The sequence below is a fragment of the Trachypithecus francoisi genome, unplaced genomic scaffold (genome assembly GCF_009764315.1).
Source record: "Trachypithecus francoisi isolate TF-2019V2 unplaced genomic scaffold, Tfra_2.0 Lachesis_group15, whole genome shotgun sequence".
In the NCBI taxonomy this organism is placed as follows: Eukaryota; Metazoa; Chordata; class Mammalia; order Primates; family Cercopithecidae; genus Trachypithecus; species Trachypithecus francoisi.
Window position 1 is genome coordinate 25,650,849 of NW_022681460.1, and position 144,179 is coordinate 25,795,027.

General features: G+C 38.5%; 2 protein-coding genes across 4 annotated transcripts; both read left to right on the forward strand.

The window, feature by feature from the left end:
* The first annotated feature begins 204 nt into the window (after positions 1–204).
* HINT3 (histidine triad nucleotide binding protein 3) lies at positions 205–24,212 on the forward strand. 2 transcript variants are annotated; one of them, XM_033234478.1, is made up of 5 exons: positions 205–666; positions 11,383–11,500; positions 17,706–17,775; positions 20,275–20,401; positions 22,116–22,708. In XM_033234478.1, exons 1-5 carry the CDS (start codon positions 466–468, stop codon positions 22,149–22,151), a joined length of 552 nt encoding a protein of 183 aa, XP_033090369.1. In that variant the 5' UTR covers positions 205–465; the 3' UTR covers positions 22,152–22,708. The 2 variants fall into 2 exon arrangements, with proteins under 2 accessions (XP_033090369.1, XP_033090370.1); XM_033234479.1 differs by lacking the exon at positions 22,116–22,708 and adding an exon at positions 23,114–24,212 and having other exon boundaries at positions 206–666.
* Positions 24,213–32,073: 7,861 nt separating this feature from the next.
* On the forward strand, positions 32,074–88,083 carry TRMT11 (tRNA methyltransferase 11 homolog). Of its 2 annotated transcripts, XM_033234480.1 has the most exons (13): positions 32,074–32,275; positions 40,754–40,819; positions 42,983–43,056; positions 45,258–45,339; positions 45,428–45,520; positions 45,753–45,887; positions 46,665–46,821; positions 55,954–56,034; positions 59,112–59,276; positions 60,612–60,684; positions 60,802–60,933; positions 69,731–69,851; positions 87,512–88,083. In XM_033234480.1, exons 1-13 carry the CDS (start codon positions 32,204–32,206, stop codon positions 87,641–87,643), a joined length of 1,383 nt encoding a protein of 460 aa, XP_033090371.1. In that variant the 5' UTR covers positions 32,074–32,203; the 3' UTR covers positions 87,644–88,083. The 2 variants fall into 2 exon arrangements, with proteins under 2 accessions (XP_033090371.1, XP_033090372.1); XM_033234481.1 differs by lacking the exons at positions 32,074–32,275; positions 45,258–45,339 and having other exon boundaries at positions 40,755–40,819.
* The last annotated feature ends 56,096 nt before the right edge of the window (positions 88,084–144,179 follow it).

Genomic DNA, 144,179 nt, shown 5'->3' on the forward strand with positions numbered 1-144,179 from the left:
AAATTTTAAAAACCAAACTTTAAAAAACTTTTTTTTTTTGAAAAACGGCAGCGTAATACAATATTTGGACACGCTATACTATGGGCTTTGAAGAAAGCCTGTCCAGAATACCCAACATGCTCCCTAATGACAGACGCTCCCGCGCCTCGGTGATGTCACCACGACCCGCGGCGCGCTCTGCGCCTTGGCAGACGTCGTGCGTCATTACCAACGAGGCGCAGGGGTCAGGACGACTCTCGGCAGCGCCATCGCTCGCCCTCTAGTGGCAGCTGGTTTTGAAGTTGGCCTCAGGCTTTGAAGTTCCCCACCGCTTCTCTTTCCCCCTCCCCTCAGCCTGGAACACCGCCCCGCGTCAGGCGAAGGGGGACGCCTCGAGGTAAAACGGAGTAGGTGCGGAACGCGGAGCCTGCGCGGGCCCGGTAGCCCTGGAGAGGCCGAGACTCTAGGCCGCGAGGGGCGGGTGCGATGGCGGAGGAACAGGTGAACCGCAGCGCCGGCCTGGCCCCTGACTCTAAGGCCTCGGCGACTGCAGAATCTATGGTTTCCTCAGTGGAGACCCATGAAGCCGCTGCCAAGTCACCGGAGCCCAAGGATTACGACAGCACCTGCGTGTTCTGCCGGATCGCGGGGCAGCAGGACCCGGGCACTGAACTCCTGTACTGCGAGGTGGGCGGCGACGCGCGGCCGGGGGTGGGTGAGGACCTCGCCGCCCCTTGGAGCTCCGGCAGAGAGGCCTAGCCGGTGTGGACCGGGTGCAGAGGATCCCGATCGCTGCTCAGCTCGCCGAGGCATGGCTGCTCTGTGTGGATGGAGCTCGGGGAAGCTGGGGATACGCCCACTACGGGCCTTTCTGCGGGGTCCGGGTGCTGATGACAGACGCACTCCTAGGAGACGGACAGGCAGTGGCTCCAGCGGTATCTTTGCTGTTCCGAGGGGCAAAGAGTGAATGACAGGGCCGAATGCTTTGGCCTGTGTTTACAGGTACCCAGGTACTTGGTACAAATAACATTTTGTGGCCTCTGCTTTTATTACAAGGATTCTCCCCCACCTTCAAGATACTGATTTTAGATCCTGCACACTCTAATACCGATACTCATGAGAAAACTAGTAGAAAATAGGTAATGATAATTGTGAAAAGCTGTTTGTTAGATTGGCAGAAAATAGGCTGGAGGGAGTGGGTCTTAGGTCAAACTATTACTGAATTGCCTCTGAATTCCACTTTGTCAGTTGGGATGCGTGGACATTTTCAGAGCATGAAGACTTTGCCCAGATATTTTTAAATGGATAATCTGGTACACACTTCATTCTGTTGGTTTTACTTGTCCATATAGAAACAACTTTTTGAGAGAATTAACTCCAAAGATTGTGTCTTTTGTAGTCAACATTCCTTTATTTTTAAAAAATAAATAGAATTCCTTTTAAGCACCTTGTTTTGGAGGTTGTTGAGCAACATAAGGGACAGTCTGTGTCCAGATTTTACAGTCTAAAGGGCGGAGTGTATACAGAGGAGGTAGCCAATTACGATGCCTCGTGCTGTGGTCAGATGATTTTACAGTATTTTGTAAGCTTATGGGAGGAGCATCTAACCAGGTCTGAAGAATTAGGGAAGGCTTTCCAGAGGAAATAAGACTTGAAGAAATAAGTAGGAGTTGATCACATGAGGAAATGGAGAGAATAATGTCCCAGGTAGAGAGACCCCCCGAGAAGTTCAGTTTGTGTGATAGAAAAACAAACAGAAATTGTCTAGTGCATAGAGTTTGAGAGGATGAAACACAAGGCTGGAGAGGTAAACAAGGGGCCAGATTATTAAGTGTGTTGGAATTCATGCGAAGGAATTTTGTCTTTAGAGCAAAGTAAAGCTTCACAATGTTTAATGGTGGACTGGGAGGAAGATGTTGCGGAGTTACAGGAAGGAGTTTGATCTTTGAAAGGTCATTCTGGGATCATTGTGGAGAATGATTTGGAGGAGACCAGCCCGAAGGTATGGAGACCTGTTAGAAGGCTATTAGAGTAACCTACCCTGATGATGGCCTGAAATGAGAATGTGGTAGAGGAGATTATGAAAAGTATATCAATTTAAGAGATACAGTATTCAGGAGGTAAAACAGGCAGGACTTGATGGATACAGGTCAGTGATTCTCAACTGGGAGCAATTTTGCCCTCCCAGGGGACGTTTTGCAATATCTTGAGATACTTTTGATTGTAACAACTTCTGGCACTTCTGGGGGTTGCGTCTGGGACCTAAATAATGGGTAAAAGCCAGGGTTGCTATTAACATGGTACAGTGCACAGGACAGCACAGCCACCCCCCCCATCCGCCGCCATCAACACACACGCACATAAAACAGACTTATCCAGTCCTCAAAATGTCAGAAGTGCCAAGGTTTAGAAACCTTGATTTAGATATAAGAGAATAAGGAAAAGAAAGAGGGGAAGTAAAAGGTGATTTCTGGGTTTCTGGCTAGGGTAAACTGGTAGTGGTACTACCATTTCATTAAGATCAGGAACAAAGGAGGAGAAAAGATAATCGGGGGAGTGGTGGGGAGTAGCAAAACAATGAGTTCAGCTATGGAGTCATGGAGTTTCAGGTGAGTTTGAGCCATCTAACTAGAGATGTCTTTTAAATGGTTGGATAGTCTAGCACTCTGTAGAGGGATCTGTATCTCTAAACCAGATTACAGGAACTGTCAGTTTATAGATGGAAACTGAAAAAGAAGGGAAGTGATGAGGTCACCCAGGAGGTTAAAAAGTGAAGGGGAGGCCTACACAGAACTCTGAAGAACACTAACATCATAAGGGACAGGCAGAGGAAGAGGACCTGAAAAGGGAAGAGAGAAGGAACAGAGAAATAGAAGGAACGCTGGGAAGGCCAAGAGAAGGGAGTATATCAAAAAGAAAGGAATTGTCAGCAATATCAGCAGCCATATCAGCCTGCCTTCATCCTCAAATCTGGGTTAGGTGACCCTTGTATGTCCTTGCAAAGAGGCCAAGTCAGATCAGGACTGGTTGTGTCCCCAAAGTGATGTTCGTTGACCTTGAGGAGAGCAATTTTATGAAGTGGTGAAGCAAAAGGCAGATAGCAGTTGATTGAGAAGAACTTGGGAAAGGAAGGAGTGAAGACAGCAAATACAGACAACTCTCGCAGGAATTTGGCAATCCAGGGGAGGAGAGAAAGGTAGTGGTAGCTACAGGAGAAGTTGGGGATTAAGAGAAAGCTTTTAAAACAGTGAAGATGTTTGTGTGTTCAAATCTCATGGGAAGATGCTTATAGAGAGAGGTTTAAAATGGTCCAGGGGGTAGAATGTTGCCCCTGGGAAAGAGGAAACTCATTCCTCACTGTGTGCCAGGCAGTGTTGGAGGCATGGGGATACAGCCATAAACAAAACATGCAAAACTCCTTGCCCTTATGGCACTTACATCGTAGTTGCAGAAAAGGATAATACTCAAAATAGTAAGTACAATTTATAGCTTATTAGGTGGCAGAAAATAAAGAGGAACGGGATGCAGTTTAAAAATTTCAGTCTGGAAAATCTGCACTAAGTAGGTGACATTTGGGTTAAGCCTTGAAAAAGGAGAAGGAGCAATTATATGGTTATTTACAAGTAAAAGCTTTGAAGTAGCTCCTCTGAAGGCTGGGAGAGAGAATTAGGGAAATAAGGATTGTTGTACAGCGGGTCACGTGAGGTTGAGGACATTCAATTTCAGGTCATGTAAGGTTGAGGACATTCAATTTCAGGTCATACCAGTCTGCTCAGTTGTGTGATTCTCTATCCACTTGCCAGCAGCAGCCTAAGGCTGGGATTACACAAAGTAGGCAGTTGTATTGACTTAGGGTTGGGGTTTTGCCATGTAGGTGGTATAGAAGTGTAGTGAGACACAGTTAAGAAGTTACGGAGCCGGGCACAGTGGCTCATGCCTGTAATCCCAGCACTTTGGGAGGCCGAGGCAGGCAGATCATGAGGTCAGGAGTTTGAGATCAGTCTGGCCAACATGGTAAAACCCCATCTCTACTAAAGTTACAAAAATTAGCTGGGTGTGGTGGCAGGCACCTGTAATCACAGCTACTTGGGAGGCAGAGAGAGGAGAACTGCTTGAATCCGGGAGGTGGAGGTTGCAGTGAGTCGAGGTGGTGCCACTGCACTCCAGCCTGGGTGACAGAGCAAGACTCTGTCTGGAAAAAAAAAAAAAAAAAAAAGAAGTTATGGCAAGCAAGTGGCTGAAGTGGTAGACCATGGAATATATGCTGAATAGGAGAAGGAAGTAAAGATAGCACCTGACAAGGAGAAAGAATACGCACACCAGTTGTCTGTTTGCAGACCTCTGTTGGACTGAACCATAGAGTCAGGAGGGACCTAGTTCTGCCTCTTCAATCTCCCTTTATTTTACTAAATATAAAAGTAGGCTAAAGAGAGGTAAAGTGCATTTTCAAACTCAGAGTTCAATATTTAGTAGATCCTTAGAAAGTGCTTTTAAATTTTGTATTCTGCAATTCCAATAATGAAACTCAAGGAAAATAGATGCTAGTAGCTCTAGAAAGCTTTGTCTAAAAATAGTCATCAAAAGGGGTGGGATCCAGACTTCTATCACATCCAAGGTGAGAATTTTTCTTGGTTAGAAACAAAGTAAACAATATGAAGAGCCTGGGGATATTTTCATGGTTGAAATAAGACATAATCAGTACTTTGGACTAATTTACGCCCTAAATTAGGGAAATAGGGTAAATATATACAATAGCCCATTGTCAGTGGAAAAACACAAACTGCTTTTTTTGTTTTCCCATTCAACAGCAATCAACACAGAACACTTCTGTGACCAAATGTATGGAGGTGTTCCCACAAGCAAACAATCAGTTTTGCAGCAGACACCAGCTCGGTGTCCTCCATTGCAATTCTTATACTAACTACCTGGTGATAGCATCAGATCCCACAGGTTAAAGACTCAGTCAAAAAACTAGCCGGGTGATGTGGCGGGCGCCTGTAGTCCCAGCTACGTGGGAGGCTGAGGCAGGAGAATGGCGTGAACCCAGGAGGCGGAGCTTGCAGTGAGCTGAGATCCGGCCACTGCACTCCAGCCTGGGCGACAGAGCGAGACTCCGTCTCAAAAAAAAAAAAAAAAAAAGACTCAGTCCCCAAGACTGGCCTGCCCTTCCCACCAGTTGCAATTCCAGGCCTCTGGAACTTCTGACCGACCAGCTTGAAGTTGGGGATCCCACGACCTTCTCTTTGGGTTCTAAAACTTGCTAGAGTGGCTTACAGAACACAGGGAAACACTTAGGTTTCCTGGTTTATTATAGAGGATATTCTGAAGGATACTGATGAAGAGATGAATAGCCCTAAGTATGGGGAAAAGGGGGCAGAGCTTCCATGTCCTCCTCAGGCGTGTCCTCTCCCAGGAGCCTCCATGAGTTCAGCTATCCAAAAGCTCTTTAAATTCTGTTCTCTTGGGCCTTTTATGGAGTCTTCATTGGATAGGCCTGACTGACAATTCTGTATTAATGTGACTGGACAAAAAGGGTATGATCTAATACTGGTAGACGGAGTGGAGAAACCCAGCAAGGCCTGTCCAGATTCTTCTTGGCCTCTGTGTGCAGCTTTCCTTCCTCTGGGGTAGGAGGCAGAATCCTTTCAGAAATGAGAGTCTCATGATCCACAATCAGAAAGGTCAGGGAAGATTATAGTCCTGACTTGGGCAGGTAAAGGGAGGACAAGAGAAGGTCAGAGAGATTGAGAGATTCTTTTTCTGAGGCCTGTCTCTGAGGCCTAAAGTGCCTCAACATGATTAAAAAAAAAGACTGTAACAAGGGCATTGGGAGTTATGAGCTAGGAATCATGGCTGGAAACCTATGATTTGCCTATCCATCCCTAATGACATCCACTAAAAGAACATTTTTATTCCTGCACTGAATTTGGATCATAGGAAAGCTCCTCAAGTGTGGGGCATGCCATATTCATCTTTGAACTACCGACACCAAGCTGGTGTCTGCTGCAAAACTGATTGTTTGCTTGTGGGAACACCTCCATACATTTGGTCACAGAAGTGTTCTGTGTTGATTGCTGTTGAATAGGAAAACAAAAAAAAAAAAAAAAAAAAAAATAGTGCTCCCAAAAGTTGTCTATCTTTTTCAGATTGAATTTAGCATGACTTTATGTACAAGAGCTCACTCATTGAAGATTAAGATTAATCATTTTAAAAAGAATTATATAACATAATTCGATGGTTTTTATCATACATTCCTATATTCATTAAAATATATTCGTTGTAAACATTTAGAAACTGTTGGGTTTATATAAAGTGTAATTCAAATATGAAAGAGAAAAATTTCCATTTGGAAAAATTGGAGTTACCAGCATCATGAGGGGTTAGTCTGGCAAACCTTTCCAGCAAAAGCTGTAGAAGATTCTTCACTCCATAAACCTCCATATGGTGTTGTCTAATTGTACACTGCAGATTTAAAACTAAGCAAAGGCTCAACTATACATTCTCAATGGGGCAAATGACACTCCCAAAGGGGTGAAAATTGGTTTTTGGTGGTGATGGGACAATATCTTACTTTTTCATGTATGAGGCACAGATATACATAGAATAAACAGAGAGTAAAGCTGTGGTATTAAAATCTCATGGAGATGGGATTAGGGGAAAAAAGTCTTAAAAGGCTCATTAGATAAGCAATAATGAAAAAGTAATTGAGTAACACTGGACTAGAATTTACCTTGCTTGGAACTATACTGAGGAAGTAACTCAGTGTCAATTTAACTTGAACGTTGTCCCCATTCTTTAATCAAATTTTGCCTAGCACCTTAGATGACATGATACTGAAATTTTTTTCAAATGTTACTTTTAACATTTGCTTTAGATGTCAGTCAGGGTCCAGTTGCTGGAAAGAAAAAAAAAATTCTAGTTACTGAAAGCAGAAATTGATTTAATGTAGGGAATCATTTGCTTAAAAAACTCTTTAGAAGGGCTGGTGAAGCAGGTTCTAGAATGTCCTTCAGGAATGACACCCAGACCAGCACTGCAGAACTGTTTATTGGAGAGCTGCTTTCCCTGACACAGTGAGGAAGGCAGGAGTCACGTGGCTGCCATTAGAACTTTAACCTCAGAAAGATGCTTCTTTAGTTGTGATTCAGAGATAAAGAAGCAGTGTGACTGCTACTTGTAAGTGATGTTTCCAGTGGGAATGCTATTGGCGTTTTTTTTTTTTTTTTTTTTTTGAGGCGGAGTCTCGCTCTGTCGCCCGGACTGGAGTGCAGTGGCCAGATCGCAGCTCACTGCAAGCTCTGCCTCCCGGGTTTACGCCATTCTCCTGCCTCAGCCTCCCGAGTAGCTGGGACTACAGGCGTCGCCACCTCGCCCGGCTAGTTTTTGTATTTTTAGTAGAGACGGGGTTTCACCGTGTTAGCCAGGATGGTCTCGATCTCCTGACCTCATGATCCGCCCGTCTCGGCCTCCCAAAGTGCTGGGATTACAGGCTTGAGCCACCGCGCCCGGCCGCTATTGGCGTTTTGCGTACAACTCTACTTTGTTTTTTGGGACTATTTCTCCTGTTGCAGGATGGTTAGCATCCCTGATCTCTGTGCACCAAATTCTGGCAGTATCCATGATCAAAAGAGCCATCTATGTATTTCCATCTCTGGTTGAGAAACATGGCTTCAAAGACACACTCCATCTGCTGGGTCCATGCTGGCAGCTTTTTCCCAAGAAAAAAATAGATGTCTTGCCATTCTTGATATCTTTGAAGCTAGTGATAAGGTATTCAAAAGGGGGAGGGGGAGAAAGATAAACAAAAGAAAAGAAAAAAACCTGTCTTTGTAGTCTTAGAGCTGGCCAAGTTTGGAAGATGGATGATAACAGAAGCAGCAAAAACATGGCTTTTTGATTGGCATGATCTAAATTCCCTCTGGGATTTTTAGCTTTTTTAGTTCTGCATTACAGAAAACACAAATATTTAGAATGGAAGTTGAGTGCCAATTTGCCCTATTTGGGTTTTCAGATTTAAAGAAATCTGAAACAGTTATTTGTTGTGTTTAAATTGATGATTAGAGTCAGTGGTGATAATGAAGTCAGGATAGGCTAGCTCTTCCTCTCATCCATGTATTACCAAAAGTATAAAAGTTGGTTCTTCCCTGGGGCGGAGCAGAGGTGGCAGGGGAAAAACATTTTTTATTCTTTTTATATGTAAAGCATAGGTATACCATACAGAACATAAACATATATACAGTGTATCTGTGACATTAAAACATCATGGGAGGGGGCAATCAGAAAACGTCTATAAAGGCTTCTTAGGGAGGTGATAATGAGAAAAGGTTGAGACACACTGATCTAATTCAAAAATAGCCACAATTCCAATTTAAGAAGGGGTTTTGCAAAGAGAAACTGAAAGATCATAGAAAACCTATCTCTGTTCCTGGAAAACTACCTGAAAACCCAAATGACACACCATTTTTTAAGGGATAGAGGAGGGTGTATCAGTAACTTGATCTTCTATGAAGCATCTGTCATTTATTTATTCAGCAGTTTGACAGGTGTACTTTGTTATTCACTTGTAGTTCAAAGATGAATATGGCATGCCCCACACTTGAGGAGCTTTCCTATGATCCAAATTCAGTGCAGGCATAAAAATGTTCTTTTAGTGGATGTCATTAGGGATGGATAGGCAAAATACTGTATTTTAAAGTCACTTGATATCATTCTTTTCTTTGAATGGAATGATTATGCTACCAAAATGACATACAGTTAGGTTCATTTATTGTTGTTTGTCTTTTATTTTTAGGGATTTCTTTTTTTTCTTGTGAAGTGTGAAGTATACATGTTAAATATTTACATGTTTTCAGAGTCCAAATTGTAAAGCAAGGTACATTTGGAGAAATCTAGCATCCGTTCTCTTGCCCTCTCTGCCATGTTCTCTTTCTCCATAAGAAACTTTTAAAAACTTTTTTGTTTATCCTTCCATTGTGAGTAAATAGGTATTCACATGTCTGTATTTGTATTCGTCTTTCTTACACACAAAAGATAGCTTAACCACTCTTCTGCTCCTTGCTATTTTTAAGGAAAGCTTGAATATGTTCTAGAAATAATTTCATACATATATGAAAATCTTCCTCATTCGTTTTTAGAACCACACAATACTCCATTGTGTGGATGTGCCATAATTTATTAAACAAGTCTCCCAGATGCATTATGAACATTTGGTTTATTTTTCAGTCCTTGGTATCATGAATTATGCTGCAAAGAATAGTTTTTACATATATACACACACACACACACACATATCATTTCATATTTTTGCCAGTGTATCTGTGGAATAGGAGGATCATTTTTCTTAAGATGAACTATGTAAATGATGCCTGGATCAGCAGTAGGAATGGGACAAAGGGTGACATCAGAGCTAGTTTCAATATTTCAGAAAACTTCATGAAAATCTAATTTAGTCAGGGTGCAGGCTAACTAAAACATCAAGTTTCTTTATTTTTGAGAGGAATTTTATCTATTCCTGGTGATGACAGTCATGTTGATTGGTAGTTTTTATTAGGATTGGGATTGGGTAATTAATTAATTAAAATTGGGAAAATAAATTATTGATATATGAAAGTTGGTAACCAAAACCTTTCAATATAGGGGTTGGAAGACAAACTAAGCATTTTGGTTCATTCCTATGGCTAAGTTATGCAGTATGAGACAACAGGTTTTTAGGAACCTCTTTAGCTTTTCTCCTACTAGCCATTAGACTGGCACTTGCTAGTTCTATTAATCTAAAGAAGTGTTATTCCTGCTGTGAGGTAGAGTACAGCTACATCATCTCAAACTAATTCTAACCAGGTTGTATTCTGTACCAGAAAGAATTGCCTCTGGATTTTGAAAAATTAATGCCATAATTGAGGGGAAATAAAGATATGTAACATTGTTGTGTTATGAATCAATCTGGGAAGTACAATTGTGGCAATTTTCTTCTACTAGATTTAACCCTCAATTTTAATTGTTTCTGAGCTGGAAGTGTTAAAGAAATAATGGTAATCCCAGCACTTTGGGAGACTGAGGCAGGAGGATCACTTGAGTCCAGGAGTTTGAGACCTGCCTGGACAACATAGGGAGACTCCATCTCTAGAAATATATATATATATATATATATATATATAGCCTGGCATGGTGATGTGCATCTTTAGTCCCAGCTACTTGGGAAGCTGAGGTGGGAGGATCAACAGAGCTCAGGAGATCGAGGCTGCAGTGAGCCATGATTGTGCCACTGCATTCCAGCCTGGGCTACAGAGAGAGACCCTGTCTCAAAGGAAGGAAAAAAGGAAAATTTTAAACAATCAAAAACATTGTAGTCCTTGACCTTATCCTTTTCTAAAACATTCCATGGATATCAATTTTTAATTTTAATACTAGACAGAAAAACCATAATAAAAATGATAGAATTGGATTAAAATTGATATATAATTGTCATGTTTGTTATCTTAGGATAACCAGGATTACTGGAATGGATATGACGCACTTGTTTGAATCGAATTTTGGCTCTTGGAATGGAGAACTATTGAGCAGCGTTGCATTCATGGATTTTTTTAAAGGGAAACTCTGCTTATACTGATTTTACTATAAAGTACTCATAATTATAAATTAATTAAAATCAGTATAAGATACTTAATAAGATATTCACGATCAGATACTTAATGTGGTTATTTAGCGAATATAGATTTTCTCTTAGGAAAGTTTGACATTCAAATGTTAATGGGTTGAAACACACTCTTCTTCCTCTCCCGTTCTTTTTTCTGTAGATTACCGTGTGGAGGAATTTAACCAGAAGACTGATGCCGTACATGTATTGTAGTGGGCCCATAAATTAGTACAATATACTGGAATTTGTTTCAGCATTTCGGTCTTTTTATATAATTGCTTCAAAAAATGTTTAAAAAATGCAGTCCCTGGACATGTAAATGCTAGCTGATGTTCTTTTTATAGTTGAGGAAAATGCTACGTTGGGAAAAAAATTAAATGTAGAAAGGAATTTATCTGTCTTGCTGCGATTCTGTAGCCAAACCTTAAAAAATATGTATCAAGAGTGAAAAACTTTAGGGTAGGGATAGAGAAATGTGTAATGAAATAATAAACTCTGAGATTATTGGTAATGAAGTTTTAGTGAACTTTACTCGTAATTGTTTCTCCAAATTTGACGTTATGTGTCTTTTTTATTCTCTGGAATCAATGAGCATCTCATGAAGGAACTGTTATGAACTTAATGCATAATTATAAAATTGCCCAGTGGGGGTTAGGTGTGACGTATGTATCATTTCCCTGTCAGACTGAGATTAATGATGTGTAAGTCAAGCCAGAACAGCATTAAGAAATTCTTTTTAAAAATTTACTAGCAAATGTTTTTTCCTTTAGAATGAGGACCTAATTTGCTTCAAAGATATCAAACCAGCAGCAACTCATCATTATCTTGTGGTGCCAAAGAAGCATATTGGAAACTGCAGAACTCTAAGGAAAGATCAAGTAGAACTGGGTAAGATGATGACAGTATTCTTCATGTTTATATCATCTTCAGTTGGTATCAGTGATGGCACTGAAGATTAAAAAGAAAAGTACTGTGAAAAGGGAGCACTATGACTTTTTGAAATTTTCACTATAAAGAATTTTAAATTCATTAAAAAATAGTACAATACTCATGTATTCATTATGCAGCTTCCATATTTAGGAACTCATGGACGAGTTAAAAAAATATATTAACCTTTTCTCACAGTGATTTTTGAAGCATATACTAGACATCATACTATTTAACATTTAAACTGTCCAAAAGATACATTTTTATGTCTTTTTTTTTTTTTTTTTTTTGAGACAGAATCTTGTTCAGTCGCCTAGGCTGGAGTGCAGTGGTACGATCTCGGCTCACTGCAGCCTCCGCCTCCTAGGTTCAAGTAATTTTCCTGCCTCAGCTTTTCAAGTAGCTGGGATTACAGGCACGCGCCACAATGCCTGGCTAATTTTTGTATTTTTAGTAGAGACGGGGTTTCACCATGTTGGCCAGGCTGGTCTTGAACTCTTGACCTCAGGTGATCCACCCACCTAGGCCTCCCAAAGTGCTGGGATTACAGGTTTGAGCCACCGTGCCTGGCCTATGTTTATGACTTTTTAAATGATGGACTTTCTTGACTCTGAAATGAAAGGTGCTATGAAAAATTATTAACAAACAAGTTACGATATGACAAATGAGCTCATATTGCCTTATGGTGACATCATGTTGATACCTGCCTTATAGTCTCCTGTGAAGATAAATTAGCACCAAAATTTAATTATGAGTTTTTAGTGATGAACTTCTAGCTTCTGAAAAGGAGATTCTGAATCTTGTCTATTGAGGATGATTGCTCATTTTCCTACTCATGCCTTCTGTGACTTGTCACCTATCATTTTCTAAGACATTTCTAAGCTCACTTCAAATCTGCCTTTAAAAAAGATAATTTCAACTTTTATTTTAGATTTGGAGGCCGGGCGCGGTGGCTCAAGCCTGTAAATCCCAGCACTTTGGGAGGCCGAGGCGGGCGGATCACGAGGTCAGGAGATCGAGACCATCCTGGCTAATACGGTGAAACCCCGTCTCTACTAAAAAAATACAAAAAACTAGCCGGGTGAGGTGGCGGGCGCCTGTAGTCCCAGCTACTCCGGAGGCTGAGGCAGGAGAATGGCGTGAACCCGGGAGGTGGAGCTTGCAGTGAGCTGAGATCTGGCCACTGCACTCCAGCCTGGGCGGCAGAGCAAGACTCCATCTCAAAAAAAAAAAAAAAAAAAATTGGAGGTACATGAGCAGGTTTATTACATGGATATATTGTGTGGTGCTGAGGTTTGGGATACAAATGATCTGTCACCCAGGTAGTGAGCATAGGACCCAACAGTTAAGGTTTCACCTCTTGCCCCCATTTTTCTCTCCCATTTTTAGTAGTCCCCAGTGTCTATTGTTGCCATCTTTTTGTCCATGAGTACCCAGTGTTTAACCTCTCCTTATAAGTGGGAACACGGAGTGTTTGGTTTTCTGCTCCTGTGTAATTCACTTAGGATAATGGCCACCAGCTGCATCCATGCTGCTGCAAAGGAGATTACTTCATTCTTTTTTATAGCTGCATAGTATTACATGGTATATATGTACCACATTTTCTTTAGCCTACTGCTGATGGGCACCTAGGTTGATTCCATGCCTTTGCTATTGTGAATAGTGCTGTGACTCACATACAAGTGCATATGTCTTTTTGTAGAATAATTTGTTTTCTTTTGGATATATACCCAGTAATGGCATTGCTGGGTCGAATGGTAGTTCTATTTTAATTTTTTTGAGGAATCTCCAAACTGCTTTCCACAGTGGCTGAACGAATTTACATTCTCATCAGCAGTGTGTAAGTGTTATGTTTTCTCCTCCGCCTCACCAGCATCTGTTGTTTTTTTACTTTTTAAAAATAGCCATTCTGATTGGTGTTGAAATAGTATCTTATTGTGGGTTTGATTTGCATTTCCTGATGATTAGTGATGTGGAGCATTTTTTTCATATATTTGTTGTCCTCTTATATGTCTTCTTTTGAGAAGTGTCTGTTTATGTCTTTTGCCCATTATTTCATGGTGTTTTTTGGTTGTTTAATTGTTTAATAATTTATTTACAGATTCGGGATATTGCACCTTTGTCACATGCATAGTTTGCAAATACTTTTTCCCATTATGTAGGTTATCCATTTACTCTGTTGATAGTTTCTTTTGCTGTGCAGAAGCTCTTCAATTTGGTCCCACTTGTCAATTTGTGTTTTTATTGCAGTTGCTCTTGAGGACTTAGTCATAAATTATTTCCCAAGGCTGATGTCCAGAATGGTGTTTCCTAGGGTTTCTTCTAGGATTCTTATAGTTTGAGGTCCTAGATTTAAATCTTTAATCCATCTTGTGTTAATATTTGTATATGGTGAAAGGCAGGGGTCCAGTTTTATTCTTCTCTATATAGATAACCAGCTATCCCAACACCATTTAATTGAATATGGCGTATTTTCCCATTGCTTATTTTTGTGAACTTTGTTGAGATCAGATGGCTGTAGGTGTGTGGCTTTATTTCTGGGTTCTCTCTTATGTTCGGTTGGTCTATGTGTCTGTTTTTGTAACACTCTCATGCTGTTTTGGTTACATAGACTTATAGTATAGTTTGAAGTTGGGTAATGTGATGCCTCAAGCATTGTTCTTTTTGCGTAGGATTGTCTTGGCTACTTGGGTTTTTTAGTTCCATATAAATTGTAGAATAGTTTTCTCTAGTTGTGTGAAAAATGATGTTGGTCGTGTTGAATCCGTAGATTGCTTTGGGCAGTATGGCCTTTTTTAACAATATTGATTCTTGCAGTCCACGAGCATAGAATGTTTTTTCATTTGTTTGTATCATCTACGATTTCTTTCGGCAGCATTTTGTAGTTCTCCTTGTAGAGATCTTTCACCTCCTTGACTAGCTGTATTCCTAGGTATTTGTGTGTGTGTGTGTGGCTATTGTAAATGGGATTGTGTTCTTGATTTGAGACTCTCAGTTTGAATGTTATTTGTATTTGGAAATGCTACTGATTTTTGTACATTGAATTTGTATCCTGAAACTTTACTAAAGTCATTTATCAGTTCCAAGAGCCTATTGGTGGAGTCTTCAGGGTTTTCTAGGTATAGACTCAGATTGTTGATGAGGAGAGATAGTTTGACTCCTTTTCCTATTTGGATGCCTTTTATTTCTTTCTCTTGCCTGATTGCTCTGGCTAGGACTTCTGAAATCTGGAAAGGCTTTGTCATGAGGTTCTGGGATTAGTTTGATCAATATTTTAAGATAGCCTACATGATAGATCAGTTGGGCTAGATTTTTAAAAGGTAAGACACCACTTTGATGGAAAACCTTGATGTGTAGTTCATTAATATTTAGGCTAGTGAATTAACTAACAATTTTTAAACTGTTGATTCTGAATACAGCAAAGTTCCTTAGTCATTTGAAGTTCTATCAGTACATTTGAGAACATATATGATTTATAACTACAGGGCAGCATTTGAGCTTATAACAATTAGGTCCAATTTAGATTTACCTGATTGAAACATTTCATCTTTCTTATTAAAAGTTTTAATTTTCATTCTTGTAGTTATTTCTTAGATTTCACACTTTAGCTTTTTAGGAATTTTTCAATTTATATTCAGCAGAAGTGGAGAATAGAGGCTGTTATAACTAGTTTTTATAACTGTTACAAATCAAATGTTGCTAATTTTGAAGCAGCTGATAGGTATTTGGGATTCCATTACATTTTCCTCTTTGCTTTTGTGTTATATTTGAATATTTCCATACTAAAAGTTGTTGCAAATTAATAATTTTTATATAATTGATAAAGTTGAGGAAATAATAAGCATATGGAAGAGTTCAAGAACACTATCAAGGAATATGACTATAATTGACATTTATAGAACTCCACTTAAATATAGCATACATGTGTTTTTTTTTTTTTGAGACGGAGTCTCGCACTGTCACCCGGGCTGGAGTGCAGTGGCGGGATCTCAGCTCCCTGCAAGCTCCGTCTCCCGGGTTGACGCCATTCTCCTGCCTCAGCCTCCCGAGTAGCTGGGACTACAGGCACCCGCCACCTCGCCCGGCTAGTTTTTTGTATTTTTTAGTAGAGACGGAGTTTCACAGTGTTAGCCAAGATGGTCTTGATCTCCTGACCTCGTGATCCGCCCGTCTCGGCCTCCCAAAGTGCTGGGATTACGGGCTTGAGCCACCGTGCCCGGCTATACATGTTTTTTAAAAAGCATATGTTCACCAAAGTTGACCATATTCTGAGCAATAAAATACAGCTCAATACATATCAAATGACTGAAATCTTATAAATATGTACCATTACTGGGTATATACCCAAAGGATTATAAATCATGCTGCTATAAAGACACATGCACACGTGTTTAATCCAGCACTATTCACAATAGCAAAGACTTGGAACCAACCCAAATGTCCATCAATGACAGACTGGATCAAGAAAATGTGACACATATACACCATGGAATACTATGCAGCCATAAAAAAGGATGAATTCGTGTCCTTTGTAGGGACATGGATGCAGCAAAACCATCATTTTCAGCAAACTATCACAAGAACAGAAAACCAAACACTGCATGTTCTCACTCATAGGTGGGAACTGAACAATGAGAACACTTGGACACAGGAAGGGGAACATCACACACCAGGGCCTGTTGTGGGGTGGGGGGAGAGGGGAGGGATAGCATTAGGAGATATACCTAATGTAAATGATGAGTTAATGGGTGCAGCACACCAACATGGCACTTGTATACATATGTAACAAACCTGCACATTGTGCACATGTACCCTAGAACATAAAGTACAATTAAAAAAAATATGTTCTCCAAAGACAGACAGTAGAGTTAAATTAGAAAAAGAACAAATTCCAAAAAAAGATATACTCTGGCTTGAAGTAATTTGGAGCTTTTTTTGGACTCTATGGTACTAGTTGGCCTAGTCTTGGAAGACTGGCAGTCTCCCAGCTCACACCTGACTTAAAGAAGTAAAAACATTAACAATGATTTTGTAAGTCTCAATATATCAACTATCCTCTGTAGATGTTTTTACTTCTTCCTCTTTCAAGGATTACACCATTTAGAAACTATGGAGAACTAATATTTGGCATTGTGCTTTGAAGATCCCAGGTTACCAAAATTTTTCTGGTGGAGGGGTTTATTCCCACCTGAAGGCCATAAAACACCAAGACAAGAAAGATGATAAAGGAGATGGGATTTGGAAGCCAGAGTCGTTATACAAAGTTTTGGCTAGTCAAGGATAGGCTGACTGGAAGGGATACCATATCCTTAATTTGGGCTCAAAGACAAATTCAAAGTTTTCTTGTCTTATTGAATCAAACAATTTCTGTTTAATTACTTGGTCTTCCTGATGAGAATGAGTCCTCATATGATCAGATGTCCTAAATAGCCAGCTGTCCTAAAGTCTACCTATCTGTGAGATTTTGTGATAGTGATGTTGCACTGGGGCTCAATTTGAAACTTTATTTCAGTTGTTGATAAGCAAACTTCTCAGTGACTTAAAGCTACTGAATGTCTTTATTTTTTATTTTATTTATTTATTTTTGAGACAGGGTCTCACTCTGTTACTTAGACCTGAGTGCAGTGGTGCAATCATAGCTCACTGCAGCCTCGACCTCCTAGGCTCAAGAAATCCTTCTGCCTCCACCTGTTGAGTAGCTAGGACTATAGGTGTGCAGCATCATGCCTGGCTACCTTTTTTTTTTTTTTTTTTTTTGAGACAGAGTCTTGCTCTGTCTCCAGGCTGGAGTGCAGTGGCATGATCTTGGCTCACTGCAATCTCTGCCTCCCAGGTTCAAGTAATTCTCTTGCCTCAGCCTCCCAAGTAGCTTGGACTACAGGTGTGCACCACCATGCCTGGCTAATTTTTTGTATTTTAGTTGAGTCAAGGTTTCACCATGTTGGCCAGGATGGTCTCAATCTCCTGACCTCGTGATCCACCTGCCTTGGCCTCCCAAAGTGTTGGGATTACAGGGGTGAGCCACTGTGCCTGGCCTGAATGTGTCTTTAAATGTGGGTAAACATTTAAACATTTAAACATTTGATAGGACAAGAGTGAAGGTCAATGGCAATTTGTGAACTTAGTGTCTCCTCTAGTGTAATGTTGTGTCTTTTCTGTTTTACAGTTGAGAACATGGTAACTGTTGGAAAAACCATTCTTGAAAGAAATAATTTCACTGACTTCACGAATGTGAGGTGTGTATACTTCCAGATGGAAACCAATTATTATACATTGTTGACTTTTTTCAAAATGTTATTTCTCCATAGAAAATGGAAACAGAGGTGGCAGTTTGTGGTTTAAAAGTAGTTTTCCTGAAAGTGAGAATATAGTTCATTGGTAGTATAAATGTAATAAAACTTCCTTTTGTATCTCAGTATCTTCCAATAATTTCCACTTGTAGTTTTGACAGACAAGTCTATATGAGCAGTGGGTAGGTAAAATAGTTACTAGTCTACTTTTTAAAAAAATATTTTTGAGACAGGATCTCACTCTATTGCCCAGACTAGAGTGCAGTGGCATGAGCATGGCTCATTGCAGCTTCGACCTCCCAGACTACAGTATCCTTCTAGCTAAGTCTCCAGAGTAGCTGGTACCACAGGCGAGTACTACCACACCCGGCTACTTTAAAAATTTTTTATGTAGAGACAGGGTCTCCCTATGTTGCCCAGGCTTGTCTCAAACTCCTGGGCTCAAGTGATCCTCCTGCCTCAGCCTCACAAAGTTCTGGGGTTACAGGTGTGAGTCTCCACACCCAGCAAGTCTGCTTTTCTTTGTTCCATACGTGCATTCCTATAAAATTGTGTGCAAGTTGAATTTTCTTAGGAAAATTTTATATGATTTAAAAAGCACATGATTATAATTCTAATGTGAATTTAACTTGAATTTGTCTGCTGAACCCTGGCGTAAGCACATGATGTTCAATTTTTCAACTTTTTTTCTGAGACAGAGTCTTGCACTATCCCCCAGGCTGGAGTGCAGTGGTGCGATCTCAGCTCACTACAACCTCCGCATCTCGAGTTCAAGTGATTCTCTTGCCTCAGCCTTCCACGTAGCTGGGATTATAGGCGCATGCCACCACGCCTGGTTAATTTTTGTATTTTTTATAGTAGAGACAGAGTTTTGCTATGTTGGCCAGGCTGGTCTCGAACTCCTGACATCAAGTGATCCGCCCGCCTCAGCCTCTCAAAGTGCTGGGATTACAGGCATGAGCCACTGTGCCGGATCTTTTCAAATGTTTTAATTTATCTAAGTAATGTTTTTCTTTTTAAAAGATTTCCGATTTTGCTTCTGTGACCCAAGCAGGTATAATGGAGATTACTTCTAACACTTTTAACCTAGAATTCAGAATAGACTTGAATTCCAATGCCATCCATGCTACTTGTGGTGTATGCTACTTATAATTTCTGTGTTAGTTTAGACATGCCATTTAGCCTCTCCAAGATAATACCTGCTCTGCCTGCCGGTAGGTACAAATGAGATTCTCTGTGTGAAAAATCCTCCAAAAACTGTTAAACATTACAAAGTGTGATAATGATAAGGAACAGATGGTGTTTGAGACCCTTTGGCCAGAAGCCACACATTTCCTACACAGTCATAGGATGCTTATTAGAAGAATGAACACTGGACAAAGATTCGAGAGCCCTGAGTCTCAGCTCCAGCTCCACGACTAACTTTGTGACCTTGAGAATATTTTAAACTTTCTGGATCATGGCTTCGCCATCTTTAAGATGAAAAGATTGAGTGAACCTTTGAGTTGCTTCAAGCTTCTAGATTACTTGATTCTACATTATACGACTGTTTGGCAGAAGGAAAACCTAGTCTCCTCTTCTAGGTAGTGGTGGAAATTTCAAAGTATGTACTGCATGTCTGACTCCACATTGCTAGTCCCAAAGGATCACTGCTGCGGTATAGCACTTCTCCTCTGCCTCCTTTCCACACTTCCACTCACTGATACCTTGAACAGGCAAATATTTCTGGGCTTTGATTATTGTTACACGTGTGTCTTGCTCTGCTGAGCATAGGTGGACTTGCAAAACTTTTTGTAAGCTTATTTTTAAGAGTTTAAATCATATTTAAAAAACTTTGTAACCATTTAAAGGAATTCTCGTGTATCTTTTAGAAAGCACATAATTATCATTATCATCTAACTTATTTTAAGTATTAACCAAGAAACCTGGGTGATGATGAAAGTTTTTTATGATGACATAATTAATCTCACTACTGAAATACTGTTGGTTTGGTAGGAAATGTCTGAGTACTTTATTAAAGGAAAAAGTGTGCCATCTACTGGCTATGTATTGAATAAATGAACACAACTACTTGATTGTCTAGTGCTGTTTTAAAAAATTCATTGCAAGGGCGTATTTTAAGTGAATGAAAGCTTAAGATGATAAAGACTGAAGTGATATGACATTATGCCAACTCAGAATTCATAAAGATTATACTGAGGCATAATATGCTGTTAAGGCCTTCCTTGATGATGAGCTTATGTTACTATGAACTTCAACATGAAAAGAAGAGGAAGTGTGTGAATCCTCAGAAGTGCATAAAAAGAAACAATGAGATTTGTGACAGTCTATTTACCTTAGGAACTTGTTTTGGATCTTGTTAAAATTTATGTGTTTCCACCTGAAAAATGACTTTAAACTATTTTAGAACTGGTTTGTCAATCATCTCTTTTCTTCCTATTTTAGGATGGGTTTTCATATGCCACCATTCTGTTCCATTTCCCACTTGCACCTTCATGTTCTGGCACCAGTGGATCAGCTTGGCTTCTTATCCAAGTTGGTTTATAGAGTCAATTCCTATTGGTTTATCACAGTGAGTATTCTTGTTATGTCAGCAGCATACAAAAATACTTAAAATATCCTTTTTGTTGTAGTTTTTTCTTCTCAACAGTAGGTACTTACAGCTCTCATAGGCTTGATTACCTGTTTTAACATACTGCTTGCACATATCCAAAATAATATTTTTAATTTGGGGGATTTTCAAGATCATCAGTCTGTAGGAAGAGAAGCTATGGCTAAGTCTTCCCCATTGCAAGTAGCGGATACGATATACAAGAACCATGGTATTCAGGGTTCTGACTTTGGAGTCACATCTGGATTCAAATTCTGAGTGCAGTGCTTGCTTGAGGGTTCATGTAAAAGTTACTTACATTTTTTAAGGCTCAAGGTCTTTATCTGTTACCTGCATATAGGTAATAGTGCCTACACCTAGGGTTGATAAGAGAGTTGATAAGATAACTTATGTGTAAGGCACTTAAAACAGTACCTTGCAAATAGTAAGTAGTCAGGAAATGTTACCTGCTACCTCTATTGTATCATCAACATCATTGTAGAAATTTAGTTTTTGTGTTTTTTGATAGTTCAAACTTCTTAGAAAAGAGTTTTAGTAGTAGCATCACTTACTAGATCTTCGGCCGAAGGTGTTTTTTTTTTTTTTTTTTGAGACAGAGTCTCACTCTGTCAACAGGCTGGAGTGCAATCTTGGCTGGGTGCAATCTTGGCTCACTGCAACTTCCGCCTCCCGGGTTCAAGCGATTCTCTTGCCTCAGCCTCCCAAGTAGCTGGGACTACAGGCACGTGCCACCATGCCCAGCTAATTTTTGTATTTTTATTAGAGATGGGGTTTCACCATGTTGGCCAGGCTGGTCTCTATCTCCTGACCTTGTGATCCACCCGCCTCAGTGTCCCAAAGTGCTGGGATTACAGGTGTGAGCCACTGCGCCCAACCCAAAGTTTTGAGTCTAAAAAATTACAGCATTCTGCTTTGCCAAAGCAAAAGTGGAGTAGAATTCAGCTGTTTATACACCTGTGGTCTGTTTATATACCTTAGTTATTAAGTAGCTCTGGGGTCCCTCTAAGGCCAATTGACCACTAATTTACCAGGGTGTTATTTTATGTGTCCATGATGATAAAGTGATCTATAGTTGCCATATCTGAATAATCATCCAATAGTATTTATTTATCATTAGTTAATGAATGGTATTATTCTAGTCATAGTACAGAAAAATGTAAAAAGTGTCTGATTTCTAGAAACTTCATTTCAAACATATTATCCCTGTTTTCAACTTGTTGCCCAGATGATTTTATTTAAATAATATAAAAATACAAAAATTAGCTGGGTATGGTGGTGCATGCCTGTACCACCTACAGTCTCAGCTACTTGGGAGGCTAAGATAGGAGGATCACTTGGGCCCAGAATGTTGAGGCTATAGTGAGTGATCATGCCACTGCACTCCAGCCTGGGTGATGGAGTGAGACCTTGTCTCAAAAAATAAAAAAAAATTAAATAATATGTAAGACACATATATATGTGTGTATATGTGTGTATGTATTTGAAATTTTAAAAAGTGGAATATTCTGCTGGACAGCTGGGTTTTTTTTTTTTTTTTTTTAACAAAATTTGTGTAATAGGAAAGGTTTTTTTTTTTCCTTGTTTGTATTTCTAATTTTCTATAAGAGCTATACCTTTATAATAAAAGATGAATGAAAATACATTTTTGTAATGTTTTGACTGTATTTTCTTACAGGAAAGACTTTTTTACTTGGAAAACATCAGTGTATAAAAGTATAAGATATATTGTTGGTTCATCCTGAGAATCTGAACTCTTCTTAAATCTGACTTTGTTAGAATATCTTATGAGACTTTGAAAAAAATCAAGATAAAGATATTGAAGTTAATTTCAAAATCTTATATAATGATCCAGATTATATAGTGTGATTGAGAAAAACACTGAAATGATGTAACTGACAGACTTTAGTTACCTTTTTTAAAAAATAGACTTTATGTTTTAGAGCTGATTTAAGTTCACAGCAAAATTGAGTAGAAACTACAGAGAGTTCCCAAGTACCCACTACCCCTCCACATGTACAGTTTCCTCACTATCACATCCTACACCACAGTGGTAAATTTGTTACAATCGATGAACCCCATTGATAAATTGTTATCACCACAGTCCATAGTTTACTTTTGAGTTGACTCTTGGTTTTACATTCTGCGGGTTTTGATAAATGTATAAGGACATGTATCCACCATTATAGCATCATACCTAATAGTTTCACTGCTCTAAAAATCCTCTGTATGCTGCCTATTCATCCCTCCTTCCCCTTTAACTCCTGGCAACCACTGATCTTTTTATTGTCTCCATAGTTTTGCTTTTTCCAGAATGTCATATGGTTGGAATCCTACAGTATGTAGCCTTTTCAGGTTGGCTTCTTTCACTTAGTAATATGCATTTCAGGTCTTACTTTACTTTTTAAAACTTTAGTGTTATATTTATTTTGCTTTTCTTCTTGAAACTTATTAATGAATTTGTAATGTAGGCAACAATCTGCCTATTTATATACAATGTAGATTAATTATATATAGATATTATATTATACTGAGAGTTTTTTTGTAAGATATTTTTAGGAACAGAATATGTAGTACTCAACTCTTCTAATGTGGCTATTATAATAGGGATACCAGTAGAATTATTTGATAGAGACTATGATATCTAGAATTAAAAAGTATTTTTTTAAATTACAGGCTGATCACTTGATTGAAAAACTAAAAACATGAAAATGTCAAGAGTGGAAGATTTTTCTAATCTTGGTTTAGCACGAAGTGATGTTTAGGTCCCTTTTAAGTCTAATTGCAATTTTAAGATTTGTTGGGTTTTATGAGAGGCTGTTACTTTGTGACCTTAAATCTTTTCTGAATGTCTGTTTCCTGAGATCTTTGATACAGTTATATCAATATTTTGTTACTGACTTGTTTCAATGGTTACTTGTATAAGGATTTTATATATATGATATTATAGATAAAATCCTATTTAAGACAAATTCTGTTAATCAAGAAGGGCTCTGTATTTTTTTAAATTAAAATATTTTCACTTCTCAGTAAGTAGTCAATTACAGTAATGATTTGTTTATGAAGAATAAACTACTATCGAAAGTACTTTATTGGAACCTTTATTACTGTGAAGGAGAAAAAGAACTTAGCTATTTCTTGACAGTTCTATAGTTTTACACATAAATTTTCAAAATAAAAAATACCATACTACATAATGATCTCTGATCTTGCTGAGGGAAGGAATGATATATGTGCCACTTTTTCCTCAAATTTAAGATGCTAGTTTTCACTTCTTGAAGCCTTACATCTTTTTAATAAATCTATCCTGAAAGCTACATAATATATATAATTTCTCTCAGTGAATTTACAATAACTATCAAATTGGCTATTAGAATTCAGTGTAATGGAATTTTGCCTCTAATAACATAAAGGGGGAAGAAACATAAAGTGGTTCTCTTAATAAAACTAGCAGAAAATGTTGCTTTATGGCATGTTTTTGTATCAAAGAGAAATTAGAGGTTAAACTTTGCTTTTATAATGAAAAAGGCCTGATTTGAAAGTAGAGATAGGCTTAGATGAGAAAAATTGATAACACAATATTAATACTATTGATATATCATTTCATGAGGCATATTTTGTTAGAAATTTTTTTTTGGTGCTAACCTACAGGCACAGTAGTGAATATGAATGAAGAGTAGGTGCTGCATGTTAATCCTACATTGTGCCAATGTATAATAGTACCATGTATATGAATATGAATAAATGAACATGAGGATTAACGTATTGTTGAAAATAGACTGAGGTACTAGTTTTCTTTCTTTTTTAGAGGGGGCATGATATTAAACATAGTTTTAAGTAACAAATTACTTATTAAAAAGTTACAGGCCGGGCGCGGTGGCTCAAGGCCGGGCGCGGTGGCTCATGCCTGTAATCCCAGCACTTTGGGAGGCCGAGACGGGTGGATCACGAGGTCAGGAGATCGAGACCATCCTGGCTAACACGGCGAAACCCCGTCTCTACTAAAAAATACAAAAAACTAGCCGGGCGAGGTGGCGGGCGCCTGTAGTCCCAGCTACTCGGGAGGCTGAGGCAGGAGAATGGCGTAAACCCGGGAGGCAGAGCTTGCAGTGAGCTGAGATCCGGCCACTGCACTCCAGCCTGGGTGACAGAGCAAGACTCCGTCTCAAAAAAAAAAAAAAAAAAGTTACAACACGTGGAATCAATACTGTTTTATTTGTTGATTAATTTATTCATTCAGCAAACGTTTGTTGAACATTTAATGTGTACCCGATATTGCCAGGATCAGGAAATAAAGAAATAAAAACAGTCATTCAGCCTCCAATTGCTAGAAGAGGCCAGAAGAGGCTGTGAAGGGATAAACACTTCTGAGAGTGGGTGGTAGTAGAACTGAGTATTCAAGACTGAATGTTAGGCAGGTAGACAGTGACTGGTTAGGCTGAGAAACCCATAAGTACTTTCCTTGAGTTCTGCTTCCACTATTACTTACTTCACAATGGATGTTAATGTTCAGATTTCATCCTATTTACTAAAGGTGGAGAAAGGATGTGGAAGTAGGGGTTATGGGCTCTCAAAAGTAGATTTATAGATTTTTTTTTTATCACTGTTTTGTGATATAGTTCACTAACCACTTACATAGATTAACAGTTACAAGTTTTTTAAATCAGTTAGTCTATGACAAGCTTCAGGGAAAGAATTTTCAACAACTGCAATCTTTGATTGTTTACTATGGGAACTTGCAGGGATATAATTGACAATATTATAACAATAATAGGTAAAGTATTTAAGGAATTCTCAAATGCTTTATGGACCTCTTCAAAAATGTGGTTAGCCAATTGATTCAACTTTTATAGGTTTATATGCTCTCATATAAACCTATTTGTTAAAAATCCTTGGAAACACATTTTTTAGTAGAGGTTCTCATTTACTTATAAAGATTAATAATCCAATTACTACAATTAATATCCATTTAGCTTTTTCAGTAGTCTAAATATTTGGTAACTCCTTAGCCATCTATAACACTAGTTCAAAACAAGGCTAATTCATAACCTGTATTAAAAATGTTTGAAGTGGTATCAAGAGCATTGTTTATGCATGTTGTGATACTATTTGTGAAACTGTATAATGAGCTATTTCAAACTGCTAGAAGCAAATGAAATAAAAATGGGAAAATACCATCAAATTTTGCCTGTCTGGATTTTTAAAATAGTACTAAAAACAGAAATTCAAATGAAAGATGTTTTATAAATTGGCTGATCAGTGTATGAAAGGTATACTGTAGTGATGTAAACACACCTCTTTCATATAAAGAATCCAAGGTTAAGGACACAGCCTTTATTATTGTAACACTTATAACTTACATACGTCTAGATTTTGATATGAAAAAGTCATTTATAAAAGCTGGTGCCCACAACTTTCATTAATTTTTTAGTATGTACTAGGTACAAATACTCCAAGTCACTAAAATGAAACTAATACTTGTTGATTCATCTATTTATGAATCAGCTCTTATCCTTGCAATATAAATACAAACAACAGATCTGACTCAGCTGAAATCAACTTAATGAAAATAGCTAAGTCCACTTCTGATTGAGGAGAATGAGATCCTCATTACATGATTAGTTATTTAAAATCACAAAAGTAGAGATGGATTCACAATGAACAATCATGCATTAATTAAACCAATCCTTAAGCCAAATATCTTTTAAGTATAATATTTTCTATTCATATGAAATAGACATCTCATGCTTAAAATGTTCCTCCTTCCCAACCTGTTCCTTTTAGTTTTCCCCATCTTCATTAATGGCAACTCCAATCTTTCCATTGCTCAGGGCGAAAATCTTGGAGTCATGCTTGAGTCCTGTCTCTCACACTTCATATCTAACCTATTAACAAACCTTGTTGGCAGTACCTTCCAAATATATTCAGAATTTGACCACTTCTCATCACTGCTATCACCTTGGCCAAGTTATCATCATCTCTTATCTAGATTGCAGGAGTAGCTTCCTCACTATCTCCCTGCTTTTATCCTTTCCCACCCTATTGTCTCCTCTCAACCCATTTACACATTCAACAAACAGAACATGTATGCTTGAGTGTTCTGTCAGACCCACAGATCCTAAACACTGCCCTCAGATACACACAAAAAGTTTTGGCATGGGGTTCTCCCCTTGAAAGGCCCTGAAACAGAAACCAGTTTTCTTTTCAGTGCCTGGTGTCTCTGCCTTTGCTGATACTCATTTTCTCTTTCCTTGAATGTTGCTAGAAACTCTTGACTGGATTTCATGCCTCCAGATGCTCCCTTTCCAACACAGCCTCATCAGAGTTCTTCCTAAATTACTGACTAAATTACTAAATTGATCATGCAATTTTCTTACGAAAATCTCACCATTTACCCTGAATACAATTTATCAGCCTTTTCAGCTTTGTTTCCTACACTTATACCAAAGTGCTAGCCATTTTTACTACTACAACTAAACTGGGCACACCTTTGAAAATCTGTTCCCATTAAAGTCCAAGTTCAAATGTTTCCTAATCCATGAAGTCTTCACTGAAACTTCTCATCCCTAATCTCGGCAATACTGTTTCTTCAGCTTCATTTCATGGTATTTTGTTTATCTTCCTAGAATAGACGTTATGCAATCTAGCCAAGATGTAGTAAGATATTTCTTGCTACTGGATTTTGAGCTGTTTTGTGGCTGGGGGATTTATTTTTAAATTTGTCTTTGCATCCCCGTTGCCTTAGTCTCGTGACTGACTCATATTCCTGGTAAGTAAATCTGTTTAAATCTCTTGAGTTCCTTAAAATGTTTCCATAATAAACCAAAATCTGATTGAAGACCCTAATTTCAAGCAACTTTCAATCCAAAAATCAAGGGTATAACTTAGATGTTAGCTGGACCTTCCTGGCATTATGTCCTTCAGGTCAGTATCCATGATCAGTATATAACTCAGTTGTGAAATGTCTTGAGTTTCCAGAGAATTCACCCATACTAGGTAGTTCAATAATTTAATAGCCAAACTTTTACAGGGCTATATAGCTCCTGCCATCTTCCTTATTGTCTTCCTTCACTTCACTCCTTCCTTTTGGAACACATTTCTTTTTTTTTTTTTTTTGAGGCGGAGTCTCGCTCTGTCGCCCAGACTGGAGTGCAGTGGCCGGATCTCAGCTCACTGCAAGCTCCCGGGTTTACGCCATTCTCCTGCCTCAGCCTCCCGAGTAGCTGGGACTACAGGCGCCCGCCACCTCGCCCGGCTAGTTTTTGTATTTTTTTAGTAGAGACGGGGTTTCACCGTGTTACCCAGGATGGTCTCGATCTCCTGACCTCGTGATCCGCCCGTCTCGGCCTCCCAAAGTGCTGGGATTACAGGCTTGAGCCACCGCGCCCGGCCTTGGAACACATTTCTTTTACTTTCTCATTAGACATGTTTTAACTTTCTCTGAAGCCCTAGTTCTACCCAACATACCTAACCCATAGGAAATCACCTAACTTAAGTAGGATTATTCTAGATATTTTCTCAGCTAAAGAGATTCTCTCAAGATTAGTTATTGGCCGGGCATGGTGTGGTTCACGCCTGTAATCTCAGCACTTTGGGACGCTGAGGTAGGTGGATCATGAGGTCAAGAGATCAAAACCATCCTGGCCAATATGGTGAAACCCTGTCTCTACTAAAAATACAAAAAATTAGCCGGGCATGGTGGTGGCTACCTGTAGTCCCGGCTACTCAGGAGGCAGGAGAATCACTTGAGCCCAGGAGGCAGAGGTTGCAGCGAGCCGAGATTATGCCACTGCATTCTAGCCTGGCGATGGAGCGAGACTCCATCTCAAAAAAAAAAAAAAAAAAAAGAAAGAAAAAAATTAGTTATCAATCCAGCTAGTAAAAGAAGATTTTCTTCTTGTTACATCTTCCTCTGAGAAAAATATTTGAAACACTTTGCAACTTTATCATATAAATTTGCTCCTCAAAGGCAAGTTAGAAGACAATAAAACATGCTATTTACCTGTGGTACCTGAGCCTCCTGGGATTCATAGCCCGTCAATCCATCCTCTTTTTCCTCAGGCAGTTACTCTTAAACTTTCATGTGCTTCAGAACCATGTGCTGGGCTTCTTTATAACACACTCCTAGACCTACTCCCAGAATTTCTGATTCAGCAGGTTTGGGAGTAGGGGAGGATTCTGTATTTCTAAATGACTTCCAGATGATATTGATGCTGTCTGTCCTAGGACGACACTTTGACAACTCCTGCCATAAGTAGTGCTTAAATTTGGCTGCACATAAAATCAACAACTGGTGAGCCTTTAAAAATCTTTATGTCAAGGCCACACCCCAGCCAAATAAAATTTGAATCTGGGGGGATAGATTCCGGGCCTTGGTATTTTTTAAAAACTCCGCAGGTAATTACAATGTTCAGTCAAGTTTGAGAATCTGTGCCCTATAGGATTAAGCATAATTCCCCTTTGGGCCTTGTTATGGTAGACTCTCAAGAAAATCTCTTTTTTTGGGACCTGAGACTATCTATACTAAATACAATAATTTTCCTACTCATGAGAAGCAAATAGGATCAAGAGATAGGGGTTACTGGGAATTGTGCTTAAACAAGAATCTGTGTGATTTAACAAGCATGTAGAAGATGACAGGCATACCTACTTTAAATGACTTGCCAGAAGTCTTTCTTTGTTTAGAAATCATGATTGCTTCTGATTTAAAGGAGGAAGGGAGGATAAAAGACATGGTTCAAATGAGGTAAAAGTGCTGTAACCTTTGTTACCTCTGGTTCACACATTCTGCCAAGGGAAGTAATAAATGGCATCCCATTCAAATGGAATCTCCAGCCTGTTTCCCTTCACATTTTTTCTATGCATAGAACCTGCTTTCCAGGTAGCAAATTAGAGGGCATAGTTTGTAACTAGGGCTTCAAGTTTGTTTCGGGAGTCTTTAGAAAAGAGGATGGGATCTACATTTCTCTGCTTCTGGGGATCTTGTTGGAAATTTGACCTCAAGTAGCTGAGTCATACTTAAATCAACTCCAGCTACTTTAAGTCTGAATTGGTGCCTCAGAATTTCAACTCATACAGGCTTGTTTCCTTAGAGTAGGCAGTATTATTTGTCTCTTTTCCTAAATTATCTTCATTAAGATTGACAAGAGGGGAGACCCCTCTGGGACATCAAGAAATTCAAACCTCAGTAATGCTCCGCTACAGTAAAATTTGTGCAATTCTTATGTAACTTATTCCAATAAAATCTTATTCTCCAAACCATTCAGAAGCCTCTTTTTACTAATTGCAAAACTCATAGTCTTAATACATATGAAGATAACTTTTCTCCCTCTTACTGGTGTGCAAATCCCTATGGTTCTTTGTGATACCTAGACCCTTTTCAAGTGTTAGATGCAGCCTGAGATAGATGCACGGGCAGTTTTGATATTACATATGACCTCTGCTGCTGGGACCTGTTAACTTTCTATTCATTTCTCTGAGTGTGTCTACTAGCCTCAATGCTTAAGTGGCATATTAAAACCAAAACTCAAAATTCTCCTTTCCAATTTCTGATCCTTACTTCCAGGGAATGTCCTCTGATTTTTTTAGTGACAGGCAGCCTATACCATAGTCTTTAATGTTTGCACAATAGCTGTCTCACAGAAGGAGCCAGGTTCTAAGAGGTCTGCCCTAGAAGATGGAACATGATGGAACTTTGGGTCAGTTCCCAGAAGTCACACTATGAACCTCCTTGCTCCCTATAGTAAAAAAAAAAAAAAAAAAAAAAAAAAAAAAAAAATCCTTACTCTCCTGCTGCTTCTTGACCACTCTTGCAAGCTCAAAAACTTCGAACAGTTATGGCTCTGAGTTCCTCAAAGGCAGTTTAATTGATGTCACACTAACTCTAGTGGCCTGTGCAAGGTTAACCTCTACTTCTACAATCAGGTATCCAACAATTTAGATTCATGATGTAAATACTCTCCTGCTGATTTCTGAAGTGGAGATTTAGTATAGATTTAGTCCTGAACCGTAGCACAAAGGAGCTGGGTTAAAAATCAGTGACACTTAATTCCATTTGGGTTCTCCAGGCCTTGTAGTCTCATTTGTTGTCTCTATATAGCATTATATTAATCCAGGCATGAAAACCAGCAATTCTTTGATATTCTCTATAAAGTTACTCCATCAAAATTCCATATTAATTTTGCTGAGGATTTGACAAGTTCTGGGGATGGGGCATATCAAGCACTGCACATTATTCTCCCAACATCTCATTGGTTTTCTGTCCCAACCTTGGTCTCTCTTCTTAAATAGTAAATGACTTTTTTTTTCTTGTCTCAAAGTACTTTTATCTCCTTTTATGAAGTTTTGGGGTCAAGAGACATCTATGCTTCTGAGAGTCACTTAGCACAAGTGAACTTGAGACATATTTCTAACAAGAACATATCTCTTGCTAACAAAAATTCTCATGTGATTTTCTTAAGAAAAATGTCAAGTGCCACTTATTGACCCCATTCAATATACCAGATGTTATATTCAACACCTTATGAACATTATTTCACTTAATCCTTGTAACAATCCTTTGCAGGAGGCAGTGTGTTTTTCCATTTTTAAAAGAAAACTCAGACTCAGGGAGGTTAAGAGCACATTGATGGTAAATGGTGGAAGTGAGGTCTGAATCTAATATTGACACCACAGCCTATGTTCTTAATCACTACCACTACGCATCAACTACTTTTCTGGCACATGCTGCTGGGGATATGCCAGATACATACTCTTTTGTACGTTGTGCAATACCGCAGAGGAATGCAAAAGAAATAGCTCTCAATGGGGCAAAGGGCTCAGTACTCTCAAAAGCAGAAACAGCCCGGAGGTAAGTCTTGAGCCTGTAATTCTAGCACTTTGGTAGACTATGGTGGGAGTATCCCCTGAGCCCAGGAGTTCAAGGTTTAGTGAGCTATGCTTGCGCCACTGCACTCACCTGGGTGACAGAGCAAGGCTGTCTTAAAAAAAAGTCACATATATACATGGAATATGCAATTAAAATATATTTTATAAACTATCTGCTATGAAATCTGTGCCAGTGTGAACTTTCTCCAAATTTTAATTTATGGCTGGCTGTGGATTTAGTCCTGAGTCTAACAAATAACACAACCTAATAATTATTGCCTACTTTGAGGAAGATACTATTTTGGTTTTTATTAAGAATAGAGTGAACCATAAGAGATTATCTCAGATCTCAAGAGTGTATCCTAGTTGGGTTATAAGGCATGTGCTCTCGAAAAGTTGTTACATAAATACGAAAAGTATACTAAGTGTTAAATGACTGGTCCAGCTAAATCAGTTCCCGAGGACTGTGCTGGTTAGACAAGTCTACAAGGAAATGGTGAAATTTACAAGGAAATGGTGAAATTTACAAGGAAATGGTGAAATTTCAGTCCAGTTTTGAAGAACGGGTTTTGAAGGGCTGTAGAGAAAGCTGGAAGTACACTCCAAGTGGAAAAATCACTGGGAAATACACTGTCTTACTACCATACGCCGCTCCTGAAAACCACGCGGCCCCGCCCACCAGCTACTAGCGCTGGGAGACCCCCAACCACTAGGCACTCGCAGATGAGGAAGCCCCTCCCACAGCGGCCGGGGTTTCGGACTCCGAGCGCGAGAAACAACGGGATAGCGCCTGCCTCTCCGAGCTTCCGCTTCCGGCCCTTCAGGCTCTGTCTCCGTTTTGGGAGGGAGAAAGAGGTGGGACCTAGCGCGGGCCGCGCAGGCGCACGGTGGGCAGCTGCAATGGCGCCGTCGTGTACCCTTAACAGGTATCTGCTGCTCATGGCGCAGGAACACCTGGAGTTCCGCCTGCCGGTGAGTCCGTAGGACCCTCCGCAACTTCCGACGGAAGAGGACGCTGGAATGGAGTGGGTGTGTGGGTGGAGGTGATTTGCATAGCTCCAGGAGGCTGGGATTCGGGGGTCTGTGCTGGTCAGCGCGGGTCACGCGTCCCCAGTCCTCGGCGTCCCCAGTCCTCGGGCGGGGTGAGCTTGGCGGAGGGTGTCTGTGAGAGAAGTCTGAGACTAAACCCCTCGGCCTGCTTAAACGTTTTCATTCATTCGTTTTCCCGTGTACCAAGTACCGGAGTTAGGCAGGTGAATATGACCGGTCCTCTCACTACCGGAGCTGTTCGTCTAGGAGGATAGAGACATCTAGCAAATGCTCAGGCTAGTGTTTTAAGTATCGGAATCTGCGGATCAAGCTCAGTGGAGGGGATGGTGGTAGGGATTAGATGATGGAGCACTTGAGAAGAGTGTTTTATTCAAGAAACGTTTTCAGAATGCATGTAGTCGAAGATGCGTACACTGGGCATATAACGATGATGTAAACAACCTCTGCCCTCTAGGAGCTTACTGTTTAAAGGCTGAGCAGACACATAAGCCTTGAATGACAAAATAGTGTTGGTAAGTGCAGTGATAGATGCACATGGAAATATGAGAGCACGTGGAAGGGAAATCTAATCTACTTGAGGGATTGGGGATGTTGGCCTTTAAGAGGGATTCCAGAGGAGATGACACTTGAAATAAAGGATGAATAGGAGTTAGAGGACCAAGGGGAGAAATCAGTAAATTAGAATTACAAGCTGTTCATTATTACTGGATCACTAGTTATGTGGCCGAGAGTGGTAAGAAGAGGGCAGGGGAAGTAGAAAGGGGCAAGAAAATGAAAGCCTTGAAAACCCTGGAGCTTGGAAGGGGGATTTATTGAAGAGCCTTAAGTAACAAAGTGACCAAAAAATTAAATCAGTTTGACAACACTATGGAGGGTGGATTTGAAAAGAATAAGACTTGAGCCAGAGACTAGTTAGGAGTCTGTCGGAATAGTCTTGTTAATAGATTAAGAAGGTCTGACCTATGGCATGGGGTAAGAGGATGGGATAGACTGGAAAAATATTTTGGCCATACAGTAATTAGGGCTGGATTGATTGAATATGTGGGAAAGGGGCACCGATCAGGTATGACTTCTGGGGTGTATATAGGTAGGAGTGTCTCCATTTAATATAGAGAACATAGGCAGATGTAAGATTTAAATTTTGTTTACACTGAGTTTGATGTGCTCGTGTAACATCAACCTGAGATGACCAAGAGGCAGTGGATATATGAATATGCATAGAGTATGGCAGAGTGATCTGGACTAGTGATAAATATTTGGGAGTCTTCTTCATATGAAGACTAGGAAAGGGGATGAAATTACTCAAAGGGTAAGGTCAAAAGAATAGTGGGCCAAGTATAGATGCTTGGTGAAGGGGTGGCCTACCCCTCCACACCTGTGGGCATTTCTCATTAGGTGGAACGAGAGACTTGAGAAAAGAAATGAGACAAAGAGACAAAGTATAGAGAAAGAAGAAGTGGGCCCAGGGGACCGGCGCTCAGCATACAGAGGACCCGACCCACATCGGCACTGGTCTCTGAGTTCCCTTAGTATTTATTGATAATTATCTTTACCATATTAAAGAAAAGGAAGTGGCAGTATAATAGGATCATTATAGGGAGAAAGTCAGCAGTAAGACATATGAATAAGGTTGTCTGTGACATGAATACTTTTAAGGAAAAGTGCTGTGCCTTGATATGCATATGTAAATATCTCCATAAACCTTTTTAGTGCATAAAGAGCAGCATTGCCCTAGCAAGTCCTGCCTTTCGCCCTAAGGCGGTTTTGTCCTTTCTCAGTAAACAGAACATACAATCGGGTTTTATATGGAGATGTTCCATTGCCCAGGGACGGGCAGGAGACAGATGCTTTTCTCTATCTCAACTGCCAACAACCACCAAGAGACCTTCTTTCCTCTTGTACTGGTCCTCCTCAGCACAGACCCTTCACGGGTGTCAGGCTGGGGGACAATCAGGTCTTTCCCTTCCCATGAGGCCATATTTCAGACTATCACATGGGGAGAAACCTTGGACAATACCTAGCTTTCCTAGGCAGAGGTCCCTGCGACCTTTGGCAGTGTGCGTGTCCCTGGGTACTTGAGATTAAGAGAATGGTGATGACTTTTAACCAGCAAGCTGCCTTCAGGCACTTGTTTAACAAAGCACACCCTGCACAGCCCAAAATCCTTTAAACCTTGAGTCACCATAGCACATGTCTCTTGCAAGGACAAGGTTGGGGGCAGGGTCACAGATTAACAGCATCTCAAATACAGAACAAAATGAAGTCTCTTATGTCTTTTTCTTTCTATATAGACACAGTAACAGTCTGATCTTTCTTTCTTTTCCTCACACTTGGAAGCACTGATATTAAGGGAAAGTCGGAGGAGGCCATGAGGAAGATGGGCAAGTGCCAGAAGGTGTGAGACCGCAGAAATCAGAAGGGTAAAATTTTAGGAAGCAGGGACAAATGGATAATGTCAAATGCAGTTGTTTCTTACTGAGAAAGGAGTGAAAACGTGTTCATTCATAGTCCCAATTAGATGATAATTAATTGGTGAGTTTTCCTAAAGCTGATATGTGAGTTTTAGTAGGAGAAGCCAGGTGGCTTGGTTTAGTAGTAACTGGAAAGTGAGGAAGGGGAGGTAGGATAGACTGAGTGCCCTTAGCTAGAGCACAAGGGAAAGTAAGAAATTGGTTAACAGTTTGAGGAGGACCTAGGGTGAAAGGAGGATTCTCCCCATGGGGAGAATGAGATTGAGCTTGAGTGTATTTGTGGGCTGCTGGGAAGAGAAGGGTTAAAAGGACATGGTGGAACGGGTTCTCTTCTCAGTAGGAGGGGAGATTGGACAGGGAAAGTTAGATGCGTGTGGAGTAGTTGCCTGAGGGCCTGTTTTGTAGGTAATGAATGAGTGAAAGTTATTTCTTGAGAGATGATGGGCCAGTAGTTGAATGTGGAAATTGAGACAAATAGTAAAACTTGAAACAGTCATTGAGAGTAAAGGGGAGAGTTGACAAGGAAAAGTAAAACGATTGAGTGGAGAAGAGCATAGGTATTAGAGCAATGCTGAAAACCAGCTGAAGGTGAAAGTCGTATATCTGTAATCATGCTAAGATTCTGTGATTTTCTTCAGTTGTGTTTAACTCATTGGCCTTAGGAGTCACGAAGGAAGATTGTGGCATTGATTCAGTATTAATGTTTTGAGTTTCATGGAGGAAATAAATTTTTAATTAAGTCTTAATTGACAAAGGACATGTTCTGTCGGTGAACAGGATTGGAAAGTCCCCTTCTGTGAGAAATAGAAACAGGCTTAAAGGCACAGAGGTGTGATTGGTTACGATAATTTGGAAGACTTGGGGAGGGAGGTTGAAGTAGTGGGCATTGAGACCAGAGAGGTGGTAAGATCTAGATTTGCAAATGTTTTGACACCATTCTAAGGAGTTTGGAATTTTTTTTTTTTTTGACACGGAGTCTTGCTCTGTTGCCAGGCTGGAGTGCATTGGCGCGATCTCTGCTCACTGAAAGCTCCAACTCCCAATTCAAGTGATTCTCCTGCCTCAGCCTCCCAAGTAGCTGGGACTACTGGTGTGTGCCACCACGCCCAGCTAATTTTTGTATTTTTAGTAGAGACAGAGTTTCCCCATGTTGGCCAGGATAGTCTCGATCTCTTGACCTTGTGATCTGCCCGCCTCAGCCTCCAAAGTGCTGGGATTACAGGCATGAGCCACCGCGCCGAGCCAGGGGTTTGGATTTTTAGATTTAATGGGTAGCCACTGACCTTTTTTCATTTTAAGCCAGGAAGTGACAAGATCATTTGTGTTTTAGAAAGAATTCGGAAGTACCAGAGAAAAGATACCACTTAGAGAATACTGGACTAGAACTAGAGAGGCTCAAGAGTGTGTGTAAAGTAAGGCAATGCTGTGCCAATGGAGTGGTTAGACTGTGGTCTCCAACATAACAACCTTAGTACTTGGTGATTTTTACTTGTTCTTCCCATTGTAAATTCTTCTTAGTCTGTGTATTACCGTTGTGCCAGTTTATTCTTCCAAAAACTCTGTTCTGTTTTACACCTTCATTCTTCTTAAGATGAAAATCTTTAGTCAGGCATTCAAGGTCCACCACTGTGTGATTCTTTCCTTTGTGCTGTCACTTCCCACCTAGTCCTTAGTGCTGCCAAAACTGACTCATTATTCCCTAAATTCCTGCTTTCACCTTTGCTCTCCGTGCTTCCTTTAGTCTGGTTTGGGTCTTTCCCATTCTTTATTGATTTTTACATAGTATTCATCTAGAGTTATTCACATATTTATTTCTTTTAGCTTTATATGTTTTACGTGATTCTTTTTCAGATCCACAGTTTCCTTTTTGTAGTTTTTCCTCCTCTGCCAAAATTCTTATTTTTTTCTTCAATCCCCTTCAATATAGAAAGCATAGTTTTGTTAAAGTATATGATAAAAGGGATCCTGTGGGTCTGTTTCTATTGTTTCTTTTGGTTCTCTTTAATATAGTGTGCTGGGCTATTTTTTAAATATATGCCAGATGTTGTATTTGAAAATTTATTTGAAAACATAATTTGAGGGCTGGGATGATGTACATCCTCTTGAAGAAGATAGGAACACGTAGGAGCATGAGGAATCTAGGATGGGTTTAACTCATTTTCAAGCGTTAAGCCCTGTTCGCGTTCTGATTCCCATGTACTCACAGAGTGTAGCTTTTTGACATCCTAATGTAAATTAGGTGGTTCGTCAAGTATCCTTTTCTCCCCTGGATGGCCCTTTCTCTTTTTTTCCCTTTCTGTGGGGCACTCAGAAGGGCTGTTCATTCTTGCAGCTGTTTTTGGATTTGTAAATATCTCAGAGAAAAATTGGCTCCACCTTGGAATTTTTGTCCTCTCCTGGATGTTGGTTTGGTAATTTTTGTTATCTTTCTATGCCTTCAGTTAGATGGCCAACTTTTCTAGTTCTTTTCAGCGGGAGGCTTAATCTGAATTACCTCTTTTGCCATCCCTGGAAGTTGAATTCCTCTGTCATTGGGTTAGATTTTTTTTCAGGGATTAAGGCAGTTTCCATGAAATTTTCCTTCTCAAACTGAAGTAATCTTTTACTGTCTTGTACTCTAATGCTTTTTTGCTTTTACCTGTTTAAAGAACATGTACTGTTTTTGGCCGGGCGCGGTGGCTCAAGCCTGTAATCCCAGCACTTTGGGAGGCCGAGACGGGCGGATCACGAGGTCAGGAAATCGAGACCATCCTGGCTAAAATGGTGAAACCCCGTCTCTACTAAAAAAATATAAAAAAACTAGCCGGGCGAGGTGGCGGGCGCCTGTAGTCCCAGCTACTCCGGAGGCTGAGGCAGGAGAATGGCATAAACCCGGGAGGCGGAGCTTGCAGTGAGCTGAGATCCGGCCACTGCACTCCAGCCTGGGTGCAGAGCGAGACTCCGTCTCAAAAAAAAAAAAAAAAAAAGAACATGTACTGTTTTTTACACTTTACGTTTCAGTTGTGAGGTGGTTTTGTTAGTTCTACTAGACCTTAATTTTCCTAAGATAAATGTGTGTGTATTTTTACATAGCTCAGGGACTTGCACATATTAGTTGCTTAAAAAAGTTTTTTTGGGGGGGGGCAGGCACAGTGGCTCACACCTGTAATTCCAGCACTTTGGGAGCCTGAAGTAGGCAGATCACAAGGTCAGGAGTTCGAGACCAGTCTTGCCATCATAGTGAAACCTTATCTCTATTAAAAATACAAAAAAAGTGGGTGGGTGTGGTGGTGTGTGCCTGTAATCCCAGCAACTCGGGAGACTGAGGCAGGAGGATCGTGTGAACCTGGGAGGTGGAGGTTGCAGTAAGCCGAGATCACATCATTGCACTCCAGCCTGGGTGACAGTGCGAGACTCTGTCTCAAATAAAAAAAAAAAAAATTTTTTTTTTTGGAGACAGTTCTCTCTCTGTTGTCCAGGCTAGGGTGCAGTGGCATGACCATGGCTCACTGCAGCCTCAAAGACCCAAGTTCGAGCCATCCTCCCACCTTAGCTTCCTGAGTAGCTGGGACTACAGGTATACCACTATGCCCGGCTAATTTTTTTTATTTTTAATTTTGTAGAGACCGGGTGTTGATCAGAGGCTGAGGGTTGGTGCGAGGGGGCAGGCCGGGGTGGGGGTGGGGGAGTTCTTACTGTGTTGCCAGGGTTGGTCTCTGGACTCCTGGTCTCAAGTTATCTCTTTGCCTCAGCCTCCCAAAGTGCTGGGATTGCAGGTGGAGCCACCACACCTGGCTGCTTAAAATATTAAAATCAGTGATATAGAATCTCTTCTGGGAAAGGCAATCCAAAGGACAGTCTATACTTTTGGGCCCATCTACTGCATTAGAACTGATAAGCAAGGACGCTATAATTAAATGGCTGCCTTTATGAATTAAAATGAGAGATCAGATCCAGTTTTGCCTCTGATAGAATTAATCAGGGCCAATTATAGTTGGCAGCTACTTAATGTAGTACTTATTGTACTAAGTAATGTTTACTGAAGTTCAAACTCCTGCGCTTTATTGCTTGTCCTGAAGCAACCTTTTAAATGGATGAAAAAGCAAGTAGCTGAAATAACAGAAAAGCTCATGGAATTAATGCATCACACATGCCCCTGATCATGCTACATTTTTATATCCAATGTTCAATATAAATTCTTTTTTATTCCTAATGTAGAAAGAGTCTCAACTGGAAAGTTGAATTTGCCATAAGATTAATTAACATTTTGTGTTTTGCTTTTTCCAAGTAGGTTGATGAAGTAGTGTAAACATGTTTTGCTTTTCAATTTGAAACTTGGGTTATCATATTTATTCTCAGTTTTAGGTGGCTGCTTAAGTTTTGGGTAGTAGAGATAATGCTGTGCCATAAAGCTTTAGTCTCTCACTTTTTTTTCCCCACCTAACTCTTAGAATCTTTGTATTTTAGCCTGTTGCAGCTTTTTAACAGTGTATTCTGGGAGCAGCAAACTTTGCTGTTTTAACTTGGTTGTAGTTGGATGTTTTAAATGTAAAGCTGACTTTACAATATGCTTTAATACAGAACAAACAACAATCATGCAAGATCAAGTAACTTAATCTATAACTTTATTTTTTTCTTTTAAGTGCTATAACTCTATCAGTCTTGGTTGACTTCTTGAGCCACTGGACTTCTAGGACATTTGTCAGGGTCTTCATCATTTTGATTCCCTTAATAACCACCTATGTTCTGTGCTTCTCTCTTTGTGATTCACCTAACGTGATGAGGTAGCTATGATTCCTGTTTTACATATGAGTGAACTAAAAGTTGGAGGATTTAAGATTCTTGTATAAAGCCACATCGCTAGTATTTGGAAGAGCTGAAAATCAGATTATGGTCTATTTGACTTCTAAGTCTCATGATGTCTCCTATTCAGATTTGTGTTTTCCTTGTTGCAAAATAACCTTTGGGCTGCCTTCACTGATTTATCAGTAGTCTGTGATAGTTCTTGGTCGATCCATCTGATTGAACTGAATTCAGCCCCTCTAACACTGAATTAAAAACAATGATTTGTTGCATAGACAAAGAAAAAATAGAAATGGTGCTAGTAGCTTGAACTTCTCCTTCTTTTTGATCTTGGGCGGGGGGCCCTTCCTGGTCTGGGTATATTTTCCCTTTTGATGGCTGGTGGGCTTGGTGTTAAAGGCTCTTCCTTCTGGTTGGGAGGAAGGGGGATAGTAGGCAGCCAGCAGTGGGACACTTTCCTCTCATTAGGTTCCATCCTCCGTAAGACCTACAGAGGAGTGTGATTCTACCTCTTTTATGTGATTTAAGGAGATAACTTGTTAGTCATACAAATTATAAAATTTGTATAATTATTTGAGTTTATCAGTACAAAGTGATTGCTTCAAAGAATATAAGCACTATCTGGATGGATTTCAACTTTGCATGAATGATGCTTTTAAAGTATCTATTATATCAGTTCTCTTTCTAGTTCTGTAACTTTATGCAGAAAGAAGATGAGATTAACTTAGTTACTTGTGCTTAATGAATATGTAGTGGTATGCCCTGGCTGATTATTTTTTTCTTTTCCAAACATCTTCAAATCATCTGTCTGATTTTCATTTTGACTTTATTCACCAATTGTCAGTCTTACTAATCTGCACTTTGTGTAATCTGTTTTTTTCCTTTTCAAAGTCAGGGAATTTTCTGATCAAGTGTTTGGTAACTCTTCTGTTGTCTAAAATTTCTCAGAAATTACTTACCCATGGTTTTTACTATTAGATTTTTTCTGAACCCTAAATTGTGATTGTCTGATATTGAAGCTTAAATGCCTCAGTTAGATCATCAGCCTACTCTCTTTTATTTTTTAGTCATATAATACCTGTCTCCCTTAGTACAGTTTTAGTTCCTTTTGTTAAAATGTCTTTTCTCTATAATATTTTCAATACAGGAAATAAAGTCTTTGCTTTCGCTTTTTGGAGGTCAGTTCGCCAGCAGTCAAGAAACTTATGGAAAGGTAAGTTAAATTTTCATTAGACCATATGGAGTATACTTAGAAATAGAGCCTTGGGTTTGAAGAGAAGAAGTGCATATCTTAAATTTATATTTGTGTGGTTACTTGTATCTGTTTCGAGAGGCAGTGGAATAAAGAGGATATTTTGGGAAACACTGTGGTTTTGTTAAGTAATTTAGATTTATTTCTAGTATTTTATTTGTTTTAAATTTTTAGTCAACAGTTGTGTCATAATTTGTATCTGTCCTTTCACTTAAAAAAGGGCTGTGTCCCATTGGTGAATTGTGTTTAGAATTAGAATTTAGAATTTAGCAGAATATTGGGCTCATATTAAGAATCATTTTAAAATTTGAAATTGTGCATTGTATGAGATTGTGAATATATGAGCTTTGTATTTTGCATAATACTGTAGTTTATCAGTGTATGACAGAAGTTTGGAAAATAGAAAAAATAATTTGCAGTTCCTCCTTGACATGACTCATAATTTGGGGATACTGCCTTCCAGTCTTCTTTTGTTCGTGTACTTTTTTTTTACCCTATTGTAATTCTACTTCTGCAGCCTGTGTTTCTCACCTGATAATGTCAGTATAGGCATAAGTTGTTACTTGGCCTTTATCTCTAACATAGTTACATAATATTTTTCATTGACTAACTCTACCATAATTAATCTAACCATTTCATTTTATTCAGGTTGCTTTAAAAATTTTCTCAATAAAAGTAATACTAAGATGAACATTTTTTTCCTGTTTGGATTAGTTTGACTTTTTCTGTTGGGTGGGATAAATATTGGAAGAAAAAAGATGGGGTATATACCCAAAGTAATATAAGTCATTCTATTATAAAGATACATGCGTGTGTGTGTTCATTGTAGCACAATTCACAATAGCAAAGCATGGAGTCAACCTAAATGCCATCAGTGATAGACTGGATAATGAAAATGTACATATACACCATGGAAGCCATAGAAAGGAACGAGATCATGCATACTGTGCAGCCATAAAAAGGAACAAAATCATGTCATTTGCAGGGACATAGATGGAGTTGGAAGCCATTATCCTCAGCAAACTAATGCAGGAACAGAAAACCAAACACCAGGTGTTCTCACTTACAAGTGGGTGCTGAATGATAAGAACATATGGACATGTCCAGGGAAACAACACACACTGGAGCCTGTTGGGGGTGGTAGAGTCTGGGGAGGGAGAGCCTCAGGAAGAATAGCTAATGGATGCTGGGCTTAATACCTAGGCGATGGGATGATCTGTGCAGCAAACCACCATAGCACACATTTACCTATGTAACAAACCTGCACATCCTGCACAGGTATCCCTGAACTTAAAAGTTGAAGAAAAAAGAAAAAAGCTAGGTGTGACAGGAAGGATTTCTTGCAAAAGATGAAAGAGCTTCAGTTGAAAGTCCTGTAGTGTTGGGCTTTTATTCCTGAATGACTTTCAGTTATTGAGGGGAGGAGGAAAGGAAGGAGAGTGTGGATATAATTGGCTAAGGGTGATGAAATGAGGTCAGGATCCTTTTACAGGATTTTGCTGTATTCTGGCAAGAGGTTATCTGGGTGCAGCTTACCAGAGCTTATAATCTTGGGTGTTGGGATAGAGGATTGGGAAAACACCCCTCATGCACTTGGAGCTTTTTTCCCCGAGACAAAATGTAAAATTAAAAGTTAATGAGAATTTAATAATGTACCTCATGATTTTCCATCATAGTTGTTTCAAAGGGCCCCTCCTTCACCCTCAGATGGCCGCAATTACCTAGAAAAAGGTCTCATTTAGCAACTAAGAAATACATTACTTAGAAATTAAAACTAAAATAGCTGTATTATAAGGAATGATTAGCCATGATGAATTTCAAGATTATACTTTGGGATATAATATGCATTAATTCCTTTAGGAAAGCTACATAAAAGGGCAGATACAAAATTAGTGTTTAATTTGAGGATATATTCATTTATAGGGTCATTACAAAAATGTTTTTACTATATTATTCTAATTTACTCTTTTACTATTGGAACGATTTTTATTTTGGTCACAGTCAGATCAGATATTCTTACATGAAAGTAGCAAATAGGCACTTCTCCTTATTGACTTCTTGAATAAAAGCGTATGATGCCATTTAGCCACTTAGAATTAAGTTGCATATTGTTATTTCTTTCAGTCACCATTTTGGATTCTTAACATTCCCTCTGAAGATATTGCAAGAAATTTGATGAAACGGACAGTATGTGCCAAGTAAGAGAAACTTATGTTCTCCTGCATGAATATACTGGTACTTCTCGTAACTACTCAGTCCTATTTTTTGCTATATTGGCATAAAGTAGTGTGGAGGCTCAGTTTAACTTGCAGTTACAAACAACTGCCACTGGGTGGCGGTGGGGGACCAGAGGAAATTTACCCGCTGAAACCAAGAATCTCTGGGGAAATGTAGGTATTTGTTTTCGAATAATTTTTTTAAACTTCCATATTATGTGAGAATATAGTATGAGATATAAACAATATGTTCTTACGCAGGGTAGATGCCATATATAATTATAACCAAAGTGCTGAAAATCCAAAAATGCTTTTTTCATAGATGGTTTTTAATTGGATGAGCAGATTAGTGAAGTGTAAGGTAACAAAAAGTGAGGAATGCCATGAGGTATGTTTTACTGTTTCAGTTGGTAGAGAAAAGAATTATGAGTATCAAATCTTGATATAAATTAATGTAATGATGCTGTTCATTGTTTATCCTCAGTGTTTCCAGATTTTATCATTGGCATCCACTTTTCTTTCATTTCTTTTTTCTTTGTACTATTGGAAAATTTTCTGCCATCAGATTTGAAAATTAAACTGTATTTTTAACTAGCATCTTAAAGATCAAACAGCTTGTGTTATCTTTAAGCTACTTTTTCTTCCTGAACATTTTAGCAGATTGCTGAAAACTTTCTTTTCCTTAGAAATTATCTTTGCTAATACAGTGCAAATAAGAATTTACATATATCTAGCTTTATTAACATGGTTAGCAATGTTTTATATCATCATATGTAATTGTTGTATTATGGAATTGGATACAACCCTATATTTAGTTAACTTCATCCTATTGAGAACTACCTGCAGCCTTTAATCTTTTACAGTGAAACTTGTTAACAGGCCTTATTATGAAATAAAAATGACTAGAAAACAGAAACATAACTTTTAAAAAACTCTTTTTGAATAATTGCTTGTTGGGTTTAAAATTGCCACTGGAGTACTAAGAACTTGTATGCTGCTTTCAAAACTCTTATCTTCTAATACATATATTTGATTAATAACAATTAACAATTATACAATTGTTATAACAGTTATATAATTAACAATTGTATAAGATAATTTTTAATTGCTTTTTATTATCTGTATATTTTGTGTAGCTGAGGTATACCTTAAGTGATAGCTAAGTGAGATTAATATTGTAGAAGCCTTTTCTCTGTAAATTCAATAGAAAAGGAAGAAATCGTTTGCAAAGCAAAAAATTTACAATTTAACTGTATCAGAATGAAGGTAGACTTTTATAAAAGCATAGATTCAAACCAACTTAAATTCAGATTTTTCTGTGGTAGAAGGGGATTGAAAGTTAATTTATTATTAACATGAAATATTTTGAGCATGCGACAAAAAGGTGAAAAATATAACAAGTACCTAGGAGTATACCTTATTAGATCTCAACATTTTGGATAACTTAGTTACTAAAATTGTGTGTGTGTGTGTGTGTGTGTGTGTTCGTGTTCCTGTGTGCGCATGCGCATGCATGACAGAGTCTCACTCTGTTGCCTAAGCCGGAGTGCGGTGACATGATCTTGGCTCATGTTAGTCTCAAATTCCAGGGCTCAGGTGATCCTCCCACCTCAGCCTCCCAAGTAGCTGGGGCTACAGGTGTGTGCCACCATGCCTGGCCAATTTTTTGCCTTTTTTGTAGAGACAAGGTTTTGCTATGTTGCCCAGGCTGGTCTTGAACTCCCGGGCTCCAGTGATCCACCCACCTTGGCCTCCCAAAGTGCTGGGATTACAGGCATTAACCACTATGCTTGGCCAGCTAAATGTTAATAACATTTTTATTTGGTCATTAGTCTTTTTGTATTATGGAGAAGACATTGGGAATAATTGACTTTTCTGCAGCTTTTTACACATTTATCTAAAATAACTGATTTTACTGTATCATTTGTTCTAGACTAAAAATGTGAAAACTTAGAAAATATCCTGACTTATTGAAAATCCTTCTTTCCATGTCAAGTTTAACTTCTGTGTGTGGTTTGGGCTTAAGTTGTATTTGTTTCCAGGGTACATAATTTTCATTTATACTTTGCAAAACGTAGGCAATAATCAGTGGAGTGTGCATAAAGAACTAGTAAAATGACTGTACGTATTACTGTGTGACCTAAGTTCTTTACTGAGGTTAGTACCAATCATTTATTTCCTAGGTCTATATTTGAACTATGGGGTCATGGACAATCTCCTGAGGAGCTGTACAGTTCTCTTAAAAATTACCCTGTGGAGAAGATGGTGCGTAGTAAAATGTAGTTTTACATAGGCATGCATGCAGATTCTGTAGAATTAAAATGCTCAAAAAACTGATTTCCTTTTATTTTAGGTTCCATTTCTACATTCGGACTCTACATATAAAATAAAGATTCACACTTTTAATAAGACATTGACACAAGAAGAGAAAATCAAGCGAATAGATGTAAGTAAATTTAGCAAAACAAAAACCCTACAAGATGAATGCAGTCTAGCCATTGTTGATAAATAGGAATACCTAATGTCTGTGAAGTGTTTATTTTGTACCACATTGTGTGCTAAGTGCTTTTCATGTTTTATTTAATGTTGACTCCAGGCTTACAAGGTAATGGTATTAGATAAGTGCCATTTTTCATTGTAAATTATTATAAGACATTAGCATTTCTTTTGTTTTTTAGGCACTTGAATTTCTGCCATTTGAAGGAAAAGTGAATTTAAAGAAACCACAACATGTATTCTCTGTTTTGGAGGATTATGGTTTGGACCCAAACCGCATCCCTGAGAATCCACATAATATTTATTTTGGTAGATGGGTGAGCAAGTGTTCTTTCTACCTGTGTCAGTTTGTTTTTTTGGAAGCTACATATTAGGCCTTTTGTTGACTCATATGTAGAAATTTAAAGCAGCTAAAGATCAGAACTACTGAATGGATTAAAATTGGTGAGGAGTATGTGATTATGTTTTGTTTTGTGTTTTCCCAGAGATTTTTAAATGAAGTGCAAGAGGCTTGTTAGATATAGCCTTGTTAGATATTCCAGGTGGTATACCTGGAAATGTTAAAGCAAGACTTACTAGAACATCTGGACTTTTTTGTTTGTTTTTGTTTGTTTGTTTGTTTTAATAAAGCAGAGAAAACACAGAGTGCTATGGTAGTTGAGGAATCTCATTTGTGGAGATTTCCAATCTGGGCCTTCCATTCCAAAAGAAATGGAATTACTGTAAAGCAGTTCTGCCGACTTCTCTGAGGCTTTAAGTGGGTGATTGGAAGCTGTGAGTGGAAGCTGTGACTTATGTTAGAGATTATTGTTACGTAGGAGAACAAAGAAATGGGCATACCTTAACACCTACCTCTGGAATAATTGCATTCAAATGCAGTTCATACTTGTTTTGAAAAGACAAAGTAAATGGAATGACATTAAGCAATAAAAGGTTTTGTTCATAACTACCTCAATTACATTATTTTAAAGAAATTAGAACAGTAATAAGTGGAAAGAAGTTCTTATCAGCAAAATACAATGGTCTTATTGTGAGTGATTATCTTAAGTCCGTTCTGTATGGCTGTACTAACATGAGAAATATCTCTGATTTAGATTGCAGATGGACAGAGAGAGCTTATTGAGTCATACAGTGTCAAAAAGAGACACTTTATTGGAAATACAAGTATGGATGCTGGTTTGTCATTCATTATGGCTAACCATGGAAAAGTGAAAGAAAATGATATTGTCTTTGATCCATTTGTTGGAACAGGTATTTTTATTTAACTTTTAAGCTAGTGTAGAGATGTTGCTTATTTATATTAATGAAGGTCATGGTAATATTTTTGCTAAAAGAGTAAATGGATCATCGTTTAATTGTGTTTGGATAATGGCCAAGAGACAACCACGTACTTGTATAATAGCTAGTATTTAACACTTTGCCACTTCAAAGATGATGCTGATAGAATTGTATGGGTTTTTTTCCAGATAAACTACTGGGGGGGAGCATCCATCTAATTTTTTTGTAGCAGAAAAACTTTCAATACCATACATTGTAGAAATGTTGTAAAGCTGTATAGTTTATTTAAATTGGAAAACTCTTGGTGAAAGAAAGACTTGAATAACAAGATCAAAAAAATGTATTCATCCATGTTTAAATTCGTAACTGTATATGTGGATGGAGAAAAATAGTTAATATATCCCATCTTTGAGTTGGTTTGTGGAGGTTTATAAGTAAGTGTGAAAATAAGAAAAGTGTCAAAGTATCAATGGGCTAGATAGCCTGGTCGCTCTGGCAGTGACCTTGGTTTTTTGTGCACATGATTGGGATAATTTTTTATGGAAGTCCTAAAACTCCCAAGTTTACTTCATCTGACTCTGTGTAGACTTTTTCCTACTTCCACTCAGTTTTGCTTGATCTTGCCCATACCCAGCAAATACTTGTATTTATATTTGTTTGGCCAAGCTCATTATGGCTCACTTTGTGGTTGGAGCCTATCCCTGTAGCCATCTTTCCACTTGGGCAGTGATGATGCAGAGCTAACATTTATTGAATAATAAATGTATCAGGTACTATACTTTGCACTCTGATGCTACTATCTAGTTTAATTCTTACAACAACTAACATGGAGATACTTTAAAAATTTGCTTGAGGAAATTATGGCAGAGAGAAAGGTGAAGTGAACTGGCCAAGGTTATACAGTATATTGGTTTCGTAGGATTCAAACTCAAGCAGTCCAACTCCAGAGCTCATGCCCTTAACTTCGAGCTGCCTCTCTCTGCATTAGGATCTGCCAACCAGTCATTACACCATGTACTAACTTAAGGAATATGACCACATATGCTTAGGAAGAAGTAGTATCAAGGTGAATCAATTTCTAATTGATGGAATGACTTTCTCTGTTTATTGTTGAATTAATTCACTGGTGAGTCTTCTCTGCCACTTTCTCCATATCACCTACCCTCAGCCTACTCTATATTCTTTTCTTCCCCACTCTCATTATCCTAAGTAACTCACCCCAAATTTTAAACTTTTTATTGGAAATAATATTAAATTTTCAGAAAAGCTACAAGAGTAAAAGTAGAACAAAGAACATCCATGTATCCTTAACTTAGTTTAAGCTGTTGTTAACATTTGGCCTCATTTGCTTTATCATTTGTTCTATTTGTTTATATTTAACATAATATTTTCTTTCCTGCATCATTTGAAAGTTGTATCCATCACATCCCTTTACCCTTCAAGTAATTATTTCTCAAGAATAAGGATATGTTCTCCTACATAACCACAGTTCCGTTTTCAATGTTCATAGATGTATTAATATAGTACTTTGGTGTTCATATTCCAGTCTTGCCAGTTGGCCTGGTAATATTAATATTTTTGACAGCATCCTTTTCCCCTTCCTGGCTAGGATCAGGTATTATATTTTGTTGTTAATGTTTCTTTGATGTCTTTGATTTGGAACACAGCCAAAGTTTTTTTTCTTTTGTGAAATTTGCACTTTTCAAGATGCTATTTCTCTTCCCTTTATTTTTTATCTAAATTTTTTCTCATTTTGGGTTGTTTGATGTCTCCTCAAGATTAGGATTAGGTTATACATTCCCAGCTGGACCACTATATCAGTGATTTTCGTGGGCTTCTCAGGGCTGTGTGCATGATGGCATTCTGCCCTGCATGGGTATTGATAATTTTGATCATCTGGTCTAGGTTGTGTTTGATTTTTTCCATTCATAATCATAAACAGAATTACTGGTGGTTTTATTTTATTTTATTTTTTTCTTGCTATTAAGCAATCTGTGGAGAGACACATTAAGACCATGTAGTATTCTATTCCTTATCCAAATTTCCTCTCACCATTGAGGTCGTCAGGTTTAGTAGCCATTGATAATTCTTTCCTGAACCAGTCTTTACTTTGATGGTTTCAAAGGTATGATTTTCCAACTCCAGCACTCCCTCCACAGTTATAAGTCAATGTTCATTATTCTACTGTAAGCAAAAGCCCTTTCCTCTCTTCCATGTATTTGTTTTTCTATTTGTTATGAATATGAACTAGTGGGTTCTTCTTTTTAACCCCGATGGTCTGTAATTCATTATATTTCTTAATTTTCTTTTATTTTTTTAATAAAATTACTTTTTTAAATAAAATACCTTTTTTAAAAAATTACTTATGTTTTTAAAATCAATTACTTTTATTCCTCAAATGGGGATTTGCCCAGTCAGAGCTCTTTCACACTGAATCTGTCTTTGTGACATGTTCATATCCTTTTTTCTTTGGAGTACTTCCTTCCTTTCTCTTCTATTTGTTGAAGCTCTGGTATCAGTCATTTCTCCAAGGAATTTTTGTTTCTTTTAGCAGGGAGATGAAATCTGGTTTATAGATCCTTTCAGTGGACAAACTAGAAAATATATGTGCATATATACACAATATGCATGTAAGTGCATGTGCAAATATACATGTATATATTCTTATATACTGTGTGTATGCACATACACGGGCATATACATATTTTAGACACTGTGTATTTGCACATATACTACAAATTGCAGTCAGTCCTTACAGATTTCTTTTTACTACCCTATTCCGTGTTTATATGCACCTTCTACCACAGTGAGAACCCTGGTTCCTATCTACATCAACACATTTACTCTTTTTCTCATTTCTGTATCTGAAATGGTTTCACAGTTGTTTTGCTTATGCCACTTAAAAAAATCCTGTGAATAAGAGTTCAGGATGTGTTTTCGGTTACTTACCGTAAGGGGCAGTAAAGTCAATTACTGTACCTGCTTTTTCCCTTTTCATTTAAAATTCATTTGGGTTCTTTTGTTCCAGTTTTCCCTCTGTATTAAGTTTTTATCTCCCATCCCCTACTCCTTGTTGATTTACTTTTATTTTCAAATATGTATAAGATGAACTTGCTTCCAGAAGTCAGAACTACACAAGAAGTGGTACTCAGAGAGGTGTCACTTTACCTTTATAACACTTCCAGCCTGTTCTCCCACCTATCCTAGATGACTAACTTCATTGTTTTCTAGTTGATTCTTCCTGTGTTTTTATTTTGTAATGATAAGCAGATATATATACATTTTCTTATTTTCGGTACTTTCTTACACAAAAGGTATCATACTGTGTATGTTGGTTTTAACTTTGCTTTTTTCACTTAATAGTATTTCCTGGAAATCACTTCCTGTCAGTTCATGGAGCTTATCTTTATTCTATTTTAGTTTTGCTCCATGAGTGTATGTACTGTAATTTATTCAAACAATCTCCTATAGTTGGACATTGGTAGTTTTCAGTATTTTATAGTTATAAGTAATGCTTATAATGACTAACCTTATGAATCTATACCTCTATAATGTTGGAGATGTAGCTCTAGGGCAAACTTGTCCAACCCGCAGCCCATGGACAACATGCAGCCCAGATGGCTTTGAATGTGGCCTGACACAAACTTGTAAAGTTTCTTAAAACATTATGAGAATTTTTGCAATTTTTTTAAAGCTCATGAGCCATCATTAGTCTTAGTGTATTTTATGTACAGCCCAAGACAATTCTTCTTCTTCCAATGTGGCCCAGGAAAGGCAAAAGATTGGACCCCCCTGTCCTAGGGTAAATTCTTACAAATAGGATTTCTGGGTTGAAGAGTGTATGCATATGCAGTTTCATTAGATGTTGCCAAATTTGTCTCCATTATACTATTTTGGATTCCTACCAACAGTTGTAGGAGAGTCCCTGTTTTTCCACAATCTTACCAGCAGAGTATATTTTCAAGCTTTTGAAGTTTTGCCTCTTCTGTTGGGTGAAAAATGGTATCTCAGTGTAGTGTTAATTTATATTTCTATGGTTATGCATGAAGTGTCACAACTTTTTATATTTTAAGGGGCATTATGACTGTTTTTGATTTGTCTTTGTCTTTTGCCCATTTTTTGATAGCAGTTTTGGTCTCTTTCCCTCTCATTTTTCAAGGTCCTTTGTAAGCTTGGGATACAACCCCCTCACACTCCCCTTCTTTTTCTGTGATGTATGTTGCAGTATTTTCCCTTAGCTTGTCATTCATCTTTTGACTTTGCTACTCATTGATTTTTGCCATGCAAAAGTTTTCCCCACACTCAAGTTATACAGGAATTCATTTGTGTTTTCTTCTAGTACTTTTGTAGTTTTATATTTTTTCGTTTTAGATTTCTGGTTCATTTGGAGATTATTCTCTCGTATGATGTGAAGAATGGATTTAATTTACCGTTTGCCAAATGCTAAAGCTTTTATTCTTAATCTTATTCTTGGACTTTAAAAACTTTTTCTGTCAATTGAGAATAATTCTTTTAGATATATACATGTACAAAATGATTAATACATATACATACATATAGACTAGACCACAGAGTTAAAAAATATGGTTGCCAGTATGGGTAATATTTTTTGTTGAGTAGATGAGGCTAGATTTTGAAATTATCTTCAGAGCTGTCAATATATGAACCATTCATAGTATGTCGAGGGTCAGGGAGACCTGCTCCTGTTTGCTTTAGGGCAGCTCCTCACAGTGGGTAGTATATTGGGAACATCTGACTGTTCGTTCATATAGGACAATTAATAGAAAATGAGAGGAGAATCTTTACAAATGTACTGCTAAAAGATATTTTCATACTTTGGGTTTGTAGTTTAAGTATAGCTGTAGGACATCAGTCAATTTTTGGCACTTTTGTTTTGAAACGTAATAACCAATAATTGTGAAGAGACACAGGTCTTAAGCACAGTTTGTCCTCTCTTGGGCCTTTTGCTTCATCAATGGGTAGTACCTTCTGAAGGACTGGAGAAATATGTAGCTCTGTGCCCTCCTCCATGGCCATGGTTTTCACAAAACACAAATTGTTGATATTTTTCTTTTGGTTGCCTTTTAAATAGTTTTTTAAAAAAATTCACGTGTCTAATCCCCTTTTTATTTTAAAGGTACAAAATTGAAATATATGTAGTTTCCCAAATGTATTGCCCAGTTACTACTCATGGTTTGTGATTTTTCTCAGGGATATAGAGTAGGGCAGAAAGCTTCTGGGAGACTGAAAGGAGAAAAATAATCTTTTCATGTCTAAATAATTTTCCTTGTTTCTTTTACACTGTTTGCTACTGTTGTTTCGAATGACATTATGGGCGACAGAAACACACTTCTCTTTCTATTTTAACAAATACATTCGTTTTCATTTCAGTAATTTTTTTTTTTTTTTAATTTTGTGTGTGTCTCTACTTTCCCAAAGGGGAAGAGACAGCATTGTATCAGCTCTTAGTTATTAGGAAGTGCTACTATTCTCATGTGAGTTTGGCTAAAGGAATGATCAGCATGAATTTATTGAATAACTATTAATGGCACAGTCCTGTCTGTGATACAGTACAAGACTTGTGAATGGCATATATAACACTCTTATTAACGGAGTGTGTAGCTTCTTTACTTAATATAATTTGTTTAGTAGCATATTTTGCTTTTATTTATCTAATTGGTGAGTGAATATGTTTTTACTTCCATTGGTGCTAATCCCAAAGGAGGTAGTATGATATAAAGAAAAGAATAAATAGAGCAAAGTTTAAATCTTTTTACCAATTAGTATGTGACTGTGGGCAAGATTCTTAACTTGTCTGGGTTTCACTTCTATCATTTGTACAATGGTAATACTGATATATTGTGAGGATTAAATGAGTCTATATGTATATATAATATTTCTAGGAAGTCACCTGACACATGGTAGACATTCAGTGAACTGTAATGGTTATCATTATTACTTTTTAATTATTATTTTGATAAGATTTTTAGATGCCTTTTTGGTGAAAGATGTTAGATGTAGCTAATATTAAATGGTGATGATAAAGAGTTTTACCATAAACTCATTTTCTAGTACTCTTTTTGGCTAATTTCCAAGACACCAATAATTTGCAACTGTTGGCAGGTTATAGCAGCAGGCAAGGGAATTGAAATATAAAATTATAAATGTCTAATTCTTCGTTTACAATTAAAATAATATGTGCAAGTGTATGCCAGTTGCTTTAGGTAGCACAGAGCTCTGCAGCAATAGATCTGATTCCCTCTCATCCCCTCTGTCAAGTGAGTCAGCTCTTCCAGTGATGAGAATTCACCCAGGAGACTAATGTATACTCCTTGGCCATGTCTACCTTCAGATGACCCATAGGTCGAAGGAAAGGAGTATAGCTCCTTTTGAAGTTTTATCATTGCAAAATAGTGGACACAGAAACCAGGTGTTAGGGAACTGACTATCCTGGTTCTGGGAAGAGAAAATGGGGAGAAAAAGAGAAGGTTAGGAGAGTGAAATAATGGATCTCTGTAGGTTTGTATAATATTCTCTTTCCCATTTTTTCCCATTACCCTTTGTAGTCCCCTTTTCCTGGAATCTCATGGTTTGTCTAGTAGGAATCCCATTGCCTAGCCATATTCTTTTGCTCAGCCTGCTAGTTTAATTTATTTAAGTAGAATTCTTTTTTTAAAAAAAGATAAAATAGATGAAATAATATTGCCATTTTTCTTTCTTTTTTTCTCTCAGCAAAACCAAAACCCGGTCTCTCATTTCTCCACATTTGCAAAACTTTCCAGTTTTCTAAAGATGAAAATCATGAATTAGTTTTTACATCATGGAATAAATTCGATTCTTATTGTATTATTTTGCTTGTAAGATATTACCCTACCCTTAAAGTGCTCATTACTATTTAAGTCATGAGAAATTGAAACACCGAGTTGCTAGCATAGATCACATATGCAGTATTTTTACTTTTGATAACATAAAAAGAAATGGTGAGTCATGTTACTTGCCTCCTTGACACTTCACTTTTTTTTTTTTTTTTTTTTTTTTTGAGACGGAGTCTCGCTCTGTCGCCCAGGCTGGAGTGCAGTGGCCGGATCTCAGCTCACTGCAAGCTCCGCCTCCCGGGTTCACGCCATTCTCCTGCCTCAGCCTCCCGAGTAGCTGGGACTACAGGCGCCCGCCACCTCGCCCGGCTAGTTTTTGTATTTTTAGTAGAGACGGGGTTTCACTGTGTTAGCCAGGATGGTCTCGATCTCCTGACCTCGTGATCCGCCCGTCTCGGCCTCCCAAAGTGCTGGGATTACAGGCGACACTTCACTTTTTTTAGCACCCCTTCTTTCACCAAAAGACCCCCTCAAAAAACTCCAACTGAGGTATAACTAAATGTAAAAAGTGCTTCAATTTAATCAAAAGAACAACTAGATGACTACCAATGATTACCCAGTGATCAGTTCAGATAAGCTAATTTATTATGATTTTATTTTAAAAAAATAAAAGCTTAAAAGGCACGAAGTTAAGTATCAGATGCAGTCTAACAGATTATTCATCTCCTTTCAGCAGTGTACTTGTAGATTGGGTCTTCTCAAAATTCACTGTAACCAAATGGATAAGGTTCTGTTTAAGGAAGCACAGGAAAGCTTTTCTGTTCCCCTTGACAACTAGTTCTTCTAGGTGAGTATCTGCCTTAATTGGCAGAATTGTAGTAATTCCTTGTAATTTGGGTGAAGTGACTTTGTGAATATTCCAAGTCATCACTTATGCTGCCTTTTCTAAATATGGAGTGTTGTTCCATTTCCAGAGTAAGAATTACAAGGACTTTTTAACATTCCCTCTCACATAAATGCTTTTTGTAGTTAGTATGAGAGGACCTACGTTTTGGTTTCTGCTGTACTTTTAGTCTTTCATTTCTCTTCTTCATGGGTTCCAATAGGAACTAGTCAGTTATAATATTTTCATGAGCAAAGTATTTTTAACTCCATGCTACCAGACTGTTTTAAATGGCTATGGAAGGAACACCATTAATTTATGGATCTTGACCCTCCAGAGGCACTACCCATCTTAGTTGCAGAGATTACATCTCAAAAGGATATAAGGGAAAGAGCCCTAGTTTTTTTTTACCCTTGTCCAAGTCTGTGCGTATTTTGTGGTCTAAGAATATATTTATGATTTCAGCTTGACTAGCAGGCCTTCCTAGAGTATAGCTAGATAAGACTTATCCAAGCACTAAAAGCATTTTAATTCGAATGATTAAAAAAAGTGAAGTTTAATTAAAAGTACAATTATTAAAAGTTTAGTTAATTTTGTACAATTTTTTTTCTTAATTTAAAAATGCTATTACCTTTTATTTTAAAGAGTTTCATTATTTAACCTTTATTAAGATTTCTCTTCATGCATGAGCTGGTCAAATCTGTCACATTACTTTAACTAGTCAGATTGTATTGGGACAGTTGTTCTTACTTTGGTCACAGCACTAATAAAAAGTTTATTAATTATTTTGTGCATGTTTGATAATTGTTATTGAGAAATTTATATTTATAGTTTAAAATGAGATAATTACTTGGTTACAGGAGTAACTGTATTAAAATAGATAATTCTTACAAAAATTAAAGTATGTCCTAACCTTTTAATTTCTGTAAGAACTAATGTCTCACATATTAATTATGCCCTCTTTATTTGTCTGAAACTCTGACTTCAGTGGGAATCGAGCCTAGTTGTCAGAATTTATTCTGTTTATTGCCAGCTCTTTGTGTAAACAGTCTTGTATGCTCATTTTTAAGAAAGGAGCAAAATGCTTTTGTGTACAGCTCTCAAAATAAGATGAAAATGTCTCAATATACATTATTTTGACCAAAATAAAATAAAATAAAATAAAATAGTGCTGTTTAAAATAATGATGCCAAGGTATACATTAATTTCTCTACTTGGTAACCAGTTTAGTGAATATAGCTTAGGGGTTTGTTTTTTCAGTCCTGAGACTTACTAAATATGTTATGACCAATGTCATTCTAGGATACTCTGCCTGCAGCTAGTTTCTAAGACTGGATGAAGTTAAATAGGAATGAACCGGAGTTTGGGACTTGCTGGTTAACAGGTCAAAATTGTGTGATTTTTCAGGCGGCCTCCTGATAGCATCTGCTCATTTTGGTGCATATGTATATGGGACAGACATAGACTACAACACAGTTCACGGCTTGGGTGAGTAGAGATTATAGACAGTGTTATAGTCATTGCTGTGGTACCAAATGTACCTTTAAAAATACAGTTGACCCTGGAAGAACACAAGTTTGAATTGAACAGGTCCACTTATACTCAGATTTCTTTCCATCTCTGCCACTCCTGAAACAACAAGACCAATCCCTCCACTTCCTCTTCCTCCTCAGCCTACTCAACATGAAGATGATGAGGATGAAGACCTTTATGATGATCCACTTCCACTTCATGAATAGTAAATCTATTTTTACTAAGTAAAGTAAATATAACAGTTGGCTATTAGTAGTTAAGTTTTGGGGGAGTCAAAAGATATATGCATATTTTTGACTGTGTGAGGAGTTGGCACCCCTAACCCCCCATGTTGCTCGAGGGTCAACTGTAGTTTTAGATGGCATTATTTTAATCTTCAAATACAAATCTGTGATATAATTTTACTTGTTTTTATAAGACTTCATTGGGTATCTACTTTTATGAAGTAATCCAGTGTGTACAGAGTGATTTCCTGGGGGAACACGAAGATGAATGAGAAAAAGTCCTGCTCTCAGAGGGTTTTAAGGAAGTGCAGGAAAGTGATTACCCAGTGACCAGTCCAGAGCTATAATTTATTAGTTATAATTAATAAATATGCATGATAATGAAACATATTTGGTTAGGGTTATCACCACTTATTTAAAGATTATCACCAAAATTATTCACTATTCATACACTGAGTGTATACTGGATTGATAACTAGTCTTTGAGGTACTATTTATGTTTCTAATTTCATAACTGACCAAAACCTCTTTGAAGTAACTTTAAAGAATCTGCCTTGAACTGAGGGTACTTCAAACAGTCATTTGCTTTACCTTTCAGGTAATTATGGAAAATATTTTAAACTCTAGAAGCTTCAATAATGATGTGTGATTGGATGGAATTGAATCAAATGGAAAAAATATTTCCTTATAGCTTAATGTTATTAAACATGTCATTTGATTGACGATTTTGAGATGGTTTCTGTTTATGTTGGTATTTCTTTATAGTAACTGGGATCAGCCCTTATAATACTCTTTTCCTTTTCCTCACCCACTGTAAGTTACTGTAGTGGTGAGCATTTATTATGCTTTATTTTCTTTTGAGGAAGTAATTTGATATCTTGTACTGATGACCTGTCTTTTTCCCTACCTTGACTGTAAAGAATTTAGTAACACTTATTAGGAAAATGAGTTCTAATTTATTAGGTATAAATGGGCTAGCAAGAAAAAGATATTCTTTATCTGAAATTTGTTTTAAAAAGTACTAAGAATTACTCCAATTTGCTTTTAGTAGAAGCAGTATATTTCTTTTAAGGAAATTGTCTTATATAATTTACTTGAATTTTTATTTATTAAAGTTATGTTTGGAAACTTACGTTGTAACCTTTCGTCTGCTGGATAGAATTCTGATTGAGATAGAGTTTCCTTAGAGCTTATCCAAGGTACTGTTAGGTATGCCTCTGTTTCCTACTGTTCTGAACTCTTACTTTATCCTAAAATATTCTCAAATTTCTCCTGTTTAAAAAGTACAAAACGCCGGGCGTGGTGGCTCAAGCCTGTAATCCCAGCACTTTGGGAGGCCGAGACGGGCGGATCACGAGGTCAGGAGATCGAGACCATCCTGGCTAACACGGTGAAACCCCGTCTCTATCAAAAAAATACAAAAAACTAGCCGGGCGAGGTGGCAGGCGCCTGTAGTCCCAGCCACTCGGGAGGCTGAGGCAGGAGAATGGCGTAAACCCGGGAGGCGGAGCTTGCAGTGGGCTGAGGTCTGGCCACTGCACTCCAGCCTGGGCGACAGAGTGAGACTCCGTCTCAAAAAAAAAAAAAAAGTACAAAACTTTTTTAGCAAATCTGTAGAGGCTCTCTAGCTACCACTTTGTTTTCCTCTTCTGTTTGCCAAAATGCTTCTTGAAAAACGACTATAACTTGTTGTCTCCTCTTCTTCATCTTTCGCTCTCTTCTGGCCATTATTTTCCAGCTTTTGTGCCTATCATTCTGCTGAAAACGCTTACAAAGGCCACAGATTTATAGCATTTGACAGTGTTGACCTTCATACAGCCGTCTTGGTTTCCTTGACATAGGTCTCGGCAGGTGGTACTTTCACTTTTTTGTTTCTTCTCAGTCTACTTGAGGCCCTGCAATTTTCTTTGATTTCTGTTTATTTATTGTTTTTTTCCAGGCATCTACCTATTTTTGACCACTTCTCTTGTCATAATTCATGTTTTTCAGAATTATGTTGTTCTTCTTTTGATTTTGTAAGAATAATTATAGAGCAAACATGTAACTACCTCCTAAATGAACAAAAAGAATGTTATTCAGCCTTATGGAGTCAGTTTAAGATTATATACTGATAACTCCCAAGTCTGTATATTCTGGCCTTCAGCTACCTACTGCATGTCTCCAACTGCGTATCTTTTTCTGAACGTTCTGCAGGTACCACAAGGTACACCAAGATTGATATATCTCAAATGAATCTCATCTTTTTTCTTAAGCTTGTTTTTCTTCCTGGTTTCTCTGATATTAATCACTGGTGTCATCATCCTAAACTATCATGTCTCCTAAACAAGGAACTTACGAGCTTCTTCAGCCTTCCATCCACTCCTACTTTAACTTTCACTAGCAGTGTCTCCATTTTGCCTCCCTTCTCCACGGTCACAACTGCGGCATTTCCCAAGTTCGCTCTCTTCATTTCTGTTTCATTTATTTGATTCATACTATTTCTACACAGGACTGTTTACTGCTGGAAGAAAGGAACCATATTCTCTTCAACTCACTCTTAACTACAAAAATCTTCATATTTGAAAATATCGAATGAATGTTTTAAGGCAGTTTTACTTGAAAGTTGACAGAGCAAGATAAGTTAGACATGAGTACATTTTACTGTTGAAATTAAAGTAACTACTTGTACACATAAAATCAAGATTTTAAATGAAAGCAAATTTTGAATAAATGTAGGTTTCAATGAGTTAAAACATTACTTTTTCTACATGACAGGAAGTAAGAATACTCTATTCAATACTTTCTCTCTTCTTTTTACTTTCCTTTCAGGAAAGGCTACTAGGAAAAACCAGAAATGGAGAGGACCAGATGAAAACATTAGGGCCAATCTTCGTCAATATGGTTTAGAGAAGTATTACCTTGATGTCCTGGTTTCAGATGCATCTAAACCTTCCTGGAGGAAGGGCACATATTTTGATGCAATCATTACTGATCGTAAGTTTATTTTTATACAAAAGTAGGAGTAATATTAGTAAAATTTACCAGCACATGCACAAAATGCCAACTTGTCAGTGTTTCTCCCATCCACCCCCGACTTCCTCATCTTGCCAGGAGAAACTTAGGAAGGTAGAGTGGATTACATACTTAACTACATTGTTAAGGGTTTACTGTTTTGTTTTTCTAAACAAATATATTGACTTGCCATCCACTTTTATATTCTTTTATATTAACTTGTCACCCATTTTTCCCTTCAGCTTAGTTTTTTGAGGCACATATTTAGTATTTGTTTTTGTATTGACTGTAATTGGTTATTATTATACCAACTGGAGCTCAGATGTCATTTGCAATTATGGTGTCAAATTTTGAAGAACAGAGTTTCGGATATCACACATTTCTCTATGTGTAAGCATTTGTGTTTTTGTAGTGCCTGTTTTCACTGGCAGCTCCTTTCTAGCATTACAAGAAATTTGGGGTTCTGTGGAACCACTGGGCCTGTGAACCCACTGAGCTTCAGGAATGTGCATGAAAATTTATTTTCCCATGCCTCATGAGGTCATGAGTTTTTTAGGCAGCCTAAGAATAGGTCTGCCTTTTCTATATAGTATTTGACAATAAATCTGTAAATAGTGGCGAAATTGAGCCCTTCTATCTCAGCTCTCTTTAGTTCTTTGCTAACTTAGATTTTTTTCAAATGTAACAAAAATTATCAAGGCATTATGGTTTCAGTGTGAATATACTTTATGAAAATTTGGTGATTTTTAAAAGGTAACAGTTTGCTTTATTATTTGCTCTCCCACTCGGTGTTTACTTATATAAAATACATTTTTTTTTTTTCTGATCAATTTGAGAGTAAGTGGTATACATTGTGGCCTTTTACTCCTATACTTCAATGTGTATTTACTAAGAATAAAGATATCCTCTTGGTAGAAATACAGTTATCAATTTCAGCAAATTGATAAAATACTTTCATCTACAGTTTGCCATTCAGTTTTGTCAGTTGACTCAGTAATAACTTTTATGGTATATATTTTCCCTCTAGGACAGGATCTACTCTACGGTCAGGTATTGCATTTAGTAATGATATCTTTTAGGCTTCTAATTTGTAACACTTCCACAGCTTTTCTCAATGACTTTTATGACATTGACATATTTTAAGAAGACAGTTGCTCCTCCCCCAAGTCTTTATGTTGTACATTTTCAGTTGGATTTGTGCATCGGTAAAGCTGTGTTCTTTTCAGGGTGTCACGTTTGAAGGCAACATGGCTCTTTGTCCTTGATCAGTGATTTGGTGACTTTTGACTATCTGTGTTACCTTTGTTTTCTGTGTAGCTCCATATGGTATCAGAGAATCTACAAGAAGAACAGGTTCACAGAAGGAGATACCAAAGGGGATAGAAAAATGGTAAGCGAAATTTAAATATGATGTGTTACTACTTTCAGAAGAAGCATGTAGCTTCCCCAATAACTTAGCATTCTTAAAATTGTTCACTGATTTTGAAATTTTGTTTCTTTTGTGTAGTCCAGGAAGCCATGTTCCTGTTTCCTTGAGTTATCATCTGAGTGATATGTTTCTTGACCTGTTAAACTTCGCAGCTGAGACCCTCGTGTTAGGTGGAAGACTAGTCTATTGGTTACCGGTGTATACGCCAGAGTATGTAATCTTAATTTTATTTTTAATGTCATTTTTCTTACAATATTTGCATATCTACTATAATTTTTTATCTCTTCTTGCATTTGGTGCATCTTTGTATTTAATTTGTAATAGCCTTTGTTTGCCTTCAAATGTGTATAAAATAGTCTTGTTATTTATTTATTTATTGAGACAAGGTCTTGCTCTGTCACCCAGGCTGGAGTGCAGTGGTGTGATCATGACTCACTGCAGCCTTAACCTCCCAGGCTCAAGTGATCCTCCCACCTCAGCCTCCTGAGTATCTGGGACTACAGGCATACGTCACCATGCTCAGCTATTTTTTTTTTTTTTAATTTTTTGTAGAGATGGAATCTCACTGTGTTGCCCAGATTGGTTTTAAAGTTCTAGGCTCAAGTAATTCACCTGCCTCAGCCTCTCAAAATGTTGTGATTATAAGGGTGAGCCACTGTACTCAGCCTCCTTCTTTTCATCAACTGATTGTTGTGACCTCCTTATTTTATATCGGGGGCAAACCATGGCCTATGGACCAGATATGGTCCTCAGCCTGTGTTTGTAAGGTTCTTGAGCTAGGACTAGTTTTTAGATTTTTTTTTTTTTTTTTTTGAGACGGAGTCTCGCTCTGTCGCCTAGGCTACAGTGCAGTGGCCCGATCTCGCCTCACTGCAAACTCCGCCTCCCGGGTTCACGCCATTCTCCTGCCTCAGCCTCCTGAGTAGCTGGGACTACAGGCGCCCGCCACCGCATCCGGCTAATTTTTTTTTTTTTTTTTGTATTTTTAGTAGAGACGGGGTTTCACCGTGTTAGCCAGGATGGTCCCGATCTCCTGACCTCGTGATCCGCCCACCTCGGCCTCCCAAAGTGTTGGGATTACAGGCGTGAGCTACCGCGCCTGGCCTAGTTTTTAGATTTTTAAAGGTTGTTAAAAAATATCCACACAAAATAATATGTGACAGAAACATACAGTGTGTGACCCACAAAATCTGAAATATTCACTCTCTGGCCCTTTATAGAAAAAGTTTTGCCAGCCCTTTTTGTACCCTACACTTAGCTCAATACCTGTTGATCATAGCTGTTTTATAGCTCCTTTGCCAGTCTTTAGAGGTAATTTTTAACCGCTTAGCTAAAGGATTCATGCATCTACTACCTTCTAATGCTAGCTTTAATATATATTGGCTATTATGATTATCTTAAATACAATAAATCAAAAGCTAAGACCAAAATAAGCTGTGCATATATTTAAAGCCCTGATTATGTTCAGTATTATTGCTTTGAGTTTTGTTATTCAGTAACTATTAAATATAAATAAAGCTATATATATTAATAGTAAAATACAAGATGTTTGAACAAGATAGAATCTTTAAATCTGAAAGGTATTGCCAAGCCCAGTAGGTTATTTCTTCAATCTGCCATAGATATATTTTTTAATACAATTATTTTAATTCCTATATTTGTATTTTATTTTATTTTATTTTATTTATTTTTTGAGACAGGGTTTCGTTTTGTCACCCAGACTGGAGTGCAGTGGCACGATCTCATCTCACTGCAACCTCCACCTCCTGGGTTCAAGCGATTCTCCCACCTCAGCCCTCTGAGTAGCTGGGATTACAGTCGCCCACCACCACGCCCCGCGAAGTTTTGTATTTTTAATAGAGACGGGGTTTTACTGTGTTGGCCAGGCTGGTCTTGAACTCCTGACCTGAAGTGATCCACCCACCTTGGCCTCCCGAAGGATTATAGGCGTGAGCCACTGTGTCCGGCCAATTCCTATATTTACTATACATAATTATACAGTGGTAACTGTCCTTTGCTGCAAAGATTGGTAGTCCCTCAGTATTTGGGACCCTCAGCTATTTCTTGTTGTTTGTTTTACAAATGCTGTACTTAAAACTACCATGGCCTCAGTTTAGTTATGCATTTCATTATCAGCTGATAAGAGAGAATACATTTGTACCCAGACCCCTTAACACTGAGTTTGTTTTGTTGCTAATGGTAATCTCATTTAACCTGTTTTAGAAATGAAGACACTTAATTCCAAGGAGTGAAATGACCTGTCTAAAATTAAAAGCCAGCTAGCTAATTTGTTTCCTTATTCCCAGTGCTGTATTCACTTAATTCAACATCCTGCCAGATCTCGTATACTTAGTACATGAAATGATAGGTGAAGTTTTATTAATATTTTCAGATAAGACTACATTTGTTCATGTCTTTGTAGAAAGGGTTCCTACCTTAGACAAACTGAATTCTGGCAACAAGCTACTTGCTTTTTGTTTAATTCAAGTTGTAGGGCTAAAATTAAAAAAAAAAAAAATTTACTGTGAAATAATTTCAAACTTACAGAAGTTTCAAATACAATACAGAAAACTCCCATCTCTACCCTTATCCAGATTTTCCCAATATTAACATATATCTACCTCCCCTGACTCCTGCATGTATCTGTTATCACTAATCTTTTTGAAACCATTTGAGAAGTCATTGGTATGGTGCCCTCTTACCTCTATATATGTCATTGTATTTTTCAGAAACAAGAACATTCCTGTCTAACCATGATGAACCCTCCAAGTCTGGAAGTTAGGATTGATAACAGTATTCCATCCAGATCATAGACCCCATTCAAATTTTACCAGTTGCAATCCATGTAGGAAACTGTGCTGTAATCATCTATCCTATCTTTTTTGGTCTTCTCTGGTCCAGAATATTTTCTATCTTTCCATATCTTTTATATCCTTGGAAGTTTTATAGAAGACCTGGCTTATATTCTGAGGGTTGACTCTCAACCGGGGCCATCTGATATTTATTCTATGACCAGACTGAGGTCATACTTTCTTGGTAGGAATACCACAGACATGATCTTTGCAGCACATCATAGGGCACACAAAGCCACTCCTTCTGGTAATGTTAACTTAGATTGTCTGGTCAGGCTCTTCTCTGACAGATTTCTCCTCTCTGAATCATCATTTTCTTCTTTGATTTGTATTTTATGGGGAAATAACAAGATTACACGAATATCTTGTTTTTCATCAAACCACTACTCAGATTGATGACTCCATTGTTGACAGCCACTGCTGTGGTGGTTGCCAAGTGATTCTTCTATTCCATAATTTCTTCTGGATTTGGAAGTTGGTATTCTATAAGAAAGAGCTTTTCTTTCTGCCCCATTTACTTCATTAATTATTTATAGTGGTATGGAGTCATGGATTCCTGTATTATTCATTGGGTTGTAATTTATTAGTAGTAGTATTTTGTTGCTCAAATTGTCACAGATTTGACCAGAGGGAGTTTCTTTGAGCTGGCTCTTCTGCCCTTTTGAAATATCCTCAGTAGTTTTTTATGTAATTCCTTCCTTTTTAGCATATCTGAGTGTTCACTGTTTTGTAGTTTATTATTTAATTATAATCGAAATCATATGTGGTTAAGAATTTATTTTGGAGTTCTTTTTTTCCTTTATAAAAAGTAATATTGGAGGTTCTTTAAACTGAATGTATTTCTAAAGACTTTAAAAAGTGGCCACTGGATATTTCTTCAATGACTTCTCTATTTTAGTAATTTTAGATGAGGGAAGATTTCCAAATACATATAACCAAAGTGATGTTTTAGAAAGGGAAAAGGGAGACATGTTGTAGTGATTTTTTTTTTTTTTGTCTTAGATGTTTTATCAATGTTTTATAAATGGATAGATTTCTTCTAGTTACGGGGCTAACTCACGTGGGAAGACTATGGTGGCATTTATTTCCCTGAGTTTCTGGCCCCTGGAGAGAGTTATTTTCAGATCCCCTGATGTTCATTATTAGATCTCTATAGTGTCTTCTCTCTTTAAGCCTAAAGCGATCTTATTAATTATTAATAGTGAACTAAATTTGTATTGCGTTTATGCGAGAAAAATGAACTGTTTTCATATTCAAGGTCTTTACTCTTTTGAAAATTCTTTACTGTTTTGAAAATAACACAGTATCAAGATGAATTTGAGTCTAAAGTCACCTGTAAAAGTTTGAAATAATATTCTTCCGAATTAAGCAGTTTAGAATTAGTTTAACTATGTTATATTGAAAATGTAGCTTTATATTGGACCAGGAATAAAAAGGAATTCAATTTACAGTTATACCTTGGTGTAGTTTAATTTTAAGACTTTTGTATTTTTGGTGTGGTGGATGTAGGCTGTTAGTTCTGTTACTGAATTAATTTACTGTCAGCCAAACCCTGTTATATGATTCAAGTTGCACATTATAACCAAACTGAGGTATTATTTTAACCCAGGATTGATTGAAAAGTGTAAGACATAAAAGCAAAATACTGCCTAACAGCTTAGTTGTATTTGGAAAATTGTGAGAGCTAATGATTGAAAAGGATTTTCTCACTGTTTGACAATTTAAATTACAGTAAAGAAACTGCTACTCAGAAACTTCTGCTGTTCTTTTTCCTTCTAGTCTAGACTCTCCCTACTCCAGTATATCAGACTTTTTGCCAGCATCAAGATACTCTGTGCATTTTATGTCTTTTCACCTTTGTTTATTCTGACCCTACTGTTTGAGATGCCCTTTCTTCTTTCCTCAACTGATAAAATTCTAGTCATTTTTCTAGGCCTGGCTTAATTGTCAACACTTCTGTGACACTTTCTCAGATGCTTCTCAGCAGAATTAATCAGTCCTTCCTCTGCGCTCTCATAGTAGCTTGTTTTTACTGCTTATAGAGACTTAACACATAAAATTACTGTAGACTGTTGGTATTTGTGAGTTTATTACTTACAATTTTGACTACTTGCAAATGACCCAGATTATCTGTGTTACAATCATGTGTACAGGGCATCAATCCAGTGTGTACACATACAATCCAGGTATGTTTGATGTCATAGGAGTCAGTGTGCTACTGAGTGAGTGTAGCTGTTTGCCCAGGCTCCGTATATCCATTTAGCTTTATCTAATTTCATTGTACACAGATAACTCCTGAAGTGATTAGTAATAGTGTTTCTTTATAAAAGATGACCTTTATAGAAATCCAGCTGCTAGTGTTAGTGATGACATGATGACATACTTATATTAAAATAACACATTGTACCCCCCAATGTATATAATTTTAATTCATTAAGTAAAAATTTTTGAAAAGATGAGAAGCTAATAATGTGCCCCAAAGTAGGACTTGGAGATAAATTTTGATTGTAGTAAGATGAACTTTGCAGTGCCTATAATCAGTGAAGAGAACATGTTTTTCATCTCTTAGGAAAGAGGAAGAAGTGATTTTTTTTTTTCTTTAAGTTCTAGGGTACATGTGCACAACGTGCAGGTTTGTTACATATGTATACATGTGCCATGTTGGTGTCCTGCACCCATTAACTCGTCATTTACATTAGGTATATCTCCTAATGCTATTACCTCCCCCCTCCCCCTTCCCTACAATACGACCTGGTATGTGATGTTCCCCTTCCTGTGTCCAAGTGTTCTCATTGTTCAATCCCACCTATGAGTGAGAACATGCGGTATTTGGTTTTCTGTTCTTGTGATAGTTTGCTGAGAATGATGGTTTCCAGCTGCATCCATGTCCCTACAAAGGACACAAACTCATCCTTTTTTATGGCTGCATAGTATTCCATGGTGTATATGTACCACATTTTCTTAATCCAGTCTGTCACTGATGGACATTTGGATTGATTTCAAGTATTTGCTATTGTGAATAGTGCTGCAATAAACATACGTGTGCATGTGTCTTTATAGCAGCATGACTTATAATCCTTTGGGTATATCTCCAGTAATGGGATGGCTGGGTCAAATGGTATTTCTAGTTCTAGATCCTTGAGGAATCGCCACACTTTTCCACAATGGTTGAACTAGTTTACAGTCCCACCAACAATGTAAGAGTGTTCCTATTTCTCCACATCCTCTCCAGCACCTGTTGTTTCCTGACTTTTCAATAATTGCCATTCTAACTGGTGTGAAATGGTATCTCGTGGTTTTGATTTACATTGGAAGAACTGATTTTTAAGCTGTTTTTAGTAAATGTTCAATCTTTGCAAAATCTGTTTCTCAAATGGAAGCTGAAATTCTAGTGACATTTGGAAAGTAGTTGAAGCATTAAGATTCACAGGAAAATGAGTGACAGTCAAAATTGATTCGTGGAAAATCTAGGGGCCTATGTACACAATTATTTTTGTTTTTTAAAAAAATTGAAATAGAATTTGCATACCATGAAACTCACCCTCTTAATGTATACAGCTTCATGGTTTTAGTTTATCCACAAAGTTGTGCGACCATCACCACTAGGTAATTCCAGAACATTTTCTTCACCCCCAAGAAGTACCCCATAGACATTAGCAATTACCACCTCTGGCACCACTTGTCAGTCTCTGTGGATTTACCTATTAAGGATGATTTAGCTTTTAAATAGATAACTCGGATTGTAGGGGGATATTAATAAAAATGGGGAGTTAAGATAGGATTTGGTACTGTTGTAATGGCCCAGGCAACATACAGATTTATACCTTCTACTTAACCATTTGCCAGCATTCCACTGGAATGAAATATGTTGGTAAATATACAGTGAATTATTTTATTTTATTTTTATTTTATTTTATTTTATTTTGAGACAGAGTTTCGCTCTTGTTGCCCAGTCTAGAGTGCAGTGGTGTGATCTTGGCTCACTACAACCTCCACCTCCCAGGTTTGAGCGATTCTCCTGCTTCAGCCTCCCAAGTAGCTGGGATTACAGGCATGTGCCATCATGCTTGGCTAATTTTGTGTTTTTAGTAGAGACGGGGTTTCACCATGTTGACCAGGCTAGTCTTGAACTCCTGACCTCAGGTGATCCCCCCGCCTTGGCCTCCCAAAGCTCTAGGATTACAGGTGTGAGCCACCACACCCAGCTGAATAATTTTTTAACTGCTATTTTTAATCTTTTTAGTATGGTACTTTGGGAGTATATTGTTAAATTGATTGGCTCATTAATAGAATAATTGTTAAAAATGAATTAAGATTGAGTCAAAAAAGATAATATGAAACATGCAAATATGTTTTTCTGCTGTTAAACCAAATGCAGCAACTTAGTTCAGCAGTTTAGCATCATTCATGCCATAGATGTTAATTAAAATTGTATTGGTTTTGTACTTTGGGATTGGATTGATAAATTTGCTTTTTGGGTTTTATAGTTATATTAGGGATATAAGCATGAAGAATTTATATCGAATTTATGCTTGTGCATATTTAAGTGACATTTTAATATAAAAATACTTTAAGTCAGTCCACCAGGAAGTAAAAGATTTTTTTCCTTTAAAAAATAGTGTATTACTTAGTTTGACACACACTGTTTCCAGCATCTATAGATCCTACGGTTTGTAAGCATAAGGTTAAGGCTATATCTTCTTTCTGTTAGCACTTATTATTTTAGTCTCAACCATGGTATAGAATATATTCTTTCTACTATACTCCAACCTGGGCAACAGAGCAAGATCCTGTCTCTGAAAAAGAAAAAAAAAGAATGTATTCTTTCATGTCATAAATGCATTGCATGAAGATTCAAAATTTGATGTCAGTGTTATAAGAACTACAACATTTCTGGCTACGTAGTGAACATTAAAGAATTACCAGATGAGGTGAAATCTGAAGTGCTCATTACTTGTTGGAAAGCTCTAGGAAGAAGTCAGAGAATGACTTCAAGATAATTCTTTCCACTGATAATAAAGTGAAGTGCATTATGAATGATGCTTGGGAAGTGGGTGATGATGGGTTTGAGCATATGATTGAGGTAATAGGGAGAGCTTGTTGAAGGTCAGTGGGACCTCGAAAAGTTCAAGAAAGAGTGGTGGGGAAAACAGTGTTGATGCATTAAAACAGGTAGCTGAGATTGTGGTCCTTTACATGAAAAACTAATCAGCACCTTTGCTATTTTGAATCAGACCTTTAAGATTACCTGTAAAATAAATGTGTGCAGACACCATCCAAAAAGGCATACAAAATTGCAAAGGAAACATAAATCCTGGCAACACAGTGTTCTTAAAAGTACCCATGCCTAGTGAGTGCCCTCCCTTGCTGTTCTTTCACATTCTGTTCCATAGCTGTTTCTCCCACCTCTGTCACCTATTTCTTTGGCCAAGATTTATGCTAACCTGTCAGATGCCAGATTCTGAACTCCTGCTATTGACTGTCCTGCTTTCTAGACGTTGTCATCATCTTTATCCATGTAGGACATGTGCTGTACAGCAGCAGTCTCCACCACTCATTGGCATAGTTTTGTTTTATTTCCTGGTTCATATGACCAAAAGACTGATGTAATCTGTAGCGTTTATTTTAGTTGTAGTTTATTTGAATAATTTTACAAATAACTTTGGTTCTGTATGTACAAATGTAATAGAGGTCTCAAGATGTTATTAAAATTTTGCAGGGGCACTTCATTTTAGAGGGAAAAGTATATGCTGTAGTGGATTATACACTTTGGGAATTTATAAAAATCTACAGATGGTCAGTCTTTCGTGAATGTCAAGGGATGTTCTTGAGTGTATTTTTGTCTACTCTTATGGAGTTCTATAGGGTGGAATCACCTTGTACTTTTGTGGTTTAAATATTTGGCGTTCTTCAACAAAACGTACTTACAATATTTCTTTCTTATTCTACAGGTAAAGAATTCAACTGCATTTTTGGGATATGATAAAATTAAGCTACTTTGCTTATAGATAGTTATGGATCATGTGGATAGTTAGCGTATGTGGGGAAAAAGAGCACATAGTGGAAGAACATCTCACACTACATTGGACGAGCCCCATGATTCTTTGTGGGTCACACATGTGAGTGTTCCTAACAGTCAGCTGTTCTTCCTTCAGGTACACTGAAGAGATGGTGCCTTGGCACCCTTGCCTGAAACTCATTAGCAATTGCGAGCAGAAGCTTTCCAGTCACACATCAAGGCGCTTGATCACAATGGAAAAGGTGCAGAAATTTGAGGTAAATTGCTTTAGTATTTTTGGGATAAATTCTGAAAGAATCAAAAGTAGTTGTTTCTACATAGTTTTCCTGTGATAGAGTTTGGAAATGTTATTCCGTGGTACTTTAAAAATTACAAATGAATTTAGCAAGAGGCAGAAGTTGAAGAGATTTGTGGCATCCAGTTGGGATTGAAGGGTAGGAGTTGGATATAGACATAGACATTGAGTAGAGTTCAAATAGACGTTGACCCTCACTTCTCAGGCTTTATTTGACATCCTTGTTGCTAACTCAGTTCTAGAACAGCATTCTTAGACGACTGTTATCTAATTAGCAATGTCCTAGTTACCATTTTTCTCCAAAAGCAGAACCTACTTGATTGCAGACTGTAATGAAGAGAATATGTTGCTTTATAAATAAAGAGAGAAAGTAAATGTCCCCAGTTTGTTAGGGCCCAACACGTTCTCTGTCTCTCTTTCTCTCTCTTACCTACAAAATTCATTTAAGCTTAAGAAAGAATGAAACGTTTGTTATTTCATGCCCAGACGAGAGTTGACATGAATAGTGCCTCATAATGGAGCTTAATTAAATCTACAAAAGCTCTTTGGGCTGTACTTCTGTCGATTGACAACTCTTAATTTCACTGGAAACTTGGATGACCCCCACTCTTGCTTTGGACCTTTAGGGTAAACAGAAGAAAGGTGGTACTGTGAGTCTTCCTTACTTTTTTTTTTTTTTTTGAGACGGAGTTTCCCTGTTTCACCCAGGCAATCTTGGCTCACTGCATCCTCCACCTTCTGGTTTCAAGCAATTCTCCTGCCTCAGCCTCCTGAGTAGCTGGGATTACAGGTGCCTGCCACTATGCCTGGCTAATTTTTTTTTTTTTTTTTTTTTTTTTTGTATTTTTAGTAGAGACGGGGTTTCACCGTCTTGGCCAGTCTGGTCTTGAACTCCTGAGCTCTTGATCTGCCTACTTTGGCCTCCCAAAGTGCTGGGATTACAGGCGTGAGCCACTGCCCCAGCCTGAAGATTTTCATACCCATCTCTAGCCTGCATTTGACTTGTTTTTATATAGTTCTATCTTATGGATTATTTCATAGTGATGAAAACTAATATTTATATGGTGCCTTTTGCATATATTATTTTATATCATTGTTTTCATCCTTTTTATTTCCATTTGCTGTCTCTAATTTAGACCCTTATGACCATACACCTGCTTTATGTTCACAGTCTCCTAAATGATCTCCTTCATACCTCTAGTTTATATGTTAAATGAATCTTCCTAAAACACTGCATTCATTATGTCACTACCTTATGCAAAATATTTTTTTATTACTGAAAAATGTTCAGAATTTTCATTGTGACATAAACTATCTTCTGTAATCAGGCTCTAATATCAGGGCATTTCAGAAAGCTAACCTATACATCTATATAAGTAGTTGATTGGTATCTACTATATGTATATATAGGTATCTGTACCTACATATAAACATATGGATGTATAGATATTTGTGGTGTAATTAAAATGAAAATGTATGGCAGTCATTTTTAAAACAAAAATACTAGAAGTTTATATTCAAATGACATCCTTGGAGTGGAATCTTTGTACTCATTCTATTTCTGTCATAATTTTTCAGCATATTCTTGAAACTTACTTTAAGATTTGCCTTTAAAGAAGTTTTTTTTTTTTATTATTTATCAGTTATTTTGTTTTATAGTAACACCTTGCTTTTCTTAAAATGATTTTACTGGACTTTAAAATCATTTTACTGGTATAAAATGATTTTATACCAGACTAATGATTTAAAGTTGTTTTGGAAATCAAATTCTATTTCAAGGATGATGATTTGCTATTAAACCATTAAACATTTAAAACATTACAGATTCAGAAATTCTATAAATAGTTTCCAAATTGTTTGGCGTCATTACAGCCTTCCAGAATGAAAATTTTAAATGAGTAACATTTATTTGAGTATACAGTAGAAGCCCTCTTATCTAATGTCCATTTCAAACCCTGTTGATTAACCAATACTGGCCATTCCTTCTCTAAAACACACTGCCTGGGCCAGGGGCGGTGGCTCTCATCTGTAATCCCAGCACTTTGGGAGGCTGAGGTAGGCAGATCACGAGGCCAGGAGTACGAGACCAGCCTGGCCAACATAGTGAAACCCTGTCTCTACTAAAAATACAAAAATTAGCTGGGCGTGGTGGCACACACCTGTAGTCCCAGTGACTCGGGAGGCTGAGGCAGGAGAATCGCTTGAACCTCGGAGGTGGAGGTTGCAGTGAGCCGAGATTGCGTCACTGCACTCCAGCCTGGAGACAGGGTGAGACTCCGTCTCAAAACAAACAAACAACAACAACAAAATAAAAACCACACTGCCTGATGCAATAATATGTTGTATGTTGAATACTTTCAGCTGGTGAGTTGCTTGATCTCTACTATATTTATATACAGTACTTCTGCTTCTATCAGCTGATTTATTTGTTTAACAAGTCTATTGTGGTATTCTCAGAGCTGTTTATGCCAATTATATTTGTTACGGTAATTATGTAATCTACTTAAATACTAGTTAGACCAGTGAAATATTTGTGTAAGAATACAGTTGTAATTTCTATAAAAACTGAGTTAATGCTTTAGAAAGAACAAAGTGAGTTGCTAAAAAAAAAAAAAAAGACTTGAATTGGGAATGACTTTGAAAAAAGTAACTGCAATCTAGATTTTTGCACCCAGATTGCTTTGTAAGCTCTTGCATCATTTTATAGAAGCCAAAACTAGAATTCTTTATAGGTCTTGATTCTGTATGAATATATACAAATGAATATTGTTTTTTAAGTTAAACTAAGTTTAATATGTTTACAAAGCATTTTAATTTCTTCCTGCTTTTATTTCCTTTATCCAATTAGCTAATTGTATTAGTGTGCCTGGGCTGCCATAACCAAATACCACAGACTGGGCGACTTAACAGAAATTTATTTTCTCACAGTTCTGGAGGCTGGAAATTCAAGATTAAGGTGTCAGCAGACTTAGCTTCTTGCAGGTGTTCACTGTCTCGCTGTTCTCACAAGGCCTTTCCTTTGTGCATCTGCACTTCCGGTGTCTCTTCCTCTTCTTTTTGTTTTGGATTTAGACAGTGTCTCACTCCATCACCCAGACTAGAATACAGTGGCACTATTATACCTTACTGTAACCTCAAACTCCAGAGCTCAAGCCATCCTCCAATCTCATCTGTCTGTCTTCCTCTTCTTAAAAGAATGAGAGTCCTATTGGATTATGGACCCACCTTTAAGATTTCATTTATGTGTAATTACTTCCTTAAAGGCCCTGTCTTCAAATACAGTCATATTGAGGGTTAGGGACTCAACATATGAATTTTAGGGTAGAATAGAATATTCATTCCATTATACTAACAATTACCAATGTCCATCACATTGAATAAGAGGAGTCTGTTGTATGTTAGAGGATGCTTTCTTTTCTCCTCTCCTAGTCACTTACTTCTCATGTATACATTTGTCTTTTGGTGTTTTAAAGGAAGTAAGGCATTTTGATAATTCAGATGGTAACATTACAGCTCTTAGAAATCATAGCATTTAATAGAATCATTTGAGTTAGTAATATAATAGTAACTAACATTTATGTGCCAGGCACATGAGTAATACATATAAAAAGCAAGCATTACCTGTAGATTTTGCAGTTTTAAGTCATGATATTAGAAAGAAAAGTAAATGGCATTAGCATTCTTTATTGTGTGGCCTACATAAATAGTATTCCAAAGAATTAGGAGGACGAAGCTGTGAAGACTCTTTAATAATTCATGGAGCTGCATAATAAATCAGCCATTCTATTTTAATGGGAAAATTTAAAAATTAAGATCCATTGTGGACTAATTTTTATGCTTGCTTTCTGCTGAGCTTTATTTGTTTAAGAAAGTCTGATATTTTTTCCCAGATTTATAATATTTCCCTAAGCAAATTTATTTGAGACTCAAGGAAAACTGGGCTTTTGAGGATTTTTGTCCTATGTTAAAATGATAAATGAGGGTACTCACCTTTGGTATTTTTAAACCTGTAAAGGCAGTGCTCATTTTTGTTGGGTTTTCTTTTATCCTTTTACTTTCTTCTTTTCAAATTGATTTAAAAAAAAAAAGAACAAGGAAAAGCCTCAAGTAATTTTTTGAAATGGTCTTCCCTATATAAGATCAAATTTAACTAGTGAATTTTTACTAGTATGATGTTTATTGTAACCGAAAATACTTTGTCATGTTAAATTAATCATGTTTGGTTTTTAATTAATTACTTCATTTCTACCTTTTGTTTGTGTGGAGAGAAGTGTATATAATTGCAGCAAGATCTCAGTCCTTTATAATGCAAGTGGTGACATAAAATTGTCAAACAGTTCTCACACACGTCTAACAAATTATTCTTGGGCTTGTTCAGCATTGTTGATTTTGGCAATGGAAGAAGACTATTAGTTTTAGATTTTTACAGTTTTGTATACTGTGTCTCTTCATTTTTGATTTGTCACTTGTTAGGTTTAACTTCAGTATAACTTTTGGCCCACTTGGTATGTTGTTATAAAGTATTCTCCCTATTCCTCTTTTAAAAGTGTAAGTGTAAGTTATAACAAAAATTGTCTAAGGAATATTGATAATTTATAAAATTTTGAAGTTTTATATTATTGGCCATACCTTTCAGACTTGCTTATGGCACATAAGTTGTAAAGAAGAAAATTATTGACAACTGTATTAAAATTTTGAAATTGCCTGATAAGAAGGGCCAGGTTTGTTCATTATTCCTTGTTGATATATTCTGAAAGTCAAGTGAATGATGAGTAACACTTTTATAATGCATTGTTGTTTACAAAACTTCCCTATCCACTTGACTTTATTGATGTCACCATTTTAGAAATGAGAAAGAGTAGCCTGGGACTATCCGTTTGCTTAAATAGTTAACTGGCAGAGTTGAGACCAAAACTCCTCTTTGTACTTGACATTCTGTGTCCTTTTTTCTACATCTTGTTGCCTCTCTACTGAAGCATATTTCTACCTTTGGAATATGCCAAGATTAAAAAGTAAATATTCTTTTTATTTTTTATTTTTATTTATTGTTTTTGAGATGGAGTCTCACTCTGTTGCCAGGCTGGAGTGCAGTGGCGCAGTCTCTGCTCACTGCAACCTCCACTTTCCGGATTCAAGCGATTCTCCTGCCTCAGCCTCCCAAGTAGCTGGGACTGCAGGCCTGCGCCACCATGCCCAGCTAATTTTTGTATTTTTAGTAGAGACGGGGTTTCACCATATTGGCCAGGATGGTCTCAATCTCCTAACCTCGTGATCCGCACGCCTCAGCCTCCCAAAGTGCTGGGATTACAGGCATGAGCCATTGCGCCGGGCTCTAAAAGGTAAATATTCTTGAGTGACATATTACTGGTTTGTTTTTAAAGATAGTCTTTCCTTGTCCTGCTGTATAGCTAGTGTTACTTTTGGAGCCATGGCGGAATGTGTGTTTTTTGTTTGTTTGTTTTTGTTTTTGTTTTTGTTTTGAGACGGAGGCTCGCTCTTTTGCTCAGGTTGGAGTGCAGGGGCTTGGTCTCGGCTCACTGCAAGCTCCGCCTCCTGGGTTCACGCCACTCTCCTGCCGCAGCCTCCCGAGTAGCCGGGACTACAGGCGCCCGCCACCACGCCCGGCAGATTTTGTTTTTGTATTTTTAGTAGAGACCGGGTTTCACTCTGTTAGCCAGGATGGTTTCGATTTCCTGACCTCGTGATCCACCAGCCTCGGCCTCCCAAAAATACTAGGATTAGAGGCGTGAGCCACCACGCCCGGCGGTTTGTTTTACTAGATCTTGCTGCCCCACTTAACACAACATCATGTAGTTGATGCTGCTATATGTGGTTGTAGTCACAGTGGTTACTTCTATAAAACATTTTTCTTATATGAAATGTGTAGGATAAAAATGCTCATCTCCAGAGTTGTCCACAACAGACTGAGGTGTAATAGTTAACGTTTTCAATGACAGTCACCTGAAACAATACTCTCTCAACCTTCTCCATGGAATCTACTTGAACAGATGAAAAGAGGATCCAGGGTCGCCTTTTCAAGGTTTCCTTGAAATCTTTTTAAAAAATTCATGCAACTTTTATAGTCTACTCTGTAATAGATACATGATTAAATATAAAAAATTAGTTTAGATTACTATTACATTAAGTGGGCCATCATGTGCCCTATTTATTTTGTGGTTTATTTACCTGACACGCTACCTTATATTCCTAGTGGTTTGAGAAGTATCAAAGTTTGGGTACGTTTAATTCAAGATATTATATGGCTATTAATTTAGACTAAAGTTATAATGTATAAATCAGTTGTCTTTTTTTTGTATAGCTACATCATATAGTTTAGATTATTTAAAAGAGGAATACTGGAAGGTCACAGTGGCAGCTGATGATAGTTTATGTAATTTTTTATTTTGGATTGAATGAAAGAGTCCAGTAACATGAAGCTGATGAATGCATTAATCAGAATGGAGTGTCGCCAAAACTGAGGGTTTTAACTAAAGGACTGAAAGATTTTGAAGCTATGAAGGACAAGAGAACCATTAACTTTATAACAGTATTTTTTTAAACAAAGGAGATAATAGACACTGAGGTCACTTCAGAAAATGACTTATAAATGGCTTGAAGTGGAAGAAATTAGTCTTTATGATAAATAGTTTACATATTAGAATTATAATAGTGTTACTGATCATAAACTCTGGTGTTTTGCTGGCATAATGCTGATGCTATTTTCTTTACACATTATCCTTTCTCAGGATTAATGTTAGTTGTGTTTTTCTTTTGCAGCTATTTGAATGAAAGTGTATCTCTTCTGATTGACTTTTCCTTCTGAAATATTTTGTAATTTTTGCCTATCTCTTCCCAAAACTGTGGGTTCCCTTTTGATTAGAAGTATAAAAGATTAGAGATTAGGTATGAAGCATTTAAAACAAAGGGTAAGATAGATAAAGGTAATAACCTCATTTATTGGTGAGAAAAACAAGCATGGTGACACTAAAGACATATTGGACATAAACTCAGTCTAGGTCTTCATACAATCCAGTACTTACCACCATCAAAGTATGTGTGTGTATCTGAGAGAAAGGGAGAGTCTTTTTAAAAATTATTTTGCATAGCAAGTCAGAAGGGAACCAATTTGCATTATTTATAAATTACGACTTAACTTGAGGTGCTTAAAAAAGACTCGGAGAAGCAGACAGCAGCCTGGTGATGCTGCGTATCATGCTGCCGGAATTCAGTTTTCAGGTTCATTTGGTCCACTTAGTTCCAAATGAATTTTCTTTTGCTGTTGGTGGTACTTTTTCTTGAGTTTACATCGTGGAAGATTATTTTTCTTTTATACTTATGCAAATAAAATGATTTTGTTAAACGGGGTTTTTTGTTAAGTTAATGCTATCATAATAGTTTTAAACTATTGTTTCTGATAAACCATGAAAAAGCAAACCTCTCTTCCCCACTGGCTCCAGGAAAGCAGGCATTTAAGATATCTGGATCCTGCATCTTATGGTTCTGTTTAGAAAGACTATTTTATTTACAGAAATAAGCAGTTCTCTGAAGACTGAGAGAACATATGTCTTTATGGTTCCAGCATGTTTTTAAACTATGCCAGTAAAACAGTTTTTAAAGTACTAGTGTTAAAAGAATCTTTGGCATAGGTCAGTTGAAAATATAAATATAACTCAGGGATTCCAAGGTATGAATGATTTCGAGAAATGGGAAATTTCTCATGTATATTTTTGTATTTTTCCTCATTGTATATTTTTATATTTTTCTTATTTATCATGTGGTTATTTAACTTAGAATTATCTTTCTGGTGTTTTTCAAATTCACATGTAAACTTACGTCCTCTTTCCACTTTATGATCTTCTAAGAATCTAACCCTGAGATTTTTAATGTGTATTTTTTACATAATGTACAATTTAGTAATTATAAAGTGAATGTCCATGTACCTGCCACCAAGGTCAAGGTTACAGAATAATGCAGCACTCCAGAAGAGCCCCCCTTTTGAGGCCATTGTTAATCATAAATACCTCCCTCTGCAATGTAACCACTATTCTGACTTTTATGGTAATCATTATCTTGCTTTTCTTTTGTAATATTGCCACTATTGAATTCATCCCTAAGCAATATAGTTTTGCTTGGTTTTGATCTTTGTATAAATGCATATTCGTTTTTATTAATTTTTATTTTAATGGATTATGGAAATTTAAAAAACTCACCTAGGAGAGGAATAGTCTACATTAAAGTGACAGCATATATATGTGCATGCCTGCACATGTTTTGGTCTGCTACTCAAGAAGGTGTTAAACAAGATTTTTAGTTTTAATGAAATATTAGCTACAGTAACTAATAAGCCATCATTAAATGTTTATCTAGTGTGTTGACTTTGTATTCTTTTATCATTTGAGATAAAGTTTTGAATTTTATAAAGTATAGATTCTAGCTGATAGCATGTAGAAAGTGTTAATACTTCTGTGTTGTCATGATAAGGACTAATATCCCCAATGCTTTTTTTATGATTATTAAGAAATTACGTATTGAGTGCCAGATGTAAAAGTTTAATCATTGTCACTCATTTTGAACACTCTAGATATGAAGATTTTAATACATATTAAAATATTTTCATAGATTTTAGGTAACTTACTATCATGTGAAATTTTTAAAAAGTATAGATTATATGTAAATACCTAATTCATTAAGATGAAGATTTCCAATGGTACCTTGTTCTCATTAAGAATAATGCTAGAGGTTTCTCTTGATAGTATTGGATGCCAGACTTTTGACCTGCTTGTCCTTGGTTTGGAAATGGCCTAGTGCTGTTTATAGTTGTATAACTTTAGCACAAGTGGTTTCTATAGCTACTGTCCAGTACCAGATGTAGAACAGTGGGAAGCTTTGATAAGGAGAGCAGGATTTTTAAACAAAAGCCGGACATGGGTAATTACCCTGAAGCTGAACTGAGCCCCATTATATTCAGCACTGTCATTTAAATTTCATTTCAGTCTCTGCTGATTACAAGAAAATAAACCGACCCATTGTTTTTCTCTTCCATCTCTTTGCCTTCTTCCTCACACCTTACTTAAGAATGTATATGGTAGCTTTAACTGGTTCCATGAATCTAAAAAGGTTTTCCTCACAAAATTAGATAAACACTACCAGTTTGGTGGCTTTCACTATGGTGACAGCATCACTGGTTTTCACTTATCATAGAATAAATTTCATAAGCCATTTATATTTAAGCGTTTGCAATGAAACTGCTGTTTTGTATAAACTACTGTCACTTTGAGACTATAAATGACTTAAGGTTAATACTAGTGAGGTAGAAGAAATCATTATCTCATTATCAGGAACTGTCAGTGAGTAAAAGGACAGCTTAAACTTGACCTACAATTAAAATAGAAGCCATTTGGTTTTCTGCTGAATGACTATAGAGCTCTGCAACTTCATCCTCTAGAAAGTGGACGTATCGTATTTTTAAAGAATAGTGATTTTATAAATTGATGATCATCGTTAGATATTTTAACTGAAGTTTCAGGAATTCTATTAAATTAACTCTTGGCAATGAAGGGACACCAGGAGAGAATTTTGTCTTTATCATTATATTGATAGGGACTGGTGCAGGAAATGAGACTTCACAATGAAGTGAGTAGGAGCCAGTTTGTAGTAGAGGATGGGCATGGTGGTTGGGGCAAGGAGGATGATGAGGAAATTCATATCTGATAACTGCTGTTTGCTCTGTAAAGAAGGATGCACTTTTTTTTTTTCTGAGTAAATAAGCAGATACTAATGTAAGAATTGAGGACAGGTGAACTTTTAGAAAAGGTACTATGAGAAATAGGAAAAAAAGCCATTCGCTTAACAATTTTTGCATTCATGTACTTTTCTTATTTTTGTATACTTTATTTCTCTTACTTAATTACCTCTTCCTTGAGAGGAAGGCCATAGTTTTCATCATGCGACATGTGTTTATGAGACCATTTGTGTCAGGTCTTGGGGCTGAACAGACTAAGGCTTCTTATCCTTAGAAAACTTGCACATCAGGAGAAATGGCCACTCAAACCATATTCCAACATAGCATCTTGTGTTCTGTAGTGATCTGTGAGAGGTGTTGTGTGAACACAGAAAAGCACCTGCCTAAGGAGATGGTGCTTTCGAGGCAAGAGAGGTGGGGAATTTGGTTGGAAAGCCAAAAATTTAAGCAAGGTACAGAATGAGAGGCATTGTGGTACATGTGGGGAACTCTGGACTTCAGCGGAGCTGGAAATACTGAGCAGTGGGGGAGGAACAGCTGGAGATAACCTGGAAGACTAAAGAGAGGGAAGCCCAGTGTTGGGGGACCTTACCTGCTGTAGAGTTTCAAGTTTATCCTGTTGGTAAAAGGGCAAGCCCATGAGGGATGTTTGGAGAGTGGCAGAAGCTCTGTGTTCTGTGAAGGGCCTCCGAGCTTCACTATGTTAGTAAATTTGAGCTGTGGAAGGATACCTGTGATACCACTGAGGAGGTTCCTGGCATAGTCAGGCAAAGATGATGAGGCTATGAACCAAGGAAGCTAGAATAGAGATTGTAGAAGGCATGGTGGAATTGAGAATTTTGGGGGGAGGTAGATGTGGCAGGACTCGGTGACTAATTGGATAATTGGGGTGAGGGAGATGAGCTAGGGGTGAGGGAGATGAGCTAAGGGTGATATTTCAGAAATCTGGTTTGGGACAACTGAGCGGATGATTGCTTTCTTGTATGTTTTTATTCCCCACCCCTACTGCCAGGACCATGGTGCCATGCTGCTTTCTTAGGCCGCTGTAATAATCTTCTACTGATTTTTCTGCTTCTGCAGTTTCTTCCTCTATTCCATGTCCTACATGGTGGCCAGAAAAGCTTTCAGAATATAAATAGATAAGGAAATTCCTCTGCTTAAATCTCATCAGTGGCTTTCTGTGGAATTTAGAATAAAGTTCAGAATCCTTTACATAACCTTTGTGTCAGCCTGATCTACTTCTGACCTGTCCAGTCTCATCTTGTGCCACCTTCCCTTTTGCTTGCCAGTTGTTATCCACCCTGGTCGTCTTCTTTCAGGTCCCAGAATGGATTTACCTCCTGTTAGTCTCAGAGTCTTCTCACACACACTGCGTTTCCTCTTCCTAGAATGTTTTCTTCCCCTCTTTTCATATGAGTAAATTTAATTCATCCTTTAGGTCTCAGATAATAACTTCCTTAGAGAAGCCTTTCTTGTCCTTTCCCTTCACCCCTTCTGAATAGGTGTTTCCTTTTATTCTTACTGCACTCTTTTCTTCCCAGTGTTTATTTTTTTTTTTTTTTTTTTTTGTTGAGACGGAGTCTCGCTGTGTCGCCCAGGCTGGAGTGCAGTGGCCGGATCTCAGCTCACTGCAAGCTCCGCCTCCCAGGTGTACGCCATTCTCCTGCCTCAGCCTCCCGAGAAGCTGGGACTACAGGCGCCCGCCACCTCGCCCGGCTAGTTTTTTGTATTTTTAGTAGAGACGGGGTTTCACTGTGTTCGCCAGGATGGTCTCGATCTCCTGACCTCGTGATCCGCCCGTCTCGGCCTCCCAAAGTGCTGGGATTACAGGCTTGAGCCACCGCGCCCGGCCTTCCCAGTGTTTAATCACGGTTTGTAAGTATATGTCTGGATGTATATTGTTTAATGTCTGTCTCTCCCACCACTATACAAGCTCTGTGAATTCACAGACCTTGACTCTTTTGCTCACCATGCAATAAATATTTATGGAAAGAATAGTAACTTTTAAGTGATTACTCTGGGCCATTCTAGTATCAAAACAATGCTATCAGTGGTATATAAATCATCCATTTGAAGGAAGAGTACGAACAGATAGTTATGGCTAGCCAAAAGTTTTCTGTTAGAAAATACATTGAATTTTATCATTACCCTAATATTACTCTTCAAAAATCAGTAGGACAAAAACATTTTAATCCTATGATTCCTAGGCCTCATTTCTCATTAGAAGCAAACCAATAAAGCAGCTGAATTGACATATTGTGGAAAATTATAACACCTTCCCTTTATTTAAGAAGGAGGTGATAAAAGAGAATAGCAAATTCCTGGGAGAAGGCAGTAATTAGGAGGATAGTTTTATCTAAGTGGAATTCTCAATGAAGAATCTTTCATATCTTGGAAGTCTGAGCAGTTTATGATGGTCAGTTTGAAAAACCTTTTTTTATATATGCATTCTCATGGTATAATCCAGAGGGTCATGAGTTGCGTTTAAAGCATCAGTTTCAAATATGACTACAGAACATACAGCTTGATTTATTTTCTTGAGAATGAATTCCCCATTAGATTAAAATTTATTACAAGTGGCTGAAATACTTTTAGCATCTTTTTTTCTTTTTAATGCAGTATTTTTGATGTATAGTTGTAAACGTAAAGATTGACTTGAATAAGGTCACGTTTATATACTTTTTCTTTCTTGTTCTAGAGAGTAATTTGGAATTTTAGGTTGAACACTGAGACAGTGTTACATGTTAGAATCACTGAGGTGAATATGTAGTTGTCTATTTCTCCATCATTCTTTAAAAATGAAATGGTGTGAATAAATGCTGACATTCCCTGAGGAAAAGGCCAGCCTGGTCATGTTGGGACTGTGGGACTCGATGTTTACAGCAATCTGGGACTCACAAACAGCTATCACAACAGGGTGCTCCTGGCAGATGCATGGTCTGCTGTGCTGTAAGCTATTTCAGTTCACATCAGGAAGTACTCCAAAGAAGGGTTACTATGCTCCAGCCAGCAGAGGGTAGTGTACACATAAAAGTAAACTACCAATTTGTAAGCCTGCCTTTGGTTTCTTTGGCAAGTGTGTTAAAATTCCTCGAGTGGTTTATGTTTAGAATTAGCAGTACTGATAGGACAGGAAATTGGCTGGGTGGGACAGTGGTTAAAGGAGTCCTGCCTAAAAGTTTAGATCTGAAATATGTGCCACCATAATGTTGCTGTTCAGTGAGGAATGTCCTCTAGATGTCAAACTCTATTTTGAATGACCCACTAATCTGCCATGTGGGAAATTAACTCTTTAGCCATTGTTTTGATGTAATTTCTACTAAAAAAAAAGAATCATAATGGGAAAAACATGAGTTTTGAAGTCTGATTTAGGCTACAATTCTGGCAATGCTACTTACCAGCTGTGTGATTTGTGGTAGATTATTTAAACTCTTTAGCCTCTTTGTGTCCCTATCTGCAAAATTTAGATGATACTCTTCTGCAAAAAGATACAGAAAATTAAATAATTATGTAATAACACATAGTTGGTAGGAAATGTATCTTTCTTTCTTGAATCACAACTTGTATATTTCTTATAATGTTTACGATTGCTGATTGTCTTAAAAGGATCAATGATAGGGCTGAATGCTATGTATCTTCCTTATGTAGCCATTTATGGCTAACACAAATTTACCTACAGAAACTCTTCGGATTATAAAAAACGATAATAGTATAATCAATAGTCTTAACATTTTATTCATATCATCTTAATTACTACCAGTGGTTAAGAAATTTGGAAAGTGTAGTCATTTTATCACCATAGTCTTCTTTCTTGCCATTTCCTAATTCTTGTGTGTTTTTATTTTTCCATCAAATATGTTTTGCTTACTAAACATTGGCAGAACGTGGGTTTTATGATACGTAGATGATATCACAATGACTAGTGGTAGACAGATTTGGAAATGTTAGCAAAACCAAAAGTCAAACACTGGGGTGAGCTTGAGTTAATGGGGGGAGATCAAAGATTGTATTTGCTGAGGATACTCTTCTCCTTTTAAGTAAGCACTTTGGCCTTTGAGATACTGTGCTGAAAAAAAAAAAAACTTGCAGATATTCCTGTTTGAGATGTGCAGGGAATGTGAATAGAGAAGAGTCATGAAAAGGTGATGAAAAATATGTAGAGTTGAGTATCATCATCTCAGATGTAAGCCCTGGCAAACTAAACTGAAGATACGATGAAAGAGAGGTAGAGAGAAAAGAGAAAACAAAAATGAGTTTGCCGTTTTTTTTTTAGCATTAAGGTAATATAAGTTCTGAATGCTGCGTAGAGTGTAGTTTATTTCATATGGTCTGGGTGTATTTTAAATGTGTATTGTTCATAGGTATGTGGTATTTATATGTATGATTGTATGTGATATATGTTGGACCATAGACATACTGAGTGTTTTGTGAGAAACACTTTATGAACTATGGTCTTTCCACTTGAGTGAAAACAGTAGCCAAAGTCCTTAGAATGTCTTACTCGAAGCAGGACTTGTGCTGCTAGGTAATAGACTGGTGCCTGCCAAATCTCTGGCTGCGTAAGGGATTTGGAGCTTTTGGGTTTTCCGGAGTTTCTGTTATAAATGATATTGTGTTTTGCAATCAGGAGTCATTTGGTCTTCTAGAAAGGGGACATTTTAGCACAGAACGCAAACATACACTTCACACTGATTCTGCTCTACTACCTGGGAAATAAGAAAATAGGATTTTCCCCTGAGAAGTTGCATTTCTAAGGGTAATGATCTTTCCTAACTTCTTCAGTAGCATGTACGTCTTTGCCACTGTGTCCCCATAGCACTGAATAGAACACATGGTCTTTTAAGGGCTTATTTTACCTTTATTCTGAGAGGTCTAAAGTATTACAATAAAGAATGTCTTAAGTAGTAAATGTTTTCTCAGTAATCGTTAGCATACATTTTAATCATTACTTTTGGATTTTTCAGGCTTTTGCTGTTCATTCCCAGTCTCTGACTCTGATCTTTATATTCTCTGATTTATTACCAATAGTTGCCCTATTTCTATCCCTCCGGTCAAAGACAAGCTATTTGATTAAGCTCTTCCTTTGGTCCATGGAGGAAGCCCATCTTCCGTTGTGCTTTGGGCTTTGTCTCCTGCCTCCCTCTTGTGAGCTGCATAACCACAGCTTAGGTCAGCTAGGTACGCTAGTAACTGAGCCTGGGTCAGTTTGCTGGAGTCATGTTTCTGTCCTTCCTTAGTCTCCTTACTGCTGCAGTTCTAGAATATTCCATGAAGTAATCCACAGGCAGTTCAAGGGGGAGAGGGAGGTGATCTTGCATGGCCTAGAGGGGCCATGAGAGTAGTGGACACAAGGGCAGAGCTGGGAAGTACTTTATTGCCTGACTGTATTCTGATTCCCCTTGTACAGAAGAAAGTGAGATGTCATTCTGCAAAGTGATAGGTAATTGAATGTAAGTCCCAAATATCAAGGGAAAAGTCTGAGAATTATGGACAATTTGAACTTATTTAGATTTTAGCCAGTGGTTGGCATATTAAATTTACATTTTAATACATTAGATTTGGTCTCAGTATGGAGAATACACTAGAGAAGGAACCGCTGAAGGCAGGGAAGCTGGCCATTTAGGGAAAGGAGGCAAGGATGAGGGAGGCCTAGATTAAATATTGGAGATATGAGTGGAGAGAAGTGGATTTGAGATATTTAGGATATACAAGCTAAGATTTTAGGACTGGCCAAATCTGAGAAGAGGGATTTGACCCAGGTTTCTGATTTTGATGACTGGATGGGGAACGATGCCAAGAATTGTGAGGATCAACATAGTAGCCGAAAAGATGACAGCAACTGGACATAGCTTTAAAATAAAACCAAAGAAAAACATTCTGCCAGGATTAAGCTAACACAGCTCAGGAAGTGGTCAAGTTTTCTGGTGATCTTACTGACATAAGGACAGAATTTCGAATACCTGGAGGAGTAATTGATGGACTTCAGTCAGACTTTTAATAAAAGTTGAAGTAGTTGACATTAAATGGTGGAACATTGTTCTGTGTTGCCGTCGTCTTGGCACAGTCCTGATTCTGTGGACCAGACTTGAGTCCACCTGTGGAGTCACCTGTTCTTTCAGGGTTTTGTTATCCTTCAGCTTCCCTGTGGTTCTTATACCTCCTCTTGATATGAAAAATCTGTGCCATTGAAATATATCCTTAGTTAATAGGCCTTCATTAGTAAGACCTCTTATCCAGTTCTACTCCTTTCTTGGTGGGCAGCTCAGCTGTCATGGCCTCAGTGCATCACCTATATTCTCAGAGCTCCTCCTGCTTCTTAAGTTGGGGAAAAAGGTAGCTCTTTTGGAGAAAACCTCATTACCTTGTAGTTAAGGGTGCAGTCTTTAGAGTCAAACAGATCTGTGTTCAGAGCCTAGCTCTGCCACTTACCAGGTGTATTATCTTGGTCCTGTACTCTTAAATAATTCCTCATCTGTAAAATGGTACTAATCTTTTACTTATTTCTTAGAACTGACAAGTTTTATTAGGTAGTACATATAAAGCATTTAGTATTGTTTTTGGTCCATACAAAACACCCAGCAAATGTTACCTTTCATTTGGTATCTTTAGTTGTATACCTACATGTTGACTCTCTAAAATTGATCTTTTTGGGGATTGCATGTAGCCTGAAGTTATTAATAGTAACCTTTGACATGTTTTCATGTGCTTGCAGGAATTTGGAACTGTAATATACTTAGGTGCCATAAAATTTCAGTAGCTACCTATTTCTCTTTGATGAATCAGGAAATCTGGGCGTATTTAATTTGTAATAATTGAGTTTTTGGTGTGATTTTAAAAATACATATGGCAAAAATAGTTTCTGAATGAACAGATGTGCCAACATTATTTTGGCTAAACCTGGATTTTTATTAATGCTAGGTATGATGGAAAAATTAAGGTACTCATTTTATACAGGCAGAAATATTTTTGCAAAAATGAAAAAATACTTTGAGGATTGTTGTATTCCAGATATATTTTTATATTTTTAGCTACCATTTTGATACTGAAATCAGGATAAAAAATCATGTTTTCCATTTAAGTCTCCACACTTGTCTTCAAAATCACATTAATCTAGGTGTAATTGAATATGAATTTATAGAAGTACATGGGAAATGAGATTTTATGTCTAATTAGATATTTTTCACAGTTGGATGAGAAGCCAGTGTTCCAGTGTTTCCTGCCAGGAACCTCAATTTTCTAAGCCAAAATATGTTTGACATTTTCACCCAGGTTAATATTACCATTAGATGTCAGTCTGAGCAGTAGTCCTTACTTGTGTGTGAAGTCTACAAGTGTGGAAATCTCTTGTTTAGCCTGTATCTTCATCTACTATGTTCACTTAAAGTTTCCACGAATTGTTTTATTTCATTAACTGAATATGGAAATACCCCCAGACAATTTTGTGTGTCTGTATGACCTCACACAAATGTATTATTTTGTTGGTTCACAACTTTTTCTTGAGTAGAAGCTTCCTTGTTTAGTAATTTTTATCCATAGGCACAGATGACTTCAGCATGTGCTGAACTTGGAATCAGAAGAAAGTTATAGCCTTGACTCTGTTACCTGGAACCATTCTCTTTGCCCTGTGGTAAAAAAAAGAAAGAAAGAAAGAAATTTGTCCTCTGTTCGGAGGACTTTTGTGAGGCTTTAATGAGGTAAATGAAAACACTTTGGATATCCAAGCATGATAAGGATGTAAAGTGATGGTATATTTCTAATTCAAGTAGTGAAGGAAAATAAATATGCACTAGAGAGTGAGATTTTGCTTAAGGTAAATAACTGCTTTGGTATAAGCTAACTAAAGAAATAATTTTTACATTTTGTATTTTCCAACCAAACAGAATCGGGACCAGTATTCACATCTGCTAAGTGATCATTTTCTGCCATACCAAGGTCATAATTCCTTCCGTGAGAAATATTTTAGTGGGGTAACAAAAAGAATTGCCAAGGAAGAAAAATCCACCCAGGAATGAATATTAAGATTTTGACAATGAAAAGAGAGTAAGAATTTGATTTAGAAAGACACCTGGATGTGAACTTTCATGTATGATCCAGAAAATATGTACTGTTTTAAAATATTTTATATAGAAAAGCTACAAAGTAAATTGAGCAATGCTTTTAAAGTTATCTTTGTTTTATAGACTTTTTTGTTGTATGTATTACAGTCTTTATAATCTTATTTAATGTATATTTGTACTTCCAAGTACTGATGGAGATGGACTCAAAACAGTTATTTTTTTTACAATTAATCTACAAAGGGAGTTAATATTGTTGACTTTTAAAACATCTGCTGGATATATTATAAGCAATTAATAGTAGTAAGAATGTATTCATTTGGTAGATATGTTTATTTGGTTTTTGATGGTCATTGATTTACATTGCCACTAATAAACCATATTGAGAATTTCTAAAATAGTGTCATATCTAGTTGTCTTCAGGGGGGATGTGATGAGGGAAATAAATTTTTATTTAGAAATTCCAGACAAGGAAGTAATAACAGTGCTAATAGTGATGATAAGAAAGGCTAAGACCTGACAACCTAAAAAGATTCCAAACTCCTTAAGGCCTGTCTACATTCGAAGCTCTTTTGTACCTTGGATTTGCTCCTGCATTCCTAACCAGTGACTGTTGGTCAAGTTAACTACCCACAATTTTTGGTTTAGAAAGTAACTGATAGTTAAAAGCAGTAACAACAACACAAATGCTTGATGGTTCCCTAATAGTATTAAGCCTAATCAGTGCCCTTTGAAATAGAAACTATATTTTTCTTGAAGGAGAAACTTTGCTGAGTCCACATTGTGTCCATCATGAAAATATCTTGCTTGAAAACCACTATACCCATTAATTCAGGATGCTAATAGCTTTCTTGCCTTTGGTGGTCAAATGTACCTCAGCAGGGTGGCAGTAAACGGATCCTCTCTCTCTAACCAGAGCCTATATTATTTATTGTTATTATTATTTTAGTGTTACTGCTGACTTTTATGGACTCAGAGTATTAATGTGCACGACTTAGGACCTCTAAAAGCTCAGTGCTGCCCAAGTAAAGAGACATCAGGCTATCTGCTTTGGTCTCTCTTCTTTTCTTATCTTGCAGCTCGGGATTTCAGCAGCAGATCTCAAACATTTCACTGATTATTTTGTTTGGGTTTCTGGATGTGATTTGTGGTACACTGGGGGGAAATCTAAAAGTATTGAAGGATGATTTATTTTCAGTATTTCTGTTATAAACCATCTTATTTAAAATGTTTCGAGGTTACATGGGGAGTGAGTTTGAAACTTCGTCACTGACTCAATTTGGAATATGAGATTTTAGCTTAGCCCCTTTTTTGGGTGGTCACAAAAATTAGTCCAAATAGTTCTGGGAAGTTGCAATATTAATTTTAGTCACATTATCCTTAAAAATTATCCAGCACTTTAAACAATATTTGAAATTATTTGTTATTATTACTAATTGAGGTCTTCTAAACTATAATTCGTATTATGAGGCTTATTTTCATATTAATCAGGAAGTTCACTTTCCCATTCCTGAAATGTCACTAGGCTCAGAGTATAATTTGTTTAGTTGGTACTCATACATAAAAAAGAAACCTGATTACTTCCAAACTAATTTTGGTTTTAGAGCATAGGTCTCAAGCCCTCTTAACGAGAGAGTTTTATTTTTTGGCCTTACGATCTTATTACTTTCGGCGTTAAGTTACGGCAGATCATTTCCAGGATTGCTCTGGTTTTCTATGTTACCACTGTATTCCTCCTGTGCTTACAGCAACAATATCACCTAGCAAATTGCCTGCATTTCAGATGGTCCTGTAGTCTGGATTTATAGTATAATCTGTGAAGGAATTCCAGGTGGTCTGTGGACTGGCCTGTTTTAATGTTTATAATATGACAAAATCTGTAATTTTGTTTCTGGTGTGTATTAAATATCCATAAAATCCAGACGGTTACCTTGGTGTGGTGTTTCATCAGAAGTGCCTCCTTCCTGTCTATTCTGGTGAGTACTTTTTGCTGTGATAGCTGGGAGGGAATAGTGGAGTAGGTGGTCTTTGTGTTTAGCCGAAGTGGCCAGCAGATTTTAAACTTTTTAAAGCCACTTCCTGCCCAGGGTGACCCAGCTTTGGGCCAGCTTGCCACTGACTTCCTTATGACTAACTCTTTAAATACAAGGATTGAGCAATAAAATATTTTCAAACAGTTTAAGCTCTGGGAGGTAAGTCAGTATTGCCACTATTTCCTTGTTGAGAAAACTCACTCAAATATTGAGATTCCCTACATATTTAAGAAGAATGGCAATTATAAGTAAAAACAAAACAAAACAACAATAACCTTATTTCAAGTTTCGTAGGGGAAAGTAGAGTATGTGTTAACATCACAGGAGGCATTGTAGTAGGTGTGTTTATTTTATTGGGTTAAAATTGTGCTTTAAAAGTTTGAGACATGGAAATAGCTTTTAAGGTAATATTTTTATACTTGTAAATTAAAGAAGCAGGGATTTGACTTTTTTTCAACACTGGGAAATTAGATGTTGAGGTTGTGTTACATAGATGCCAATATAAGCAACTCTGGTTCTTGAATAAAAGTTCTTAGTCGTTTGGTGTTAGAAGAACTGCTGACATCTTATGCTGGAAATATTATCAAATATTCCTTATCCAAAGAGATATGGAATAAAACATAATGTTTCTCTGTTGAAAACTGAAGGTGACTTTTTTGGGAAGTGATCTTATTTTCCATCCCATTGTAATAAATCTCCCTTGAAAAAGCACAGTGGAACTAAGTTCATGTTAATAGTTCTAATAGGAAAAAAATGCTTCGTAGATAAAGCAAGGCATAAATAAACTCATTAATGCATTGCAGTGGTGAAAATGGAGGTAAGTGTTGCCAAGGCAATTGATGACCTTATTGTTGACCTGCTTGACCAAAAGAGAATAAATTATGTCAAAATAAGAACCTTGGCTCTTTTTGCTGGGTTATGGTTCTGTTCTATTATAAAGTTATTTAGAAAACTAAACACTTGCAAGAATCTTTGTTCTTAGAAGGATTGTATTCATAGAATAAGTGAAATCTACTTTGATTTTCAACTCACCCACTCCCATTTTTCTCAGATATTTATCAAGTAATGTGGTTTGTAATCCAAACAAAAAAAAGTGCCTTAACCCAGAACATACACATGGAGACAATAACAGCAGACTGATGGTGTTTGTACTTTACTAAAACATTGAGATCTTCTCTAAAACAGAGTGGTTTGAGAGCATAACATCTAGAGTGTAAAGAATTATAATGGAATGGTAAACATACTGTGATTCTATCTGGTCACAGAATCGTAGAGACCAGCACATTCCTGTCTATCCTTTGGGGTGAAAAACTAGGGAATCTGACCCTTTTCCCTTAAAAGAGATCTGCCTTACAATGTTCATATGTTTCACTGTGTGGGATAAGCAAGTTGACATTTAGACATAACTGAGGCCAACCTGGAATTTGGCTCTTATCCCTTCCTTTATAAGCCGTTGTAGACAGGGCTATTTGGGGGATGGAGGTTTAATTGTAATGGCAGTCTCTTAAGCCTGGGTCATGGAACAATATAGGGCTTAACAGATGAATGTTAAGATAAGTCAGCTTCCCTTATGTAACTGTTAACCCTATTTCTTGTGATATTAGGATGTGGTTAGTATATTTTTGTTTCAAAATTGAAAGTTCTTACTAAGATAATCATGTTGCAGTCATGCCAAAATGAATTGCCTAAAAAGGAACCTGTTTTGACCTCTATGACTTTAAAAACCTCTCCTTTAATCACGCTTCCCTGGCTCTCTCCTGAGGATTTATCGGAAGAACTCCATTTTGGCTAATGTGCAGCAGTAAAGATTAGCTGGGCTTATGTGTGAAGTTAGTCAAAATAAAAGGAAAAGGCTGAGGAGAAAATTAAAATTGAAAATGTAAATGATACTTATGATATTGGAGTTGTGCTTTGATGGACTGCCAAAGTAATGTGTTGTAAGTTGGGGAAGTGGGTCAAGATAGGCAGAGTTGTTATTGGTGAGTTTTAAAAATCTTTAAGAGTCCCTTAATATTTGTGTATAAATCTTGGAGTATCTCACCACAAGTTGGAGTGAATTCTGCACAAAGAGCAAAATGGCCTTTGCATTTTTCCATTTTTCTACAATTTATACCAATTGAGAAGCAATTCTCCACAGATCTCTTGCATTTCTATGTGTCTTTCTAAGGAAGGCACAGACTTCTTGTATCCTGTACTGTCTTTTTGAGGATATTTGTATAGTGAACAATCTTGGAAGATACAGAGTCTCTCCCCTGTCTCCCCCTCCCTTTTAACTTCCAGAGCAGAGGTTTAAGTTTGTGTACGACCTCAGAAGATAGTGTCTTCCCTTCACAGTAAAGGCATGCTTACTGCCCATTATAAAAGATTGGGTTCCCTAAGCTTAAGATTTCTTCTTTGTAATAAAACCTTCTGTAAGTGCAGGCACCCATCTGGGCCTAATCTGGTCACTCTTCTGGGACTTGGGTATAAGGAATAACTGATTTTTAAAATGATGATTATCAGGGCAGGCACAGTGGCTCATGCCTGTAATCCCAGCACTTTGGGAGGCCAAGGCAGGTGGATCACCTGAGGTCAGGAGTTTGAGATCAGCCTGGCCAACATGGCAAAACCCCATCTCTACTAAAATTACAAAAATTACCCAGGCGTGGTATGGTACACGCCTGTAATCCCAGCTACTCCGGAGGCTGAGACGTGAGAATTGCTTGAACCTGGGAGGTGGAGATTGCAGTGAGCTGAGATTACACTACTGCACTCCAGTCTGGGTGACAGAGCGAGACTCCATCTCAAAAAAAAAAAAAAAAAAAGGTATTGTCATGCCCTGCTTACTGTACCATAAGTAATAAAGTTCTTTGTATGTGACCTAGGGATATGTCTTTTACCAGTGTTGATGAATATGGCAGGCGCTTGCAATAGAGCAAAATCTCAGGCCCTTCACAGTTCTTGATGGTTTTTGGTCATGAGGATGGGATGCTGACAGACACATAGCTTTCTGGAAGAGGAGTAGGGCTTTGGGGCTCATTAATAGGATTCATAGGAAGTCCTCAGTAATTGTTAGCAAGCATGTTGGCCAAATTTCATGATCAACCTGATGATACATGGTCCTCAACTTCATTGCCTATTAATGAGGAGCAAATGGGGCAGTGGTTGCAGGCCAAGTATCAGAAAGTAGGTCCAGTGATAGCTACCCAAATGGTTCCTTGTTTTTTGCTAACCCTTTTCTGGGCACGGGGAGAGGTGTTTCCTCACCAGTTTGCCAGTTAGCTTCAAGTCCACCCCACTGTAAAAATTAGTACTAAGATATATCCTGGGTGAGCTGAAGGGTGTACCTCCTTAGACAATAGGTGAATCATTAGAACTTTGGTTTTTTTTTGGGGACATATGGTGGCAGGGCACATCATGGTTGTTAAGGAACAAGGGCAACAGGTGGCCTATTTTACGACTCAGCTCCTCCTGGCAGTCTGTCATGCCAGACTTAACATCCATTCAGAGAAAATAAAGGATTTTTGTTTCCAGTAGGTCTTGGTTGCTTTCAGAGAGCATTGGCATCTCAGGGATATATCCCTGAGACAAACTCCTGTTAGAAGGGATAGAAGAGGCATTAACTAGTATTTGATCTTTTACTGCCCTGAATTGAGTTTACTATGCTGATGAAGGTGACCTACTGAAGAATGAGAAACTGACCCAGAGAATTCTAGATAAATTCTTGCAGTTGGCCCCCTAACCTTGGAAAAGTGCTCTACCTTTTATGTTAAAACTAGGCCAGAACTTAAGAGATATTTCTTGGTAATGGTGAAGATGCTGTTAATTAAGATGAACTCCTAAAAAAAGAAAAAAGTCAATGTAAGTCAAGCTAGAGTCAGGTAAAGGACGCAAACCCAGTGGCTTCAGTCTGAAGACCATGTGTCCATGGTTGCTGAGTCAAAGGGTCCCCAATGCCAAAACATTGTCAGATTTTGCTTTGTTTTCGGGACCAAAATCATTGGAATTTCATTTATTTGAGCTCCAAGCAGCTGCTATACTACTCAATACTAAAAGTAGATGTAAAGTCTTGCATACTGGCATGGAACCTCCCACCCCAACCCTATGTTCCCTCGTTTCTCCCTCCACCTTTAACCTGACCTCAGCTGCTTTAAGGAGAAAGATGGTTAGGGATGGGGCCCAGGACTTCTTATCTCAAAGGAGGACCAACCACCACATGTACCCATCTGAATATGCTGGGGTACTTTATAGGAGAAAGGGGTGCAAACTTTTATGGCTGTGTTGAACACAGGTGCCCAGTTCACCATCTTACACAGTCCTGCGGGGGAAGGGTCCACTCAATTTCAACTGATACGGTTTGGGCAGAGTTCATAATAGGAAAGGAAAGTTAACATGACCTTGTGGGTATGGCCTGTTGAACCAACTCAATGCACTGTTGTTCTTTTTGCATCTGAATATATAGCAGAAAATGACGTTATATGCTTGAACTTTTCTGCCCCATAAGTGCTAGAGCCCAACGAGAAAGAGCCCCGTTTAGATAGGTACTGGTATCTTTGAGGCTACACAAACCTAATGTTACCTTTGAGCTACAGAATATCCCGTAACTGATTACTTTGCTGATTGGAGACCCTGGTAAAAGGGGACACCCTTCATCCAGAGATGCCCTTGGAGTTTTGGATGCCTGGACTCCTTGACATGGCTGGCAAGGTACATGCCTTCTGAAAAACAACTAAGTATTAGCTACTACTGATATGGACAGAGGGCAGGGAAATTCTGGGTAGAAGAGGGCAGTGCCCTGACAAAGGCCCCACCCTCAAGCCTGGAAACCTGCGGCCCTAATTGGGAACAGGTATTCCTGTTTTTGTGCCCAAATGTTGCCTTTTGGCCTGCCATTCCCTCTTAGCCTGTACCCATATAAACCCTAAACTCCAGGCTCCACAAGCAGAAGAATGGCAGAGAAGAAGAGAAGCAGCATCTGAACGTCAAGAGGAGTTTGGCTGGAGATGGTTGGAGAGAAGATTGGTTGCAGGATGGCTGAACTCCAGGGGAAGATCATCCTCCCACTCCATCCCCTTTACAGCTCCCCATCCACCCCACTGACAGCCACCTCCACCACTCAGTTAAAGCCCCACACTCACCATCCTCCAAGTTTGTGTGTGACCTGATTCTTCTTGCATGCTGGACAAGGACCCGGGTATCAAGAGGGCAGGGTGTAAAAGACTGTCACCCTGACTCTCCACTGAGCTGGTTTAACACTTGCTGTCCACAGACGGCAACTGCTAAAAGACCATTAATCGTAACACACCCCCAGACACTACTGTAGGACTGGACCCCAAAAGCGCTCGCCCCAGCTCCTGCATCTGCCTGTCTGCGTGCTCCCCTTCCCATAAGGGGTTTGAGCCACACCCCTGTCGCAAGTTCCATGAAGGAGTCAGGCAACTCTCCTGTTTCACTACTGGGCTTCTGTCAAAACTGAACACTTGAGCCATCCAGTCTGCCGTTCCCTTTTTGGAGTAGATCAAACAGACCTCATGACTACTAAAGTGGAAAGGGTCCAACTAGCCTTGCTTGTCATAGAAAATCATTAGATGCAATAATCATTAATGCAACAGACCTGGCCCCGATGGCATCTTGGATTTACATGAAAAAGTGGCAGCTAATCCTTTGGGGAAAACTTTATTGCCTATTCCGTTGCCTGAAACAAAGCCCCTGGCTCAGCACCCTCATTTCATAAAGGTTACATGTAGGGGATTTAAAAATATATTTAGGTGGCATTGAGGAGATTCCTCGAAATGCCTGTTGCTTCTTTCACTGACAGATTGGCTAAGCTGAAAACCAGTGCCATTTCAATGGACTGCTATGGCTGTTCAGCCTCAGTGCCAGGTAGCAGAACTGAAAATGGATGTAGTTGATCTGGTCATTAAGTAGAATTCAAGGCCATTCTCAAAGCTCTGACCAATACCCTCCTTGAGGAGCCTTGTTATGTTTTTACTTACTGTTAGGTTGTTGCTAAAGACCTATGGTTTGATCTGCCACTTGGAAAACAACAGATTTGCAGATTGAAGACATCCTTCTTTAGGGACTTCAAACAGTGGAAACAAATTGTGGTGACTAATAGAACTGTCGGGGTCATTCATATTGACATCCATTGTAAAGTCTCATTCTCTGATGAGACCAGCTAGAATCACTCGATTAGCTAGCACCACCCCAATTGCCATCATTGCTGCCTGGATCCCTTATTGTACTGGACATGGCAACACATCCACTGTTATAGACAGGGTATAAGTAAAGTACTCAATGTTTCTGATGTAAAGGCTACCATTTGGTGCTAGACTTGTGACTCCTGCCAAAAGTTGACCTTGTTGCCTCTTGGTAAGGAAGAACACACTGCATGGGGTGTTGTCTCCACTGCTCCTGGCAGATTGATTACCTCAGACCTTCTGCCACCCCTCTTTAGAGCTACTGGTTGTTCATCAATGCTATTGACACTTTCTCAGGTTACAGGGTTGCTGTTCCAGTGCAATCATTTGACTCCAGCCACACCACTTTGGCCCTTGAAACTAATCTTTGTCATGTGTTTGGCTTTCTGGATCATTTCATATGACAATGATACACCTTTTATTGCTAAAGCCACTCAGTCATGGGCTACAGTCAAGACATTTGACAGACTTTCCATACTTCCTACCATCCACAGGCATCTGGAATTTGTGAGCTTTGGAAATTTGCTCTAAATTTCTTCTATATTTTCTCTGGCAACCCTTTGCCAAACCTTCACAGAAAGGCTCAGCACATTGCTCAAAAGTTACCTCTCAACAGGGCAGTCTTCTGTCCTTTGTGGGATGCGTAAATCTTTTAATTGATGGTTTTAACTCAGACAATTGGTGATTAATAGTTTGAGTCTCAGGCTGAGAAGATTTTCCAAAACCAGCACCTGAGAGAGTTGTAACAATTGGTTGAAAAGGACCACTTTACCTAGTATGCTTTATTATTGATGTTGAAGCAGGCAAATAAATATTCTAGTTGACCTATTATCTTCAATTTTCTTTCTCTTTACATTTTTCTATAGATTCCAAGAGTGCTATTTTTTTTCTATTTTAATGTCAATTGTTGTTTCTCTGTATAAGTTGTATGTGTTACTCTATTTTTCCTGTAACACATGTTCTAAGGCTTATCTATTGGTGATTGGTTGATATCTGTGGGAGTTCCATGCATGGATTTAAATAATGACAAAGGAATTTACAGTCTGGTTGGGGTGATGAGACCCACACATAAAAAGATAGTTAACACAAGGCAGAATGAATTAAGTACCCAGGAGAAGCCTCAGTGGAGTTTGGAAGGATGAGAATTTTCTTCAGAGTAGAATATTTAATAAAGATTTCACAGAAGATGTGGTGCTTAAGCCAGAACATTACACATTTTTAAAAAATTCAGTTAAGTGGAGAGAGGAAAGAAGCACATTTCAGATTGGGGGTGTGTGTGAATAGTATGAGGAAAGTTCAGATGTGAGAATGTGTGAGTCAAGTTCAGAAGATGATAGGTACTAACTAGACTAACTAGAGAGAAGGGTTCATGTGTATGATGGTGGGAGAGGACTTTGAAAAAAGTAGGCTGGGATCATGTTGCTAAAGACCTTGAATGTCAGTCTAAAGAAATTGTATTAATAATTATAGACAGACTGGACATGGTGGCTCATCATGCCTGTAATCCCAGCACTTTGGGAGGTGGAGGTGGGCACATCACTTGGGGTCAGGAGTTTGAGACTAGCCTGGCCAACATGATGAAACACTGTCTCTGCTAAAAATACAAAAATTAGCTGGGTGTGGTGGCACACACCTGTAGTCCCAGTTACTGGGGAGGCTGAGGCAGGAGAATTGCTTGAATCTGGGAGGCGGAGGTTGCAGTGAGCCGAGATTGCACCACTGCACTCCAGCCTGGACAACAGAGCAAGATTTCATCTCAAAAAAAAAACAAAAAAACAAAACAACAACGACAAAAAAAACAGACAATAGAAAGTTGTCATGGGACTAAAGATTTGAGAATAGGGACTGATTTCAGAAAGGTGACTTGGGGTGTTGGTTGCAGTGGCTCGCACCTGTATCCTCAGAGCTTTGAGAGGCTGAGGCAAGAGGATCACTTGGGGCCAGGATTATGAGACCAGCCTGGGCAACATAGTGAGGACCTGTAATTACAAAAATAAAATTGGCCAGATGTGGTGGCACATGCCTGTAGTGCTAGCTACTCAGGAGGCTGAGGTGGGAAGATCACTTGAGCCCAGGAGTTTGAGGTTACAGTAAACTATGATTGTGCCACTGTACTCCAGTGTGGGCAACAGAGTGAGATGTGGTCTCAAAAACAAAAAAAGTGATTTTGGTTTTCTGTTCTTGCGATAGTTTGCTGAGAATGATGGTTTCCAGCTGCATCCGTGTCCCTACAAAGGACACAAACTCATCCTTTTTTATGGCTGCATAGTATTCCGTGGTGTATATGTGCCACATTTTCTTAATCCAGTCTGTCACTGATGGACATTTGGGTTTATTCCAAGTCTTTGCTATTGTGAATAGTGCCGCAATAAACATACGTGTGCATGTGTCTTTATAGCAGCATGATTTATAATCCTTTGAGTATATACCCAGTAATGGGATGGCTGGGTCATATGGGACTTCTAGTTCTAGATCCTTGAGGAATCGCCATACTGTTTTCCATAATGGTTGGACTAGTTTAAACACCACGTGTTCTCACTCATAGGTGGGAACTAAACAATGAGATCACTTGGACTTGGGAAGGGGAACATCACACACCAGGGCCTATCATGGGGAGGGGGGAGGGGAGAGGCGGGAGGGATTGCATTGGGAGTTATACCTGATGTAAATGACGAGTTGATGGGTGCTGACGAGTTGATGGGTGCAGCACACCAACATGGCACAAGTATACATATGTAACAAACCTGCACGTTATGCACATGTACCCTCGAACTTAAAGTATAATAAAAAAAAAAGTGATTTTGGCAATGGAATGCAGGATGTGCTTGACATAGTTAAGGAGGTAAATAAATAGTCCACGTGCGAATCTGTACCAACAGTGGGAATAGACCACAGAGACAGATGGAAGACACAATACTCATCTATTCATTCATTCAACAGATATTTTGTTCACATTGTATGCTACGCACTACAGGGTCAAAGATAAGAAATGATAATCCCTACCCTGAAGAAGCTTGGAACCTTCCATAGTTGTACAGATAAATAATCCTAGCAAGGCATCAAGTGCAGTGAGATATAGGGGGCCCTGTGGGAACATGCAGGCAAGGAATCCAGCCTGCCCTGGGTCTGGGGACGTGGGAGGTGGTTCCAAGAGGAGGTGTTTCCTGAATTGCCTTTTGAAGTTTTTGTATCGGGTTTAATAACTTTATTGTGAGATACATTATTTATACCAAAGAGTGCATAAAGCATAAGTGCAGTTTAATGAATAATTACACAGGGACATCCCTACAGCACCATCCCTGAAATGAGTATTGAAGGGTAGGTAGTAGTTAGCCAGGTTAAGCGGCAGAAAGATCCGGGAGGACATAGCAAAGGAATAGAGAGCATGGTATGTGGGGAAACCGCATGCAGTTCATGGTCACTGAAGTGTGAACTGAGGATCAACAATGTGAAGTCAGAGAGTAAGGGAGGAAGGGGTTTGCATTTCTGTTTGATTACCTTGGGCATACTACCCACGCCCCCTACCCTGGATTTTTGCTGGGGAAACCATATTATCAGACTTGGTCAGGCCATCACTGTGATTATAGTGGTTTGGAATGGAGGGAGATCTGAATACAATCTGGAATGCTGATCAGAAGATTGATGTGGTCATCAAGGTTAGACAGTGGTGGTGGTAGGGTTTGAATGGAGAAATATTTAGAAGGTGAGTGAGCAGGTACGTCCTGGTGGTTGAGAACCAGATGAGGAGTCAGGGATGATATCTGAGATTCCAACTAGGGCACTGGGTGGGTGCAAACTGAAATAGACGATAATGGGAAAAGGATGAGTTTAGGTTTGGACATCCTGAACAAGAGGAGCCTATGGTACAAACATGAAGAACTGCATAGCAGGCTTTTGAGTATCCAAGAGCAAAGTCAGGCAATGATTACTTATGCGAGAAGCGGAAGATCCCTGTATGAGACAAAAAAAACCCAAAACAAAACAAAACAAAAAACAAAAAAACCACTGAGTCAAGATACATTGTACAGCTCTAAGATTCCTTCTGTGCCATTGTCCCCCCAGCATGATATATATATGTGGCAATGAGCATTGACATGACCCGATACTCTTGAGACTGAATCAGGCAATTCTAAGTTTATTACAAGAAATTTATACTAGAATTAATGAGATGAAATTTCTCCATTGTGCCGCTTGAAGCTGCTGAGAACAACACTGGCTTTGGGTGATGTGCTTCTGCCTGAACTGGATGGGTGGACGTGCTACCTTTGCTGTATAAGTTAGTGAGTTACATTGCAGAGTGAGGACATAAAGAAACTGGTAAGCTGTTGTTAGTTGTCTCTAAGAAAAACCTGCTAAAGAAATACACAGGCCACCACTGTTTGGGCTCTGGACACAGAAAAAGAACAACCCAAAGAGTTTTCCTCTCCTCTCATCCTTTAAAATTAAAAATACTTCCCCTTCCTCTCTCTTATTAAGTAACTACATAATAGCTTTCGGGCAGCATCATAAAAATTACAGAGTCAGCCAGAATATGGGGGAAATTTTAATTAAATCTGAGGTTTTGTTTGTTTTTTAATTTATTAAAAAATGCCTGGCCAAAAAAAAAAAAAAACCAAAAAAACCAATTTCCCTCTGCCCCCCTTTGTATATCCTTATGCATTTGGCAGAGCTCATGACAATGTCTTTCCAGCTGTGGACCAGCCGAAAGCCTTTTCTGAAGCTCCTACTAATTTGGATTCAACTGACTGGTTAAAAGCTTCACACAGAAATGCTGCCAGGAAAGTCATGAGGTCTTATGACATTTAAATCTATAGTCTTATCTTTTGGACCAAAATAAATGAACAAAGATTTAGTTTTTGATCTTGCATTTGTTAGCTTCTTTTCTTTCTTAGTTTTGGAGAAACAGATCAAGAACCTGAAAACAGAAGAACCATGCTTTTGCCTCCAGTCTGGCTTTCTGAACCCAAAGAGAAGATCTTTCATGACCCTAAGTGGATTCCTAAGGAAAGGAGAAGGGCAGGATGGTGCTATGTGAAGAATCAGGTTTCTGGGGAAGACCTGACCCATTTCTGCTGGGTTAAATGGCCCAGAAGACTTGCTTCTATGGCAGGGGATGTCACCTGATGCATTGGAACCTAGGGCTAGACCTTGAAGTCTATCAAGTTCATCTCTATGTGCTTTTTTGCCTCTCAACAAGGAATAAGACATAGTCCTGTTCTCAATAAGCTCATGGTCTGGAGGATGGCGGTGGTATGAAACAAAGAGGTAAGTAGTCAATTAAAATAGTGTGATCTGTTTTTCCACAGGGCAAGCCCAGGGTGAGTCTAAGAGGAGCACCTAGCCACTTCTAATAGTCGTAGTATATTAACCATGTGTTTCTGAGATTTTGACATCTGGGACTTTGCTGATCTTGGAGAGAACAGAACCAGCCAATTCCTAGAAATAAAGGTTACACCTTCCTTCAAGTGTGTCTTTTATACAAACTAACCAGTCCAGAGTCCACTCACTCTGTTTCCTCTTTTATACAGCTTTTACGCTTTGGGTCACTATTTCTCAGACCTAATCACTTTCGGGCCACGTATCAGGTAACTTAGGAACAACTGCTGTACTCCAGAGCCTGCTGAAATTATTCAAACTGGCGAATCCTATGCCTGCTTATCCTGTCTCACCTGTTCCTTTCTCTGGAAACCACAACAAAGGCTCTTGTCCACATTTTCCCCTCCCCTCTACCTCCTGAATGACCCTGGTGCTTCCCTACATGGCCCTGCATGGCCTGGTGTATCCTCTTCTCTTGGGAGCTTCAAGGGACAAACTGTCTTTTCAATGACAATTATCTTCTGATCTATTGGTCTCACCATACCTGAATAATAATGAAACCTACATTTAAAAACACGTGTGAGGCCGGGCGCGGTGGCTCAAGCCTGTAATCCCAGTACTTTGGGAAGCCGAGACAGGTGGATCACGAGGTCAGGAGATTGAGACCATCCTGGCTAACCCGGTGAAACCCCGTCTCTACTGCAAAATAAAAAAAATTAGCCGGGCAAGGTGGCGGGCACCTGTAGTCCCAGCTACTCGGGAGGCTGAGGCAGGAGAATGGCGTGAACCCGGGAGACGGAGCTTGCAGTGAGCTGAGATCACACCACTGCATGCCTGGGGGACAGAGCGAGACTCCGTCTCAAAAAAAAAACAAACAAAAAAAAAACACGTGTGAGAGAGGACTGGGTCAAGGAAGAAGTCTGAGAGAAGATGACATCTAAGTAAAACCCTAAAGAAGTGGAAGTTGCTTCATCATGTTAGGGGGTGAGGGTGGGAAGGGGTATTCCAAGCAGAGGGAATAGCACTGGAAGAGCATATTTGGGTAACAGTTCAAGTAGTTAGTGTGCCAGGAGCTAAATGTGTTAGCCGAAGAGGAGAAATGAAGCTGGGCAGGTCAGGAGAGCCAGATCCTAAAGGACTCGTACGCCCTGCTGCAGAATCTGCACTTGATCCTGGAGAAGCCCACTCCCTGTGACCTTCTCTCCCCTTTGGTAATGCCAAGGCTCTTTGGGAAGTTTGAATTTCTTTCAGAATGGTGTCCTTGGCTGAAGTGCTTGAGTTCCTTGAAAAAGGGTGCCTATGGAGAGAGAGTTGGTGGCTTTGCCTTTGCTCCAGGGTCTGTTTCTGGCTTGGTTCTAGGTCTCAGTTAATGCTCTCTTCTGAGTTGGGTGAGTTGCATAGCTGAGGCTGCCTGAATTAAGGCATTGCCACCGCAAAGCTTCCATTTCCGCATCTATAGAGTCCCCTTAGGTGCCCAGTTACACTGTGGTAAGAGATTTCCCAGATAAATACAGCAGAAACCTCCCTGACCCTGACTGACAGATCCTTGCTCCAGAGCCAAGAAACAGTCTCTTGTTGGCCTACCGCATGGAGGGAGATGATTTTTATTGATTTCACTCTTCACACAGTGCTGACGGTGTAGGCCTGCAGAAGAGCAAGCTGATGAAAATAAAGATTGTGGGTTGCCAGCTCATGTTTGTCCTTATCTCCAAGGCAAAATACAAACACAGTTTCAGGGAGCTGCTTCTCCACTCCAAGATAAATGAGCTGTTGAACTGTCATGATTTTAAAATCCGGTGATATACATAAAGGATATTTTACTGATCAACCTCAAGGAATCTGTCGTAAATAAAAAATGGTTTGTGACTCAAGCACTGTTGCCTATTTCAGAATTTCACCTTGGAGCCCACGGTGCTGTCTTCTAAGACAAAGGGTGCCCCCCAAAAGAAAACAGCTCAGAACTCCCAACACTTCTCTTTCCCATCTTTCCTTGAAGATGCTTACCAAGAGCAACCAACCTTTTTGAGTCACCATATGCTGACGAACATTTTTGTTGGTTTTTGAGAGAGGGTCTGGCTCTATAGCCCAGGTGGTAGTGCAGTGGTGCAATCTTGGCTCACTGCAGCCGCAACCTCCTGGGTTTAAGCAGTCCTCCCGCCTCAGCCTCCTAAGAAGCTGGGACTATAGGCACATGCCACTTCACTCATCTAATTTTTATATGTTTTGTAGAGACAGGGTTTCTCTATGTTGTCCAGGCTGGTGTTGAACTCCTGGGCTGAACTGATCCCCTTGCCTCTGCCTCCCAAAGTGCTACAATTACAGGCATGAGCCACTGTGCCTGGCCTTGATGATCTTTTAAAAACCCATTACGAATGAGGATGAGAGGAAAGGCTAGCCCTTGCTTATGGCCCGCCTGGTTTTCTCTAACACTCCCTGCCTGCTTCTCCTTCGCCATTTACTGCATGCCTGGCATATGCCAGCCAGCAACCACCATGAATATCGGATGAATAAAAGATACGTGTCTTATATTGAAAAGTTGTACACAGTTCTTGGTTAAACTAATTTTTGTTAAATTGTTAAGAAGCCATATTTATTCTGAGTCCCAAATTCTGGCACTTAAAAAAAAAATACACAGAAAACAAGACTATACCACTTTCAATACACTGTTTTCTGGATGAGGTACTGGGTGAGATTGGGAAGGGCAGGAGAGGTTTTGTGGGGTGCAACATCTGATCATAAAGGAATTGACATTTTTTCCGTTAGTATATATGATTTCTTTGTATGACTAAACCCGTTTCTTTAAGTGTTTATGTTTCCTCCCATAAAGTTCTACAGCCATCTTTTTCATGTTTCCTCAGTGTTCTATAAAGTTCTACAGTCCATTTTTTAAAGCTTTTTATTTAAAATTTTTGAATAAGCAATAAATTTACATGGTTTAAAATTCAAAACAGCTCAAAAGTGTATACCCAAATAAAAGTTTCCCTCTTTCTTCTTCTCCTTCCTGTGGGTCCCTCATACACCCAGCTCCCTGCCTTGAGACAATCACTGTCACAGATGGCTTAACTCAATGCCAAACAATGCAAGAAAGTCCCAATGTGAAGCCATCAGTGAAGCACCCATGTGGAACAACGGCAAAAGCAAAGAACCAGGAGTAAGACGGCCCATCCCAGTCCTCCCAGAACAGCTCTGAATTCATCAGTGTCTTATTTTGCACTGTTAACATAAGAATAATAACCTTTCCTTAGCTATCTCTCTTGGAATGAGAACTGTTGGGATGATTTGTATGAATGCATTTGGAAAAGTTTATAAGGGTTATAAAGACTAAGAAAGAGAAAACACAGAGCCTAAAACTAAATCCGTTAGGGGAGGAGTTGAATCATGGGAAGGAGTCAAATTGTTCAAGATGTTGCCCAAGAAGACCTTTTATTTGATTTCAAAGCTTCCACTGCTGAGATGTGGGGAGGTTATTGGGCCAATAGGGAAGGATAAAAGGTAGATTTATTTTCTGCCAGTTTTCAGATCCTCTCTTGAATTCTCCCATCACCTAGCCAGAAGCGGTAGCCTCTCTTAGGTGCATACCTAAGCAAAGAATGTGACCTCCTTTGCAGCCTCCTGATTGACCACCTTTGGGGTCAGCTGAAGCTTATTTCCTGGGCTACTCAACTCCTTTCTTGTTTGTAGAGTGGTTTCCCGTCAAGTAAAGATATGGGCCAGGCGTGAGAGTTGGGAGAAAATACAGACTGCTGTAAAGCTATTACTTCAGGACTGATGTCACCATCCTCCTTGAGGCAAAGCTTGCCATTTACTTCAGAGGAAGTTTTGCTTGGGAAGGAATGCAGACTCTGATGTGCAGTTAAATGTGCATGTGTGAAGGGGAACTGGCCTGATAGCTAAGGGCTGGAGCCCTTCTTTATCCACAGAAGATAGGAAGCGAAGAATGGTGATAACGTGGCTTTCACTTCTGCGTGCCTGCACCTGGCCCCAAAGCTGTGTCTAGTGAGATAGGAGCTCTGGGTTGGGCCCACTGAGGCTTTCTTGGTGCAGTAATTATGGAAGGGACCAATGTCCTTCTGTTCAGTGAACTCTGGTGCAATTTTATCAAAGGAACCCTAAGCCTATGCCTTTTGTATGTTTCTTCCTTTTTTTAAGTGACAATTATTTATTTGTAGAATCTCAACAAATAATAAACCTGTCTTGAGCATTATCTTTCTTTTACAAAGCAGCCTGAGCAAAGCTGCAGGATTTCTGGGAGAGTGTTCATGGTTGGCAAGCCTTTGCAACTCTCCTCTCTTCCTCTTTCCTCTCACCCAGTCCTCTGTGGCAAGAAGTAATCTGATGGTATCTATGGTTGTCTTGATTTTCTGATGCCAGGAGTTGAATTGAATTCTTATGTCTTCGGTTATCTTTGAGTTACTTATCTCTTGTATTAGGGAAAAACCAGTACTTTTTGAAGAATTGATGTTGATGAATTATGGTGGGATATGTGGGTGGAGGCACTGATTCTATTAGCTGCTCTATTAGGGGATGTCTAGAGAAACTTTGAGTACCCCATTGATTGGAAGGGATTAGTGGCTTTTTGGTCAGTGTAGAATACAAATCAGAGCTCTGAATACTGTAATTCTGTAATTTAAGGAGAAGTCATTCTGTCCAATGAACCAAACAGGCTTGGTTAAATAAGTTGCTTAAAATTCGCTGAGACCAGGAGCTTTGTAATATGTTTGGAAACTATTAAAATAGTTAAAATGCTTCTGCCTAGGCAGTAATTAGTCTTCAGGAAAACACAGAAAATGTGTCATCTACCCCACCGCCATCAAACCCGGCATCTGCCTGTGAGTTGGTTTTAGCATTTTGACAGCACTGGGGCTCAAGGAACCTAGGTCAAGACCTAATGGCCTGAGAGATTACCTCTTCATTGCCTTGGTCTTCAGAGTCTTTCTATTAGAGCAGCTTTGCTAACGGGCTGGCAAAGATTGAAGGGCTTAGCTAGAGAGCTCCATCTCCCCAGGGGTATTTCTTTTTTTCTTTCTTTTTTTTTTTTTCAATTATATAAGTTCCAGGATACATGTGCAGAATGTGCAGCATTGTTACATAGGTATACACGTGCCATAGTGGTTTGTTGCACCCATCAACCTGACATCTACACTAGGTATTTCTCCTAATGCTATCCCTCCCCTAGTCCCCCACCCCCCGACAGGCCCCAGTGTGTGCTGTTCCCCTCCCTGTGTCCATGTGTTCTTATTGTTCAACTCCCACTTATGAGTGAGAACATACAGTGTTTGATTTTCTGTTCCTGTGTTAGTTTGCTGAGAATGATGATTTCCAGCTTCATCCATGTCCCTGCAAAGGATATGAACTCTTCCTTTTTTATGGCTGCATAGTATTCCATGCTGTGTATGTGCCACATTTCCTTTATCCAGTCTATCATTGATGGGCATTTGGGTTTGTTCCAAGTCTTTGCTATTGTGAACAGTGCTACAATAAACATATATGTGCATGTGTCTTTATAGCAGAATGATTTATAATCCTTTGGGTATATACCCAGTAATGGGATTGCTGGATGAAATGGTATTTCTAGTTCTAGATTCTTGAGGAATCGCCACATTGTCTTCCACAATGGTTGAACTAATTTACACTCCCACCAACAGTGTAAGAACTGAAGGAGATAGGGACATGAAAAACCCTTCAAAAAATCAGTGAATCCAGGAGCTGTTTTTTGGAAAACATTAACAAAATAGACCACTAGCCAGACTAAGAAGAAGAAAAGAGAGAAGAATCAAATAGACACAATAAAAAATGATAAAGGGGATATCACCACTGATCCCACAGAAATACAAACTACCATCTGAGAATACTATAAACACCTCTATGCAAATAAACTACAAAATCTAGAAGAAATGGATAAATTCCTGGACACAGAAAACCCCAGTGGTATTTCAAAAGGGTAGGGCCCACAGAGATGACTGAACTGGCCAGATTTTGTTATTATACCTCAGAGAGGCCTAGGAGCCTACCTTGAGTTTTGAGGTTATTCTCTTGTATTCCCCTGGAGACTGAATTGAAGAATGAATTGGCTCCTTACGCCTCTTCTCTCTCTCTCTGTCTCTACTTATCTCTCTCTGTTTTGTTTTGTAGAGACAGGTTCTTGCTGTGTTACCCAGACTGCTCTCAAATCCTGGCCTCAAGTGATCTGCCTGTCTTGGCCTCCCAAAGTGCTAGGATAACAAGCATGAGCCACTGTACCCAGCCTACCTCTACTTTTTATTGGGACACGTAGTCTCCCTGTCAATGCCCAGGAGTTGGAACAAATAACAGCTTTACTATAAATTGGGTTAGTTACTAATTTCTGAGTTTCCATCCTCTCTAAGATTTTGGACCCCGAAAGATCCCAGAGTTGGTGCATGCCAAGAGCAAATCACACTATTCAGGGTGGTCCTCCTTACTCTCCTGATATATTTTGGACTGGGCATTATTTGGCTAAAAGGATTATCTGTGGCAGCTTTTATAAACAGGACAAAAACATGAATAGCAAGAAAAGCAGTTCATGGACACAAGGCAGAGGCTGCGAGTGAGAGATTCACTTAGCTGCAGTACTTACATTAATAATTACTAGTATATGCTAAGTATCTGACATTGTGATAAGTGCATTTTATGTGACCTTTAATCTTCATAACCATTTTATGTCCTAGGGATTATTATATCAATTTTGTAGATGAAGAAATGGAAATTCACAAAGCTTAAGCAACTTGAGCTATTTAATAGTGAGTAATATGGAGGTGGGATTTGAACCTACATCTGACTGATGAGATCTGTGCTTCTGACCATTTTACTCGACTATCAATAGCAATTAGCTTTTGTCTCCTCTAGATAGTAAGTACATTTCTCTAGGATAAAGACCCTGGCCCATTCATCTCAATGTCTAATCGTAGTGTCTGGTTGAATGAAATTAAATCCTCCTTCACAAAACCCTGAGGCTTTCATTGGCATGGAGCTGCATGTCACCATGTCCAAAAAGAGCTCTGAGGAAATACTCAGAAAATTTATCTGGAGGAAAGAAGGATAAAAGTCATGGTCAGTGGAAACGTGGGTAAGAACTGTTTCTGCAGACCATGATGTTGTCACTAGTCTGCCATGCTCCAGCATTCTAGTGAACATGAACTGTCAAGAACCATCAAGGACCAGAGAAAGAGTATTTAAACCCTATGGATTTACCTGAAAAGCCCAGGAACTTTTCCTCGTCATGAGCAGGTTCTGTTTTATTCTTCCTTTCTTCATGCGGTGGACCTGGTTGCAGGATTTTTATTAGACTTTTTCAATTCAGAATTTTAGGTCAAGAACTCAAATGTCAACATTGAGGAATGTTTTCTCATAAGTGTTAGCTGCTCTATTACAGTCTCTAAAAATAATGTTTAGCCTCAGAATCTGACATCCGCTGTTTCTTTTTAAATTTTATCTTATCACGGGCTCTTTGGCTCAAGCTGTCCACCAGAGAAGTGAAAGACCAGAGGGGCCGTGCAGTACCCCCACCTCTCCTTCAGGCAACTCAGACCAAGGGTAGTCTAAGAGCCCTGTTGACGCTGCCCTCTCTCCAGAGAGAATAGTCCATTCATGAATGGCTCCATCACTCAGTGTGTCTGTGACATGATGCAGATCAAAGGGCGTCACAGCACCCAGAGAGTCTGGGTTGGCCCTGCTCACAGGATGTGGCTAGTCACTGCTGGAGGTGAGGACAAGGCCTGGGCTCTGTCCAGAAGGCACACAATAGCTGAGTTTCAAAGTTTCTTCTTTTTTCTTTTGATTGATAAATGAATCCCCCAACCCTGATGACAGTACAGTGCCCCATTTGAAGGGCTGGGGGTAAGTCACTATATTAGATTTCTGAGTCTTGCAGCATTTTGAGAACACAACATAGACTACTCGTTGTTTGCTTTCAGATCAGAGAACAAAAGGATTGTTTATGTAGTTTCTGTGCTCGGGGGCATGGGATCACTGGCATGAGTGAAATCCACAAAACTTATTGGAGTGGGCAGTTTCAACTTCCTTCCCCACCAAATCTTTCTAAGAGTTGCCAACAGACAAGTGGTTTCTAGGAACTGGAAGTGCTGGTGAGAAGTACAGTGGCTAAAAGTGGGCCCACATAACAGAAGGGGAGAATCACGGATCCCTACAGGAGCAGAGTCTCAGTCCTCCTGTACTTGGCTATTCAAAGTGTTGGCTATGGACCAGCATATCCGAAGCCCCAGAACTTGTCAGGAATGCAGGATCTATCTCAGGCCCCACGTCAGACCTGCCAAAGCAGGACCTTTATTTTAACAAGATGCCTGGGTGATTTATATGGATGTTGCAATCTGGGAAATATGGTTCCCAACTCAAAACAAGATACCACACATGCTGTAGCTGTTGTCTGCTGGCGGAGAAGAAAGATATCTAAAGTCATTAATATAGTTCTTAAACTTGTGTTATTTAGGTGAATTATTTGTTTATATAAAGTAAAATGGCCTGCTTTCTCTGAAATCATTTATCGTGCCTCTCAGTAAACTGTTGTTTTAAATTCACAGGCTTCCTTACTTTCTATTTGCATGACAGTTCTCAGAACGAACTAAGGATCAGTCAAATTTTTTTTTTTTTTTTGCTATTAATACCTGTAAACAGTTCAATCTGACATTAGAAAATACTGACTGTTGCTGTTATCTGCCCAGATACCTATTTGTCCTTCATTTGGTAATGGCACCTTCCTCGTCAGAAGCCTCCAGTCTGGTGGAGCTGTCACATACAGTCCTCTCTCCTCTGATGGCCCCTCCAAAGTGAGGTCAACTGGACACCCTCTGATGAGACTGAAGCTCATCTGCTCTATTATACTAGCTGAAAGGACCATTTCCTGCTCGATCCCAGAGCTTCCAGATGACCATCCTGCCCAAGACCTGGCTCTTCAGCTTTTCCTTTATGCTACCCTATATCCAGTCTTTTTCAGTTTTGAGACAGGATCTCCCTCTCTCACCCAGGCTGGAGGGCAGTGGCGTCATCACAACTCATTGCAACCTCTACTTCCTTAGCTCAAGGAATCCCACCTCAGTCTCTTGAATAGCTGGGACGACAGGTGCACGCTGCCACACTTGATTAATTTTTGTATTTTCTATTTTTTTTTGGTAGAGATGAGGTTTTGCTATGTTGCCCAGGCTTGTCTCTAACTCCTGGCCTCAAGAGATCCATCCACCTTAGCCTCCCAAAGTACTGCAATTACAGGTGTGAGCCACCATGCCTGGCCAATTTCATTTTTATTTGCCTGAGGTAGCCAGGATCTCTTTCTGTTGATTCAAACCAAGAATCCTAGCTGAGCAAAGGAATCGAAATATAGTTCATGTTGTGGAAAAATACCAATTTTGTTCTTAAGGCAGAGGGAGGGCACTTTTGACTCATTACAACTTTACACTTTGTGATTGTTCAAATTTTATTTACAGGTTTTCTCCTTTACCTTGAGGTACTTTATTATAATATGTATATATCTATGAAAAGACTAATATTGATTAATAATCATCAGGATATGGGTAACCCACTTTCATGGCAACTTCAAACTTCACTTTGGTGTGGTTTTGTTTTAGCTTTCAAACCTAGGACTTAGGTCTTCAGGTGCTCTTAGAACATCCAAGTGAGTTGAAAATTGGCCCCAAAACAAAAAAGAACACATGAATAACTTATCAATCTGTCATATGGAAAACAGCAATGTTAATACAGGCCAATCCACTTAATGACCGTCAAAAGATATTACTTAGTTGACAGGTTTTTAGCTTTATCATTCATAGAGCTGCATAAAAATTCACACATCTTTCCCATAAATGTGTTTATTTTTTATTAGTGAGCATAAAGGACTGAAGCTGATACAAATTTGTTAAATGAATAAATAATACTGCCTTATAAAAAGTAAATTGAATCAAGCCTCAAGAACAACTAACATATAGCTCCTATCCTATTTTCAAAATACCTTTGGGAAAAGGATGGCAAGGGATTCTGGTGAAACACTGGCTGATTTGATATCCTGTATCATCAGTACTCTTCAACCATTAAACAATATCATAAATTAGTATTTACTGGATGTGTTTCATAATAAATAAATAATAAAGGGTATCTATCATGCAATCACATTTTATAATCTGCTATGTATAATAATGTTACATATAAGTGAAAGTATTCCAATGTCTTATAGTTATCTTTGGGTAGTTTTGTTTATTTTATTTTATTGACTTGTTTATTTCATTCTAGTGATATGTATTTTATGATTTTACTATCAGATACATTTTGCTTTTTTAACATAAAAAAGAAAAGGCTATTTTTGGTTAAAAATAAACTAAAGACTCAGTGGGCTTTGTGCATCAATTAATATGAGAAGATATGTTAAGGTTTAGCTATCTAGACTATACCATGTTGTACCATGCAGAGTAGTATAGAAAGACTAAATTTCCCTAAGAATGTGGAAAAGTCTTATTAGCTTTTATTTTTAATTAAGCAAATTCAATGGAACTTAAATTAAGAAAACATTTCTGTAACCGTTCTGTTTGATTTTGTAAAGAGATTTTACAGTTGGAGATTTTTCTTAAAAGGATAAATTAAACTTCGTGTTATAACAGACATTTCTGCTTTCTAGACCACAGCTTCTCAAATGTTAATGTGCAGACGAATCCCCTGGGGATCTTGTGAAACTACAGATGGGTCTGAGGTGAAGCCTGAGATTCTCTGTTTCCATCATGCTTGGAGGTGAAGCCAGCTGCTGCTGATTCATGGGCCATTCTTTGAGAGGCAAGGGTCTCTAGACAGAAGTTGTCATTCCTAATGACTTTGTAAATCACTCTGAGCCAAGGAAAAATAAACAATCGGTGAGCAAAAGCTTTTACAGCCCAGGGTAGAAATCTGGGAGGATCTGAGCCTTCTGGATCTGAGGCTTGAAACGTGTCTTCAGGGTGGAGATCTAGGAGTAAGAGTGAGGCATGGGATGTTGGATCAAAACAGGGAGGTGGGCAGAGAAAGGACCACAGGAGGAGCAAGGCCATGTCACTGATGTGGTTGTGTCCTACAATATGATTTGGCATCTTACATTCCTGAAGCTGCCATTGCAGGGTTCCTTCAGTCAGTGGATTAGAAGGAGCTAGAGGCTGGCAACCTTTGGCAAGGAGAAGTTAGGAGAATGGTGGGCTTGTGAGCATTGGGGGAGGGAGGGAGAAGATGATGGTGAGTTCTGACTGTTGGTGCTGACTCATGAGCCAAGGTGGGCATGGCGGGGAGGGAGAAAGGACCCAGGCAACAATTTGTGACCCTTGACCTCTGGTGTGTCTGAGGGCAGCCCAGGTGTCTCAGAAAATCTGCCTGTAAGCTGACTGATGCCCTGGATTAAACTGCAGCTCTGTGGACCCCTTTAAGCCCTTATAAACAGCTCCAGAAGGATTAGTACCTTCTATTCTCAAAATAGGATTCTAATAAATGTAATACACAGCTGCCAGGGTAGCCAAGAGCAATGGGCTCCTGGATTGAGGCTGTGTAGGGGTAAGCAAGGCAGGAGCTATTAGATCACATTTCCTGACTGACTTGCGTTCTGAAGCTGGAAGGGCAGTCTCACAGGAAAAAATTAATTTGCCTCCAAGATAAAAAAAAAATACCATGAAAGATTAGAGACAATTTTGAAACTGTATTTAATAACCGTGACAATTTATGGCAAGATAAAAACTCCCAAACCGTAGAGTGCAAATTCTATTTTGAGATCAAATACCAGGTCAGACACACGGTTTCTGCAGGCCAAAAAGATTCATGTAAGTTAGGCCCAGATTCACAGAAGAGGAAGGAGCCAGCTCTTAGGCTGCAGATTTATCCTAAGGTCAATGTTTACTTTAAAAATCTGTGATAGTTTGTTCCACCCAGAGGTGGTTTTTGTCTTATGTTCCACCTCTTAATCATTTGCTGAGCAGACTTGTTTTATGTTTGTTTAGTTAGAACCTTCTGGTGTGGAGCAAGGATCATTAAAAATTATAATTAGCTGTAATTACTTAATACTAGAACAGAACTGCTTTTACTTTAGATGTATGAGCTGATTCCCCAGGCCGGGTTGGTGATCCTGCTTTGAGTCTAGGAGCATTTCCATTCACGCTGAGTCCTTATCAGCAGAGGTGTATAGAGCCACCTCTCACATGAGAGGACTGAGACAATACGGAAGGAGAAAGAAGAGGGAAGGGTCATTTCTAAAGATAGAAACTACTGGATAATATCTCACTCACAAAATGTGAACTATTTGCCTATGAAAAGGAGAGCTAAAAAAACCCAGAGAACTGAGTAGGAAATTTTTTCTTTTATTGTTAGGTACATAATTCAACAAGTCTACCTAGTAAAAAGGGAAAATGTTAGCTAGAGTAGTGTAAAGGAGAGAAGATAATTGGTCAAATAATCTTGTTTTTCTATCACGGGTCCACTGCTGGAAAACTCCTGCCATGACGATAAGGGAGGGCTGGAGTGGGAGCTGAGAGGCGACCACAGAGAACCACGCCTTCAGGCAGCATGTACGATACTCCCTTTGTGTTTCACTCACTGGTAGTGACCTGCTTTTGGTACATCTGGAGATTTCAAACTTCCAAACCCAATAACCTACCCTTTAATTCTGGGGAACCATCGGCTAAAGTTTGTGGTTAAGCAACCTTGGTTCATTTCTTGACTCCTTCATTCATTAATTATTACGATCTTGAGAAAATGACAGTTTCTCTGTGCCTCAATTTGCTTAATTGTGAAACGGGAGTAATAGAAGTACTTATCCCCTAGGATTGTGGGAAGAATTATAAAATGAATACTTGCGAAGTGTTTAAAACAGTGCCTGATACATAGCAAGTACTCAATAGATATAATATTAATAATAGAAATTCTATTATTCTTCTTCTTTAGCTGTATAGTCTTGGGCAAGTTGCTGTGTTTCTCTGACATTTTCCTTCAGATGAGATTGGCAGCGTTCAGGGTGGTATGACTGTAGACTGAAGTTGTCCTTCACATGTACAATGAAAATAATAGTACCTATCATGAATTTATCATGATCATAAAAGGACAGTTGCTGAGACAGATGCTCAGACTATAGAAAAACAGAGCTCAAATGCTGCTAGACAAATTTGGGAATGTCCTGGGTGCCTGCATAGCTATTTGCATTTACATGGGAGCAGAGGCTTCTTAGGGAAAGGCGCACCACCCTTTCCCTTGTTTGATGGTTGGAGGGAGCAATGATTAAAGCTGGATTGTGAAAGTAGGGGAGCAAGGAAGCCCTCTGGAAGAAACTCACTTTGAGGGCCAGGACGAAAGCTGACCTCTGCCTGTAGGCCAGGGTGTGGCTGGATACTCTGGGGTTGGAACTCATCCTGTCTGTGCCTGGCTGTGAGTAACTCATTCTGTCTGTGCCTGGTTGTGAGTGAATCACAAGTCCAGGCCCTTTGGGTGTGGCCTTACATGAACTGTCAGTCAGTTTGGGCTGCCGTAACAGAATACTATGGACCAAGTGACATAAATGACAAACACCCATTCCTCACAGTTCTAGAAGCTGGACATGCAAGATCACCGTGCCAGCATGGCTGAGTTCTTGGGAAGAGCACTCTTTGTTATGTCCTCATATGGCCTTTCTTGGTGCATTTATGTAGGTTGAGAGGGGAGACGGGAGAGGGAGCTCTAACCTCTTTCTCTTCTCATAGGGACACTAATCCTATCATAGGTGCCCCATCCTCATGATCTCATTTCAACCTAATTAACTCTCAAAAGCTGCACCTCTGAAACCATCCCTTTGGGGCTGGGGTTTTAACATAAATTTTGGGGAGACACAATCATGTAGTCTGTAACATGGCCTGAGTTACAATCCTGCAGTCAGGATACTCCATTCCTTTGCCTAGAGATGCTAGTAAGCCCTAGGTGAATTGTTAGACTTGTCCTGAAGGCAGGGCAGTGGACAAGTCACATGGCTTATTGATGATGAGGCTTGGGGCAGTGCCATCCACCCAGCCAGCCAGGACATTGGTGTCTGGTTTTTAGCCACAGTGAAAAACAAGGGTGAATTGCTTAATGACTGCAATGCTGGGCAACTGACCAACTTCACTCATGACTAATAAAAAATAAAAAAAAAAGGGCCGGGCAAGAAAGCTCACGTCTGTAATCCCAGACTTTTGTAGGCTGAGGCAGGCGGATCATGAAGTCAGGAGTTCAAGACCAGCCTGACCAACATGGTGCAACCCTGTCTCTAATAAAAGTACAAAAATTATCCAGTTGTGGTGGTGTGCGCCTGTAATCACAGCTATTCAGGAGGCTGAGGCAGGATAATTGCTGCTGAGATCATGCCATTGCACTCCAACTTGGGTGACAGAGTGAGACTCTATCTCAAAAACAAAACAAAACAAAAGTTGTTTTGCCAGTAAAATGCATAAAATGTGTCTATTGCTCAATAAATTGTCACAAAGTTAACCTCATGTAATCACCACTTAGATCAAGAAATACAATACAGTATTGCCAAAGTTCTACTTCAGAATCACCTCTGTGCCTTCTACATGTAAGCAATATCTTGACTTTTAGATAATCCTTCATTGCTTACTTGTATAGTTTTACCACTTAAGATGGCATCTTCAAACAGACTTTAGCTGCTTATTTTGCTCAACAATTTTGAAGATTCATTTATATTGTTGCTTTTAGCTGAAGTTTGTTCATGTTCTTTGTTGTGTGGGATTTTACTGTGTGACTATACTGCAGTTTAAGATTTTTATCCATTCTAGTGATGATGGACATTTACATTTTTCTAGTTTTTGGCATCCATGAATAATATTGCTGTAAACATTCTTTTACATGTTTCCTGGTGAACGTATATATGCATTTGGTTGGGTTGATACCTCAGAATTTACTTGTTAGATCATGAAGTATCTCTATTTTCTACTTTAACGAATTATGCCAAATTATTTTCCAAAGTGGTTGTACCAATTTACACTCCCATCAGGAGTGGTTAAGAGTTTGAATTGCTCCACATTCTCACTGACACAATCTTTAAATTTTATTCGTTTGAGTAGGTGTAAACTACTTTTGCTTGTGTTTTTTAAGAATAATAGCTTGGATAAGATATTGTTTCCATGCCATATAATTCACGCATTTAAAATGTACAACTCTTTAGCATGTTAGTTTTTAGCATATCCACAGAATTGTGTAATCATCACTTACCGCTTATAATTTTTATTTTTCTGACTCCTAATGAGGATGAGAACCTCTTCCCATGTGTACAGATCATTTGGATTTCTTCTTATGTGATGTATCTTTTAAAGTCTTTGGCTCATTTTTCTGTTGGATTGTCCATCATTTTTTATTATTTCATAAGAGTTTTTAAAAAATATTCTGCATATGAGCCTTTCTTCTACTTATATTATAGCTTTTTACTCATTTAATAATACTGTCTGATAAGCAGAAGTTTTCATTTTTGTGGCAGTTAAACGTTATTTTTCCTTTACAGTGAGAACCTTTCTGTGTTTTGTTTAAGAAATACTGTATTCTCTTGGCTCAGATCATGAAGTTATATATAATCTCCTATGTTATCTTCTAGGAAGTTTGTTATTTTGCCTTTCAGGTTTGTTTAGATCTGTGGTTCATTTGGAGATGATTTTAGTGTGTGGTGTGAGATAGGGATGTCAACATCATCCATGCCTTACTGCTTGGCAGTGTCATCTTTGGCATAAATCAGTATCAGTTTATGCTTGGGTCTGTTTTAAGGCTTTGTTTCTTATTCCTTCAATATAATAATACATCTTTGTGCCAATACCACATTGTTTTAATCATTGTAACTTTAGATGTGATTTGATATTTTATATCTGTCTAAGTAAGTCATCCTACCTTTTCTTATTTTTCTTTTTCATTCAAGAGCATATTGACTATTCTTAACTCTTTGCATTTTCCTATAAATTTTAAAACCAAGTCCCACAAAAATACATTAGAATTTCGACTTTCCATATCCATCTTTTTTTCTTTCCATTTTTACTAAGTGAATCCCAAAAAGATTATTTCTTCTTACTTAGTGAGTTACAATATGCCAGGTCTACCAAGTTCAGGTGCACTCTAGAAATGATGGTTGTAACAACACTCTGGCATTGGTTTCTGTAGGAACTAACCTTTGGGCCAGCAGTTGTGGAGTTGTCCAGTCTTGAGAGCCATCTGTGTTTCTGCCCTATCAGATAGGCCACAAGTAATTCAGATGAATCAGGATATCTGGGGATTCTTGGACACATGAGAAGGCATGTGTCTGGGCAAAGGCAAGAGTCTGCTAATTTGGAAAGTCAGAACTTGGAGTCTTTATAAGTTAGGGTACCTAGGTATACACCTTGAAGCTGAGGAAATCCAATCATTTTGGTTCCATGATGATTGAAGGAATGAAGGATATCTAAGAGCCCCAAACAATATCAAGTCACAGAAGATGCTCAGTAAATAACTGACCTCATCCCCTTCTCTGGCTTTGCCCTAACCACCTGTAAGGCTGTGCTTGACTAAGCACACAGCTGAACCAGGTTATAAATGTTGGACCACATGCTACAGCAGCAGTAGACCAATGGCTTTGGAGTTTGTGATCAGGGAAAGGATATTCTTTTGGCTTTGCCGTGTTGTCCATGATGCCAAGGAGACAAAGCTGTGAACACCACCAGAACAAATGTCTATTGACTGTGCCTTGCATTCTCTTTACTGTTTCAAAGCAATAATCAGTCTGGTGTCTCTGATTTCTATCTAGTTTTCTTTTCTTTTTTTCTTTCTTTGTTTCTTTCTTGCTTTTTTTTTTTTTTTTTTTTTTGATGAAGTCAACTTCTCAAACAAAACAACAAAACTCCAATACTGAATTATGCCTGGTTTTGCTGTCAGACCCTTGTCCGAGCCATACACTTGGAAACAGTCATCAAACTGAGAAGCTGCATGTTATCCTAACTCCCCTTCATTAACAGCTTTGTGTTGGCGCCTCTCCAGTTGCTGCTGCTGCCAGCAGAGTGTCTCTGTTTCCAGACCCTGTCATCTGGGACCCTGTCATCTGGGACTTGCCAGCCTTCAGAGGCATCCTCTTCTCTGGTTATTGGAGACTTTGAAGGAACACTTTTCCTTTTGTTTTTGAAGGCAGTAACTGTGGACATGATGTGAGAAGGAACACTTTTCCTTTTGTTTTTGAAGGCAGTAACTGTGGACATGATGTGAGAGGTTGACAGTAGTGATACCTTGGTTTCTGTAGATGAAGGTATTTTTTTCTTTTTTTCTAGTTTTGTTGAAACAAATGAGAATCTGTCAGCAGAAATGTCCTTTAAAATCACCCTTACTTTTGAAGGGTCAAATAGAAGAGTTAAGATATGGCTACTTTCCAACTGGTCCCCCGGGGAGGGTTTGGAGCAGTTAGAGGGTCCTGTGAAAGCAGAATGACATGAATCAAAATAAAACCAAACATACAAACGACACATTAAGTAGTAGCCATGGGCTACCTTTCCTTTTCTGATTTTTCCAGATAGAAACTAAATGCAGGAAAGAGATAAGTATCTGGAGACAGCGCTTGAAGTGTGCTTCCCATCAGAGTACCAAGGAATTTTCACTTTTCGGCTTTCTCTCTGGGACTCCCATATCAGGATCAAGAGACAAGTTGGTTCCTATAGTGGTTTCCAGTTTGCGTGAGTGGTGAGAGTTCGGAGAACTTCAGCAGTGTGCCAGACTTGACTTTGCAGCACAGACACCCTCTTCTCTTATTGTCTTTCTTTTTGCCCCCTCCCATATACCTGGTACTCTCACACATTTCTCTTTCTCCAAATTTGAATAAAAATGACTCCCAGATTTTACATTCATCCTAAGGGAGAAATGTTTGCAAAATCAGATAGACTCATGAGATCAGAAACCCGAAATGAAGAAATAAAACTCTATAAGCAGAATTCCAGGAATCAACCAGTTAGTGGGAAAGTTTTGAGTGGTTTCTCTCCTTCCCTCTCTTTTCTTTTGCCTTTCTTTCCTATGACAAAGTCACAGACCCACTGCTTATTCTCCAGAAACATACAGCTCGTTAGTGACACCATCCTACATAAACCAAATGTGAGCAGTAATGACAATATAATAGCACGATGTATTCAGCATTTACTGAAACAATGTGCCAAGCAACTTACATAAGTCATCTCATTTAATTCTGAAAAATAATAATTCTATGATGTTAGTAGTAGTATTCACCATATTTTTACAGATGGGGAAACTGAGGTTTAGAGAGATTAAGAGCTTACCTAACAGCACACACTTACCAAGTGTAGAGTCAGACGGGTCTGACTTCTAGTCGCTACGCTAATTCAGCATCACACTGTGCCTGGAAGGCCACAGTGATTTTGATTGTAAGAGAAGGAAAGAAAAGGCCAGTGAGGGAGGCTTTTCGGAGTTGATGGGACCTGAGCTGGTCATGAAGAACATGTGGAAGAAGGGAGCAAGTGAGCGTCACGTATGTCTTTCTTACACCCTCAACCCTGATCAATTCTTTCCTTCAGAAGTAACAGTTCTTCTCCTTCTACACATGAGCCTTTGGAGTGCAGTAGTTTTCCACTCTCAGTGAAAACTGGTTATCATTAATCACTGTGTGCAGCCCTGTTTCCTCGGGGGATGGGGGAGCTTCTTTTGGATGCTGATAAATCTTTCTAATTAGCTGTAAAAAGTATGAAAAGTCGACGTCATGTTTTAATCATAAACCACTTGGGCCATTGGCATTCATGTCCTAGCTTGAATTCTTTTTATTCTTTTTTTTTTGTTTACCAAATTGCTTTGAGCTTATAACATTTTTAGTAAATCTCCTGTAAGTCCACAGAGCTTGGGATTATAAAAGCTATAAATTGTTTTCAGTACTCAATCAGACTCAATCAGAGAAAAGCAAAGCAAAAAAAAAAAAAAAAAATGGCATTGACACATTGTCAGTGGTTTATTTTCCCATGTGTTGGTGGAATATTAAAGATCTTTGAGATCTTTTTAGATAATTCAATGCAGGCCTGGTTCTAAGAATAAAAGCTGACATGATGATCAGTGAGAGAGTAAATGGGTTTGCTTTCGCTTTTTTTTTTTTCCTCAGAAGCTAAAGTGAACTCTTCCAAGAATTGGGAAGAAGAATGTGGGATTAGAAATCACACTATAATTGTCTTTATAATTGTCCTTTAGCGTTGAGTTGTACTGTCAGAACAGTTTCAGAAAATCAAGTCTCAGCTAAAATCTCTTCCATGTCATGGTATATCAATGATACTCAAACTTAAACATGGATCAGAATCATCTGGAGAGTTTTTTACGACACAGATAGCTATGCCCCAGCTCAGACTATCCGAGTTAGTAGGTCTTGGATGGAACCAGAGATTTGCATTTCTGACAAGTCCTCAGATGATGGTGATGCCTCTGCCACCAAATTTTGAGAGTCTGACTTCAATCTAAGCTCAGTGCTAACCAGCTGTGTGATTGAGCACTTTATGGCTCTGTCTCCACGAATCACTTGCACCTAGTTCAGAGCAGGTTTAGAAACCACTGAGAACCATTGTGACACAGTTAACAGCATCTACTAGGATCCCAGCTGATAAAAATATTTACTCAGTGTTCCTTCCAGGTTGAGTAGGATTTGCTTTTCCTGAAATGTTGGTGGGGATTTTCTATTTCTGGGGAGCTCTGAAGTTGAACTAATGCTGCCCTTTAGCATAAGGTCATAGAACGCATGCTTCTGAGTCTGATCCTCATATGAATGTAAAAGCCCCAACATTGAGCACAGCATATTGTGGCTTGATATTTTCTTTCAGCACTTGTATTATGAAAGGAAATCGCTGTTATTTCTGCAAATCCCATGCTTGTGTTCTTATCTTTGGATTCAACAGCACTTAACAGAATGTCTTGAATATGGTAGGTGTTCAAAAAATGCTTACAGAGTTGAAACATTACAACTTAAACTTGATACCAAGAACACATCTGTAAAATAGCGTATATTGAGTATCTAAAAATAATCAGAACAATAACATTTTATATGAGTATCTTAGTTCAGTTCAGGCTGCTATAACAGAATATCACATACTCGGTAGCTTAAATAACACAAATTTATTTCTCACAGTTCTGAGGCTAGAAAGATCTAGGTGCCAGTAGATCTGGTTTATGATGACAACCCACTTCCTGTCTTGCAGATGTGTCTTACTGTGTTCTCACATGGCAGAGAGCAGAAATCTTCTCTCTTATGTTTCTTCTTATGAGACACTAATTCCATTCATGAATGTTCCACCTTCATGATCCAATTACCTCCCAAAGACCCTTACCTTCAAATACCATCACATTTGGAATATAGACTTCAACATACAGATTTTGGTTGGGGGACAAAACATTCAGTCCATAGCAGTGTGTCTTAGGATTTCAACAGAGTTGGAAAACAAATATTTGTCTTCTTTAACCTTCACAAAAGTTACATGAAATGATAGAATCTTTGGGATTCAGATTATGGAAGATCCTACTTGAGTTTTAGTAATCCCCTGACCAAGATTTCTAGGAGCAACTTTCTATCTCTATGCCCTGTGGAAGGCATTTTTCCTGTAGGTATCGATGGTTAGGTGTCACCTGTGATTGGACATGCAGCTTAGCAGATACACTGAGCCCAAGTTGAGTACCACTACAAAGGGAGCATTGTCCACCCTGAGCCCAGGAGAATGAGTGCTCTCCTTATGACTACTACAATCAGAGACTACCAAAAAGAGAGAGACTACTGAATTCTCTTCTCTTGGAAAATACAGTCTGAATCATTGAATGCAGCATGCCAAATACATATTGACAATTCCATTTTCAATTTTTAAGTGTCAGGGATTTTACCTAGTAAACAAACAATTCATGTGACATGAACATAAAATTGTTCCTAGTTTTTTTTTTAGTCTTCTATTACAGTCAGTGGATATCAAAAAGTTGACTAGTTATATAGTAAGCCAAGATACTTTTATGATTCTTATGTTATATTATTTTTCATTGTCTTAGGGAGGACTCTGTGTATTAGTCTGTTCTCATGCTGCAAATAAAGACATACCCAAGACTGGATAATTTATAAAGGAAATATGTTTAATCGACTCACAGTTCAGCATGGCTGGGGAGGCCTCAAAAACCTTACAATCGTGGCAGAAGGGGAAGCAAACACCTCCTTCTTCACATGGCGGCAGCACAGAGAAGTGCCCAGCAAAGGGGGTAAAGCCCCTTATAAAACCATCAGATCTCGTGAGAACTCACTCACTATCATGAGAACAGCATGATGGTAACCACCTCCATGACTAAATGACCTCCCACCAGGTCTCTCCCATGACACATGAGGATTATGGAAACTACAATTCCAGATGAGATCCGAGTGGGGGCATAGCTAAACCATATCACTCCAGGAGATTCTTTTGGATATTAATATTAGGAATATCAGTATTTCTCCTTAACAAATAATTTCTTTTAATAGTGAACAATATAAAACACATAGCTAATCAAGTTTCTCTTTTACAGTAGCTGTTAGGCAGTGTGGACTATATTTATGACTCATCTATCAATAGTGTATTTAACTTTATAGAATATGGTTTTGAGATTTTTGCCTTTGTATGTGTGCACATATGTTCCTATTCCTTTCTCACCTACTTTATAAAAAAGACTTTCTGGTTGTAAAATAATGCATATTTATCTTAGAATATTTGGAAGCTATAGAAAAGCAAAAGCAAAAGCAAAAACCAAACCAAACAAACCCAGAATATTTTTGCAGTCTTCTATGCATATATACATCTCTCTATTTAAGTAAATTGGCATACAGGTATGGTGGTGTGCACCTGTAGTCCCAGGTACCCACGAGGCTGAGCCTGGGTGGTTGAGGCTGCAGTGAGCTGATATTGCACTGTGGTACTTCAACTTGGGCAACAGAGTGAGACCTTGTCTTAAAAAACAAGAAAGAAAAAAAGAGATATAAATAAATTGGCATAATAGTATGTAAACTCTGTTGTACCTGTGTTTTCTTACTCTTAAATTACATCATTCTTCTGTTACTTTTAATTTATACCATTCTTCTTTGTTTCATATGTTTCATAAACTACCCAGAAATCCTTTTAAAACAAGGATTTGGAGGCTAGGAGGTTCCAAGATGGCCGAATAGGAACAGCTCCAGTCTGCAGCTCCCAGCATGAGCAACACAGAAGATGGGTGATTTCTGCATTTCCTACTGAGATACCAGGTTCATCTCACTGGGGCTTGTCAGACAGTGGGTGCAGCCCACGGAGCAGGGTGGGGCATCGTCTCACCTGGGAAATGCAAGGGGTCAGGGAATTCCCTTTCCTAGTAAAGGGAAGCTGTGACAGACGGTGCCTGGGAAATTGGGACACTCCCATCCTAATACTGCGCTTTTCCAACGGCCTTAGCAAATGACACACCAGCAGATTATATCCTGCACCTGACTAGGAGGATCCTATGCCCATGGAGCCTCACTCACTGCTAGCACAGCAGTCTGAGATTGAAATGCAAGGTGGCAGCGAGGCTGGGGGAGGGGCACCCGCCATTGCTGAGGCTTGAGTAGGTAAACAAAGCAGATGGGAAGCTCAAACTGGGTGGAGCACACCACAGCTCAAGGAGGCCTGCCTGCCTCTGTAGACCCCACCTCTGGGGGCAGGGCATAGCTGAACAAAAGGCAGCAGAAACGTCTGCAGACTTAAACGTCCCTGTCTGACAGCTTTGAAGAGGGTAGTGGTTCTCTCAGCAAGGAGTTTGAGATCTGAGAACAGACAGACTGCCTCCTCAAGTGGGTCCCTGACCCCTGAGTAGCCTAACTGGGAGACACCTCCTAGTAGGGGCTGACTGACACCTCATACAGCCAGGTGCCTCTCTGAGACGAAGTTTACAGAGGAAGGATCAGGCAACAACATTTGCTGTTCTGCAATATTTGCTGCTCTGCAGCCTCTGCTGGTGATACCCAGGCAAACAGGGTCTGGAGTGGACCTCTAGCAAACTCCAACAGACCTGCAGCTGAGGGTTCTGACTGTTAGAAGGAAAACTAACAAACAGAAAGGGCATCCACACCAAAACCCCATCTGTATGTCACCATCATCAAAGACCAAAGGTAGATAAAACCACAAAGATGGGGAGAAACCAGACCAGAAAAGCTGAAAATTCTAAAATCAGAGAACCTCTTCTCCTCCAAAGGAACACAACTCCTTGCTAGCAACGGAACAGAACTGGAAGGAGAATGACTTTGGTGAGCTGAGAGAAGAAGGCTTCAGACGATCGGTAAAAACAAACTTCTCTGAGCTAAAGGAGGATGTTCCAACCCATCGCAAAGAAGCTAAAAACCTTGAAAAAAGATTAGACGAATGGCTAACTGAATAAACAATGTAGAGAAGTCCTTAAATGACCTGATGTAGCTGAAAACCATGGCACAAGAACGACGTGATGCATGCACAAGCTTCAGTAGCCGATTTGATCAAGTGGAAGAAAGGGTATCAGTGATTGAAGATCAAATGAATGAAATGAAGTGAGAAGTTTAGAGAAAAAAGAGTAAAAAGAAATGAACAAAGTCTCCAAGAAATATGGGACTATGTAAAAAGGCCAAATCTATGTCTGATGGACGTACCTGTAAGTGACAGGGAGAATGGCACCAAGTTGGAAAACACACTTCAGGATATTATTCAGGAGAACTTCCCCAACCTAGCAAGGCAGGCCAACATTCAAATTCAGGAAATACAGAGAACGCCACAAAGATACTCCTCGAGAAGAGCAACTCCAAGACACATAATTGTCAGATTAACCAAAGTTGAAATGAAGGAAAAAATGTTAAGGGCAGTCAGAGAGAAAGGTTGGGTTACCCACAAAGGGAAGCCCATCAGACTAACAGTGGATGTCTCGGCAGAAACTCAGACCAGAAGAGAGTGGGGGCCAATATTCAACATTCTTAAAGAAAAGAATTTTCAACCCAGAATTTCATATCCAGCCAAACTAAGCTTCCTAAGTGAAGGAGAAATAAAATCCTTTACAGACAAACAAAATGTTGAGAGATTTTGTCACCACCACACCTGCCTTATAAGAGTTCCTGAAGGAAGCACTAAACATGGAAAGGAACAACCGGTACCAACCACTGCAAAAACATGCCAAATTGTAAAGACTATTAATGCTAGGAAGAAACTGCATCAACTAACAAGCAAAATAACCAGCTAACATAATAATGACAGGATAAAATTCACACATAACAATATTAACCTTAAATGTAAATGGGCTAAATGCTCCAATTAAAAGACACAGACTGGCAAATTGGATAAAGAGTCAAGACCCATCAGTGTGCTATATTCAGGAGACCTATCTCATGTGCAGAGACACACATAGGTTCAAAATAAAGGGATGGAGGAAGATCTACCAAGCAAATGGAAAACACAAAAAAGCAGGGGTTGCAATCCTAGTCTCTGATAAAACAGTCTTTAAACCAACGAAGATCAAAAGAGACAAAGAAGGCCATTACATAATCGTAAAGGGATCAATCCAACAAGAAGAGCTAACTAGCCTAAATATATATGCACCCAATACAGGAGCACCCAAATTCATAAAGCAAGTCCTTGGAGACCTAAAAAGAGACTTGGACTCCCACACAATAATAATGGGAGACTTTAACACCCACTGTCAACATTAGACAGATCAATGAGATGGAAAGTTAACAAGGATATTCAGGAATTGAACTCAGCTCTGCAGCAAGCAGACCTAATAGACATCTACAGAACTCTGTACCCCAAATCAACAGAATATACGTTTCTTCTGAGCACCACATCTCACTTATTCCAAAATTGACCATATAGTTGGAAGTAAAGCACTCCTCAGCAAATGTAAAAGAACAGAAATGATAACAAACTGTCTCTCAGATCACAGTGCAATCAAACAAGAACTCAGGATTAAGAAACTCACTCAGAATCGCTCAACTACATGGAAATTGAACAACCTGCTCCTGAATGACTACTGGGTACATAACAAAATGAAGGCAGAAATAAAGATGTTCTTCGAAACCAATGAGAACAAAGACACAACATACCAGAATCCCTGGGACACATTTAAAGCACTGTGTAGAGGGAAATTTAGAGCACTACATACCCACAACAGAAAGCAGGAAAGATCTAGATTTGACACCCTAACATCACAATTAAAAGAACTAGAGAAGCAAGAGCAAGCAAATTAAAAAACTAGCAGAAGACAAGGAATAACTAAGATGAGAGCAGAAATGAAGGAGATAGAGACACAAAACACCCTTCACAAAATCAATGAATCCAGGAGCTGGTTTTTGAAAATATCAACAAAATTGATAGATCACTAGCAAGATTAATAAAGAAGAAAAGAGAGAAGAACCAAATAGATGCAATAAAAAACGATAAAGGGGATATCACCACCGATCCCACAGAAATACAAACTACCATCAGCGAATACTATAAACACATCTACACAAATAAACTAGAAAATCTAGAAGAAATGGATAAATTCCTGGACACATACACCCTCCCAAGACTAAACCAGGAAGAAGTTGAATCCCTGAAAAGAACAATGACAGGCTCTGAAATTAAGGCAATAATTAATAGCCTACCAGCCAAAAAAATCCAGGACCAGATGGATTCACAGCCGAATTCAACCAGAGCTACAAAGAGGAGCTGGTACCATTCCCTCTGAAAGTATTCCAATGAATGGAAAAAGAGGGAATCCTCCCTAACTCATTTTATGAGGCCAGCATCATCCTGATACTAAAGCCTGACAGAGATACAACAAAAAAGGAGAATTTTAGACCAATATCCCTGATGAACTTTGATGCAAAAATCCTCAATAAAATACTGGCAAACCGAAACCAGCAGCACATCAAAAAGCTTATCCACCATGATCAAGTTGGCTTCATCCCTGGGATGCAAGACTGGTTCAACATAGGCAAATCAATAAACGTAATCCAGCATATAAACAGAACCAAAGACAAAAACCACATGATTATCTCAATAGGTGCAGAAAAGACCTTTGACAAAATTCAACAACCCTTCATGCTAAAAAGTCTCAATAAATTAAGTATTGATGGGACGTATCTCAAAATAATATGAGCTATTTATGCCAAACCCAAAGCCAATATCATACTGAATGGGTAAAACCTGAAAGCATTCCCTTTGAAAACTGGCACAAGACAGGGATGCCCTCTCTCACCACTCCTACTCAACATAGTGTTGGAAGTTCTGGCCAGGGAAATGAAGCAGGAGTAAGAAAAAAAGGGTATTCAATTAGGAAAAGAGGAAGTCAATTTGTCCCTGTTAGCAGATGACATGATTGTATATTTAGAAAACCCCATCATCTCAGCCCAAAATCTCCTTAAGCTGATAAGCAACTTCAGCAAAGTCTCAGGATGCAAAATCAATGTGCAAAAATCACAAGCACTCCTATACACCAATAACAGAAAAACAGAGAGCAAAACCATGAGTGAAGTCCCATTCACAATTGCTTCAAAGAGAATAAAATACCTAGAAATCAAACATACAAGGGATGTGAAAGACCTCTTCAAGGAGAACTACAGACCACTGCTCAATGAAATAAAGCAGGATGCAAACAAATGGAAGAACATATCATGCTCATGGATAGGAAGAATCAGTATTGTAAAAATGGCCATACTGCCCAAGGTAATTTATGGATTCAATGCCATCCCCATTAAGCTACCAATGACTTTCTTCACAGAATTGGAAAAAACTGCAGGTTGAACTAGTTTGTGACTAATAAGAACAAACCTGCACCTAAATTCTGTGTGATTCAGTGAGCTGCCTTCTGGTCCTTGACTGTGGAGTGGACCTTTACGTAGTCGTGTCAACACCTGACTGTGGCTAAATTGGTACATATCTGCCACTCTCATGAAAACAACACTTAGAGGCCATATTTTCTGGAGGGGAGATCAGTAATATATTTTGATATGAAGGTGGCATATATCTATAAGATGCATACACACTTTATTCATTTCTCCATCAAAAATATCATTGCTTATGGAAACCACAAGGGATTTCATTAAATGTTTCACTTTTCATTTGATTTCTATCCCTCCTTTATCAGTCTGCATCAAGTCACCAGATGCATGTTTGTTTGTTTTATGTTTGATTATTCACATAGTGCCTCTCTCTTTTTTTTTTTTTTTATTATCGTACTTTAAGTTTTAGGGTGCATGTGCACAACATGCAGGTTTGTTACATATGTATACATGTGCCATGTTGGTGTGCTGCACTCATTAACTCATTTACATTAGGTATATCTCCTAATGCTATCCCTCCCCACTCCCCCCACCCCACAACAGGCCCCAGTGTGTGATGTTCCCCACCCTGTGTCCAAGTGTTCTCATTGTTCAGTTCCCACCTATGAGTGAGAACATGCAGTGTTTGGTTTTCTGTCCTTGCAATAGTTTGCTCAGGTGATGGTTTCAAGCTTCATCCATGTCCCTACAAAGGACATGAACTCATCCTTTTTTAAGGTTGCATGGTATTCCATGGTGTATATGTGCCACATTTTCTTAATCCAGTCTATCATTGATGGCTATTTGGGTTGGTTCCAAGTCTTTGCTATTGTGAATAGTGCTGCAATAAACATACATGTGCATGTGTCTTTATAGCAGCATGATTTATAATCCTTTGGGTATATACCCAATAATGGGATCGTTGGATCAAATGGCATTTCCTTGAGGAATCGCCACACTGTCTTCCACAATGGTTGAACTAGTTTACAGTTCCACCAACAGTGTAAAAATGTTCCTATTTCTCCACATCCTCTCCAGCATCTGTTGTTCCCTGACTTTTTAATGATCACCATTCTAACTGGTGTGAGATTGTATCTCATTGTGGTTTTGATTTGCATTTCTCTGATGTCTAGTGATGAGCATTTTTTCATGTGTCTGTTGGCTGCATAAATGTCTTCTTTAGAGAAGTGTATGTTCATAGTCTTTGTCCACTGCTTGATGGGGTTGTTGATTTTTTCTTGTAAATTTGTTTACAAGTTCCTTGTAGATTCTGGATATTAGCCCTTTGTCAGATGGGTAGATTGCAAAAATTTTCTCTCGTTCTGTAGGCTGCCTGTTCACTCTGATGCTACTTTCTTTTGTTGTGCAGAAGTTCTTTAGTTTATTAAGATCCCATTTGTCAATTCTGGCTTTTGTTGCCATTGCTTTTGGTGTTTTAGACATGAAGTCCTTGCCCATGCCTATTTCCTGAATGGTATTGCCTAGGTTTTCTTCTAGGGTTTTTATGGATTTAGGTCTAACATTTAAGTATTTAATCCATCTTGAATTAATTTTTGTATAAGGTGTAAGGAAGCTGTTCCTGTGATAGTGAGTGAGTTCTCATGAGATCCGGTTGTTTAAAAGTGTGTAGCAGCCTCCCTCCCCCACTTATCTCTCTTCCCCCTGCTCTAGCCAGATAGCGCTTGCCTGCTTCCCCTTTGCCTTCCTCAATGATTGCAAGTTTCCTGAGTCCTCCCCAGTCATGCTTCCTGTACAGCCTGTGGAACCGTGAGCCAATTAAACCTCTTTTCTTTATAAATTATTCACTCTTAGGTAGATCTTTATAGTAATGTGAGAATGGACTGATACAGGCTGCTGAGAAATGGTAATATTGTAGTGAAGGTAATTACCTCTAGCTGCTGCAACAGACAAATCCCCAAGTTTCCCCCCAAAATAAAATAAAGTTTATTTTTTGCTCACGTGGGTCCAGTTTGTCCATCCATCTGGACCATAGATTCTCCAAAGTCATGGTTACAAAGGAGATGCAAGATGGAAAAGGCACATGGCCTTTAACTGCCTTAGCCCAGAAGTGACATGTGTCACTATGGTTCAGCATATTTGGCCAGATCTAATCGCAGGGCCCCAAGGAACTGCAGCGGAGGCTGAGAAATGTATTTTATGAGTGCGCATATGGTTGGTGAACACTAACTGCTTCTGCCTCTATATTTTTGACAACTAGAATTGTATGCATGCCCCTTTTCTACTTAGTGTGCTAGTAAGATTAGTAGGTTGTGGGGGGTTGGGTGGTGGGAGGTAAGGAGAAACAGGATACAAGGATATGCATAGTGATGTCTTCTATCTTTTCTAGTAGAAACATCTGTCTCCCAATTACCGCTCTTATAGTCTGGCTTGACTGTTCCCTGGGCTGGGCATGTACCCTATACCTGACCAATCGGAGATCACTGTAGGACAGAAGAGCCGGGCCATATCTGCCTATGGAGACAATAATTGTGCCCATGTAATGCCCTCAGTGAATGTCTTTTTGAAAATGAAGCCAAATCAAGAGACTGTTGAGCCAAGAGAAAAGAGATAATTTGGATGGCATTGATAGATAGAACCTTTGGGTCAAGCACTGCCAGTTCCTATCTTGACTTCCTCAATGATGCCAGCCAGGTATTCCTTTAGTTTGAGCTAGCTTGAGTTGGATTTCTGCAACATGTAAATGAAAAAGATGAGCTAGAGGTTTTCACTCCACAAAACTTCAAGACACCATCCTTTCACCCTTTTGTCTCTAAACTCGAGTAACTACCCATTGCCTTAAAAAGTACTAATAATTATAGCCTCTACCTTTACACAGTAGAATTGTTGCTTTTATGGTACAGGTACCATATAAATAAAAAATGTCTAATGTCCTGTGTGTGTCTCTTCTAACCCTAGTTCAACCATCAGTAGAGTTCTTTAAATTAGCAGTTGGCTAATTACTACCTGAATTAAAATGGATTTAATTTTGGCAGCTTATCATTTCTACCTGTGAGAAATGAAATAGAAAAATCAGCTTGTAGAATAGTAAGGGAGAAACTCCCTTCTATTCTGATCATCTCCACAAAAACCAGACTATTAGTCAATAGAAGGTTTTGCAAATATCAAAAGTCAATCTGAGTAATGTTTTCTCTGGCCATGGCAGTGTAAAGACATAGATCCCACAGCCAGATCCAAACTCTGTGGAGTGTTTCAGGGGATTTGGCTCAGTTACCCTATTTAACCCAACACTTCACAAGAAAAGTCTGAAAGAAGATATGCAATAAATTTCTGGTGACCCAAACTATTGCAACCTCAGTCTCTAAATCACATGACATTTGTTTACTTTCTTTCCAATGGGCTGATTAATGATTTGTGTTTATTTAGTGTTCTAAATCAGGAGCCAAAAGAAGTCGGAGCAGCTGGGGCCAATTTTTACATGTAAAACTAACAGAACAATTTGGCTGTCTGATGCTGAACTGAAGAATGACTTTCCTTTAACTTTGTCATCACTACAGCATCCAACCTGCCCTGTTTCAGATGTGCAACAACTGGGCTTTGAAAGAGTGTGACTAGGAAATTAAACAAGGCACGTGGACACACAAAGGAGATAAGAGGCTCCAAGAGATCACGTTCCTTTCTTGTGTAATTTCTTTCATCTAATTCTGTCAACATTTACTGGAAACCTCTATCTGGAACACAGAATTCTTCCTCTTTTACAAGCAAGGCAGTAAATGTAAAGAAAATTTTGTTGTCCAAGATTATTAAATGAACTGAATAAGAATCCACATGAAAAATTCCCTAAATCTTTCCCCATAGAATATTTTCAGGTAATAAGTTGAATTAAACCAAACTTCTCTTACTGGCTGGATAGAGAGTGTTACTGGCCCTAGCTGGGTGGGTGCCCTGGAGAAATCAAGATTCCTTTTCTGGCTGGGTGTGGTGGCTCCTGCCTGTTATTCCAGCATTTTGAGAGGCCATGGCAGGAGGATCACTTAAGTCCAGGAGTTTGAGACCCTGTCTCTACAAAAAATGAAAAAATCAGCCCGGTATGGTGGCAAACCCCTATAATCTCAGCTACTCTGGAGGCTGATGTAGGAGTACTGCTTGAGACTGAGAGGTCAAGGCTGCAGTGAGCCATGGTCATGCCACTGCACTCCAGCCTGGGTGAAATAACAAGATCCTGTTTCACTGGGCATGGTGGCTCATGCCTGTAATCCCAGCACTTTGGGAGGCTGAGGTGGGTGGATCACTTCAGGTCAGGAGTTTGAGACCAGCCTGACCAACGGTAAAACCCCGTCTCTACTTACAAAAAAAAAGAGATTCCTCTTCTAAGAGAAATATATTCTAATTATATTCTAATGCATTTCCTTTATTCCACACTGGGGCAGTTTTTCCTTCAACACACATAAAGTAAACATTATTTTCTTCACTATGTTAGAGTGATGATTTAATAACTCAGCTGACAATTTCAAATGGCAATAATTGATACACAGCAAGTTTGACTGGGAACGGCTAAGATTAAGTTTTAAGTAGGGCTATTCAGAGAATAGAGAAAGAAGTTATCATTTGACTACTAGCTGCTCCTTCTCCTTCTCCTTCTCCTTCTTCTTCCTTCTTTTTCTTTATGACAGAATTTCTCTTTGTTGCCCAGGCTTAAGTGCAGTGGCAAAATTTTGGCTCACTGCAACCTCTGCCTTCCAGGTTCAAGTGATTCTACTGCCTCAGCCTCCAGAGCAGCTGGGATTACAGGTGCATACCACCATGTCTGGCTAATTTTTGTATTTTTTAGAGATGGGGTTTTGCCTACTGGCCAGGCTGGTCTCAAACTCCTGACCTCAAGTAATCTGCCCTCCTCAGCCTCCCAAAGAGCTGAGACTACAGGCGTGGTGAGCCACTGCGCCCTGACAGCTTATAATCCTAATCAATCATAACCCTAATGATCATGTTAGAACAACATCTTATTGTCAACCAATCATTGAGTATTTGTTGAGGATATTCTTCGTGCTACATTAAGTGAACGCAGGCAGCAGATCAAGTCTTTATCTTTTTCACAACCTAGTTTGGTGAGATAATGTTAGTATAGATTAAGCAATTGTTACTAGCAAAAATCAGTATACCATTAATACTAAGGTATATGGTACAGACTAGAACTCTCAGAAAAGAGGCTGCAATCATAACAAATATGGTGAGAGTCAGAGATCGTTCTGGGCTTTGAAGAGAGGCTTAATCATAGACTGTGCAGCTACCCTGCTGCTGAACAAGACACATCCTTAGTTTTAAGATAGACTGGGGTTTGGGAATATGGGTAGCTCTGTGCTAATGCATCACCTCATTGAGGAAATGGGGCTTGTATTCTACTTACTGTGGTTTCATTGCATAAATTTTATGCACATTAGAGAGAATATTTACTTATAATCTAGCCCATCCGTTCTTATAAAAGAGACCTCTGAAAGGTAAGAGTCACTTTCCTGAGGGAAATGTAGGACTCTGGGAGAGAGAGGGCACTTTGAGAATGGGAAAATTGCCTGTGAAATCAAATTTAGGGGAAAAGATAGCCCAGCAGCCATAAATAGTTCCCTCATGTAGGAACAATGCTGTGCACTTGGTAATTCAATAGAAAACATTAGTTATTTATCATCCTTAATTATCAGCTATCTCTAACTGCATCTGGTTTGCATTTTTTATGAGAAAGGTTTTTTTTTTTTTTTTTGAGTTGGACTCAGGCATTTTTTTTCTTCCATTCCTGATTTCATTTTGTTATTCTTTTAAAAATTCCATCACTAATTCCCATGATGTGGAGAGGTTTCTATTTCATAAGACACAATAAATCAAGCAACGCCTCTGTTGTAACGTCGTCCTTACTGCGCATTTGTCATGGGCCCTGGATTGCTGAGTTTACTCAAGGTTAGAGAGTCAAGCTGCTTTGAGGACACACTTGGCCAGTGCCGTGAGTATGCACGTGGCCCCATCAGAGGAGCCGAAGGTATAAAGCTTCCATCAGCTTGAGTGAGCACAGCTGCTTCAGAAAAGTCATGGCGCAAAAAGTGACCCTGGGAGATTTTGGAGTTTGAGGGCTCTTGTCCTGGCACTCTGGACACTGTATGATGGCCACGTCACCCTTTTATAGGAAGAACTCGTGGTAACAAGTCATGTTTTTCTCTCATAGAATAATAGTAACAGCTAATATTTATTAAGAATTTTCTGTGTGTTCTGCATTGTGCAATGTACTTTTAAAATACATTGTCACATTCAATTCTCATGATAACCCTTTCAGGGGGGAAATATTATTTATGTCTTTTAGATGAGTAAACTGTGGACTTAGAAAGATGTAGTTGCATGTTAAATTCTCAGCTGGTGAGTCCCTGGACCATAAAGGTAAAATAAATCATAACCCTAAGCCTTCAGGAGCTAGGCCTATGTTACAGTGTCTCCAGAGAGAATCATTTTAAACACGAAAATCTCAGGACAAGCTAGCTAAGCTCTTTTTTTTTTTTTTTTTTCTGTGGTAGGGGATTTCTTTTTTTACTGAAGTTTTAAGTTTATATGTTTAATTTTAAAATAATGGTTGTATTTAACAATTGGCTCATGAAACTTCTGAAAATTTAACAGCCTGCTCTTGTGAGCTGGAGTGAGCTGGCATGAGCACACTCCTGCCCGTACCTAATGAGGATGAGATGCCACAGCTTCCAAGGCATGATGAGGAGGAGGGAATCTGAAGACTTAGGCAAATAGGAATGTTAAAGTGGCTGTATCATGCAAGCTGCACACTCATTCCCAACTAGACTCTTCTGGAAAGCCCACAAGGTATCTTCTTCACTAAGACTTCGGTTTTTTAAAATTTTATTTCTTGTTATTTTGTTTTAGTTTGATAGCATGTCAAGAGGAAAGTGAGGGCTGAAAAACTACCTATTGGGTACTGTGCTCACAACCTGGGTGATGGAATCGTTTGTACTTCAAACCCCAGTGACATGCAATCTACCCAAGTAACAAACCTGCACATGTACCTCTGAACCTAAAATAAAAGTTGAAAATGGAAAGAAAAAAAAAGATTTTGAACTATACATTAGTGAAGGGATCACCAGCATCCTTGCAAAGCTCCGTGGTTGCTCTCATTTGTAAACTAACTATGACCATGGAGGATGTGCCATTGATATGGGGATTCTGATTTCAATGGGGGTGGTGGATTCCTGGAGTAGTAAAGGCCAAGTAGTGGCACTGATCCACCAAACACAAGGCATGCACATTCACTATAGAGAGCAGCAGTGATACTAGTGATTGGAAAGCATTAGATCTTTGGTGGTGGCTAATTGACCTATTTCATTTCTAAAAATGAAATAGGTGAGTGGTCTGCTAGTGTATTTTTTTCTATGTAACAGGAAAAATAAAAAAAGGCAACTCTGGTTCTGGTTTTTTTTTTTTTTTTGAGACAAGGTGTCACTTTGTTACCCAGGTTGGAGTGCAGTGGCATGATCATAGCTCACTGCAACCTCGAACTCCAAGGCTCAAATGGTCCTCTGTACTCAGCCTCCTGAATAGCTAGAACTACAGACATTCAGTTGTTTTGCTTCATTTATTTTTGTCTTAATTTTTTTGGTAGAGAAAGGTTCTCACTATGTTGCCCAGGCTGGTTTCAAATTTCTGGCCTCAAGTAATCCTCCCACCTTGGCCTCTCAAAGTGCTGGGAATCAACAGGCATAAACCACCGCTCACAGCCTGAAAAACTCTAGTTCTTATAGCCAAAAATCTGATTTAAGTTTCCATGATGGAGAGTCAGGGTCACTCACCAAGTATACTGACCTAAGCTAATTCGCAGATTTAGAGTCCCTTGATTGCAGGGGAGTCCAGGTCTCCTTGTGGAAGGATTCTGCATCATTGCTGCAAGTAAATACTCTAAATCTTCATCCACGTGTTTTCTCAAAGAGACCTGTGGCTATTTGTTAGAGTGACTATGCACTTTGGAAAAGGAAATGTCCAGATATGTCAGTAATTACTAAATAATCTATCTTAATTATGCTAACTCCTGTGACCTAAACTACCCATGGTAGCCCACTAGTTAAAATGGGAGCATTCAGTGTTCAAGATACAGATGATATCTGAACCCAAGTTTAACTCACAGTGGACTCAGTTGGTGGGTTGACCCCCCAGTAGTTATTCACCCAGTTCCTGAATGTATAATGGGAATAGACATACTTGGCAACTGTCAGAATCTCCACATTGGCTCTATGACCCCTAGAGTTAGAGCCATTATGGTAAGAAGGACAAAGTGGAAGCCTCTGGAACTTCCCATTACTACAAAGATAGTAAACCAGAAATGATATTGCATCCCTGGGATGAATTGCAGAGATTTGTGCCACTACCAGAGACTTGAAATGTACAGGGTGATACCTACTACATACCCATTTTACTTACCTGTTTGGTCTGTACAGACATTGAATGGATCTTGGAGAATGACTATGAACTATAAATTTAATCAGGAGGTAATTCCAATTTCAACTGCTATCCAAAAAAATGGTATCTTTACTGGAATAGGTAAACACAGCCCCTGGCACTTGGTGTGTAGCTACTGACCTGAAAAATGCCTTTTCTTCCATATCAATACGCAAAAGCCACTGGAAACAGTCTGCTTTTATCCAGCACAGCCAAGAGTAGACTTCACCTTCTTGAGTCAGGGCGATGTCAATTCTCGTTTCTTCTATTATACAGTCCACAGAGAAATTGATTAGCCTGACATTTCACAAAAATGTAGGGGACACTGGTCTTCTACATTACAATATTGATTGGCTCTAATAAGCAGAAAGTAGCACATCAGATGCGTTAGTAAGAAATATGTAAACTAGAGAGTGGGACATAAACCCTACAAAAATTCAGGGGCCTTCTGTGAGGTGCTGGGGGTTCAGTGGTCTGGAGTAAGGGGATAAGTTTCTGCTTCTAATACCATCTACCATTAATAAAGGGGTAAAATACTTTGTACGCAGTTAAAAAATTTTTTTTGGAGGTCACATATACTACATTTGAGTATACTACTCCCACCTCTGTACTGAGTTACCGAATAGGCTACTAGTTTTGAATGTGGACCAAGAGAGAAGGGGCCCTGCAGCAATTCCAGCTTCAGTGACTGCTGCCCTAAAACCTGGGCCTTATATTCCAACAGATCCAGTGATAACATGTGCATGGCAAATAGGGATGCTGTTTGGAGCTTCTGGCAAGTACCAAAAGGAGAATCATAATGCAGATCTGTAGGGTTTTGGAACTAATCTATGCTCTCTTCTTCAAGTAATAATTTTCCTTTTCAAAACAGTTTCTGGCTTGCTACTGGACCACCCAAAGACTAAATGCCTAACCATGGAACACCAAGATACTATGTGATGTGAGCTTCCTATTATGAATTCAGCATTGTCTGATGCACCAAGACATAATGTTGAGTGTGGACAGGGCAATCTATGATTAAGTGGCATTCCTTACAATCAACTAAATGACAGATCTTGAGCCTAGTTTAGAGACGGTCTTGCATATTATGCTGATATCACTGAAAGTGGACAGCTGCATTATTACGCCTTGGGGTGACTCTAATAATATGTATGTCCTATTGTTTCTGTTTCTTTGAACCCTGGTTAATAGAATATATAATATTGCTGTAATATAATATACTGTATTATATTATCAATATATTATTGCATATTTTATTAAAATACTGATATTATATATTACAACGTAATATCAATTGTGCACTATAATATACATATGAAATAATGTAATAGCAATGGATCATTCAGTTTGTGCTCTCTTGTTGGAAGACTTGGTTGCCACCTTGCGGAATCTTTATGTTGACTTTTTATAGTTTCTTTTTCACATTGAAAATTAGTCTTAGGTCATATCCTCTATGCTCTAAAATAATTTATAATCAAATTGTGATCTACTTTATGTCAGGTTTCTCAGTGTTCTAGTTTTGAGCCAGGAAAGTTTATCAAATGTATAATAGGGACTCATAGAGCCTTGAAACTTAATCAAATTTATAAAAGGGACTTTATTTTATTCCATTTTTTTGCCATTTTGGAATTTTATATCCTATTTAAATTGTTCTCTAGTTTTTAATTCAAAGGCCACTGTTTTCAACAGATAAAGAAGCAGGTACAAAGATTCACCTTAATACGTTAAGCGTCCTTGAAAAATTATAGTTAAAAACAAGAAGTGGTTAAATAAAGTAGTGGTTAACAAGGAAACAATAAGCAACATGAAACAGCAGCCTACAGATTAGAAAAAAAAATTGCAAACCACATATATCATAAGGGGTTAATATCCAAAATTTATAAAGAACTCATACAACTCAAGAGTGAAGAAACAAATCACTTGATTATAAAATGGGCAAAAGACTTGAATAGATATTATTCCAAAGAAGACATAAAAATGGCTAATAGTGGTTATGAAAACCTCTTCTTGTTTTTAACTATGATTGTTTGCTGGAAGCCTCAGCTTATTTGGAGAGTTTCACTTTTCTGACATTCTTTCGGTCCCTGACAAACTGATGTCCTATCATGGTTTCTCTCTATGAGGTAACCTGAAGTGCCATCATTGAGTTTACCAACAGTAGTCTCTAACCCTTCTTTCTGTCTGGAGTACTCTCCATTTCCATGACCCCAGTGTACATAAGCCTAAGCATTAATATCTTTTGCTCTGGAAGATCTCTGACTCTTTGCACTAGGTTTGATCCCTTCAGTTAGATAATCTGCTATTTACTTCCATAGTATTCCATACCTTCCTTTTCCTAATTTTCAGCAAACTTTCATTATTGGTTAAGTGTATTTTTTATAAATACATTATATTGTGCATATGTAAGGTATACAACATGATGTTATGGGATACATATAGATAGTAAACAGGTTATTATAGTGAAGCAAATTAACATATACATCAGCTTACACACTGCCATTTTTGTTTTTGTAGCAAGAGCAGCTGAAGCTACTCAGCATGAATTTCATATACAGAACAATTTTAGTACCTAAAGTCCTCATGTTGTACATTAGATCACTAGACTTATTCATTGTACATATCTGCTACTCTGTATCCTCTGAACTACATCTCCCTATTTCCTTCCCTCCCAACTGCTGGTAAACATTATTTTGCTCTCTTTCTGTATATTTGATTAAAAATATTCCACATATAAGATAAATTATTTTCTGTGTCTCATAATGTTCTCCAGTCTGATGCATATTGTGATATTGTGGCAAATGGCAAGGTCTCATTCTTTTTTAGGACTGACTAATATTCCATTGTATATATGTACCACAGTTTCTTTTTCCATTTGTCCATTGACAGATACTTAGGTTATTTCCATAGGTTAGCTCTTGTGAATAATGCTGCAATGAATATAGGAATGCAGGTATCTTTACAAGGTGGTGATTTTATTTCCTTTGGTTACATGCCTAGAAAATAGATTGCTGGGTCATACAGTAGTTCTATTTTTAATTTCTTTAGAAGTCTCCATAATGTTTTCCATAATGACTATACCAATCTACATTCCCATCAACAGTGTATAAGAGTTCCCTTTTTTCCAAACCCTCACTAACACTTGCTATCTTCTGACTTTTTGGTATCAGCCATCCTAACAGTGGAAGGTGGTATCTCATGGTGGTTTTGATTTGCATATCCTTGATGAGTAATGATGTTGAGCACTTTTTCATACACCCATTGGCTATTTTTATGTCTTCTTTGGAAAAATATCTTTTGCCCATTTTATAATCAGGTGATTTGTTTTTTTCACTCTTGAGTTGCATGAGTTCTTTATACATTTTGGAATGTTAACCCCTTATCAGATATATTCCAATCCACAGGCTACTGTTTCATTTTGTTGGTTATTTCCTTTACTGTGCAGAGCTGTTTGGTTTGATGTAGTCCCGTTTATTTATTTTGCTTTTTGGCCTAAGCTTTTGGTATGATATCAAAAAAATCATTACCAAGGCCAATGTCCAAAAGCTTTTCCTCTCTTCTAAGGAAACATAATTTTATATTTAGGTCTTTTACATATTTTGAGTTGACTTTTGTATATGGTATAAGATAAGAGTAATTTTGTTTCAACCTTAAGAAGAAAATCTTACCATTTGTGGCAACATGGATGAACCTGGAGGATATTATGCTAAATGCAACAAATCAGACACAGAAAGACAAATGTTGCATGATCTCTATGAGCCTAAAAGAGTCAAACTCATAGAAACAGAGAAAGAAGGGTGGTTACCAGAAATTGAGGGGTGGGGAAATGTAGAGATGCTGGCCAAAAGGCACACACTTTCGCTTAAAAGGTAAATAAGTTCTGGAGACCTGAGGTACAGCATGGTGACTATAGTTAATAATAATGATGTTCTGCATATGTGAAATTTACTGAGAGTAGATCTTAAGTGTTCTTGCTCCTCCCTAACAAAATGGTAACTATGTGAGGTGCTGGGTATGCTAATGAGTGTGATTGTGGTAGTCATTTCCCAATGTACACAAATATCAAAACATCATGTTGTACACTTTGAACATATATAACTTTAATTTGTCAACTATACCTCAGTAAAGCTGAAAAAAATTATTCCCCTATAATGTCTATCTTTTTTACCAGCCTGTACATTCTGCTAGGGCAGGGGTCTGACTTGGTTCCTGACATATAGAATCAGTTAACAACTGCCAGGAAGTACTCTAGACCATTAGTTATTTAGGGAACGAACCTATTCTAATTTCATAGGAGGCCTTTTTCCCATTTTCTTTTGGTCTCTTGCTGTTTCGAATTCCTTTACCTTCTAAACATAGCAAACATTAGAAAAATGTTTGCTGTGTAAGATGGCATAACATATTTAACATGAAAAAAGTTGTATCCTCAGACCCTGATCATGCCTTAATGTCTTCCACGTACTCACGAAGGTGTACAGTGTCAGTAAGCTGCAACAGGCCAATCCTTGACACAGTGGAATTCAACAGTCAATTGACACCTGGCTGAGTTCAAGGTGATGCCTGCCTGTTATCTCTTTTCTAGACTCAGAGGTTAAAACAAATGGATGATTTAGGGCAGTAAACATACTCTGTATGATACTAACATGATAGATATATGTCAGTATACATTTGTCCAAACACTCTGTACATCAGGAGTGAACCCTAAAGAAATACATACTTTGGGTGATGATGTGTCAATGCAATTTCATCTGTTGTAACAGGTGTATCACTTGGAGAATATTGATGATAGTGGAGATGATGCATGCGTGGTCTGTAACTTCCTCTCAAACCTACTGCTGTTCTAAAAAGTAAAATCTTCCTGAAAACAACAACAAAAATGACACAAACAAAACAAAACACAAAACAAATGAATGAGAAGTGGTATCAGATGTCTATGGTTTTAACAGTTGGAGGAAAACGTCCTTAGATGCTTCATATTAAAAGGTTGCATTTTCTAGTCTCTAATTCTTAGGCTGATTTACTGTAAACTAACAGATTAAAAGGAAGAACTACTCAATTCAGATATTATCTAAATAAAAGTGTGAATGCAAATTTGCCCAGTTTAATACATCAGATCATGAATGAATGACTTAAACATCCATTGTTACCTAAACACATTTGTTTCACTTAGTTCCCAGCAAAATCTATTGAAGCCACAATGAGTGTAAGAGTGGATAGATTAGTTACAGGCATCGTATCCATCCAGTGTCCTGAGCTAGAAACCTAGATAACATTCTTGATTGCCCTTTCTCCATTCCCATACCTATCCTCATCAAGTCATTCACCAAATTTTGTCAGTTCTACCTCCTACTGCCTCTCAAATTCATCCCTTTTTCTACATTTGAATTTCTACTACTATGGTTCATAGTCTCATTATTTCTCAAGCAGATTGCCGCATCTACCTCATCCGGTCTCCCGGCCCTCAGTCCATTTTCCAAATCACAACCTGGGTAAGTCAGATCGTGCATTTCCCTGCCTACAGTACTTCAGTGATTCCATGTTGTTACAGAGTTAAGTTCAAGCTCTTTGGCATTGCATACTAGGTCTTTCATACTTGACTCCTGTTCACTACTTTGTCTTATCTTGATTACTTCCTTTATTTTCTAAGTTTCATTACATCGTGTGACTGAAGGTATTTGTGTATATTGCTTCCTCTGAAGGCCTGAGGTGTTCTTTTCTCTTTTACTTGTTCAGCTATAACCCTTTGCTTTGACTGTAGTGGGGGCACCACTCTGAGAAGGGTTTCCTCTCTGGCCTCCCCATAGCTCCCTGTGCATACCTTTATCATGGTATTATTCATTTTGTGTTCTGGTTCTCTTTTATATTTTTCTACTCCTTCTCAATTCTCCAAAGAATTATAAGTTATTTAGAGGCAGGAGCTGTTGAATGAATGAATTAATGAATACAAGAAAAAGAGTAAATATCTAAGAGTTTCCTACTCCCTTTATTAGTTCACAAACTTGGTCAAGTTAATAGTTTACCAATTATAAACCATCATAAGCTCTATGCGGGAACTCACTTTTGTTCTAATGGAACACACTATTCTTCAAAGACACAAATGACATTAAATGTTTTGTGAATGAACCCACTGGAGTGCAAGAAGAATATTTATTGGAAAACATTAAACAACCTGAAACAAAAAGCAGATCATTTCCCAACAACAAATTGCAAATTAAAGAAAAAAAAAATTCTAAAGCAAGATTAAAACCTACTTTAAAGTAAGTACTGCCAACACTTTAAAGGGAGGGCACAGTCAAATCAAAAGGATGAAGAAAAATGGTAAACTAAAGAATATTAGTCAAGAAAATAAAATGTCAGGAAGCCCACTTGGACAATGAGTGGAAATGAAAGAAATTCAATTTTTAAAAATATTTGATTTCTATAGGATTGCTTCTTTGTTTTTCTCCACAAGGTGATCTCAGAATCCTTTGCAGGAAGAGGCTGTCATTTTATCATGGTGTGTGTTTGTTCACATGCCACACAGGCAGTGAATTATGAAGAAAGGAAAGCCTTGTAGGAGGCAGGGCCAGGCTGTTCTTGCTTTTAAACTAGGTAGCCACAAATGAGGCTCAGTTAGAAAAAAACAACTCGAAAACTGAGTTCTTCCCAACGTATTACACATCCCAAAAGAAATGCTGAAGTTCTCCCTCTTTTCTCTCTGTTTCTGCAAATCCTATCACTTCAAGACCTTAGTTTCCCCAAGCTTCCAGCTTCCTCAGAGATTCTGACCACTTTGGCCATTTCTCCTGACCTCCTTAAGAGCTTTGGAATCAGACTATTTAATTGTTCATATTATTGCATTATAGTTATCTCTAATGATGGTTTTGTGTGTATGCATTGCCTCTCTAATCAGATTATTCCCTCTGCCAATAACTCTGTTATTCACTTTTAAAAATATTTATGACCGTTATTGGCACAACGTGCAATATATATAGTAAGCACTCAGTAAGCATTACAGTTAAATTGAATTAAATTTTAAGACAGAGATTATTTTCCCCTTTCAAAACTATTAATGTAAACAAAAATCAGACTGTGACCATCTTCATCATCCCTGTATATAACAAGTATTTTCTTTTTTCCTTTTTCAAATTATAAGCTTATGCCACACCAGTGGTTTTCAGCTCTGGATATACATTTGAATCACCTGGAGAACTTAAAAAATTACAGATGGTAAGGCTGCTACTTAGACCAATTCTACCAGAAGATGTAAGGAGTTTTAAAAGATCCCAGATGATTCTAACATGCAGACGGAGTTGAAAAACACCGGACTATACCAATTGATAAGTGAGTCAGTCAGTAGGATTTACTGAACGCTAGGGCCAATCTATTCAAGATTACCTTGGTAACTGTTCCTGTGGGTTTCTATCAACTGCCCAGTATTTTAAGTGTGCAAAGCTATATATGAGCTTTTAGGCTTCTCAAATATCCAAATGTCCACTTTGTGTATAGGTACTTTTCTTCTAGACATCTCTTTATAGTAAACGATATGAGCATCTTTTAACTAGAGAGTAAAATGGGAGAACCAAAGTCCAAGAAATGTAGGGGGTTTGGTAAGAACAGACATTTAGATTGATTTTATATACTTAAATGGAAAACGAGAATTGACTGATGTTGCCAGAGAAATCAAATCCCAAACCGTTTTCATCTGAAACCTACATCACTTTTTTATATCTAAAATAGCTAGTTATTTCAAATTAGCCAGCTAATTCGAGAATGAGAGTTACTTCTCAATTATTTGGATAATTGCTTACATTGCTAGTTTT

Coding starts and splice junctions, on each gene's coding strand:
- HINT3 (XM_033234478.1), top strand. CDS start 466: ATGGCGGAGGAACAGGTGAACCGCAGCGCCGGCCTGGCCCCTGACTCT. Junction 667..11,382: donor CTGAACTCCTGTACTGCGAG/GTGGGCGGCGAC, acceptor TTTTTCCTTTAG/AATGAGGACCTAATTTGCTT. Junction 20,402..22,115: donor ATTCCTATTGGTTTATCACA/GTGAGTATTCTT, acceptor ATTTTCTTACAG/GAAAGACTTTTTTACTTGGA.
- TRMT11 (XM_033234480.1), top strand. CDS start 32,204: ATGGCGCCGTCGTGTACCCTTAACAGGTATCTGCTGCTCATGGCGCAG. Junction 32,276..40,753: donor ACCTGGAGTTCCGCCTGCCG/GTGAGTCCGTAG, acceptor TTTTCAATACAG/GAAATAAAGTCTTTGCTTTC. Junction 46,822..55,953: donor TGATCCATTTGTTGGAACAG/GTATTTTTATTT, acceptor GTGATTTTTCAG/GCGGCCTCCTGATAGCATCT.